Source organism: Vanessa tameamea, chromosome 27 (genome assembly GCF_037043105.1).
Source record: "Vanessa tameamea isolate UH-Manoa-2023 chromosome 27, ilVanTame1 primary haplotype, whole genome shotgun sequence".
NCBI classification, from domain to species: Eukaryota; Metazoa; Arthropoda; class Insecta; order Lepidoptera; family Nymphalidae; genus Vanessa; species Vanessa tameamea.
Genome location: NC_087335.1, coordinates 4,079,246 through 4,223,424, shown reverse-complemented (window position 1 = coordinate 4,223,424; position 144,179 = coordinate 4,079,246). Strand labels below are relative to the sequence as shown.

General features: G+C 33.0%; 1 protein-coding gene and 1 long non-coding RNA gene across 8 annotated transcripts; one reads left to right on the top strand and one right to left on the bottom strand.

Annotated features, from left to right (window-relative positions):
- Nucleotides 1–51,107: 51,107 nt before the first annotated feature.
- LOC135194187 (uncharacterized) lies at nucleotides 51,108–110,419 on the top strand. The gene is made up of 2 exons (XR_010309704.1): nucleotides 51,108–51,188; nucleotides 110,345–110,419. It is a non-coding gene; the product is annotated as an uncharacterized LOC135194187 (long non-coding RNA).
- On the bottom strand, nucleotides 55,762–143,190 carry LOC113392036 (irregular chiasm C-roughest protein-like). 7 transcript variants are annotated; one of them, XR_010309703.1, is made up of 21 exons: nucleotides 143,090–143,190; nucleotides 100,224–100,488; nucleotides 94,902–95,052; nucleotides 87,113–87,193; nucleotides 86,538–86,689; nucleotides 83,154–83,245; nucleotides 82,456–82,564; nucleotides 80,194–80,367; nucleotides 71,860–71,962; nucleotides 70,818–70,951; nucleotides 69,899–70,025; nucleotides 68,607–68,752; nucleotides 67,775–67,928; nucleotides 67,158–67,390; nucleotides 64,559–64,717; nucleotides 60,223–60,317; nucleotides 59,458–59,609; nucleotides 58,963–59,070; nucleotides 58,185–58,293; nucleotides 57,767–57,817; nucleotides 55,762–56,012 (listed from the first exon to the last, which is right to left on the bottom strand). XR_010309703.1 is itself a non-coding variant. In XM_026628242.2 (21 exons), the coding sequence occupies exons 2-21, from the start codon at nucleotides 100,413–100,415 to the stop codon at nucleotides 55,978–55,980; spliced, it is 2,538 nt and encodes an 845-aa protein (XP_026484027.2). In that variant the 5' UTR covers nucleotides 100,416–100,488; nucleotides 143,090–143,190; the 3' UTR covers nucleotides 55,762–55,977. The 7 variants fall into 7 exon arrangements, 6 of the variants coding, with proteins under 6 accessions (XP_026484027.2, XP_026484030.2, XP_026484028.2 ...); XM_026628242.2 differs by having other exon boundaries at nucleotides 58,204–58,293; XM_026628245.2 differs by having other exon boundaries at nucleotides 58,204–58,293; nucleotides 69,899–70,022.
- Between the last annotated feature and the right edge of the window lie 989 nt (nucleotides 143,191–144,179).

The window sequence follows — 144,179 nt, the reverse complement described above, 5'->3', positions numbered from 1 at the left end:
TTATGTCCTGCCTGTAATGCACAGAGTCACTCGCCTTTTAAAGCGAAACGCAACAATACTAAGTTTTGCTGCATCAGTAGAATAAACGATGAGTTCAATGAATGGAAATAACACCTAACCAGAGGAGCTTGCACAAAAACCTTCCAACCTAATGAGTACTATAATGTACACAGATCTATAATAACATATTCATTAGTATTAAATTTATAGTTTATATAAATATATATTATCTGTGTATTTATGTATCTGTCATCTCGAGTGACACACACCGCGAAAGCGCGGGAAAAGAGGATATATATAAAGATGGATGCGCGGTGTAGACGGTGTGTGTACCGCGAGCTGATATTTAAATATAATATTTATTTTATCTAATTGTTAAATCGACCTTACATGTGAACATTACAAGTACTTTAAGCCGAATTAATAATAATCATAATTGCTCGTTGTGAAATATATAATTTCCTTGTACAACCTAAAAGACATTCTGAAAAAAAAACAAAATTCGAATGACGTTTATTCGAAAAAAAAACAAAATATCTCTGCATTCGGAGATTAAGGAAATTTGTAATTTTAAATTCTAAATTCGAATGTTTATCGAACAACCCACTGCGTCAGAATCATTTATCTGCTACGTCATTAATAGTGACGTTCTAGATAACACAATCCATTTATATAACGGTGTTAGTGATGTGCACAACAAATTCGCATTTTGTCGAAAATCTGTTTTAAATAATTAATATTGTTGCGGACACGATCAATAACGATTAAATTGTACGCTGTCTGGCGTTCATTATAAGGTTAGTCGACCTGGAAACATGTTCCGTAAACATTAAAACAGAAGATCACAGGTTCCAATCTTGGTAAGATAAGTTTGATTCGTGTTTGTAATGCATTCGTGGTAAAGAAAAATCACTACATAATGTAAAACAAAGTCACTTCCCTCTGTCTGTCTGTCCGTTTGTATGCTTAAATCTTTAAAACTGCTCAATGGATTTTGATGGTTTGGTTTTTTTTAATAGATAGAGTCATTAAATAGAAAGGTTTATATGTATAATACATGCATAATATAGTATAGAAATACTTACAATTTTAGGGATTTCTAATGTGGTGTCGTATTTTTTGCATTTACGTTGCAAAAGCTGGCTAAAACCTACGAGATAGATCAAAATAATGTACTACAGTACTCTAAAGGTCTACAAAAAGTCCGCTTTAGTATACGTCTATCTCTTAGGGATAACCCATAATAACCATTTTTTACGAGAAATAATGGCTTATTTACAAAGCAATTTTAAGCAATACAGCATTAATCCTTATCCAATTAAGTACCATTAACACATTGTGAATTTAATATAGTTAAATATGGCCATTACAGCTTGTACATCATTTCAATGAATATTTTCGAAGATATTACAGATTGTAAACGCAGGGACATAGCGGTTTGTATTGTCTAATAACGAAAAAGCTGTTAACATTGTATAGAAAGACATTCTGTATATTTAGTGGAAGCAATGTACCTGGTGCGAAGCCGGGTCGGGTCGCTAGTATACTTCTATCATTACAATTAAATATTTTATTAATATATATTTTTTGAAACATGAAAAAAATATATAATAATGACTATTTAAACTGCACAATTTCAGTTACATCATTCGAAGAAATAGATCAACGACATTGTTTTTTTTTTAAATATATATTAAGCCATACAAAATAGAAATTAGTTGTGGTACAAAAATTATAATATCCCCTTATGAGGACGCATTTTCCTAGAATTAGTACGTTAACAAAACTGTTTTTTTAGTCTACTACATCAATTCTGACCAAACCTCTCCCTTTGAGGAGAATGTTTGGAGCATATTCCACCACGCTGCTCCGATTGATGGTGGATGGTGGATACACATGTGGCAGAATTTCATTGAAATTAGACACATGCAGCTTTCCTCACGATATTTTCACCGCCGAGATGAATTATGAATACAAATTAATCACATGAAAATTCAGTGGTGCTTGCCTGAGTTTGAACCCGCAACCATCGGTTAAGATGCAAAGCGTTCTGACCACTAAACACAGAATTAATTGATTCATGATCACCTATGCATTGGCAAATCAAGAAGTAGTAGAAAATTCCAATTACAAGCCAATACCAAGGCATTAAGATTATCAGTTACCATCGAAGTCGTTTCCTTGTCTAACATACTATTACTAAAAAATAACTACGAACGACTAAAAATTTTAATCATTTAAAAGACACTTTTCATTCCAATTAATATTAATACGAAATGTATATTATGTTAAAAGTGCGTAAGTTTAAATGAATATTGAATTTAATATAATTTTGTATTTTATCTCGGATTTTCTTTTGCATGCGGGTTTAATTTTGAATGATCTTGAGAATTAGTAACTTCGATATGCTAATTAAAAAATGTGTCTCTGTTACGAAAATATTCCAGTGAAAATATTAGCAGAAACACAATCTCAATAATTCTCTATCAAAAATAATAAAAAAATATAATTAAATTCGCATTTCTTTTTCAACCACTAAAGTATTTTCAACATCAAGGTATTCCTTTAGAATGCCTAATAATTAACAAATAAAAAAAAAAACGATACCTTTTATGCCACCTAAAGTATTTCTCTCCCTAAGACTTGTTGAGAGACAGACAAAAGATTCTTTTGTAAGTTTTGTTTTATCCTATGTAGAATATTGTTCTTAGGAAAATAAAAATGTCATAAGCCAACTTACTGGTCCCCTTTGTCTCGGGAAGTTTTACGAAACAATAACTTTTACTATATCTTTACGTTCCTTTAATAAGAATCTAGATGTCACAAAAAAAAAAAAGAAAAAAAAACGTTTAAAAAATACAACTTTTATGTTGATAACTTTCACAATGTCTTTGTTCATTATTAAAAATGTGTGTTGAGGAAAAATTTGTGAAATTATGAGCCCTTACAATATGCGAATGACACCAACTTTCAGACTTAACATGAAAAACATTTAAACTTTTACGTATCGGACCGATCTGGGATTTGAAACAAGGACATCGACATCTGCAGCATTATGCCACTAGACTAACGAAGTGGGTACTACCTGCTCAATAGCTATCCTACCGCCAAAAAGCATTATACAATATCTTTTTCCGTCTCGCATTTTTAAATTTGGACCGATAATTATTGTTTTAATATTGACAAATAACCAGTGTTTATTCGTTTTTTTAAATGAGAAGAAAAAAATAGATTTTAATTGATACTTTTTTTTAAATAAATATTTGAAGTTGCATTTTTGACTTATTTTGAAAAAATCTAAAAAACGTGATAACTCAAAAATTCACTTTTGCATTATGCATATAGGGGTTAAAATTATCGCAAATAATCACCCCTATCACCTCCTAACGGGAATACGTCGAATTACCAATAACCCTCTATATAAAACAAGAAGTCCTGACTGACTGATTCATCATCGCCGAGCGTAAACTATTAAAGTTAGGGTCTTGAAATTTGGTGAGTAGGATCATTTTATTGAGTAGACACCCACTAAGAAAGGAATTTTGGAAATTCAACCCCTAAGGGGGTGAAATGGGGGTTGAACGTTTTATGGAAGTCCGTAATTTTTTAAGTTAAAAACATTTATTTTTGGGATACTGATTAAAAATGATTAAATACGTATTTAAGGGTTTCTAGATATTCTACCTTTAAGGGGTTTATTAGGGATTGACATTTCATATATAGATTAGTCTGGAGGTTCGTCATCCGAGCTACCGATTAAAAATGTCGTTTCTGGATATATTACGCCTAAGGAGGGAAATTTGGTTAACATTCTATATCCAGTTTAGTCTGGAATTCCGTCATTTTTGAAGTTAGAATAAAAAAAAATTTTATTTTTGGGATAGAGATTAAAAATGATTTGATAAGTTTTTAAGCATTTCTGCATATTCAACATATAAGGGGCTTAATAAGGGTTGTCATTTTTTATATAGGTTAGTCTGGAAGTCAGTCATTTTTAAAGTTAGACGCAGGAAACTCTATTTTTGGGCTACCGATTAAAAATGACGTCTCTGGATATTTTACGCCTAAGGAGGGAAATTGTGTTAACATTCTATATACAGGTTAGTCTGGAAGTCCGTCATTTTTTAAGTTAGAAGCAGGAAATTTTATTTTTGGGTGGCTGATTAGAAATGAGTTGATACGTATTTAAGCGTTTCTAAATATTCTACCCTAAGGGCTGAAATACACACCAATGTGGTATACAAAGAAGTCTTACATTAACGTAATATTTTAAGTTAATTTGTAAACATATTCATATTTTACGCGGGCAAAGCCGCGGGTAACAGCTAGTTTATAATAAAACTGTACCGTTTCATACAAATACCAAAAACACAATTTGTATTAAAAGTCTAAGCTTTCATAACAAACGTAACATAAATGTAAACTTCAGAGTCCGATTTCTTATAAAGGCATATAGTTCTCGTTCTGTCAACAATCTTTATTGCAAGTACTTGAAAGTAAGAAATCTTTCATTTAAATCTTTGTCAAGTTAATTATTTTTCTCTTTACAGGAATAAAGTTCTAGAATCAATATTTTATAATTAAGTTTCTGTTCGACTCTGCTGTAACAACCGCATCTAATAATTTCGTCGAGTCAATGTTTACGGCATTCTGCGCTTTGTACACAAGCTTTAGTTGCATGGTTTGCAGCAGATACAATTGATAGAACAGCCTGACTATATTTATGAACTATCTAAAATAATATCTCCTTGTAGAAATATTACCGAAAAAAATATATTTAATTTTGTCTAAACTTATCCCTATGATATGACTAGTAAGATGTATAATTTGTACGTGAAATAATATTCAAAAAGAATATTCGTGAGTCGTATTGATGGCAGATGTTCTGGCTCATTTCAATAGGTATGATGATGATGTATTCCTGACCGATTTCAGCCAGCGGTCAATCTCAGCCGATATGGCCCTGTGGTTAGAATGCGTGCATCTTAACCGATGATTTCGAGTTCAAACCCACGCAGGCACCACTGAATATACGTGGTGGAATATGCTCCAAACCTTCTTCTCAGAGGGAAAGGAGGCCTTAGCCCAGCAGTGGGAAATTCAGTAGATTATGGTCATGGTCAATCTCAGGAGATTAGCCTACACAGGACAAGTGTGTGTTCAAACACAGATTACTTAATTCCCTCACTATTTGTATTCAAACGTTATGTGAATTATTTCAATATCAATACATCTTTGACCTAAATATTGAGTGATCTCAAATTTCAATAAGGTGACACATGTAATAACTAAATTATTATGTACAGTAAGAATACCACATACCTAAATTCTTAGGTATACATAGTTGTATATGTTATGTTTAAAATAGTATAGACTTATGACAGAAAATGCTCTTTCAACGTTCTTTACAACGGAATTAGACTTGCATTGAATAAAATAGATGGGGAAGTGTGTCAGTTAAATTTTACGATTCTAGGACTTTAAGAACATTATCTCTGTCTTCATCTAGAGCACACATAAAAAATGCAAATCTCGCAACTAACTGAGTGGCGAGATTTGCAAGATATCCATTGGAAAACACTGTATGATGACATTAAAAACCGAGTCAATTATTATAGTATTTATTGAAGATGTTTCAACATCTTTGTCGTTGTTTCCTAATTAGTTAGCAACATATTTTATACAGAAATATTTATTTCTAGAAGAAAATGTAATAAATATCTTGCTAATAGATATTAAAGTCATATGTTAAAAATCTAGTTTGAGGAAATAAAAGTAATTATTATTATGAAATAAGATTAATATACTATCCACAACGAAGTCAAAGGGGTTTTAAATTACAATATATGACTTCCAGAAAAGTTCACGTTACGACTGTATAAAATTTGGCGAACAAAGTACACCGCTTATGGTCTGTTAATAAATAAATAAATCAACGAAAAGTTCGTAGAAATCAATCAAAATTGTAACGAAGATGTCATAATTTTTATGCCACGAATTATAAGACATTGAAAAGTCTTTTCAATCCGTTCCATAACATCAAAGCTCTGTACCACTCAATATCGGTTCATTAATTATTACGTTTCCGAAAGTGCCTTCAAAATAATCCATCTTAACAACTAAATTATGAATCAGTCATGCTCTGCGTTAAAACGTTGTCTATGAATAAAAAATTACATAACTATTAAAAATTACATTTATTCGGTATTAATGTTGTTCGAATAAATGAAAACATTATAGGAATTTATTTTTATATAATTTCAAATTATGTCTCAATGAGCAGTGATTTGTTTATTTACTCACAATTCTTAATTCTAAATAATTCATTCGTTAATAATTGATTAATTCAATAAAATAAAATCAATATCAAAATATATTGTATTGATGCTGGCACTTAAAACATAAAAGTACGGATATAAACCGAATGTAATGCTACAAATGGAATATGCTCCTAACTTCCTCGAGAGGTCCTTTTGACTTTAGCCCAGCTGTGGCATATTTACAGGCTTGATACTTTTACTTTTTTAGCCACCACTTGCTTGTGACATCAATTTTACCGGGATGAACCGTAGTATTCTAATAAACACAGATTTTCTAGATTTTCCGAAACGCTTTTTTTCCGTCCAAGAAATAATAAAACATTTAATTCAATCATCAAATATTTGTATGTATTTTTTTTTTGTTTGTATTTATTCCTAAGATTTCTGTATTTAATGTTTGTTACAATAAAGAATATTCACATGAACATTAAAATCGGTAAGCATACATACTTGTAGACAAGCCTCTAAGCCGGGATCAGCTACAAAAAATAAAGATTTTCAGTGATAATTTCAAAGCCTACAATTTAAAGATGTATTATTTTATGAGAGTTTATATGTTTTATTATGTATACGTTATTTGAGTTAATACTTTGTATTAATTTGAGAAAAAAAATTGAGTTTTTACGAGACATAGACCCAATAATATGAGACTAAACCATTAAGGAGGAAAACAAACGAGATTAATCCGTTATCATGGAAAATTTTACTGTAAATGTTTATTAATCATATACAAGCTACGCAACCCGTCTCTACTTGGATAGAATAAGGGTCATAAAACGTTTATATTTAAGGACAAAAATACAGTTCTTTCTAAGTTTGTCCTTGAATATGAACTTTTGAGGATCCAAAGGACTCAAACCAACATACAAAAGTTTCATCACAATCAGAAGAATTTGATAGTGCCTCAGATTTTTCCAACATCATTACACTGATGGGTTCGTGTCATCATACAGTAAATCAAATTTAAATAATATTATTATTCGTACATATCAACAGCCCACTAGTCCAATCCACTAGTTTTGTACTTAAAATTGTCAAGTTAGACGTACCGCAGCGAATATGCTAAATCAGACGAACAGTGCTAATTTAGGTACTGTTATAGCTCTTAAAGTAATTATACAATTAAGAATTAAGAGATTTCACTCAGTATCTCAATGTCGCCACATCTGACAAGGGGGTGGATTATTTTTGTCTTACTAGGAATATATATTGGTCGGAAAAATGTTGGTAGCATATCCGTGGTTGAAATTACGAACAAAATGATCTTTACAGTCATTGTTTTTCCTTTAAATATTTTATCATCTGTGCCATTAAAAATCTTACACTATCGTTTATGCGGTTTTCAAATCAGATTTAAAAATAACGAAGATTTTATTTCCTTATACGATATATTAATATTTGTGTTACTTATAATTTTATGCTTTTATAGAACCAAAAAATGTAGACCACAATCTGCGAACATGCTAATTTTTATCCAAACAAGAATGCAAGAACCTCGACACATCTAACTAAATCCATGCATCTAGAACGGCGAGCATTAACGAAACACGAAATCTTATATACCAATAAAGAAAGCAGCTTGAATATAAAATACAGGAAGATTATTTTTTTAACTATTAATGGTACACAGTCGGTAACTGGTAGAACTCCTTTTCTATGGAAGCTCTAATTTAAATAGTCTGAATACTAACTAAGATGTCAGTGAGACAGAAAAATAGGCCCGATGGTAGGTAGTTATATCCACTTATTGAAACGGTTTGAAGGGTAATTCAGTGTCAATACAGGCACTAGTAACAAGACTTAGTTCCCAAGGTTGGTGGCGGGTGGCCAATGTAAAGAATGACTAATATTTCTCAAAGCGCCAATTTCTATGGGGGATGTTGTGCCAGTTACAAACAGTTGGCTCATTTTCTAGTCCGCCTACTTGTCTGTAGCAATAGTATAAATATGAAAGTAGCTCTGTCTGTTTATCTGTTGCTCTTTCGCGGCCAAATCTCTTAACCAAATTTATACTTCAAAGGACATGCTACTTTTATACCTAACATCTAAAGAGCAACCACATAAAGCAGCTAGATAAAATTAAAAAAAAAAAAACACCGTCCATAATTAATTTGATTGACGTAACACAGCTTGAATTTATTTTAATTTAGTTACGTGATCACGTATGCGGAACATGACTGACTAAATGACCACGAAGTAAAAAATACATAACGAAATCAACTCGTTACAAATTTTTCGTTACCCTATCTTTTAAAGCCGAAATACTCCGGTTTGAATAAATTAATTTAAACTCCACGTTAATTGAGGCAACTCCTGTGATCCTGGGTATCTCATTATTTATTCTTAAAATGACCTCTTTAGCCCGACAGCCTTCGGGTTAATTCGGGTTTCACATCTATGAAAATTCGTGCTTCGAAAATTAAGTTGTTAACAGCTAAGTGACAACTCTTAATCAAAGGCTCTTTACGTGGATTCGGGAGTATCTTTTGCCTTTTTTAATTTCCATTTTGCACGGGTCCCATTAACCCTTTCAAATCAATGATTGTTTAAAAATCAGTCGCACGGTCTAATGGAATCAAAGCTTTCAGGATAACATATTTGAAAAAAAAAAACGACTCTCATTCGTTCAATACAATCAGGATGATGGGACTTGAAGGTCGGTCACTTTCAAGATAAATAACAATTCGAAATTACTCTCCGTTGTTTTTTTCTAGAAAGCTGAGATTTTTAAAATCTGGAAAGCGGATAGGACCTTGCTCAGAAAAATGACTGCGTCACCTGCTAGTAAATTGCCACTTCTGCACATAGATATTGGCACTGAAGAAAGTTTGAAAAATTCCTCATCATCAATGACACGGCGCCCTTAAAACCGGAACATGAAAATATAAAGATTTCATTTTTATTGCTCGAATAATTGATAAATGGTTGTAGTTCAGTATTTAGTAGTGCCTACGTCTAAGCCCTTCTAGGTACAAATATATATCTGTAACTGTGACAAAGCCACTATCAGTTCTAGAGAAAAGAAGTTATCTCGGATCAAGTCTAATATTGGCTAAATATTAATTATAAATTGATTTCATATGATATTAAGCAATATAATTAAGTTTACGTAGGAAGGAATTAACATTAAGCAAAAAGAAGGTATATATTAAATTAAGATATATTAATATAAAGGTAAGGGTCAATAAATTACGTGTTAAACAGGTAATAGATTTCAAATTGCTCAAATGTTAATAACAGAGTCCCTAGGGTAAATGTTTTCGGGATATGGCGTCAAGTTCGCGTGCTAACAGTCGATTACGTATCGGCTTAACGTGGCCCAAGATAAGATTAGGTTAAATTTCGCAAGTTTAACGCAATAATGTGTTCGATTAAAGACCTTTTTGATATAACGTTTTAGACCCTAAAATTGATGCTAAGTTATACCAAGTTAGTTGAAACCTCAATAATAGAACATACTTGGTTGTTTGGCTATATTGTAGTTTGGACTATTGGACATTTTGGCTATTAAGACTGTAAAACTATTGAAATTTTGACGTTTGGAAATTTTTATTGTTGGATATTTAGGTGTTTAGACTTTTGAAGGTTTGGACAGTTGGCTATTCGAATCTATGGACTATTGGACATTTGGATAAATCGATTTTGATGTTAATCGAGGTTTTGTGTTTATTGAGTGTTTTTTTTTAAAATATTATTTGGTCTATATGATAATAAATTGTTTTCAAAAATTCAGGTCAAATTATTTATCAATTTGATGTCATCGATATACTTCGGATAGCTTCTAATAAAACCTATTAGTAAAACAAAACTCCAAGTGAGTTATGTCGAAAATTTTAGTGTATTTTCTATACATATTATAAATTATAAACGACTGTTGTAAAAATCGTACTGTATAACTATACTGCACAAACGAATATACGAAACTTTTTTAAGAATATTACGCTCAGAAGCATAAAATTATGTAAACGTACAACTTGTAAAATTTAACGACTTAAACGATAAAACCACAAATTCCAAAATGTTAACAAACCCTGGTCCATATCAGTCGTATCATAATTCACAACAATAGAATTTACATCTCAAGATGAATTGCAACAACCATTGCGTTCTGCATTGTTGTTGCTGTTGAAACGTGATTTAGTAACTATTAAATTATATCGACTATTGTATCCGTACATTGTAATATATATATAACATAGTATTATGAGATTGTATGTTTATTTGTTAACATAAAACTTAATTAATATGATATGTTGCGACAATTTCGTATTTTATTGGTAAGAGCAGAGTTTAGCGGCGCTTAATTCACGTTAGTAAGAAAAGCTAGGTCAGTGAATAAAATATATATACTAGCAACTAGACCCGGCTTCGCATGGTTCAATTTATTAAAAAAAAATGTATTTATATAATTTATACCCTATAGTACTCAGGAATAATATGGCTTTCTACAAAGGAAAAAGTGTTTAGAATCGGATCATTAATACCGGAAGTTACCCTCTACGTACCAACATACAAATTTTACCTATATATATATGTTAAAATACGCTTTTAATGTACTTTGGAATCACCATTCTACATAATAAAGCAAACCTAAAAGTACAATCAGCTCAGAATGTAGTTTCTACTAAGAGGAACGAGAGGGAAACTCAGTCGTTAGTAATTTAAACGGATTATTACAGGAACAATTCAATAGAATACTTTGACCAAGTGATGAAAAGTGGTCACCACTCCCCATAGATATTGGCGCTGTAAAGAAAATAACCATTCCTTTCATTTCCGCCAACCTTGGGAACTGAGATATTAGGTCCCTTGTGGCTGCAGTTACACTGGCTCACCTACCCTTTAAACTGGAACATGTCGATACTTAGTATTACTGCTAGGCGGTAGAATATACGATGTACCCAACCTGACGGACTAACACCCTACAACCAAATGAATTATAATGTTTTACTAACGTCGAAAAAAAACAGTATTCTTTCAGATTTTTTCTTTTAATTTAAACGGGATCCTCGATTCATTAAAGGTGGCTTCATTAAAATCAATCACACTATGATTCTACACAATATGACAGATTATAATTCAAGAAATTATGATTCTGTTTATTTTCCACCACGATTCCAATCTTACGGAAATATTTTTCTTCCTATCATTTATTAGATATAATCCAAATCATGAATCCAAATATTAAGAAAATAATAATTAAAATTGTTTACAAACAGGGAGGCTATTACATCCTTCCTTCTTCATGAAGGGGGGATGCAAGACACAATAGCGACTCAATAGCCACAGGATGCGGGTCCTTGGGGGAGAACTTTGTCCAGCAAAAGACTGCTGAGATGGTGATGATGATGAAGCCATTGAGGAATATACAGACATAAAAAGCCCGAACTGTTATTTTTAAACTTTGCTACGCTATGTATTAAAATATTTTATGTTTTAATTTTACAATTTTTTCTTTTGTAATTTAATTCCATGATCTAAGGGGATTCCAAAGAAAAGGGTTCAAAAAGAATTTAAAACTCTCACGTAAACGCGTTAAAAGTTCGCCCTTAAATTCAACATCAAACGTTTTTTTCAAAACGTTATAAGTAGAAAATATATTTAAAAGGAAAATAAAAAAGGCTATAACAGAAAATGAAAAGAAGTAAGGAATAAGGATCTTGTATACGGAGAAAAACTAGAGTTAAGCATATTAGAAATCTAGTGAGGCGAATAACTGATTCAGCTTAATCATTATAATCTATCTATACTTATTTGTAAGATGTCCTGACTGACTGACTGACTGATTCATTCATTCATTATCGCCAAGCGTAACTATTAAACCATGCAAAGGTAAGTAAGGTCATTTTATTGAGAAGACACCCACTAAGGTAGGAATTTTGGAAATCCTACGAGGGTTAAATAAGAGTTGAAAGTTAATATGAAAATCCGTCATTTTTTTAAGATAGAAACATGAAACTTCAATTTTGGGACACTGATTATAAATGAGTAGATACGTATTTAAGCGTTTCTGGATATTATACCCCGAAAAAAGGTCTTAAATTAACGTAATCTTTAAATGAATCTGTAAATATCTAAAACTTCCACGTAAGCACGGCCGCGGGCTAGTTATGATATATATTTCCAACGGTTCTTCGTAGTTCTCATTTTTTTATTTTTAGAATATTTAGGCAGACTAACAAGAATCTTATTTCTCAACAAATATTTGTACAATTTGCACAAAACCGTAATGAGTACCACCGTAACTTTTTTCATGAATTATTTTATCCATTGGTGAAAACAGAAATTTGGTTTTGAGTTTATACCATTGAGAATACACACAGACGCGGCGGAGACTTTGTTATTAGTATGTAGTTCAAATTATAATTTAATTATAGTAAAGCAATATATTTTCATTTCATCAGAAGAAATAGTTTAATATTTCGCCCCAATGAGAATACCGGCATGTAATCGCCTTTATCTAAAGCTTAGCTCAGTATAAACAGTTGCAGACCTCAGGAGTTTCAGGAAATTAAAAACGCCGTTTTCCGCGTTTTCGATGTACGTTTTAAACTTGCTTCTGTAAATTTGCTCTTTTCAAATATAATTAAAAATTGATCTCGGAACAATTATGTTTTTTTTTTTTCACTCAACTTGAACTTAAGTTTAAAATATACATAGTTTCGCTGCGTGGAATGCAATTTGGATTTAGGTTTTTCAAATAAAATAATAACTGTATTAATTTAGAAGTTTACCTCGTGGTCGTCGAGTTGGTGGGGTACCTCTTCGCTATTCTGGCACCAAACAGTAATGCTTAGTATTGTTGTGTATTTATTCATTTATTAAGAACTCGTTTTCCCCCTCGTATTAGGGAGGAGGGGGGGTGCAGTTGTAGACTAGCTGTTAGATATAAAAAAGTAGTATATGTCCTTCCTTGGGATTCAAGCCTGCTTCATACCAAAATTTTAAAAAAGACAAAGAAATTATATTAAATATCAACGCAAACAATTTTCCAAAAAATATTGAAAAATAAATAATAACACGCATCCAATATTATTTTATCGCTCACCGATTCTATAAACTCATTTAACGGTAGAATCATCCACGGTATATCTGTTGCGATTGTGAAAAATTATAAAAACTGTTCAATATATCCTTTATTCGGTCGTTATTTCACGAAAATCGCACGACAAACGGATAAACAGCTGAAAAATGGGTATGTCTGTCCGGCAGTGAGATATTAGCAGCTATCCTGCGATGCAGTGAACGTATACCCGTTTTCATCCTGGTTTTATTCGAATTCACTACAAAATTTATTGCAAATTGTAAATTGCAATGGTAATCTATAACCATAAAAATCTTTAATGTTAAATTCACTGATCATCTATTTCTATAAAATTCTTAACATATAAAAGTTTATTTAAAAGTCTATTAAGAACACGTTCCATTTTTAAATGATATAAAAAAAAATGTATGTTTTCTATTTTCTTAGTTATTGTCATTGTGATTCGTTCAGAAACATAACGAGCGAATTTCATGATTATTTCACTAAGGTTGGCTTTAGCGTAAAATGATTATTTGAGAAAGGAATATTTTTTTTCTATTTTATAATTAAAAACGAATGCCAGAGGAAACATCAAATGCAAATAGCAGTTCTTGATATCGCTGGTGTTTCTTATATGAAATCAAATTATTTATTCACATCATTATGACAACCTCCGTGGTCGAGTACTGTGTACACCGGTTTTCATGGGTACGCCACTCGGAGGTCCCGGGTTCGATTCCCGGCCGAGTCGATGTAGAAGAAGTTCATTAGTTTTCTATGTTACCTTGGGTCTGGGTGTTTGTGGTACCGTCGTTACTTCTGATTTTCCATAACACAAGTGCTTTAGCTACTTACATTGGGATCCGAGTAATGTATGTGATGTTGTCAAATATTTATTTATTTATTCGCGAAACAGATAATACATTCAATACTATAGATTTTATCAGCGTGAATGAATAAATATGATATAATATTTATTCTTATGAGTTATCTCACACACATTAAAACATCTCATAAGCATGAGTGTCATTCATACTAAGGCATAATCGTTCGTGAGCCAATACTTAGAAAAATATTTTTGGTTAATATGTAAGATTAAAAACAAATTCTTTCAGATAACGTACAGTTCTTAATTAACAATTATATATATTAACTTAATATTAACCCCTTCTACCTCTAATGAGTATTAAGAAAAAACTCCTGTCAAAGGGCTTTCGATAGCATATCAATTAATAAACTTTTTTTCAAGAAAATATATGTCAATACCAAGGAAAATTAGCAATCAATTAAGGTTTCAACCACTCATATGTGCAACTAGCTTATTTTATCATCTTATAAATATCCTTAAACAATTGAACGACAGATATAATTATAACAATGGACCGAATATTGACATTTTTAAAAACATTCATGGAGAATATATTTTTGCTCAACAAACTCTGAAACGGATAGAGACAGTGTAACTGTTCCCTGCCTATCTTAGTTAAAATACGTTTATATTTATTATATTTAAATATCGGTTTGTCTCGTGAATTCGTCTAGTTAGTTAGGATCCATATAACGTTGACTTTGTGTAATAACCGTGTTCTTTTAGAGCGTCAGAGATTATAAGTTTAATCGACTATAGAGGAGTCAAATAAAACCAGGTTTATCTTTTAAATGCGTTTTTAATATAAATATTTTGTTTAATTAATTTGAATAATAACAATCGAATGTATGAGACCGGTCCCATTTCCTTTAACACCTCTTATGAGTAGCTGAAGGATGTCGCTCCTACCCATCTTTATATATTTAACTGTTTTGAAAAATATAAAAGGGGGAGGAGGTTGAATTGGCCCCACGCCCGCCATCAACTGTAGATTCCAACCATAGATCGGTGAACCTTCCTCGAAAAGTGGCACGTCATTTTCTTCGGCAATACACGAACATATCCTTGAATACACGAACGATTTCACCGAAAACGTATGAAAAAAAGTAAACTTAATATAATGTCATTCCTTTAAATATCCTTTATTATTCCATGTATATGTATACATTTACTACGCAATCTCATGAATTTATTTGTATGTATGTTTTTATGTTTCTATATATGTATGTATGTGAACTCAAACAAAACAACTCGACCGATTTTGATTAAATTTTAATATGTGCTTAACTGGGTTTACGGACGGCTTATATTGAACCCGGTAGGTGGCGCTGCGATCGATGTTATGTTATATATATATAAAAAAAGATGTATTAAAATAACAATAATTCATTCTCACGTATATATGTAAATAGTACAGTATAGTCCGTTACAACAGGAAAGGAAATAAATGACGTCACAAAAGGCATAAGTGATTTTCGCGGCAACAACGGCGTCTGGACATTTCTACGTGACTTTAAAACAATATTGTAAGCCAATTGGAAGAGCGGAACGGAAATAAAAACTATTTGAAGTTGAAATTTGTTTATTTTGAATAAATGTGACAATTGAATTATTTTTAGGGCGCCTTTAAGCCGGAACACAACAGGAGCATCGGAAAATATATAATAATCTCTACTAATATTATAAATATAAAAGTAATTCTATCTGTCTGTCTGCCTGTCGCCCTTTTACTGCCAAACCATTGAACCGAATTTGACGAAATTTGGTATGAAACAAACTTGAACTCCAAGGAAGGACATAGACATCGTTTTTTGCCTAACACATGACAATCAACCTAAAACGCGAGCGAAACTGCGGGCGACAACTAGTATTCTGATATATGATGAGTAGGTGTTGCCTACTCAAATGGGCTTGCATAAAGCCCTACGACGAAGTGTACTTGTGCATATAGTAACACTCACTCACCCTTGAAGCTGAAACAAACAAGAATTCTAAATTTAAACATGTCAGAATGCCACTAATACAAAAGTCATGAATTTAATTTCGTCAACTATTGCACGAACTCCGCCTTCGATCGAATTCAAAATCTCGAAAAATCAAGAAAGCCCTTCGAAATCGGAAGTTTGATATTCGAACACAAGAAATAACAACCACGACAATGGAATCAAATAAAATAAAAAAACTCCTTATACGAAAAATAACAGCCAATTAGATACGGCCATAACTTTTTCTAACTTCTTACATTGTAATAAATAGTTTCCCCTGTAATCCAACAACTTTAATAGTACAGGAAATTAGCTCTGTTTAATGTATCGTAGAGGGTAAATTTGGCTTATTCCGACGGTAATAAATACTTTAATAGTTTAACGTCTGTAGTAAAATCTAAGTGAGGCTAATTAATTCAATGGATATATTATTTAACGAACAAATAGAGCCTTCTCGGGTTTATTTTTGGAAGAAACTAGTAAATAAATTTGTTTTCTTCTCGTATTATGTAACGACATTTTGTTAGTTCTTTTTTTTACTATAATTGGTATTTAAAAGGCTTTTATAATTTAATTCCAAATTTAAATATTTATTTGTAATAATGTATATTCGTACACCCATCCCATTACACATACATACATAAATATACGCCTGTAAGCTCACTACTACACACTTTTTATTGATATTAAGTCGTTCATGGGAGGAACCCAACGAGAAGGCCGCGCGAGGGCTGCGCGCGGTACTCGACAGTATTTGGACATTGCAGCGTGACTTTATTATTTTATATTCAATTATAAAATAAATGTCTAGCCTAAGTTGATCCTTATTACCTCAGCTATCTAACAGTGTAAGTTTCGTCAAAATCGGTCGAGCAGTTCCAGAGATTAGCCGGAACAAACAGACAGAGCTAGAAAAATTTGAAAAAATTTTTTTTTGGTTTATGTACCGTGTAAACATACATATGCATTTAGTAAAAAGCGGTTATTTTAATATTACAAACAGACACTACAATTTTATTACATGTATAGATTAATTATTTGCGAACAATACCTATGATTCAGCTCTAAATTTTAGTTGAAAGAATGAGTAATGCTTTATAAATAAGGGCAGACGATGCTCTTGTCTGTGACATAGTTAACACTACTGAGGTCTATGACGTAATCTCTCTTATAGAATTTTAGTCTTTATGCAATATAGAAGCTTTACATTTAGTGACGAGCTCTACCACCGGTTCGGAAAAGATTACCTTACCTGTAAAGAACTGTATTTTTTTTTGTGAATTTGTGATTATTTTCAAATATTCGATATCACAGAGAAATAGTAACTAAAAGTGTCTCATGAGGATATATTTTTGGACCACTTTTCTTTCTCATTTTTATAAATGGTGTACATGTCATTCTACGTAAAAAAGTGAGATGGTATTTTTATACAAGCAGCAAATATTGTATTGTATTGAATACCTAAAAATTCTATCTATAGCATAGCCTATTACTCGTAGTTTCGTTTAAATAATCTACATATACTTGTAAAAATAAATAGATATATATATGTATATTTTATATACATTTAAACTGAAAAGCTATACTTATCCATTGGGTGGTAATAAATCCAGTAGAATCTAATAAATTTCTTGGCAGAATAAATGGATTGGCGAGTAGATTCAGCTCGGCATCATTTGTGGTTAAAAAAGATTATTTACTGATATTGCTGCACGCTTCGTATTTTTAGTTCCTTACCTTCACAGTTAATATACGGCGTTACTTTACTATACTTTAATGTAATGATACTTATGGTTACTAGCGTAAAGTCTTACATGAGAATAAATTCAAAGAAATAAAAATATTTTTGATGCCTTTTTTATTCGGAATAGTAAAAGTAAAGTAACATGAAAATATTCCACTGCTGGGCTTACTATAAGGAGTTTCCAAGTAAATCTGCATGTAGCTCGTAGAATCAACGGCCGTTGGTCCAGAAAAGTAGTCGAGTGGCGACAGCGAAAAGGAAAACGCAGCGTGGGCGGGGTCGTACAAGGTGGACTGACTATCTGGTGAGGGTCCGGGAAGCCAATGGATGCGAGTAGCACAAGGCTGTTATAGAGGCCTTTGTCCAGCAGTGGACGTCTTCCGGTTGAGATTATGACAATGAAGTGAATAGTGGTGTCTGCCTAGGTTTGAACTTATAATATTCAGACTTTGCCCTCGGCTATTGCATAATGTACCGAAAAAGAATAATTAAACACAATTACGTATACAAGGCAAGTGTATTACTAAAACATAAAAATCTATCCATACACTTCCATGCCTTATACTATATATAAATATCTTATGTAGTTATAATTATATTTTATATAAGTTTTATATAATATATGAAAGCAAAATCAAAAACACCGTCTCAAATATAGTACATAATAGAAAATTTATCACGTCTTACTCAAATAACCCGTGCTAAGAATGAGGAACTCATTTTAATATGCAAATGTGGAGAAATTCAAAGCTGTATAAGGATGATGGCTTACAAATTGAATTCTGAAGGAACGGAGTCGGGTTAATGTATAAGTGTAGCAGCTATTTTAGAGAGTGTAAACTTCGATTACCGCGGTAATGGATTCTGTGAACAGCTTTTCCTAGACATCGACTATGGAGATATATGTACGGAACACATATTTATTCATAGATAACTGACTAGCTGTACTGCCTGACTCGTTGGTCTAATATATGAACGCAAATCCCAAGGTCCTGCGTTCAAACCCCGTCGACCCATAAAAAGTAATTAGGTTAAAATTCTCAATGTTACTGAGCCCGGAGCCTAGAAGTTGGAGGTATGTACACTCTCGTGCCTCTCTTCTAACTCTTTCCGATCGTGTTGGATTTCTCGTCACATCGAACTATAAGAGTATATCTGTGCACACAATTTTGCACTATACTAATATCTGTTGAGATTATACACCGTGTCCAAAATCGGTTTGGACATCGTCATCATCAATACCTGTGTTTTACACACTTGTACTGAAATTTAACAATATTTTCTTTATCGATTAAAACAAATAGAAAGTGTCTTATATTTTGTTGTGTATATTATATTCTATGAACTACATCCTTACCCTTCTCCACTATCTAGTCTAGAATGACTACCCATATAAAATAAGGTTTTTACCCACAATGTTGTATAGAATATAGCAAATAATATTACAAAACACGATGAATATTTTGTGATCATTATTACCTATATAATTTTTTTTCTCAAGTGACAGCCACAGCCTGTATATCTATGTTTCGTTTTCTCTTTTTTTTAAAGAAAAAAAATTCGGTTTGGTCGATATGGTATGGATTTTTGGATTTTGATATGGCAGATCAATCTACACATGCTATCTGCATGGTGGTATGAAAATTCTCTAGATGATTTCACCGAAAAGCACGAGATGAATTTTAAACACACATACATGAAAATTCATCAGGGCTTGCCTAGGTTTTAACTCTGTCTGTCTAAAAATCTACAAAATGTTCTATGTCTACAAAATGTATAAATATATCTGATATAGTTTTGGCAACGTTCACGTTGAAAGCTCTCGTACCAACAATTTTATGTCCGGCTACTTTGACATAATATGTAATTTATATGTCAAAAATATGCAATATTAATATATTACTACATAGCCTTTCTATGGCCTTGAAACTATAATTTATTAAAGTCTGATTATTATTCCGTACAAAAAATATTCTAATAAAAGTAGAATATCGTATTATGTCAGATATATTAGAAATAGAAACATTTTTGGGCATATCAGATAGATAAATAAATATTGGACAACATCACATACATTACTCTGATCCCAACGTGAGTAGCTAAAGCACTTGTGTTATGGAAAATCAGAAGTAACGACGGTACCACAAACACCCAGACTGAACTTTTTTTACATCGACTCGGCCGGGAATCGAACCCGGGACCTCGGAGTGGCGTACCCATGTAAACCGGTGTACACACTACTCGACCACGGAGGTCGTCAAAATTTATTATGTAGATACGATAATTTTATAAGATACTTTTAGAATCACAAGACCTGATTGGAAGGCCAGGCTTAAATGATATAAAAGGTGCTTCCACCATAAGGTCAGGTGTAAATTGAAGGTCGATTAAATTTTGAAATTCAAATTCGAAACATTTATCGGTGGTAGACGGTAACAGCATGATGCTCTCCAGTTCTGGATACTAACTGGTTCTTTTTTGTACCTGAGCTGATAACAATTGCTACATGGAAAATGATAAAAAAAAATTAAAGCGCCCGTTTCACGTACACCAACTACAGTATGAAGGAATTTTGTAGTAATTAAAAAATCTGCAAAAAATTAAAGAAATAAAAATGTAATAAAAATATATATTTGTTTTGTAAACATCAACGATATTTCGAGGCATTTAATCAGAAAATGCTTTTAAAATTCATTGAATCCCCAAAAAAAAAATGTCAAAAGAAAATATCACAGTACATTTTTAAAAGCAAATCACTGTTGAAATCAAAACGTAGCGTTTTAATAATACTGACTCATTCGACTTCGGACATATTCATAAGCGGAGAAAAAATAAAAGATAAAGAAATATTTATACAAATAATTTTTCGCGAAACCTATCTGAAAATCGAAAAATACATTGAGGTAGTAAATACAATGAGGATTATTACACTAATTAATGATATTGACATTTTTTATACTTTGATTCTCAAATTAAAAAAAACAATAGTCTCTATTGACTTTGTCCCTACAAATATACAAACCTGGTTCTGAGAAGACTGTGTCTGTGAAAATCTGGATTCAGGGTTCCTTCACCCAAAATAAGATTTTCTTGTACATTTTAATTGGCTTACGTTTATTATTTAGCGTGATACATATTTAACAGCTATACGTGATTTTTAACATCTTTTATCTAATTTTTTTTCTAACTAAACAGACATACATTTTATTTTTCATTTTTTTTCTTCAATATCAGTCAGAATTAATTTCTTTATAAAAAGCTACTCAGTTTAATATGACAATAAGTTGAAATTATTTCCCATTGTGATATAATGTGTCAAACTTTATATTTCCTTATATTTAATTTATAAACAATAACAATAACAATGAAACAAATTTATAAGAACGAGAGATTAATTTAATTAAATGTCTTATTAACGGAACTTACGAGTCGTAAAGCAATTATGGTGCACCGAGGTTTTGAGTTACGTCCAAACAAAATACATACAAAGTGATTGCAAATATAACTTTGTTTCGTAAATTGCATAACTACGGAACTCTAGCGTCTGTACTGACTCACTCAAATTTGGCTAAAATTACAAACAGAAGGGGCTAACCACACTTTTTGATAAAATAATTTGCATTCATAAGATCTTAATATAAATAGACTTATAGTTACTTTCTGTCGTGGGTGTGTGTGTTTCTGTTCGTAATGTTTTTTTTAAATATAACATAAATAAACATAATCAGCCTGTAAATTTCCCACTGTTGAGCTAAGGCCTCCTCTCCCGTTGAGGAGAAGGTATGGAGCATATTCCACCACGCTGCTCCAATGCAGGTTGGTGGAATACACATGTGGCAGAATTTCGTTGAAATTAGACACATGCAAGTTTCCTCACGATGTTTTCCTTCACCGCCGAGCACGAGATGAATTATAAACAAATTAAGCACATGTAAATTCAGTGGTGCCTGCCTGGGTTTGAACCCGAAATCATCGGTTAAGATGCACGCGTTCTAACCACTGGGCCATCTCGGCTCCTTTTTTTTAAATACTCGTATGCTATTTGTGGCTAGCCCTAACCGTTAAAAGTCACAGAGGCAAAGTTAAAATATGTAGTAACTTTTCAGAGAATATTTTGTTCTAATTTCAAAAACATATTTAAATTTGTTAGCGTGCAACAACGTAGAACATTATGGCAGGATAAATACCAAAACTATATTATACGTATAAATTCATTATGGTATTTTTGTATCTCTACAGACTTGCTATCTGTATGTTGTCTATAGTTTTTTTTTTGTAGTGCTGGGCAGCATCACGATTCGAATTAAATTATAATCTAAATCTATATTATATTTAAAGCTGTCGGCTCGAAAGGCAATCGAAAGAGACCAGTCAGTCCATTATATTATAATATACATATACCTACATATCTAAATATATATCTTATTATAGTTGTTAACCACAATAACAAGATATATATAGTTGACGACCTCCGTGGTGGATTATTGTGTACACCAGTTTTCTTGGGTACGCCACTCCGAGGTCCCGGGTTCGATTCCCGGCCGAGTCGACGATTTAGAAAAAGTTCATTAGTTTCAGAGTCGATCGATTACAAACATATCTACAACAAATCCGCTACATAATGTTAATTAACTAACGACGTGCGACGGTTTCGCATGAAAGCAATTTATTAATAAAGAAAATGATATTATATAAATATTGTTTCTTTTGACGATCTCCATGGTCGAGTAGTGCTTACATCGGTTTTCATGGGTACACCACTCCGAGGTCCCGGGTTCGATTCCCGGCCGAGTCGATGTAGAAAAATTTTATTAGTTTTCTATGTTGTCTTGGGCCTGGATGTATGTTTCGTCACGGTAGCATGCGCAAGCGATCCCGTGGCGCCCGCCGAAAGACGGAGAGGGTACCGCTAGTTTTTTAGTGGGTAAACCCGGCGTACCTGGGCGCACTCGGCGTCCAGGGCTCCGGGGAGTCCCCCCCCCCCACATTCCATCACATGGGGGAAGCGCGTAACGCGTTTTTCCAGCGAGAAAAAAAAAAAAACGGGTCTGGATGTAAGTGGTCGTTACTTCTGATTTTGCATAACACAAGTGCTTTAGCTACTTACATTTGGATCGGAGTAATGTATGTGGTGTTGTCCAATATTTATTTATTTATTTATAAAAAAATAAACAGACTAAAAAGTAGTTATTTACAAATAATTAATTTCTGACTAAGTGAGATAAGTAAAACAGCGGTTGTTGCGTTTATCGCTGCCGCTCGGTACGTGAACTGTTTTAGTTGAACAAAGCCGAGTAGAATGTCTACCATTTAACGGTAATTGTGAGTAATGACTGAGTCCAGTTTGTGACGGACTATACTGTACTATTTACATATATACGTGAGAATTAATTATTGTTATTTTAATACATCTTTTTTTTAATATATATAACATAACATCGGTCGCAGCGCCACCTACCGGGTTCAATATAAGCCGTCCGTAAACCCAGTTAAGCACATATTAAAATTTAATCAAAATCGGTCGAGTTGTTTTGTTTGAGTTCACATACATACATATATAGAAACATAAAAACATACATACAAATAAATTCATGAGATTGCATAGTAAATGTATACATATACATGGAATAATAAAGGATATTTAAAGGAAGGACATTATATTAAGCTTACTTTTTTTTCATACGTTTTCGGTGAAATCGTTCGTGTATTGCCGAAGAAAATGATGTGCCACTTTTCGAGGAAGGTTCGCCGATCTATGGTTGGAATCTACAGTTGATGGTGGGCGCGGGGCCAATTCAACCTGCTCCCCCTTTTATATTTTACAAAACAGTTAAATATATAAAGATGGGTAGGAGCGTCATCCTTCAGCGACTCGTAAGAGGTGTTAAAGGAAATGGGACCGGTATCTCATACATTCGATTGTTATTATTAAAATAATTAAACAAAATATTTATATTAAAAAAGCACTTAAAAGATAAACCTGGTTTTATTTGACTCCTCTATAGTCGATTGAACTTATAATCTCTGACGCTCTAAAAGAACACGGTTATAACACAAAGTCAACGTTATATGAATCCTAACTAACTAGACGAAATCACGAGCCAAACCGATATTTAAATATAAGAAATATAAACGTAAAATTATATTTTAACTAAGATAGGCAGGGAACAGTCACAATTTTACGAGGTGGACAGTGATAAAAAAGGACAAAAGGTACACCCCATTAGTAATTACGACGTGAGAAACAAGGACACGAATCAACTTTTTATAAATAGAATTTGTGACATTATCGTATGTACTACCCAATCTATGCTGTTTCACCTGCGTTAAAATTTACAGCTACACCCCCTAAGTATTTGTGTGATGTTAAATAAAAAGGCAATAAACTTTTTCAATAAATGGGCTATCACAATAAAAACATTATAACATGAAATCGAACTGATAGATACTGAAATTGTTAGGGCATTTTGCAGGCCCGTCTAAGTAGATGCCAAGTCAGAGCGAGCAGCTAGTTTCTTATAAATAAATTTGAAGAGGCATTGCAGGGCTTGCCCGACATTATCTTATTAACTATTGAGCTGTATAATAGTAGAATATTTTATACCAAAATGTTATCTATATTTTATCGAAGCCTCAGCTACTATAATTTTTTTTTCTGTAAGATTGTAGCCTCGATGTTAACAGATCGCTTACTAAGGTTGCTACGGCTGACTTGGTCTCAGTTTCAGCTCGAAAAGTGTTTTATATTTAATTTTCACCTGTTAATAAATCATTGAACGGACAAGCCCTCGGGTCAGAGGCTGGGAATTAAATTATTCTGTTTCTTTGTCCATCTGCGCACTTTTACAGAAATTCGTAATTGAGAGAGGCGAATTTTTGATTTTATTCGAAATAAATATACAGAGTTGATACAACGCTATGAATCTTTGGTCTGTAATACGCAATAATCGGGTGTTATGGTGATGAAAAATAATAAAAATGATATCATAAATTATTTATTATATTTTACAGATAATTAATGAAAATAAACTAACTAAAATATTTTCCTATTATAATCATGTATACCTACTATAAATTTTTGAATATAAATAATCGAATATGAAGAATATTATTAAATAACTACTACGATATAATAATAATAAAAAAATAACCCTAATAATATTAAACCATAATAATATTTATTAGGTATTTCGTTTTCCGTACCGTTAGTATCAATAAACAAGTATAAGGCTTCTATACTGAATAAAGGATTTGATTTGATTTGCGAGATTAATTCCCTTTTAAATACCAAAAAATATTGATGAGGTAATATTCTTACAGACCATCGAAGACCACCTTCTCGTTTATTTAGATCGAAAGTATTCTTAACAATAATAAAGTATTAAATTACACAAAATAACTGAAATGACTTGGAATTATATTTTTGGGTAAATTCATCTCGATATGATTCCCCAAAATTGCGTATGACCTAATTTCAAGGGCAGAGTGAGATAGCGTAACAGGCTCCAGACCTTTGTTTAAAAAAGTGAATTTTCTTCCATTTTAAAGTGTTACGAAGTTTTATTTCTTTTTGACTGTAAAAAGGAATTGTAAATTTTTACGTGAATTAAATTTTCATGTACATAACTTTTTTTATCTTCTATTTAAAATTCCATTATATTAAGTGAATACATTTTTAAGCTGACTTCAAAACGAAAGAGGTTATCAATTCAACCTTTTTTTTGTCTGTATATTACTCGATAGTTTCGTCGATTTTGAATCGATTTTTATAACGAATTAAATAATAGATTGTATAGATACGTCGGAATATAGGCAAGTGAGTGAGTTTATGTGCAAGCATGGGTCTGGCCTTCATTCCAACTTGCTCACCTCAATCAGATGGAAGAATTCATTCTAGGGCAAATGAGTGTTGGCACTCCCAACTGCCTCAGTGGCTTTCCATATAATTTTGCTGGTGGCCGTATTCTTGAATTTACACGTCATTCGTATCTTCTTCGCTTGTATAAGCGTGTGACGTATACTCAAAGATACCAAATCTTTAGTTGCTATTCGGTATTTATTCAATTCGTAACTCACTCGTAAAATATTGAAAGCGGCTTACGGTCCAAGTTTTATGTTATTTTAATAAGATTATTATATTAATTATATTCTTTTTTGTAAAAATAATAGCCACGTGAAGCTAAACTCACTGGGTCCCAGTGCGCCAAAATTCCCACTAAAAACCAGCGGAATCTTCTCCGACGTTTAGGAGCCACGGGGTCGTTTATCTCTCCTGGCCCTTTGCAAGGTATGTCCTATTCATTCACTAGACTGGTAATTGTTTCTGGTCAGACTTTTTTATCAGACAACATGGTGTTAACAGCTATCGGCAAAGAACCAATGATTTTGAAAGAAGCTTAAATAAGCTTTTGCTTCGTTAAAAGTTTACGAATTTTATACATCTTTCTCTATGGATATTTTTTTCATTCGTTTATTCATTAGTTCGTTTTAAATGCTAATTCAGGCCGATTGGTCTATCCGATGTAAGGCCACGTGTTTTCGAAATATCCGCCATGTTCGTAATTATTATAATGTTTTGGTTCTGTATACAATTAAAAAAACGCATATTTTATTTAGACTGCTATACATGCCTTTAGAATGGTTCGTATGTGTTCAATTCTTATTTAAATTTAATTAATATTGAAAACTTATTTATTATACACTTTAGTCAATGTTAATCGATGTTTTTATCTTGTATAAAATAAATATAATGTATCTTGTATAATTGGGAAAGTTGCAGGTTTGACCTTGAGCCTTTGAGCTATTGCAGTACCTACATATTTTATTACAAACTAGCCTCAAACTTTATTACTAGAATATATTGTTAGCTAGTGACTATTAAAACTGCAAGTCCTTAGGGCCTTAGTAAAACCCACTCACTATAATATGGAATTTTTCTGTCCAAAATGACAAATCTTTAAAGTAGTTTATTATATTTATTATCAACATAATCATTTAATCATAGAAATAATATTAGCATTTTTGAAAAAAATTCTTCGTAGTATTACTAAATTTATTAAATCTATAACAATCATTTTTTTAAGTGTTACAAAAGGTTTATAAAAATCACTACTTGGTGGTAGGGCTTCGTCTTTTGGTTTGAATTGTGAGTAAGCCCTTGTAACTGCATGAATGATTAGCTCTATGAGTTTTGGTGACCACTTACCAGGAGGCCAAATCTCCAGCCCTTCAAGCTATGCAATAAAAAAAAAACTAGTGATTTTCAAGTTAATTCTATCTAAGCTATATAGCCAGGAAGACTTTTCAGGATACTTCAGTTTTATTCTACGATATGTCCGAATCTTTTGATTGACATGGAATTTTGATACCGGAGAGGAATGTTTTTAATGTTATAAGTAAAGACACAGAATATAATGATATCCTAAGTAATATAATAGTCAATATGAACCCATGAATCCCACAAAGAACAATCTTAGGACCTTTTTTATTCTTCATTTGCATTAATAACTCTGTCTTTATTTTAAACGAAACAATAGATTAGTATTGTTTGATAATTATGCCTGGTCAAGTTTTAAAGTAAAAAAAAACACATATAGTTATTTATTTATTTATTTAAATGCTTTATTGACCACCATAAAGTTAATGGGACAAAAGGTGGACTTAATGCCTGAAGGCATTCTCTGCCAGTCAACCTTTGTCCAATATTATGTTACACTTTATCAGTCGATCGATTTAATAGTAGTGAATAAATTCGATGCCATCACTAAGTACCTTAGAATAGACTATATGTGTTCCGTGAAAATGCGCCTAAAATATTTTTATATTATATTTTTAAAATATATTCACATAAAATGGAAATTACGGTACCCTAAAAGCAAATAAAAATAAACTCGCCAGCGGATGGATTTGTAAAAAATGTTGAAACGGTCGAATATCCCGGGTTTCGTAGTAACGATCTTTCAGGAACGTGTGTGTTTAATCGCGCTGGTGATTTTTTTAGAATTAAAATATATATATATATGTGCGATGATTTTTGCTTTTTAATTTTGAGTATTAAATAATTTTACGTTTATGAAATGTTTTTCATTCGGAGTTTGTTGATTAATTAATTACTTTTTCTTGAATAAAAAGTTTAGAAAATTCTTCGTGATAAATATTGTTGTATTCCAAAGGTTTTATAAAGTAAAGACTGCGTTGCTTTTGAGTTTGATTAGGAATAAGGTTCCAAATAAACTTTGACAAATACAATGGAAATATGTTTTAATTTATTTAGTGGCAATTATTTGTCTTTCAAAATAAATAAACTAAACTTTTGTTATAATTTTCTTGATAAAAAAGACAAACTGTGAAGTGAAAAACTCTCCGAAATAAAATTTAAAGTTAAATTTATCGAAAGTATAACAAAAATAGATACAACCTGAAATTTGTATTCGCTTTCGTTGCTTCACTATAATGTTACTATCCTATCTGTCTTCTGTTTTATAATCTGAGCTGTTTGGCATCTAAGCACTAGTAAGGAGTAAAACCATCGCTAGTAGATGACAATGTACGGCTTCACTGTCAGAATTGCAATAATAGTTACAGTTGTGTGCACGAACACACATACATACGCATATATACTATTAACTTTGTTATTGGTAGAGGTAGTGGTAACAAATTACTATAAGTGGTCACCACTGCTTATAAACATTGTACTGTAAGAGATATTAATCATCCCTTAGACTGTCATGGCGCAACCAAACTTAGGGGACAAAGATGTTATACCCCTTGTGCACTACGTACGTATTTACACTGGCTGACTCACCATTTCAACCGGAACACAACGATACTACGTAGTGGTGTTTGGTGAGAGAATAATTAGACAATGACCTACGATAATTATATACCTAACTTATCTCCGTATGTATATATATTTTTTTATGATATCGGTAGGCGGACGAGCAAATGGGCCACCTGATGGTAAGTGGTCACCATCGCCCGTAGACAATGGCGTTGTAAAAAGTATTAAGAATTCCTTACATCACCGAATCGCCACCAACCTTGGGAACTAAGATGTTACGTCCCTTGTGCCTGTAGTTACACTGGCTCACTCACCCTTCAAACGGGAACACAACAATACTGAGTACTGCTGTTTGGCGGTAGAATATCTGATGAGTGGATGGTACCTACCCAGACGGGCTTGCACGAAGCCCTACCACCAAATAAAGTTATTATTTATTATATATGAAACCAGTGTATAATAACATATTATTTTTACTTCAATACATACAAAGGAGGCTTCGGAAAATTAGTTTTGGTCGCGTGTAATTGTGAAATTTTCGTTTAAACGCGATAGCAACGGTCTCCGATTTTCGTGATGTTCCCATTACGAAATCCCATTAAAAATTCATAGACATTTCGGTACGTATAGTGGGGTAAATTAAGGGTGGTTTCTGGTTTCAATGTAATTATATAAATTATAGAGCCGATACAGCCCAGTGGTTAGGACTAGTCGATATTAGCTGAGAATTGTGGACTTAAACCTGTGCAAATGTGCCCGTACTTGTGCATCTATTGGAGCCGTATAGGATCAGCTCTAAGCCTTCTCAAGGTGGTGAAGGAGATCTTGCATTTTTTTAGTATATATGTATATTTATAGTTAACAAACAAAAACAGTTAACAATGATTTACTGTAACAATCTACAAAAAATACCATCAGATACTTTCCAATATGACTTCCAAATCTCTTGATTGGTTAAACAGTTAAACTAGAACACACAAACGATACACACGTACGAGTACGTAGTAGTCGAAATTGTCAGAAAACTTCTGCCTCGTCTGAAATTTAAGCTCGCTAACAAGAAACTCTCTTTGATGTGAAAATTTTGTTTTCGTCTCTTGTTACGAAAATATCTTCTACGTTCGCGGTATACTCTCATATCATTTTGAATAATATAATTTAAAACTTTTTACATAGAAATAAGAAAAAATATTAACATGAACACGGCTTTGTGCAAACCTAAGTAGTTACCCTCTCGTCATATATTATATTGCTAATACTTATTGTTGTATTCCAGATTTAAGGGTGACTGACTGACTGACTGAGTCAGCGTAAAAGGCACAAGGGTTATACATCTCAGATCCCAAGGTTGGCGCATTGGTTATGTAAGAAATGATTAAAATTTAATATGGTGCCAATGTCTTATGGTTGCGTTAACCACTTACCATGACGTGATAATTTGCTTATCCGTTTAAAGGAGCGGATGAGCAAATTGCAAATTGATTTATTTGTTTATTGGTGAATACTTAAAATTAGTCTAATGTACGTATTATGTACAATAAAATAAAGGTTTAGTCAGAACTTAGGTCATTTTTTTTTATTTTTATAGATGTTCTAAAAATCCTTGAAAAATGTTCAACGACGATTATAAATAACAATAATATAGTCGCAAATTGTAAAATAAAAAATAACATCAGGTTAATAGGATTTAAATATATTTTTGTCAATAGATTAAATATGAAATAATAAATGTTAAGAAAACAAAATAATCTAAAGAAAGTATGTTACAGTAATTTAATGAAAATACGCCGTTCAAAAGATAGTCCTCTGGCATTTGTATCGAGAACTTCTCTCCTCTCCGAACTGCTAGGCCCTGTTATTTTGTACAATCATTAATCACGATTATAATACTTTTTTACTTGGTGGTAGGGCTTTGTGCAGGCCCGTCTGGGTAGGTACCACCCACTCATCAAATATTCTACCGCCGAACAGCAATACTTAGTACTGTTGTGTTCCGGTTTGAAGAGTGAGTGAGCCAATGTAACTACAGGCACAAGGGACATAACATCTTAGTTCCCAAGGTTGGTGGCGGATTGGTGATGTAAGGAATGGTTAATATTTCTTACAGCGCCATTGTCTATGGGCGGTGGTGACCACTTACCATCAGGTGGCCCATTTGCTCGTCCGCCTATCGATACCGTAAAAAAAAAATACACTCCATCCATCACCACTGATTGTCTTTTATATATTTAACACCGGTAAACAACTTCATTAATTAACGATGTAGTTGGAAATAGTAGTCCAAAGATAAAGAACTTAGCACAAAGTCTTATTGCCTCCGTTAATAAGAGCGTTTTCCACTCCAAGCGGTGCTAATAATATCGTCTTCTTCCCGCTTGATCAAATGTGTGAAGTGCAGTCTTTTACTTAATAAATATTATACAAATAATGTATAAAAATAATTGTTGAATAATATTATTATTAATTAGAATTTCCATTTTGCTTTTTATCGAAGACCCCTCGAGTCTCATTATTTACAAAAAACTATTCGAATAAAATTTAATGCATCGATTGTACTTGCAAATCACAGCTGAACTATAAACCAATTATTATAGGAATAATTTCGGTTAGTCGCGAGTAACAATAAAAAATTAAATTATGTTTCTGTACAATATATTCAGTTGTGGAGCTCCTTTTAAGAGAGAGTCCTTCACATTGAGCTCGAGATCTTTGGAAGAGCCCTTACACGTATAAAATCAGTAGTGTATTAATATTCATAAATATTAGAAAAAAACAAAGGACAATAAAAATCAAGAAATAGTACCCAAAAAAAAACTTTCATTATTGGTCAAACGTGTCTGTCTGGTATTTTCAAACATATCACCATCATGACTAATTTATATGAGACTACCTCCAGACTTCGTACGGGTAAAATTCATTCAAAGGCATCCATTCCATTATCCCGCCTTGAAAATTAAATTTTCAATCATCCTATCTTAGAGACCGTCTACGTCGCGATAGAAGTACAAGTGACTATATACTAAATTTTAAGTCAGTTGTACCTAAAGATTCGAAGATCACGTGAGTGCTACCACTTGGTTATGATTTCGTGCAAGTCTGGGTAGTAACCACCCACTCATCATATATTTCACCGCCAAGCAGCAATACTTAGCATTGTTGTGTTCCGGTTTGAAGGTTGAGTTAGCCCGTGTAACTATAGGCACATCGAACATAACATCTTAGCTCCCTAGGTTGGTGGCGCATTGGAGATGTAAGGAATGGTTGATATATCTAACAGTGCTAATTCATTCATTCATAAGTTCATGCTCCTGATCACTTACCATCAAGTGGCCCATATGTTAGTCAGCCTACCTATAAATATATATCACAAAAATAGAAATATTTCGCATATATATAGACTATAATCGAATTGTGCTTGAATAAAAAATAAATCGAAAGATTATTAGGTAACAACTACATAATTGGTCTATTTATATATTATTTACGTCAAAGAAACCTTTCGTATTTCAAAACGTGATACGGTTTCTTATAAAGGGTACAATTCAACCTTTAACATAGACGTCATAGGATTATTGAATTATATATAAAAATTAGGTTTTATCTTCCAAATAACGTAACATAATATTTTTCGGAAATGAACAGAGTTTGAAATACAAGTTGTTTTTCTTTTGGTAGGCGGATGATCATTTGAACCACCTAATGGTAAGTGATCACCACTGCCAATGCACCACCAATCTTGGGAACTGAGATGTAATGTCCCTTGTACTTGTAGATATGATGGCTCACTAACAATTCTAACCGGAAGACAACAATATTACGTGTTACTGTCTGGCGGTAGAATATGCGATGAATGGGTGATACCTACCCATATGATCCCACGCAGTCCTACCACCAGGATTTTTTTTTTAATAAAGAGCGATTTGTATTAATAATTATTATATAACAGAACTAGCTTCTGGCTGCTGCCATGATGTCTGCTAAAGAGACGGACTAAATACCGCTGGTTTTTAGTTGGTGTTCCTGTACACTCAGCATCGGAGAGTCCTGCATAAGCCCATGACCAATTAATGTAAGCTATTTACGTTTTTTTATTATATTATGACATGGATGGGGTGGACACCAAGTCAGTGGAGATTTGTTATTTTACTTCGAAAAAGTACTATCCTGATTAAAAATTGTAAATTGTCAAAGTCGGAGTTTTTTATGATTTATTAATTTGGTTATCTCGTTGGTCTTTAAGGCCGTAGATGGTCCCGGGTACCCCAGGTAGGGCTGATGGAAAGTTTTTGAGATATTATCAGTAGCAGCCCGGAGTAGTTGGAAGAGTTAGAAGATTGTAATTGGAAACTTAGTAGTATATACTTTTCATCATCATCATCATCATCCTCCTGCCCTTATCCCAATTTTACTTAGGCTCGGCGCAGCATGTCTTCTTCTTCCATACTTCTCTCTCGGACGTCATCTCACAAGTAACATTCTTTCTAACCATATCGTCTTTCACACAATCCATACATCGTTTCTTTGGTCGTCCCCTACCTCTAAATCCATCCTCATCCATGCTTAAGACCTTCCTCACAACATGGTCCTCATTCCTCCGCATAACATGCCCATATCATGACAGCCGGTTTCCAGATAGCTTCTCGGTTACCGGTGCCACTTTCAAACTTCCTCTTATGTACTCATTCCTTACTCTATCCATTCGCGTAACACCACACATTCCTCTCAACATTCTCATGTCCGCCACTTGCAGTTGTCTTTCAGTCATCATAGTAGTATATACTATTATGCCTCAGAAAGCATGTTAAGTCGTTCTGGGCCCGATTCTTTCCGGTCGTGTCGAATTGTCTTACTGTACCTGTGTTTGCGCACACAACTGTGAACTATAATAGATAATAATATTATATACTTAACACCTTCTCCGACATGCGTTGTAACTTTTATTGTAAGTTTTATGTATATTGGTTTAGTTGATTTTTCATATAGCCATCACACACTTATTAATATAACAGTACTTGATTAGTGAAAAATAATTATGCAACTGTTTATGTATCTGTTTGTCCTGATATTTATCCGATTACAATTCTTTGCCGAGTTATTGTGCACACGTGTGCAATAGGTTTAAAATATGATTTTAATACAGCAGTATTTTATAGTATCTTATAGCCAAAGCATTTGTTGAATACTTATTTTTAATAGATTGTTTTATTGAAATTATTTTTTTTAACATAAGAATTGATAACATTAAGTGCTTAAATATATAAAAATATGAATTAAAAATAGTTACTGTGTAAATCTTGACCGCGTGGAATGGTGGCAAGAACGCTAGCAGCATTTCCCCGTTGAATCGCAATTCCGATCCTCTGGGCTAAAAACGAACCAGCCCTCCTGTCACCAGTGGAGGCAATAAGGCGAGGTGTCATACTTTTGATGAAGCTTAATAGGACTATAATATTCTATAGATTATAGATTTGTTTTAATATATATTTGTATGGCAACATATTTGTAGTTTTAAAATAAACTATATTATGTCCTGGGTAGCTGGCTAGATTTCATTAAGATTGGCCACAATGTCCGAAATCGATCTGGAGGTCTCCATCATAATCAATATGAATCTCACTTAAAACGTAAAACCATTTCACGTCACAAGAAAACGTGTCTAGCATGAATTCCTCACGTATTCACGACAAGAAATCTACAAACAACATTAATCATGAATATATTCCGATGTATTTACTATTTCAGTTTTCTTTCATATTTCTTCCGTCCAAGGAAACATTTCTTAGAGCTAAAATATCCTAATGGAGTTTCAAGATCCATGAATAATCGGAGTTATTAGCCGATAAGCGAAAGCGAAATAAATCAATACAATATTGAGTCACTCGTCGGCTTTCTAATTGAAATGTTTCGGGCGTTAGTTTCATAAATCACGATACGCAACGCGGATATAGAGAACGATCTGGAAGAGCTATAGTGACAAATACACACATTATAAAAGTTCATGTTTTTCGTGTGAGAGAAAAATCTAAATGTTGCTGACGTTAGGTTCGCCTAAATTTGCACAGTGCGCAACTACTTCTTTGTATTTAACTAAACGGATATATGTCATAGTTAAATATGGTCAACCGATTGGAAGCCATTGTCAAATTTAAACGTAATACAGATTAAAAATAATTTATGTGAAATTACACTTAAATTAATTTGTTCATCACGATTTTTGATGTTATAAAGCATTTATAAAATTGACTATTCTAGAACACGATTATAATTTATTTAAATACAATACACATATTGTTAGTGTATGACATATCCAGTGTTTGTATATCAAGGTTCCGTTTCGCGAAGTCTCTGTATGAAAGGTGAAAAATGTAGCACTTGCCGGCGATTTTTCACGTCCAACTCTCTGCAGTAGAACTAATACTTGTTTGTCCCCTTTGTGTGGATTATGAACGATTGATGCATTGTATGTTTTCAGTTGCGCTTTGTGGAAGCGGCTTTATGTTTATTCTAGATTTTATATTATCTGTGCGCTGTAAAACTTCGTTTGTGTGCGTTTAAGTTTTATTGTGACTGTATTCTTAGTTGTTGTGTGCGTTATGAGAATACTGTTGTAAAGTTCACGTCAGTTTGAATTTGTATAGTTACGTAAAAATGTTGTTTTATAACGTATTTACGTATAATATAGCTTGTAACTGAAACCATAACAAATTTTGGGTTACATAGTAAAAATGTTTAATTAAATTTTAACGAAATTGTTTTATTAAAAAGCTGAATAAAATTTCAAAATGATGATACTTCGCACAAACTAAGCCGGTGTGTCTAACAGGATGAAATTTTACGCTGGAAATTCTTATCGAATGTAGTTGAACACTAAAGGAGATTTTTTTGAAATATTTAAGTCGGTATTTAATCTTTATGAGTTGAAGATGATATTTTTTTTTATAAATTCGTCACCTAAGAATGAAACTTAAGATAAAAGTTTGTATGAAAATTTCTAAAAGAAAGTTAAGAAAATATTTTTTGAATAACCCAAACTCAAGAGGATGTAAATAATGGGGATGAAAGTTCATATCAAAGTTCAGATTTAGCCAATGTTTGAAATATGAGAATCAGTATTTAAGCTTCTAAAGAAAAATATAGCTGTCGCAGCGTTTTTAAAAATGAAATTGGGGATGAAATTTTGTATGACAGTTCGTGATTTTTAAAGTTAGTAACGTGTAAACCTATGTGCGTTACGTTTCAGTGTATAAGCAAAAGACCATGGTTGTATATTGTGATTGGATATCCCATTGGGTAATAAATAATATTTAATTTACAATTATAGTAATATATAGCCAAGTATATATACAGTATTTGCGCCCACGCGCACACACACAAACACACGCAGTATAGAACTGCAGTGAAGACGGGAATATGGCAGCATTAGATAGCAACATGCCATTGGTCTTCTTTTGTTTTTCTTAAAAATTGTTCTACAGTTTAAACTTAACGTTAGAGCTGTGCTCTAGTATCGTATATACATAACTTAAAAAAGATACTAAGTTTAATTATAAAAATACTTAAAACTTTATTGATTTCTTCTAATTAACTAAGCTATCACAACAACAATAAAGAATGATAGACGTTACTAAGCCAAGTAATTATGAGTTATAATTATTTAATATCGAAACTGTCTAGACAAGAAATTCTTGTTAGACCACAACAAAATAAAACTGAGTTGTTTCAATTTAGCGACTAATTAAAATCTAACGCTTAAAGTTATTTTCACAATAAAAGGCTTTAGAAATTTGACAAGACATACTTAGCTGGAATTCGTTTTGGAATTTGAATATCTATTGGCCTTGAGGGTAAAGCTTGTACGCCGTGACGTCAAACAGTATGACGCTTTCTCAAACCGTTTTATGAAGATCTTTCCCGAAGTCACGGCAACTTTTTACACGATTACACGATTTAACTTTACTTGGTGGTAAGTCTGTGAGCCGGGGGAGTCTGGGGAGGTACCGTCCATTCATCAGGTATATTCCGTGTTTTGTTCCAGTTTGAATAAGTGAGCCAGTGTTATTACAAGCACAAGGGATAAAGTTGAAGTTGTAAGTCTTAGTACCCAAAGTTGGTGGCGCATTGGCGATGTAAGAAATGGTTAATATTTCTTACGGTACCAATATATATGGGCAGGTGTACCCAAAAAGGAGTCTAATGCGTTCTAGGTTCATGAATATTCCACCATAACTTTTAAATGCCGAAACAGGTTTGGTTGTAGAATCATATCCCCGAGAGACACTGTTTGTAATTTTTTTTTTTTCTAAACAAATAATAAATGCAAGGCTAACTTTTTAATTTAAAGTTTGATCATTTTCTAAATATAGAACTATATAATAATAAAAAAAATTGACCAAATAAACAAATTCAAATCAAATTTATTTTAAGAACTAAATATAAAAAGCGGTCTCAACATTGAATAACAATTAAAATATATTAAACAGCACATTAGCAGAGTCGATGTAAACCATTCGACTCTATTTCGATGTTAAAAATATATTTTGTGTACAAGAAATACATACCGTATTTCTACCAACTGAAAACAGTGCAGTAGATTATGGTCAATATTACTCCAAAGAAAACTAAGTTATGTAGAGAACTTAATTTTACTTATACTTATTTATGTATACATTCGTGTTTTGAAATTGATACAAATATGCTTTTATAAATAAGTTATATAAATGCATGTGTTCATACTACACACTTAGTGTGTCCGTAGCTCACGTAACAAATACTCGAAATGTATGAACCTGTCCGGAGTAGGTATTATACTGGCGGATCCGCGTCACTCCCCACGCACACTAAAGTGGTCCTGCATAGACAGCCCTCGCTTGTAATGTAACAGTCTATGATTTTCCTACAGTAGTGTCAGTTGTTTTAAAGTGTAATACTCTTCTCTCTTACTGATAATGTTACGAATTGTATCATTACAGCTTACTTATTTATTTATTTATTTACTTGAGAATATTCCATTAGCCGCCACAGCTAGTATAGGATTACTTGGCGTCGATATTTCAAGCCTCGTTCAGTTCCGCGGTCAATTGGAAGGCAAAGCCAAATTGGCATCAAAAAGGCTTGGTGTGCTCAGCAAGGCAAGACAGTATTTCATGTCGGCCCATCGTCTAAGACTCTACAAGGCACAAATTCGGCCACACATGGAGTACTGCTCTCACCTCTGGGCGGGTGCTCCTCAGTACCAGCTCCTTCCATTCGACCGTATCCAACGTAGAGCGGCTCGAATTATCGACCATCAAGCCCTTTCCGATCTGCTTGATCCTTTGGCTTTTCGTAGAGATGTTGGATCGCTCTGCATCTTCTACAGAATTTATCACGGGGAATGTTCCGATGAATTGTTCGGATTAATCCCGGCTGCTGAATTTCACCTTCGGACATCTCGCCAAAATTCAAAATATCACCCACACCACCTAGATGTCCGAAAATCCACAACAGCGCGATTTTTAAGACATTTTCTGCCTCGCACAACCACTCTGTGGAACCAGCTTTCGCCGGCGGTTTTTCCGAACCGATACGACTTGGGAACCTTCAAGAAAAGAGCGTACTCTTTCCTGAAAGGCCGGCAACGCACCTGCAAGCCCCCCGGTGTTGCAGATGTCCATGGGCGGTGGTAGTCACTTTCCATCGGGTGAGCCTCCTGCTCGTTTACCACTTATAACATAAAAAAAATAAAAAATGGTGGAAAATAAACTACTGAGTTTCTTGCCGGTTTTTCTCGGTTTAATCTACTCGGTGGTAGCTTTAATTCAAAACTGTAACATGACGATCCAAAAGTGCTTTTATAAGCCTACTTGAACAATGAATATTTTAATTTTTTGATTATGTAATGCTCGTATCTATTCTGTTACAAAACAGGCGAATGTGTTCGGTGAGGGACCGTCCTTAGTTTACATAACAGAACTACACTAAACCTAGGACGGTTATTATATTAATCTCGGCTACGACGGCGGTTGGACGGAGTCCAGGTTCAAATCCTCAAATTAAGATTACCTGCCGACAACTTTTATACAGGCTACTCTGTTTCACTGACTTAAATACGAGAGAAAATCAAATATATCACATTCTAGCTATTGAAGTTGAAGCTAAATTATTATGTTCATAAATATTTATGATTTGATTTTGACGACCTCCGTGGTCGAGTACATGGGTACGCCACTCCGAGGACCCGGGTTCGATTCCCGGCCGAGTCGATGTAGAAAAAGTTCATTAGTTTTCTAAGTTGTCTTGGGTCTGGGTGTTTGTGGTACCGTCGTTACCTCTGATTTTCCATAACACAAGTGCTTTAGCTACTAACATTGGGATCAGAGTAATGTATGTGATGTTGTCCAATATTTATATTTATTTATTTATTTATTATTTAAGTGAAACATTTTAAAATTTTATATCGTACAGCGTTATAGCTGTAATTATATCATATGTTATGTTAATAATATCGAAATTCTCTTGGGTTTAGAGAGATTTGTTGTACGAGATAATTAACTCTATGTCCATATTTGTCTCATTATAAGTTTTAAATAAAAATCTTTAAAAAATAAATACTAATTTATGTAAGCCTATAAATTTTTTTATATAAAATATTTATAAATAATCATTTAAGGTAGTATAGCTTTTAGCTATTGAGTTATATTCAATCACAGAATTATATAAATGTGATGAATACTTTTTGGTTTGACATTTTTATAATAAAAGTAGAGGAAGAATATTTTTGAATTTGACATGAGAATTGTTAATCTGGTTTGAAAAGCGGAAGATAATGGATGATTGTAATAAAAACTGGAAAAATAAATATTGTAAACTATATTAAATATTGTTAATTATTTGACGTTCCTATTTACTTGAAGCTGGGTCTTCATTTAGTATTTCTTAAAATATAATCATAGCGTTAATTATAAAAGAAATACGATTAAATCGCATTGTTTAACTTTTTTATTATATGTACACAGCTATGTATTTGTATGTTTGTGTTTAATCAATAAAACTCTCATCAGCCTGTATAGGTTAATATCGTCATATAATATATCTTAATGTATGTAACTGTTCCTAACACCAATAATACATTACTATTTACAAAATTATATTAAAATAAAGGATGTAATTGATAACTAAAAATCTTACACGAATTTATAGATAAAATAATCTAGAGTTAATTTCTGAAAGGCCGTCTGGTCTAGAACCTTTGGATATCATTATATTACCTTAACAGCCTGTAAATTTTCTACTGCTGGGCTAAGGACTCCTCTCCTTTTTGAGGAGAAGGTTTGAGCATATTCCACCACGCTGCTCCAATGCGGGTTGGTGGATACACATGTGGCAGAATTTCGTTCAAATTAGACACATGCAGGTTTCCTCACGATGTTTTCCTTCACCGCCGAGCACGGGATGAATTATAAACACAAATTAAGTACATGAAAATTCAGTGGTGCTTGCCTGGGTTTGAACCTGCAATCACCGGTTAAGATGCAAGCGTTCTAACCACTGGGCCATCTCGGCTCTTTGGATATCAATATTGATAAATGGGAAGATTTTTTTTTATAATGCCTTACTTAAAAAACTTACTAAACCGATTATGGAACAAAGTAGCCGAACACATTAGAAAAGCTACCTTTAAATTAAAGAAATTTACTTTCAAGTCTCGTCTACGTGAGTTATTGTCAAAAAGGCTCTAGTTCTCATGACATCTATAATACACTAATATTTATATGTTTTAACTAAAAATATTGTAGATTGATATTTATTTTGTATATAATTTATGTGTATGTATGTATATCTGTTCTTATTCTAAAGTTTTATATCTGTGTATGCATATTTTTGTGTATTGTTAAATATTAATTACCGCCTTCATGGATTCCTGTTCGACTTAAACGTCGACTGGCAGAGAATGCCTTTAGGCATTCAGTCATATTTTTTTCCATTTACTCTGTGGTCAATAAAGTCTTTAAATAAATTAATCAATTAAACCAATACACATGTAACTTACATCAGAGCGTGCACAGAGTTGCAAAGAGGGTTTAAGTAAATTATATTATTATATAAGGAATTGCCCTTCGCAGTTTCACCTGCATTAAATTTTATATATAGACCTTTGACCTGTCATTTCCATGTATTATATAAACTTCAATGATGAAACTATATAATATAATCCGTCAAATGGAATACAACATTCATTCTATTTTTAAAAATTTAGTATATCAATCAAATACAAAAGTTAATTCCAGTAATCATTGAAGTGTAGGAGTTAATATAAGAAAATAACTTAATGTACAATATATTCGTGCATGACTTTACTGAAAGTGGTACAAACTTCACCAATCCACATTGAACGCAGCTTAACCAAGTTAAGACATATATTTTTATTTAAACTATCAAATCTGCGTAAACGTATAGTCCAAACCATTGGCGCTTCCTTCTATTATTTTAATAGAGCTTTATGTTTCTTGTCAGTTCTTCTCGGATGAATCGAATTTTCGAACCAGTGGTAGCTTCACAATCAATACTGTAACATGACGATTCAAAAGTTCTTTTGATAAGTGTGGAAGTTTTGAAGATTTATATCACTTGTTGATGGAATCTGGCAAGACTCAGAATCAGAGAAAGTTACTCTTAACTAATTTAAAAGTGTGTATGTTCGATATTGGATTCGTTCAAAGTATTATATCAGATCATTTATCAGAATCTGCTAGGATGCTCCTGTAATTCCATTAAATGGGTATTGATAATAAATAATGTTTAAACAAAAGGAAGAAGGGACAATGGGACTGACGTACCCGTGTAGGACAAAAGTCCCAAAATTAAAAAAAAAAATGTGCTGTTATGATCTTACTTGAATATAGAATATGAATATGATTTTGATTTTGACATATACCATTACTATGACAATTGCCTTGTAGGGGTCATGGGATGTGGGTTGTCGATTAATTTTAGTGGGATTCGGAATTCCTAGCCTGTTTGTCCAATCCATTAAAGATAATATTCTCATACACGTAATCCCACTGACTCTTCAGAATGTTAAATAAAGCTGTTTTTTTAATACTAAAATTAATTTTAATTAGTCCAACCTGAGTTTAGGTTACGTAGTAATGAGTTAAGGCGTCACTGCCTTATATGTTCTAAATGTAACTGATTTTTGTGAACCTTACTACTTTCATTGTTCTTGTATAGATCTTATTTTACATGAAGACACGCCCCTCCACGAAAATTATTTATAAGCATGAGTGAGTGATGATCGTGCTTACAAGATGTCTTAGTGTGCGTTGAACAACTAAAGTATCTTTACTTTAATCGTTCCGAGTCGTTAAAGCAAGCAAAAAATACAAATTAGCTTCTATTTTTTAAGTTTATTTCGTGAAGATTTATAACATTGACTGTATTCCGTGTTTCATAAATAGATAATTTAATTTGATTTAAGAAAAACCAGTAATATCAAGTATTGATATCTCACTATCGTCACACACACACACACACACACACATCAACACATTCGATGTATCCTCTTGCATTCGTTTTTAATTGACTTATAAAATTGTATTGAAAAATTAAATTTTCATAAATAATGAATTTACTCTCGGATAAAATACATAATATAAATAATTTACAAGGAAATGGAGTCCGTGCGTCACTCCAATTAACATACCGACGGGGACCGTTTCATGCAACAATGCTGTTATGAAAATATTAAAAAATATTTTTCTGAATTACTCTAGAATCGGAGGGCTTTATTTAAATTTATTTTTTAATAAATTCGTAAGGCATTCATCGTTGGGTTTATTTTTATAGTTAAATCGTATAACACTGGTTGTCAATTTGTTAAACGGGAAAGTTGAGCTGCAAGTTATTATTGGTAAAAAGTGTCTGGTGTTTTCCATGATTAGAATTCGTGACAGACAGACACAATTAAATAAATTCACAAAGTTTGAATAAAAAAATGTTATTAAATATCCAGTCTAAATTAAAACAATAATTGTTTAAATATTTTTATATAAAACCGTATAAATAGAAGGGTGAGTGAGCCAGTGTAAACACAGGCACAAGGGATTCTCCCTTGTGCCTGTGTTGGGACATAACATTTTAGTTCCCAAGGTTGGTGGCGCATAGGTGATTTAAGGAAAGGTTAATATTTCTTACAGCGCCTTTGTCTATGGGCAGTGGTGACCACTTACCATCAGGCCCATATGTTCGTCCGCCAACCAATGCCATAAAAAAAGAGAGGTAATGATCGTCTGCCGTTTCTGCCAGTTCATTCTACTGTGAGTAATTGTGCTTCTATATTGATTGTATTTATTGTATTAGAGCCGAGATGGCCCAGTGGTTAGGACGCGTGCATCTTAACCGATGATTACGGGTTCAAACCCGGGCAAGCGCCGCTCAATTTCCATGTGCTTTATTTGTGTTAATAATTCATCTTGTGTTCGGCGGTGAAGGAAAACATCGTAAGGAAACCCGCATGTGTCTAATTTCAACGAAATTCTGCCACATGTTTATATTCCACCACGCTGCTCCAATGCCGGTTGGTGGCATTGGAGCAGCGTGGTGGAATATGCTCCAAACCTTCTTAGCCCAGCAGTGGGAAATTTACAGGCTGTTAATGTATATATGTAATGTATTGATTGTATTATTATTCAAACATTTTTAATTTGGACGTAGAGAATTAAAAACAAAATGTAAACATCTTAAACGAATATCATAAAAACAATAATTCCTGAATGTTTTTGGTTCCTTCCAACACAACACTGTCACAATTAACTGCGATGTGACAAATTAATATGTCCATTGTTGTGTTCTAGGGCGTGTCCTCCCATAACACCATAGACACTGTATTGCGTCAAATAATGACCAAGGCATGCCGTAGATTGCGTGGTCAGTCTTATTATATTAACCTAACTAGCCGTTCCAGTGACATCGTCCGCTACTTCTAGTAATATACGTTTTAAATGGAACCTTGGCAAATTTAAGAAAAACTAACCATTCGTTCTACTTTAGGTGTTGCCCGCAGCTTTGCTCGCATGGAAGTTGAATAAATTTAAAGATTAACTTAATAACTTAATACACTGTATACCACATTGGCGTGTATTTCACCCCTTAGGGTAAAATATCCAGAAACGCTTAAATACGTATCCAATCATTTTTAATCAGTGTCCCAAAAATAAAGTTACATGTTTCAAACTTAAAAAAACGACGGACCTCTAAACAAACCTTCAACGTCTATTTGACCCCTTTAATTTTCAAAATTCCTTCCTTAGTGGGTGTCTACTCAATAAAACGATCCTACTCACCAAATTTCATGGCCGTAACTTTAACGTTTACGCTCGCCGATGATGAATCAGTCACGATGAATCAATCGGTCAGTGAAGTCAGGTTTAACTATTTACTTCATTTTTTTTTAAGTTACCTCTTTTGGCGCGTTAAGAAAAAAATGTTGAGAGTGATTTTTTATGATGTGCGTGCACAGGTGACATTAAAACTACACAATGAAGTGTCAATTCGTTCGAAATTCTTGACACACTTTATCTAATTCAACAATGTTTATTTTATTTTATTGAAAAGTTTAATTTCATGAGTGAGTATTATAATAGTGATGAAAATATAAGAAAATATATTTATCATAATAATAATAATAAACTTTTTTGAAACTTTTAGTAATTCTATTAGAATGGAATTTGGAGTTGACAAGTGCGCGGTTATGCATGTAGAGCGAGGAGAGATTATGGAATCTGACGGATTACAACTTTCAGATTCCATAAACTTTAGATCACTGTCCGCAAATGAATCATACAAATACTTGGGTGTGTCGGAAGCGTTAGGCATCAATGTGACCGACATGAAACAATCACTGCAGGAGCGTTTCTTTGGTCGTCTGAAAAAAGTACTCAAGAGTCTTTTGTCGGGTGGCAATAAGGTTCGCGCCTTCAATGGTTGGGTCATGCCGGTCTTGATGTACTCTTTCGGCATACTCAAGTGGACTCAAAAAGAACTAGACGCCTTGGATAGGAGAGTCCGTGTCCTGCTGACTGCATATCGGATGCATCATCCTCGGTCTTCGGTGATGAGATTGTATATCCCACGGAGATGTGGTGGCCGTGGCTTTTTAAATGCCAAGACCCTACATAACCGTGAGGTATACAAACTCAGGGAGTATTTTCTCCACACTGACTTGGATATGCACCGAGATGTAGTTACAATGGACAAGGGGCTAACTCCGCTCTCCTTAGGCAAAGAGAACTGGCGTAAACCTGTAGTACTAAGTACTGAGAACCGCAAGGGGGTATGGAAGAGCAAGGAGTTACACGGACGCTTCTATCGGGCCCTTCATGGACCCGATGTGGACTTTATAGCGTCCGTAGCTTGGCTACGGTTCGGCAACCTATTTGGTGAAACCGAAGGGTTTGTCTGTGCAATTATGGACGAAGTTATCATGACGAACAATTACCGGAAGTATATTGTGAGGGATGGCACGGTGGACATATGTCGGGCGTGTCACACTCCGGGCGAATCCCTTAGACATATTATTTCCGGTTGTTCTCGTCTTGCTAACGGAGAGTATTTGCACAGACATAATCAAGTGGCCAAGATTATCCATCAACAACTTGCACTTCGATACGGTCTTGTGGTATCAGAGGTACCCTACTACAGGTATGTGCCCGACCCAGTTCTCGAGAATGGTTGTATCACACTGTACTGGGACCGATCTATAATCACTGACAGGACTGTTGTCGCCAACAAGCCTGATATAGTGGTGATAGATCGGTCAGAGCGCCGCACGATAATTGTTGACGTCACCATCCCTCATGACGAGAATCTCGTGAAGGCTGAGAAGGATAAGCAAATAAAATATCTTGACTTAGCTCACGAGGTTGTCGACATGTGGGATGTGGATACAGCAGTTATTGTGCCGATAGTCGTTTCAGCGAATGGCCTAATGGCCAAGAGCCTCGACCAACACCTTAAGAGGCTCTCGTTAGGCAGCTGGGTCAAGGGCCTGATGCAGAAGGCAGTACTCCTCGGCACGGCGCGTATTGTGAGGAAGTTCCTCTCTCTGGGGCCCTGACCACTGGTGGCTTGGACCTTGTTCCCGCCACTGGTTGGCCTCTGTATTTTATATTTTTAAATATATTTTATATATTTTGTATTCTATATTTAAAAATCTATTATGCATGAGTGTAAATAAATAAATAATAAATAATAATTTTATTATTAATAAGTACATTATTATTATTTTTGTGTAATTAATTCATCATCATCATCATAACTTCAGTCGGATGGCATCCACTGTTGGACAAAGGCCTCCCCCAAAGGACCAAAAGCCGGTCCAGTGGCTTCCCACGACCCTCGACCAAATCATGTAATTAATTATTTGCGTGAAATTAAAAACTATATTTAATGACGCCGAAGAAGTAGAACTTTTCACGCCCTTACCTATGTACACGCACCTTTTTTATATGTTTGTTGTTTTACATAAGCCGAGGACCGAGCGCTAAGAACGTATAGTTTAATTTTCTATATATGTATCTTTTTTTAACTATATAATTTATTCATACTATATTAGTAATTTTTTAAGTCATATTTTTAAAAGGTTTACTAAATATTTTGAAAAATTTTGATTTCAACTAATCTTGAAACTTCTTCTTGATCTTCAACTGTATCGATCCGATCCCTTTTAAGTGACATTCTTCATCGAAACACAAATATGCCTATATATATATTTCGAACTTTTCATGGGTCGAGCCACTGACAAAACGAGTTTATGTTATGAATTAAAGTCGTAGAAAGCAAGGTATCAGTGTGTATGTTGCGAACATCTGGGCATACGTCACTTTTATTGAAAAACTTAGTACTTCATCCAATCATGCTCTTCCAGTGAGGTTAACAATTTTCTTTGACGTAAACAAAAATTAAAAAAAAAAAACGACTTCAATTTGGTTAATCATAGGTATTTATTTCTCAAATTTAAATGGAAACAATCAAAATCAAAATATACATGAAGTGAAGCTACCACCGGTTCGAAATGTAGATCCTAACGAAAATAGCCGCCTAGAAACTCAGCACTAACAATCCCACACAAAACAAAAAAAAAAAAAGAACATTTTACTTTATATGCATAAAAAAGTACTGATACGACCAATACTTTCAAGTGAATATAATTTCCTTTAGGAATAATCCACTAGAACAATTGTATAGGACACCATTACAATTTATTACCTATATAGTTGATATGAATTTTCTACCAATTGAAGGCACCATAGTAAAATAACCCTATAATGCCCTACTGCTGAGATGTGGAGGTTATATTAGTAACCTCGTGCGTCACTCCTCAATAGATATAAAGAAATACTTGCGGCTAATCGAACTGGCGACAACGGTATCCAATATGTATTATATAAATTTTACGCTTCATTTATAGAATATATATCATAACCTAGTCGTTCTTCATTTGTTTAATTTGTGTTTATAATTCATCACGTGGTGTGTTAGAATAGTGTCTTCAATGCTCCAGATAGCCCTGAAGCAGACGGCTGGTGTGATGGCATTGCGCTGTGGTACACACTAGTGAAGAGTAAGGGGAAGATCTTATCCCTCTGATCATAGCAAGGTGGCAAGAGTAGAGCACAGTATGAAAGGCACCGAGTCGACTGTCATCACAGTGGTTTTAGTGTGTAAGCATCCCACAGAACTCCCCCTCCCCAGAAGTCATAGTACGGTTAGGAGGTCGAGGTTTAAACGTGAAAAATAGAAAGAGGTCTAACTCATGATATCAACACCCTATATAACTCTATATATTAAATGGTTACATTATATTATATACCATTAATATGTATTTTAGAAAGTTATACAAGATTTAAGCATTTGTGGTTGGGGCGATGTCATTTCAAAGTTTCGGTATTTATCTTTGCCTTATGGTTATTGAATATCAGAAACCCAGCACTTATGTTTAATCCTTTATATGTACCTAACGTATGTATGTTGTTTTATACTTAGCGTCACAGTATATCTTAAATAAATCCTCTTCTTATTTTGATCCCATACCAGTTTACGTTGAGTTTACGATCATAACATTACATTACAGGATGTTAATGTAACGTAATGTTATGTATTACGATCATAAGGTTATGGTGAAATATACACAATACCAGTTTAATCACTGGTAAATTACTTGATTTGCCCCAATGTCTGGATAAAACTAAAACATATTTAAAATAAAAATATACTAAGTAAGTTAATTATAGGGAATATTATTTGGTAAAAGTTTTTTATCTTAAATTTAAAATGGTTCGTGCATCGATATCTTGTAACTATCAGACTTCGAGAAACCACTATAGCGTATCAATATAATTTCCGAGAATTCTCTTTAAATTTGAAACATCTAATTAAATTAATTTATTTAATTAACAAAGTTAAAAACTTCGGTCTCATTTTCAAAAGCACTTTAGCATTAATAACGGTGTAGCGTACTTACTTTTACACCGACGTTACGTTTACGACACGTCAATATTTTTCTACACTTTATGACACACTGCGTGTACGTTTGATGTATCACAAAACTCACTCACAGAGAAATTATATTCGGAAATGCTATCGTGCATTACTTTTTGAAGTGATCATTTCTTATGGGAGGGTCAACCGCTTCGTTACGTAACGCGTTACGGTCTGACTGGCTTTCATTTCATTCACGCATACGGCAGTGGTAGGCAGGCTCCTCTCTCTCACTCTAACGCACAGCGCCAGTTGTGAAATATAGGCTGACAGTAACTGACTTTAAATTTGGTATGTCTGATTGAGAAAGTAATGGCGATGTGACTGTTTGGTTGTCAGAACAACGTCAAGCATCGCCACGCTATATAATAGTATGAAACATCAAACCTCATCAACCAAAATACATCTCTGCCAGGATTCCCGTGACGGCACTTTTCTTATAACTCTTTGACCAATCACCGTGACGAATATGTATGTACATGTATGTACATGTATTTATCATGAAGAAGGTATAAAAAATAAATATTTAATCGGTTCAACGGTTTCAGTGTGATAAGATAACAGACAGAGTTACTTTCGCATTTAATAATATTAGTATTTCTATACTAACATAAGCAGACATACATAGTATATAAACGACGTAAGCTGTATATATGTATATTCAAAATTACTCGCTGTTCTGAGAATATTTATAGGTTAGTGAAATAATACCGAATTATAGTCGTAAAAGAGCCTCCTCATACAAATATTTGTTGATGCCTCGGCCATTTTGTGTTAGTATAGGAATATTTTTTCAAAGAAATGTTTCTTGATTTTATTTATTAAGCAAATTTATAAGAAATATCCTTTAACCTAAAACATAAGTGCGAGTCAAAGGAATTTTGACATCGACGATATTGGATATCATTTAATATACTTAAAATCCGAAGTTCTGTAGACCGATTCTGTAACAACAAACACTAAACCCAATTCACAGCAGTGTGATCCGATATGAATTCACTTCGCATCACACTTGTCTAATATTAACAAAAGACTTGCAGTGGTTCGCCATTTTGATACGTGTATCCTATAAATTTGATAATTTATATAATCAAAGTAATTATGTACATTTTGAAATTTCACGCTCGTGTTCTGCGGTGAGTTTCGTGTTTCTTCATACAGGAATACCTCTACAGAACACGATCGTCATATATCAGCTAGTGACGTGTGAAATTGACATTAATTATTATTATAACATTTAAACACTCGTCACATCAATAATATTCACTATTGATTTTTAATTATATATAAATAATTCAACGTAAAATCATCCCTTGTTTAGAATTGTATTATTAAATATTAAACATCGTTCTCTCGCTAAAATATAAGAGGGACGTGACATTATTAATAGTGAATAGATTATGATTTTATAAATATTATCTTAAGGATTGTTGGTCTGATAAAAAATGCATTTTGATAAGTTGATAATTATTTTACTAGAAATATATGTATTCCATATATAAATATATCTAGTTTGTAAGCTCAAGGTCACACAGAGTGTCTTTGAAGGTTAACTTAAGTTGTCTGGAGACAAACCGGAGTTAACGACTTAACTTGCCTGATTAATAATCAGAATGTGGAAGGAACGATGGCCGTTGGAGCAACAAGTCCTGGTGAAGACCACGGGTTGGCAAACTCAGCAGATGACGGGAACCAAGTAGATGCCTAAGGCAGAGAACAGGGAGCTCTAACTCACTATGAGTGAGGCTTATATTAAGCAGTGAATATGTATGACACATCCCTTTCTCATCTCTCACTAATAATTGAATATTTGTATATTCATAATATATGAATTATTTTGATGATATTGATGATAAACAGTTCAGATAGTTTGACTCATTAGACAAATTCACCGAGGATTGCTGAATTAAGGAGCTTATGTTAGGTAGTTGCACAATGGTGTACAAACTCAAGTGCACAATATTTTACCCTCGTACAATCTGATGACCTTTGACACGACCGGTAATACTTCAAGCACAGCACTAGCAGCTAATCATGCTATCTGGGACACGGGAACACCGCTATCTTCCAGATTAAGCGAGTAAGGAAGAAGGCAGAGTTTTGCTACTCTTGACAGAGATAACAATACGAGCCAGCGCTTTAAAAATACCAAGATCAATGATCAATGAGGCGATATCAAATTATTTCCACGCACAGCTGAAACTTCTAAGGCTTGAAAGTGGAAATTTGGACCAAAGGTTTATTCTATAACAGAAGCATCTGCTTCGACGTCTGATCGGGAAGCTAATGATTACGTAAATAATGAAAGACAACGATAAATACATACGTCATTAATATTATTCGTTCATTATATATAAGTTAAGCGGTTGTTTTATAACGTTGCATTCTATCAACATGTTTCATCCTAACCTCGAGCGTTTCACTGTTTTAAAAATGGCGGTCCATGACCACAGGACTCTATTGCGGTTATCTGTTCGTACTCAGCAATGTTGATTGACTGGTTTCCCATTGTCTATTAAAAAAAGCAAACACTAAACACTCCTATATCTATAGCGTTAAAGTTCAATTTCGCTTAACAATCCCAATTGAAAATAGTCCTTTTATTATCTGGTTAAATGCAACTAGAATTAACTCCTATTTCCAAGTCTGTTAGAGTGAAATTAGCTTGGTGCGATACCTTAGAATTATAACTGTTTCTAAAATAAAAAAAAAACTTCAATAGTATTTATGGATTGACTATTTATTTATACATGTATTTATTTAATACATCAATATTTAAACGTATATCTGTAAAACATAATTAATGATGTCATGTTTACCACAAATGGTAAGATTTTGCGCAGGCTTGTCTGTGTAGGTACCACCCACTGGTCAAAATCAAAATCAAAATATACTTCATTCAAGTAGGCTTTTACAAGCACTTTTGAATCGTCGTTTAACAAACTATATTAAGTGAAGCTACCACCGGTTTGGAATGAAGATTCTACCGAGAAGAACCGGCAAAAAACTCAGTACTCTCTACAAAAGTTACTCTTTTTCAATGTTTAAGAATACAAAGACATGTTAGTTAAATACAATTATATATGTATGTATACTGTCTGGAAGTCAACAAGTATTAGCTCCACGCTTTTTTATCATATATATAATCCTGTATTGAATAATATGCCTTCTTTACCAATGCATTTTTTTACAAATGATTTAAATCTATGAAACGGCAGAGTTAAAAATATCTGCGGAATTTTATTATAGAAACGTATTCCCATCAGATATCCTACCGAAAAACAGCAATTACATTATTGAGTTATTTCAGTCGTCACTCAACGTGTATATATTACGCGATATCCATCTCTAAATATAATTTTCTTTACAGCATACACAACATACACAATTATTTAGATGAAATATAATACACTTAAACGATTTTATATCAATCTGCGAGGTAGGTTTCTGATTAATTTTTTTTAACGAAATCATTTCGAACAAATGAAAACGAAATATAAAAATTGTCATTTCAACAATCATTACGTTATTACAGACACGACATTTATATTGCAATCAGAAAAACAGTATTATAACTTAATGTCTTAATCATTAGGCTGTCTGATCTGTGAATGATGTATTCTTATTTTATCTTAGACTGTGTGCAAGAAACATTGACATCGTAGGTTTGCCACGCACTGCGATAAAACGCAAGCGGTTTAAAACCGTCGATAAATTATTATATAGGGTTTTCTATCACTAGCGGTTTTTGCGGTGATTTCGATGATGATTTCTATGTTTCGAAAACTATTTTTATATCTCATAGTAATAGTATGGTAACACACAGCGGTTAACCGTACTTAGTTTCACAATTAGTATCGGCTGAGCGACTGATATTTGGCTAAAACATACTTTCAATTGTCTTGTACTCAGTACATAATTATGGTGGCGGTACAATTTCCATTTTGCATTATTTAAAACCAAAACCACAACGCACGCTGCTCAACAGAATAAATGCATTGCGTATGTGTATGTGGTTTTGCGTTTTCAGCTACAATAAAACCGCTTGCGTTTCATCGCAGTGGTTGCAAGCCCTAGACACGAGAAGTTAAGGTCATTACAACAAGCTTCTGACTTCTTAAAGTCAATACCTTCTTTCTGGGGAATAATATTCGTTTGTACTATAAAATATTCTTAAAATCCTCTATTAATAAAATTAAATCTGAATTTAAAAGTCATTGATGATAAAGGCTTATTACTTGATAAATTAAAAATTAAATAGATCATAAAAAAAGCGTGTAGGAATCGTGGATGTCCAAGCAGGAAAATTTAATTTAACTGTCAAAACTATCTAATATGTCATTGAATTGTTAAAAAATTACTGCTACTGACTTTTTTGACAGTTCTTCTCTGTCGTAACTTAACATTTATTAATTAAATCCTTTAATATGACATCGTCACCATCCTCCTGCCCTTATCCCAATTTTACTTGGGGTCGGCGCAGCATGTCTTCCTCTTCCATACTTCTCTGCCGGACGTCATCTCACTAGTAACATTCTTTCTAACTATGTATATCGTCTTTCACACAATCCATCCATCGTTTAATATGACATTGTATATTTTGATTTATAGCCGAGATGGCCCAGTGGTTAGAACGCGTGCATCTTAACCGATGATTTCGGGTTCAAACCCAGGCAGGCACCACTGAATTTTCATGTGCTAAATTTGTGTTTATAATTCATCTCGTGCTCGGCGGTGAAGGAAAACATCGTGAGGAAACCTGCATGTGTCTAATTTCAACGAAATTCTGCCACATGTGTATTCCACCAACCCGCATTGGAGCAGCGTGGTGGAATATGCTCCATACCTTCTCGTCAAAGGGAGAGGAGGCCTTAGCCCAGCAGTGGGAAAATTACAGGCTGTTTATGATGAATTTTATGATTTATTTTGATTTTGATCTCGAGAACTGCAAGGTCTATTGAAAAAAAAAATGGAGTTCGATAATTGTTGAATAGCATGACATATTACTCTGTATACGATACGACTCTAAAGACCATATCAGAAACTCAATATATCCTTCTTAATACTTAGTTGTGTACTCATCATCTGTATGAACACTCGAAATATTTTCAAAGATCTATTGGGTTCTAAGCCGGCACATCAAGAGATTTTAGGTTTAAATCTCAGATCGGGCCAACAAAAAGTTTTTGTATTTTCTTTCGTACTAGAGGGGAAAGCCCCACCCGAAAACCGTTATTAAAAACATCGGTCCTATCCCCGAATTCTGTCCAGTAATATGAGTTTGCCCTACCATCGGATTGACACATTTAGAAACTTGAGATTACCTGTATTTGCGCAAACATTAGTGTGCTGTATTTCTTGCAATTTTAGTCACCAACATAAGAATGGCCGTGACTGAAATCCCTTAGGATTCTATACTATAGAAGAACATCGTCAAAATTATTAATTTGATTTGAAATACAACTTAAAATGCCGTACTCTGGAATTACTGCATCATGACGGTGGATCGCCTTCGGGTGTTTGTATAATAGTCATAAATTGTAGCTTTACTGGCTCTATGTGGTATCAGATTAAACAACATTTTTTAGTATATTCACATGATATACGAAGTGATGAAGAGATTTCTTATGACTTAAGCAACTGTTGGTTTCTAAAAGGGTTTTCGTTTACTTTTTCTGTTTTGTTTCAAACTTGTTTAATCATTGTTAAGGAAAACTATGACTTATGCATAATCGTCTAGTCCTATCCATTCACGACTACACACACTAATACACACTCTACGTTGAATTATTCTCAGTGTGAGTGAGTACCCACGAGATGTCTAAGTGTGCCTGAGATGACTCACAATTATATTAGTTAAGTTTATTTTATTAGTCTATGATTTAACAGGAAGGGGCGTGCCTTCGTAAGTGAATAGAACTATGTATTGTATTGTATATCATTAGGTAACATCTAAGTTACACTAAGGTAAAAGTATTACATTTGTGACAGTATCAGTATCTGTGAGGCTAGGGTGACCATAAGATTTTATTTTTTACGTTGTATGAGAGACTAGTCCTGCGGATGTAAGTATTATATATTCGCCTACGGTTACCGTTTTATCAATTGAACTTCTAAATTAAGAAAAACATGTTTTTTTTTTTTAATTAAGAATATTGTCTGTTTCTCCTTTTTTATTAATTACATTATTTTTTTATTAAGATTCGGTTTTAGTTAGATTATTAATTTTCTGTAATGCTGTCATACAATATGAAATGTTTATTTAGACCCTTTACTCGTGCGATGCCGGGACGGTATACCGGGACCGGGACATTTAGTAACAATTGCGGGGATTTTTTTTCAATAAAACATATAATAATTATTTTATTACATATTTATTTTGAGAACAATAAAAAATGGCAAATAATATTCGCATGCAAACGAAAACACTATCATGCAAATATTTCTATACATTTTAAACAAAAAATGGCGGCTTACGCAGTTTATAAGTCATTCGATGTAAAGAAAAAAAAAACTCAAAATCATATCTTAATAAAAAAGTTTCTTGAAGACAATAAAAGGCTTTTCTAAGTCGTCACTATTTAAATTATCACAGGTTTTTTTTTTCTATTAAAGTGACCATTTGCTAATTATTTATCTATCTAAAATTTTATAATATTTTTTTTCTAAAAAATCCTTTAAATTTTCGACAATGTGTATGTATAGACAATTTTAAATTCATTTTAATTTCAGTCAAATACATTGGATTTAGTTATTAAAAGTGGTCTAATGCAATTTTGTACAGTGTTAACAATGTCAGTTATAAAAAAAATTTATTTTAAATAAAACTAAAACGTTTCGTCTAAGAGCTATTCTGTAAAAACTCGAAACTCACGACAATAGAGGTATTCTGTAAGAAAAATCATTTTTTGGATACACGTATTAAAGTCGTCTACATTTCACGAGTGAGATACAAAGTGAGATGCTGAAACTGACTGTGAAATTTCAGAAGGTTACATTGACAATTTTAATGAAATAAAAGGTTCACGCTTAAAAATAGCTTGTTAAGTGAGTTAACACGAGTTACGACGTTCTTACAGAATTTCTCTGTAGATCAAAGTACATTACTTCCAAACTAATGATAGTATTGACAATCAATAAGCAAGTCTGGTTTAGGCTTTATAATTTGTAAATACACGTACAGAGTATGTTTATATTTGGCTATACAATTACATTAACTGTTTGTACAAAATTGTTACTAGCAACTCATATTTTAAGATTCACTATGGTAAAGCTAACAGACCGCTAGTAAAATAATGATATTTAATAAATCTGGCAATTCTATATTTAAATTGTTCCACTAGCGTCTTATAAATAACCTATTGCAACATTTTGAGCAATACTATATAATAAAGTAAATAAATCGTTTTACAAAAGAGTTTTTACTGTAAAAAAAAAAAAAACGGTGGTACATGATCCATGCATAAGCATAACATCAATATTAATACGAACTCGACGAAAGCTATTACAACAAAAAAAAATAATCGTTAAATAATTTAAATTAAAAAAATATTTACTGTCGCTCGCGTGTAACTGTCCTTATTTCACTTTGTACACCTAACCTATATTCTATTTACATCTCAGTCGTAATATTTATTTAGGAACGTTATATATTACAAGTGTTTAATTTAACACGGTTGTATAGAAATTAGTCCATTTTTTTTTTATACAATTATTATTATATTTTTACACTTCGTTAACGCTACACATGCGTGGCTAACGTCGTCGGTGCGTTACCTGTAAAAGATAATTATTATTAATGAACAAATAGTCTAGATTTATTTTGATAGCTGGCGGAACGGTTCGGTAAATAAATATACGTAATAAAGATTGATGTGTCATAAATACAAAGAAATGTCTTATAAGCAGAGGAAACCATTCTCTGCAATTCATATTTACCTATAGTTTATTCCAACCACACTAAGACAAAAGCGAAATAAACCTACATTTTACATCGAATTTACGCGTTATCATTGGAAAGCTTGAATAGTCGAAGATATTCGTTATGGGTTTGTTATATAAATAAAGATATATAAATCAAATTGTAGTACACTATATGTATAAGTTGTGAGAAATTCGCATGGAATACGTAAATCTAAGATCTGTCCGTCTTTATTGCTTGTTTGATTGGAATAGACTCTAAGGACTGATCGTCATACGATCATATAAATTTAAAATTAGTATCGTGTGCTCGCTCTTTATATGGAGCAAAACATACGTGAAAGAAGAGTACCTAAGTAGATACTTTTTTAATATTATAAATTATATTTAATATTATAAAAAGAAAGAAAGTTGCCAAAGAAAGACCACAGTGGCGTGCATTTGGAGAGGCCTATGTCCAGCAGTGGACGAATGTCGGCTGGTGCTGATATTTTTTAATTGAAGACATACTTATTTTGTAATCTTAGATATGTATGCGTCCAATGTTCTCTTCGTTTGATTCCTTCACGCCAATAGACTATTTTTAATTATCGTTGAGTTGTTCGAAACATTATACATTTAACATAATAATTGGAACAAATCTATCGTGGCGGCAAGATGTCATTTTATTCGACGGATGAGATTACTTGTTGGCGTTAATTATGTGACATTCGAAATTTTGACGTTTCGTGATTATTTTCAGTGAGATTATTATAATTAATCGTCATTTCTACACGTCACAGACTAGTGTTTTCATTGTTTTTTAACCACAGAGTAATCAATTTTCCATATTGGAACTACAAATAAGTTTATTGTACATTTATTGATATTACTCTGGAGTTAATTTTTTTTTAATACCAAGAACTCGGTTACGTCCTTCATAAAAATCCTTTTTTGAATTGTCTCTAGAAAAAGGGTAATCAAATTTAAGTTTTACTTATAATAAGGACAAAACTTTGATTTTCACAATACAAAAATGTAGATCATATTTTAAAGATATAAAAATGTTTGCATGTTACATATTTTAATAAAACATTCACATTCGTTCCAACCAAACAAATCAATTCAAACTAATGCTAGCTCAATAAAAATGACAGCCTTTTTTTACGTGAAATCATTTTTTAACTAAAAAAGCGTTTGTAGCGAGCAAATTTAATAATACATGATAACAATATATAATTACGAAATGAGGACTTATCTAAATAACATTTAATTATTATAAATGGGCTGAGATGACTCAGTGGTTAGAACGCGTGTATCGTAAACGATAATCGCGGGTTCGAACCCGAATAAGCACCGCTGAATTATCATGGCCTTAATTTGTGTGTTTTATTCATCACGGCGAAGGAAAACTTGACATTAAGTATCACATAAAAATACATAAAGGTATTCGATATCCTATTTCGATTACATATATGATATTATTTGATCGCCTCGCGATAAAACTATACTACTAAGAAAAATAGCAACATTCACATTTTACAAGCAAATACGTAAACATACAGACGTCCAAACACCGAACTACTTATTGCTATAAAACAATTGAGAATGCAGTGTTAAATAAAACTTACAATTATTTTTAAGTATTATCAGAGTTGAAATCCTATAAGGTAAGTTTGAAGCTGCGGAAAGGTAAGATTATAAATTTAAGATAGAACTAATAAATAACAAAAGCGCTAAAATAGATACAGATTTAAATACTAAAGAATTAACTGACGAACAATTTTATGTAGAAAGAATGCTTGTGAAATTGTAAGGTAAATTAAGTTAAGAAAATGACATTTTCTATAAGCAAACTACTAAACAGATACTTTGGTTGTATATCAAGAGTATTCAAACTACGTAAAAGAACTATTTGAAATTAATTAAATAAACAATTTTTTTTTTAATATTTCATGCAATTTGTAAAAAAACTTACCTAATTACACATGCAACAGAACCGTAAAAACACATAACCCCAAGCCGTGCTATCTAAAAAGGGTAATTTACCTAAGCAGTCGGTGCTAACCTGGGAGATGAACTGAGCTTCGCACTGCGGAGTATGGCGGCGGAGCAGGCGTAGAAGCCGGCTTCGCGGTATGAACTTGGTTTGAATAACCTGAGGTAAGTTACGTAAATATAGATTAACTTACCTAAGCTATTTGTGATGAGCAGCTCTGTATATTTACAACCTTGGAAGTGATGGTATGGCTTGTACATAAATGAAATTCATTTCCCAGGATGAAAATCTTTTTATGATCTCTGTACATAGATATTTAGAGAAATGTTTTGCAAAGGCGAATTTGAAACTTATCGCTGTTCATGGATAATTTGATAGCAAGTATTCATCTAACTTTTCGATATTAATACTTCTTAGAAATTGTTCCAAATTTTCTTGCGAATAATAAATATGTCTTTATTACCCTTATTAAATCTCTGCTAGTTATAGTAAATTAAGATATTTTGTAGGTGCAGTTTTTTTTTTTATAGTAATTACAGATAAAAGTATAATTATGCCGTGACGGTTTAGTGATTATAAGACGAGAATCTTAATTGATTCCGAGCTCAAATACGTACAAACGCCACAGAAATATCGCTCGCTTAAATTATTTCCTGTTTTTAATTTTCTTAAGCTTTTGGTAAAATAAATATCTGATATTCATTCAGTATAGTATGTGTATTTTGTTTTTTCACAATAAAATATAGCTATAAATTAATGGAGCTCACTTAAAATGTAGTTATAACAAAGTTTATAAAAAACTAAAATACAAAAAGAGGGGTTACTTACTCATTGTACCATTTCTAAGGTAGGGATTTCCGTACGTCGCTGCGTATCTTAAGTCGACCCCGCTTTGATTTTTACCCCCAGACTGGGTGTAAACGGGCACTTGTGGTGCTAATGACAAACAAAAATTATATATTTTCATGTAAAAGTCTCAGCTATACTATAATATATTATGATTCGCTTCGTGGAATATAACACAATAAATACTTTTTATAACTAGAAATTTAAATGACTTTTTATATAAAATAATTTAATAATAATATATATTTTTTTTATATTAAAACAATGTAACAATAGTATATCCGACAATCTAAGCAATGCATTTTTACAGCTTACACAAATATACATACAACAAAATATGATCTGATAAAATTAATTCACAATAATATTATAAACACGAAAGCAATCTATTACGCTTTCACAGCTAAACTCCTGAACTGAACGCAAGCAAAGCCGCGGGCCACAACTAGTGTATTATACAAAAATAATTGAATTTACCTTCGCCACCAACAGGTAAGCCTAAATTATTAATAGCGTCAGTTTCGTCAGTTTTCGTTCGTTGCAACGAATTGTTCTGCGATCCGTTACCGGCTGACAACGGAAGCGTTGACGACGTGTCTATACTACGCGTCAATGAACCTTGAAGGGACCTATTGGAAGAATAAAGTCATTTTAAATCGATATAAATTCATCATCCTCCTGCCCTTATCCCAAATTATGTAAAAAAAATTAAGTGGTAGCAAAATAATGACAGACATTTTTAACTTTGCCGTTTCATAAATTCAAATCGTTTGTAAAGAATACATTTGTAAAGAAGGGATATTATTTGATACAAGATTATATAGATGATAAAAAAGCGTGGAGTTAATGCTTGTTGACTTCCAGACAGTATACATACATATATAATTATATTTAACTAACATGACTGTATTTTTAGATATTGAAAAAGAGTAACTACTGAGTTTCTTGTCTGTTCTTCTCAGTAGAATCTACATTCCGAACCGGTGGTAGCTACACTTAACATAGTTTGTTAAATGACGATCCAAAAGTGCTTGTAAAAGCCTACTTGAATAAAGTATATTTTGATTTGATTTGATTTGATCTGAATGTGATTCTTTATATAGAAATTATATTAAAACGCAAAATAAACGGTCAACATATCAATCATAAATATTTTTTTCTTATATAATCAATAAAATATAATAAATGAGTTGTTAAGATATAAAACCTCATTTCAATATTTAACGAATAATATTTCTTTACCTGCTAGTTGGTACTTCGAGTGTCGGAGATTGAACCCTCAAGTGTGGGGGAGGCACGTACCCTTGTGGGTAGTCGTACACGTAAGCGGCTGGGTTCTAAATAAAAGTAAGAGGATCAATAATGGTAATTTACCTTTCATGAAAATAAAATAAAATATATCGAGAATCCCTTACTTTAAGCTTTTGTCTATCGTCAATAGATAATATTACGATGCTAGACTATATATATACATATATTTTTTTTTTTTTTTAATACATCAACGTGGAAAAGCAAAGGTAATAAAATATTAAGGTGCATTTATTGACAACAAAGAGCGACTCAGTAATTATAAAGAAAAAACAAATTAAGAAGATACTATTATCATTGAATTTTTAAAAAAAGTTAATACCATAAAATTAATTAATTAATAATTTTTCATATACTGGAAATCTGAACGAAAGGGACTTAGTAAATTAAGATAATGTCATTGCGTACATATTAAATTATGCATTACATAACCGTACCGAATAGTGTATATTAGCGCCATAGAATAAATGGACAGATGAGATATATTCTATTTTTTTTTTTCTTGTAGTCATGAGCATTAAGTCAATGCTTTCAACAGATTAAAATTAAGTAAGTTTAACAACACATACGTGTAAAAGACATTGTAAGTCGTAAAGTCATCACCATATTTATCCAGAGATACTGGCAATACAGCATGTACAAGTATATACCACTCTGTAAATAGTTAATGCAATCTAATAGTTCTGAAGCGTCAATAGCGTAATGGTTTACGAGCCGCCTAGCGATGTAAAAAGTCGCAGGATCGATCCTGACCCCTTGGGCTATTGTCGTCCCCACTCCTAATACAAGTACACATCAGCCCGCATTCGTCCACTGCTGGACATAGGCCTCTCCAAATGCACGCCACTGTGGTCTTTCTTCGGCAACTCGCATCCAGCTCCTGCCAGCCGTCTTGCGCAAATCGTCACTCCACCGTGCCTGAGGACGTCCTACACTACGTTTGCCGAGACGCGGTCTCCACTCTAGAACACGTTTTCCCCAACGGTTATCGGTTCTACGACAAATATGGCCAGCCCACTGCCACTTCAGCTTACTAATCCGGTGGGCTATGTCGATGACCTTGGTTCTCTGACGGATCACCTCATTTCTGATGCGATCCCTCAGAGATACTCCGAGCATAGCCCTTTCCATAGCACGCTGAGCGACTTTAACCCGGTGGACCAGCTTTGTCGTGAGTGTCCACGTTTCGGCTCCGTATGTCATGACGGGTAGGACGCACTGGTTAAAGACTTTCGTCTTAAGGCACTGTGGGATCGACGATGTGAAGATTCGTCGTAGCTTCCCAAATGCTGCCCAACCTAGCTGAATTCTTCTATTCAACTCATCCTCAAAGTTGTTTCTACCTAATCGCAATGTCTGCCCGAGGTAGACATATTTTTGAACAACTTCGAGGACGGTACCGTGTATCGCAATCGGTTCCGGTAGAACATGTTCATTGAACATGACCTTGGTTTTATCCAAGTTCATCCGTAGGCCGATGCGCATAGAAGAATCAGCCAGCTCATTCAGCATCTGTTGCAGGTCCTGCAGCGTTTCTGCCATGATGACGATGTCGTCTGCGAATCTCAAGTGAGAGATGTACTCGCCATTGATGTTGATGCCACGCCCTTTCCAGTTCAGCGTCTTGAACATGTCCTCCATTGCATTAGTGAACAATTTGGGGGAAATAACGTCCCCTTGTCTCACTCCTCGATGCAATGGTATGGGATTCGTTTGCCGACTCTGTACTTGGACGGACATGGTGGCGGCCTTGTAGAGACATCTCATCACTTGGATGTATCGCCAATCAACTTGGCAACGCTGCAGGGACTCCAGAACAGCCCAGATTTCAACCGAATCAAACGCCTTTTCATAGTCCACGAATGCAAGACACAGGGGCCGATTATACTCATGGGACTTCTGTATAATCTGCCGCACTGTGTGGATGTGGTCTATGGTGCCGTATCCGCTCCGAAATCCGGCCTGTTCCGGGGGTTGGAATTCGTCGAATCTTCGCGCAAGACGGTTCGTGATCACTCTTGAAAACAGCTTATAGATGTGGCTCATTAGGGATATGGGTCGATAGTTCTTCAGCAGGGTCTTGTCTCCCTTTTTGAAGAACAGGACGACCACACTCCTACTCCACGCCTCCGGAGTTCTCCCTTCGAAGAGGACAGAGTTATAAAGCTTCTGGAGCTCCCTCAGTACGGGTTTACCTCCTGCTTTCAATAGCTCTGTTGTAACGCCGTCCTCTCCAGGGGCTTTTCCATTTTTAAGCTGTTTAAGAGCAATCTCAATTTCGCCAATACTGACTTCTGGCAGGTCTTCGGTGAAATGGCATGTTAATGTAGCTCTAGGATCCTCATTTTCGGGATCAGGTCGAGATGCATGCGATGCGTATAACCGGCCGTAGAAGTCCTCTACTTCCGAAAGAACTGCCGGCTTGGAAGAAACGACTTCTCCACTTGCTGTGGTCAACTTCGTCAGGTGGCTTCTTCCAAGAGATTGTACGAACACCTTAGACCCCCGATTCTGCTCGATGGCTCTTTCAATCGTAAGAGTATTGGAGCACCGGAGGTCGTGTCGTACGCGCTTGCTGATCTCTTGGTTTAGTTGCCGTTTCTCGGACGAAGTGACAGGTGGGTTTTCACGTCGTTTCTTCATTAGCCCTAAAGTCTCTTCCGAAAGTTTGGACTTTCTGCCCTTACGCTGCATGCTACAAAATCTCGTGCCTTCTTCCCTGAGAATTCTCACTACATTTTTGAGGTTCTGGTTTACGTCTGTTGTGGTTTTCATGGCAGCGAATCGGTTCTCCAGGTTTGACTGGAACGTTTCAGATCCCGCAGTGGTTTGGAGCAGGGATGGTCGGAGTGTAGACTTCATCAGACGGACGCGCTCGGCCTTAAAATTGATATTCAGAGAGCCTCGGACAAGTCGGTGATCACTACCGGTATTGAACCTGTTGATCACTGAGACGTCTCTGAATATGTGCCTTTTGTCCGTCATGACGAAATCGATCTCATTTTTGGTCATAGTGTCGGGGCTTTGCCACGTCCACTTCCTTTGGGGCTGCTTCTTGAAGAAGGAGTTCATCAAAAAGAGCCCCTCCCGTTCGAGGAAGTTGACAAGCATTTGCCCCCTATGATTTCTGCTTCCAAATCCATGGGGTCCTACTACCGATTCGCTACAATTCTGTACTCCCACTTTAGCGTTGAAGTCCCCCATGACAACGTTGTAGTGGGTTTTCGTGGTGGAGTGGAGGGCCCTCGATATATCATCGAACATTTCCTCCACTTCATCGTCCGAGTGTGTCGAGGTCGGTGCGTACGCTTGCACCACCTTGAGGCTGTACCTCTCGGTGAGCTTTACAATGAGGTACGCTACCCTGTTCGACACACTGGAGATTTCCGCAACGTTGTCAGCTAGGGACTTATTAACCAGAAACCCAACGCCTCCTTGGGATTGTTGGTCTCCCTCTCGGAAGTACATTAGGTGGCCCGATTCGAGGGTTACGGTGTCCTCTCCCTCTCTACGGACTTCACATAACCCTAATATGTGCCACCTAATTTTCCCAAGTTCCACCTCGAGTTGCGCTAGATGTGAGTCAAGCCGTAGCGTGCGTCCGTTGTACGTCGCCAGGGTCAGTCGGTTGTGGTGGCCTCCCGTAGCCCGGTGATTCTTAGCACCCCCCGTCCCGCCGTTACCACCGTCGCCACCATGACGAGGAATAGCGGGACCGCCGGGAACTGGGGGCCGTGGCTTACCTGTTTTCATCATTCGGAGGTATTGCCCATAATCGCCACGCTGGGCAGGCGGGTTGGCGATCGCAGGACGCAACTTCTCGCACCGGTGACGCTGCTGCCCGTTACCGGCCTGTGGTATTTAGTTACGCCTATTTTTGATGGTTATACCGCCATCAGTCGGTCGCCAGAGCCTCGTTTGCTGATCGGCAGGATGCACCACGGGCAGGTGAGGTTGGCTTGGAGCGCCAAGGTGTGGTTTGCGCCCCCTTACATCCCATTGCGCCCCCTTACAAGTAATAAGCTTAAAAGTAGAGGTAAATAGGAATATTAGTAATATCTTAATTAATTTGGGGCATTGCTACTATAATTAAAAAAAAATGCTCTGGCAATTGTGCCATCTAATATAACAACATTAGCTTACTCATCCTTTAGACGGAAACACGAGATATATAAATATGATTACCGGTAGAAGAACTGTTTAATAGTCTCAACTCACTTATCCAGGTAAACCTGGACAACCTCGAGCTGTGAAAGTAAATGAAACTTACCTTAAAATAAGTATCCGCGTATGTTGGATCTGAATAATCATTGCTGTATCTAAATTGCAGCATCGGATCGTCGTGGCGTATGTTTGGTAGCGGGACCGGTCCCGCGAGAGGGAGACCGGCAGGATTCTTTGTATCCGAGCGATCGGAACTTGTATACTCCTGGTAATTGAAATTAACACATTTATATTATGACAAGGCTGTTACGAAGCTATCTCAGTACATAGCTTCGTAACAGCCTTGTCATTCACATTTATCAAATCTTTTGTATGTTTCTGTATCTGTATACGCAGCAATAGTCACTAGACTGTTTTTAATAGATTAACTAAAGGGTATTTTTAAAAAGGCTATTAAGGCTATTGTTAACTGCAAGTGGTGAAATTTAACATATTATCAAATCTGATCATAAAATCAAAATATTATTTATTCAAGCTCATTAATTTTGAATAGTCTTGTTATAATATTGAATTAAATAAACCTACCATCAGTTTGGAATGTAGGTTTCTGAGAACCAGCAAGAAACTCAACACAGTTATTATTTTTTATTTACATGAGTAGCGTCAATAGCGCAATAGTTTACGGGTCGCCTAGCGATGTAAAAAGTCGCAGGATCGATCCTGACTCCTTGGGTTACTACGTGATACATAAATAAATATTGGACAACATCACATACATTACTCTGATCCCAATGTAAGTAGCTAAAGCACTTGTGTTATGGAAAATCAGAAGTAACGACGGTACCACAAACACCCAGACCCAAGACAATATAGAAAACTAATGAACTGTTTCTACGTCCTCTCGGCCAGGAATCGCACCCGGGACCTCAGAGTAGCCTACCCATGAAAACCGGTATACACACTACTCGACCACGGAGGTCGTGATACTCCTAACACAAGTGATATGCTTAAAGGGATGTACCCCACATAGGAATATTAGTAATTCTTTAATTATTTTGGAGCACTGCTAGTATTGCTAATATTCTTTGGGAAGGAAAGAAAAGAAAAGTATTTTAATTAAATACATTTAATTTATTGTTTATCATAACGAATATCAACTTCACTTTTAATCATCTATATTGTCTTTTATATATTTATCAGTTAATTTATGACATGAGATTTCAATCTATATTAATAATTTCGTGCAGGTCTACGATAGATCCTATCGAAACCAATCCACGATTATAGATCGTTAAAAAATTATTATTTTTAGTCGACAGGATATATGAGCAATATTCGTTTAGTCGAGATATTTTAATATCAAATCATTGGAATTCAATGACGTGACAGTTAAACGGGCGGCCATTTTTGACAAGAAATTTTCGAATACTTACTAATTTTGAACGTCATATTAATTGGAATGCCAAAATTAGTAATAATTATGATGATGACGTTTATGAAGTTATTTTTTTAATTATAAACCGTATTTGTTTAGTTTTATTTTTATTTCACCCGATCGAAGCCACGTTTTTATCTGTTTAATAATTAAATACATTTATAATAATACTTAATATTCGTATGTGTGAAATTTGATTCAAACATGTGTCATTCGTTAACAGAAATTAGACAGAACGTTTAATCAATGTTCTCTACGCTACTTGACATGATAACAGTATTAATTTTGTTGTGTAATTCAATACACCATTGTAACGTGTATTAGGAGGAACTTTAATAGATATAAATTTAATGTATTAAATTATAACTAATTTTGTAAATACTTCTATTAATAAAGAAAACGAAAAGTTTACTTAGCATGAAAATATTAAGATGGTATATTTATTTATTCAAAATATAACCGAAAAATAATATAAGGTTTTTTACATGGAAATTTGGATAGGTTAAAAAGGTTAAAATTTAGTGTTCAAAATATTTAAAATTTATTACGAACTTTTCTCGTTAATAGTTCGTTTCTAATAGTGAAAATCTTATCAAAACCACAAAATCAGTTGAATATTTTAGAAGAAGTTTGCGAACACAAAGACAGAGGCAGAAAGTGTCTTATATCTACTGTTTATAGGTCGCCGAACATGTATCAGATTTATATTCGATAATCAAGTCTTCCATAAAATTATAAGCACATTGTAAATAAATATTCTACAGTTGGGTAGGTCTCAAAGTTGTAATATTATCCTAGAACATTTTTCTACATACTTATAAGCATAAGCAAATTGGCCCTTAAAATATAGTGGCACTTGTTCAGTCGTCCTCAGGTTAAATCACCTGCATATTAAACACCGAACCATATGTTTAACTACGCTATACATATTGTAAATAATAAATTTGTAACTATAATAATTATTAATTCGTACATTTTTATTTTAAATATTTATAAGGCTATTCGAAAATATAAAAATAAAATAATATTCAGAAAATTTAGTAAAAAAAAAACGCAACAGGTAGGTAAAATTTAGTAATATGACCCATGAAACTCTTTTATTTTTCGTGATAAAATGTATATAGTATGTCGATCCAGGCTGTAACCATAAAACATTACCATCCTGTGGTTCATAAAGAGGCTGTATAAGGCTGTCCACTTGTTTTTGCTCAATGCATTAATCGACAAACATTAAATTTAAAAAAATAATATGCTTATAATTGAAACTTACCAAGTCGTAACTTTCATCGGTTTGAGGTAACTGTAACTTCAAGTCACTTATGTTCGAACTCCGGTCACTCTCTTTATACATGTCACCGGAAGTGACTGTCACGTCCGGTTTTTCGTTTATCTTCTGATTCTTCCTTCGTTTCCTGTGACACACTACGACGAGTATCACGAATGACGAGAATATTATAATCCCAGACGTCACGCCTATTAGAATTATGAACAGCGGTAATGTTTCTGAAAATAAAGTACATTTTAGTGACGTCATTTTATTTTATTATTAATTATGTAATCAATCGTGTCCTGTACACTTTAAAATATTGCGATGTATGTTATTCATGAAATATGTAGTCGAGATATTCACTGAATAGAAGAACTCTGACGACATGTCGGACAAGATAATAAAACAATAATGTTTGCGTATATAACAAACATCTTAATCTACAAAATGGATGAACTTGCTTTGAATTTTATTGTTTACCAAAATAATAATAGGAAACATAAAATAGGAGTTTTTTATTCTTCTTAAATACCTACTGAAGTCAATAAGTAACTTCATGTCTTTTTTTTAAATTTAAGGTAAGTTAAGGTAAGTATTATTTAAATATAAAATAAACTCACTCAACGGTTTGAGTGTAATAGCAGCATTAGCGTTTCCATATTCATTTGTAACACTACAATTGTATACGCCGTAGTGTTTAGATTGGCTATCTCGGATCACGAGACTCGACTTCACAATACCGTTTGGTAATGTTTCTTCCAATGTCGCAAAGTCCTGAAAATAATCATTTTTTCTAATGGTCTATTTATGTCACAAATAATATATTTCATTAAAACATTTTAAATTTAATTTATTTGTAAATTACACATAATATGGCAATAATTAAAATCTTATTCTACATTGGATTAATGATTATCAAGTATATTGAAAAAAAATAATACTAAACAACAGTTAAAAAAATCTAGATTTGTTTTTGAAAGTCAAAAACAATAAACATTTATTTTTTTCAATTTAAATGAAATTCAATTTGTTATTATTACCTCACACTTAAATTATATTTAAATTTAATAACAAAATTATATTTAAATCGTGACATCTCTAGACGGAACAGATTGCATCGTATTAAACGTTTCCACGCTGCAGTTACCCGGATGCATACACTAATTGGCAAAGCACCCTTATAGAGGTTCAAGTTTCGCTGCGTTCCAATCATTGGTATGGTTTTCAAAATTGAACACTTCAAAACTTCATGAAATATTAAACGAAATAATTTTTAATATATTTATAAAAATATTAATTAGCGTACGAATTAAAATACTCTGTACGTATCTAATGTCAGAAGTTATATGGTAGGATGTAAGGGATCAACGAACTTAATTACTAAAAAGTTATCTTATATACCTTTGACCTATTGAGTTTTCATATAATTAACAAAAGAAAACTCTAACTTACTGGATCCTGTATAACGCTGATTTCTTTCCCTTCAAAGTACCACCTGATATCATCAGGTCTTGGTACCGAGAGAGCTTCACATTCAACTGTCACCTTATCGCCTTCGGAACCAGCTTGGGTTCTGTTTGAAATAATCTTGGGTGCACCTGGGCGAACAGAATGAAAGAAAATGTTTATCTGATATGTGTATCCTGGAATTATTTTAATTTTGAGATCTGAGTGACATTGTAAATAGAATAAGTGAATCTACGATAATGAACGTGGGTTCAAATTTTAATATGATTTGGTAAATTTTCATTATTCATGACGTACTACACAGTAAAGGAAAATATCTCTAGGAAACCTGTATAATTAGAATTTTACATAGGAATTGTCACCCACCCTTATACACCAATTTGTATCAGAAATATGAATAGTATTATTAATATTTCTTCTTAAACATGATTAGCACTTTGCATATCTGTGTGGTTATACGAATTGTTACTTAAACTTATTGTAATCATCAGTTATCTTGATTTGCGTTTTATTTAGAGTTTCTTAATATCTCATAGTACACAAACACACAAAGAGCATATTGATTAATAATAGCAGATATAATTAAAAATATTATGCGACGATTTATTTTTTTTTTTAATGGTATTGTGTTTATATTAAATAGTCATATCTTAACATCTTAACAGATTCCTATTAAAATAATATACAAGGTAAAAGACGATTTAAAAAATGATTATCATTCCAAATTTATTGAGTGTTTTATTTGATGAAGTTATACTTCTTTAGGCGTGTTGTGAAAAAATGATGAGAGTTTTTATGACGCACAGGGTTACATGAGAACTACATGAGACATAGAAGAAATTGTTCGATAAATCAAGTTTCAATAAAGTCGAAATAGACTTGCATCTTAACCGATGATTTCGGGTTCAAGCCCAGGCAAGCACCACTGAATTTCGTGTGCTTAATTTGTGTTTATAATTCATCTCGTACTCGGCGGTGAAGAAAAACATCGTGAGGAAACCTGCATGTTCAACGAAATTCTGCCACAACCGTATCCACCAACCTTATTGGAGCAGCGTGGTGGAATATGCTCCAAATCTTCTCATCAAAGTTAGAGGAGGCCTTAGCCTAGCAGTGGAAAATTTACAGGCTGCTAATGTAAAGTCAAATTTTTAATTACGCCAAAGATGATAGCTATTCACGCGTACATAAGTAAACGCACCTTCTTTTATTTTTAAACAAAATATGTTCTACAAATAAGGTAAATTCAAATTATTAGTAAGTCTTATTATAAATACCTTTAATAAATATAGTGGCTTCACTTTCAATCTCCGGATATCCACTAACAGTTGCTTTACAGATGTATCGTCCGGCTGTACGCTCGTCCACGTACACTTTGAGGTTCGGTGCCTTCCCTTTGACCTGCTGGAAGTATTTAACGTTCACGTAAAAATGTCACACAGGTATTTTTACCTGTATTTTATTTATATCTACAGTGAAGTATTTATCGATTATCCTAGACTGGAATGCTACTTGTTTTGATGACTACATCTTCATCATTACAAATCGGTCGCGTCAAAAAAACGTCATGGATGGAAGTCTAAAACCGAAGCATAAATTGAGTAATATAAGTAACGGCTTAGACTCGTTCGAAAACGGGTTTATACAATTGCATTTTATGTGAAAATTGATGGACTTGGAAATATAATTTAGAATTACTAATCTCAGGGTTGGCCCTCCCGGAGAAAGGAAAAGAGGTCGCCCCCTTGAAAGATGGGAAGACGAACTTTTAAAATTCTTAAACAAAGACTGGATGAGATTAGCTCAAGACAGAAAAAAAATGGAGTGAGATGGAGGAGGCCCATACTCGTCGAGAGGTCCTTAGTTAAAATTAGATTTATAAAAAAAAACTCTTATTACTATTATTATACTAAGGAATAAATGAGGCTTAAATAAATAAAATAATCTCAGTAGTATTTAAATGAATATATTTAATTTTTAAACTAATAAAACGACCAAAATAGATTTAAGAAAAATTCAATACAAACTAAATTATATATATATATATAATTTAGGATAACCTGAAAATGAAACTTACCTTCAAATCAATATTTAAGAGTAAAAATAAAAATTAAATAATCAGTACTGAATTTGGATGATAAGAATATCAAAATTGTTCAAGTATTTTGCTATCTTGCCATCATGGTAGTCACTTACCCCTATTCTTCCCGGCTCGTGGAACAGCCAGCGTATTTCAGGCTGCGGTTGTCCGTCGACGTCACAACTCAAAGTAACACTCGCGCCGACCGCTGCCTCCACATTTTGTGGATGAGTTCGGAACGATGGCGGATCTAGTGAATTATTGGTCTCGGTTTATATACTGGGAGTAATTTTAACCTTATTACAATTCTCGAAACTATTTTTAACGAAACATTTACGATACTATCAATTATAATTATCAGCCTTGACACGAGAACAACAGAAAACATTACAACATTAACTTAAATGAAATTCCTTTTACGATATTTATTGACAAAATTTAATAGAAATAAAATAATTTGATGTTTATTCATACAGTAGATATAAATTCTAAGTTTAAAAATTATTTGTTAATGTGTTATGTAATAGTAAAGAATAATAGATGAACAAGCGAAGCGGACGCGAGGTTCCTAACAGAATATGGGAGTTCATACTGAGCATTAATAAATTCAAGTGATCATAATATCAATCTTGTGTATATTCATCATCATCATCATCCTCCTGCCCTTATCCCAATTTCACTTGGGGTCGGCGCAGCATGTCTTCTTCTTCCATACTTGTCTGTCGGACGTCATCTCATAAGTAACATTCTTTCTAACCATATCGTCTTTCACAGAATCCATCCATCGTTTCTTGGGCAAAGAAAATGCCGTGCAAAATCATATTCCTTTCGAAATGCACATAATGTGTCCAACAGCACGTATATTACCAGTGTATTCTTTAACAGAATATTTAGCTGGCAATGGAACTTTTTAGAACTAAAAATTATAATTGTATTTTTTTTTATTAAAATTTAAATGTTTTTAGTAAAAAAATAAAACTGATAAGTCACAATAGGGACGCAACAATAAACTACATTCACGGTTAACTTCCCGACAATACCGAAGATAAGGACCAGGTAAGTTTTAAGGTAACTCGTTGAAACGAGTTTTGTCGTTCTTCCATTCAATATATTCAACGTTTTGAAAACTTCGTAAATTTATTAGGCACTAAAACTTACAAGTTACGTTCAAAGCAAGAGTAGACTCGCTCTTCCCAGCTGTATTACTAACTTCACACTTCAGTACAGCCTTATTGTGTTTGCGGGTGACATTGAATATAATCTGAAACAAAACCGGTATACATCAATACATATAACATTAGTAGGAATAAATTATACGCTTCAGCGATTGAGATGAGAGATTTAAATTATTGTTCAAATCAATATTACATTTTTATTACATTTACATTAACAGCCTGTAAATTTCCCACTGCTGGGCTAAGGCCTCCTATCTCTTTGAGGAGAAGAGCATATTCCTCCACGCTGCTCCAATGCGGGTTAGTGGATACACATGTGGCAGAATTTCGTTGAAATTGGACACATGTAGGTTACCTCACGGTGTTTTCCTTACAGGCTGTTAATGTAACATATGTACATTAGTAGATAATTGAACAGAAAATGCTCAGAGCTGTTTAGTGTCATACACGGTGCGGACGTATGACGTAGGCATTTATTCGAAACATCAGAACCTAAATGGAGACTTTAAAATAGAAATCGGGTAGGTGTATTATACACTTATACAAATATACAAACTTACACAGTCGTAGTTGTGGATACGTAATACGCAAAAAACAATAACTCTCAAACGAAACATTAATATTTCTTTCATAGATCTATAAAATGTCCTCATACGTGGTAATCAAACACGACTCGTCGTATGCTGGGTCTCATTCAAACAAGAATCCTACATTTCGTATTAACGTTGACGCTTTGCAACTGTTCTGTTTACTTAACGTCTGTTACACAGTAACTACGAAACGATTTTTAAATAATATACTATTATAAAGTAAATTAATATTCAGTTAATAATAATGGAACGTAATTTAAAATCAAAGGTCGATTAACAAGGAATTTAAATTTTAATTATAATATATGATATATATATATATTTTATAAATAATAGTACAAAACGTGCACACTATGTTTTCGGAAATTAATAAATTAATATATTGTCTGTGTGCGTTATAAAGCTTTCAAGCCATCGGGCGAACGAATTGGCATTGGAATGTTACAGCAATTTACATTTTTATCGTTATATAACTAAGAATCAGTGGTTTCAGGGCCTTATAATGCACGGTAAAGTACCCCCGTTAAATATGAAACGCCTCAATGATGTCGCATACGTCTTAGAATCCCTAGTCTATCACTGGTTGTATACCACGGGAACTGACAGCCATATTATTATCTAGATGAATCCATGGCTTTAACACAGAATAAAACTTGCACACAAACCTAAATCTCCACACCATGTTTACTCCCTAGAGGGTTTCATCAAAATCGTTTTATTTGGTTTAGCCGTTAAATAGACAGACAGACATACAGAGTGACTTTCACATTTATAACATTAGATAATAATGACTAAAAATATACATTTAAAACTCTACGATCGAATGCTGAATCATTATTAAAAAACCACGTGGAAAAATGTAATATTAGCTTTAAATTTAATACAGTAAGTGTAAGTGATGTAATAAGTTCCTTCAGATCACTAGATATTAAGAAAACGGCCGATCTGTGGGGGATCTCTGTCAAGGTAGTCAATTCAATAATTGATGTAATCGCACCCTACCTTGTCACTATATTTAATAAATGTGTCCTTAGTGGCGTGTTTCCTGACCTCATGAAACATAGTAGAGTATTACCAATATTTAAGTCAGGTAGTACATCAGACCCCAACAACTATAGGCCCATCTCTGTACTACCAACTCTTAGCAAGATCTTTGAAAAGTTATTACTAAATCAAATGCTAGTACATTTTAACAATAACAAGTTGCTACACAAGAAACAATTTGGATTTACAAGGGGTCGCTCGACAACTGACGCTGGTGTTGAGCTCGTTAAAAATATTTACAGGGCCTGGGAGGAGTCACAGGATGCCTTAGGGATATTTTGTGATTTATCTAAGGCCTTTGATTGCGTGCAACACGAAACTTTGGTCAGGAAGCTACGTCATTATGGAATTAGGGACACTGCACTCAGTCTTCTGATTTCGTATCTGAGCAATCGGATTCAGAGGGTTGATGTAAATGGAAAGAGATCTCCCGGGTCTCCAGTTACTGTGGGGGTCCCTCAAGGATCAATTCTTGGACCATTCCTCTTCCTTGTTTATATAAATGACCTGCCACATCTCCTAGGTGATAAACTCGAGATAGTATTGTTTGCTGATGATACTTCTTTAATTTTTAAAATAAAAAGACGTCTTTCAATATATGACGATGTGAACAATACTCTCTCTGAAATAGTAAATTGGTTTAGTGTTAATAATTTAATGTTAAATAGTAAAAAGACTAAATGTATTAAATTCACTACTCCCAATGTAAGATGTGTCAAAACGAGTGTATGCTTAAACGGGGAAGCATTAGATGTTTTAGAATCAACAGAGTTCCTTGGTATGACAATAGACTCTAAGCTCCAATGGGGCCCCCATATAAATAAGTTGGCGAATAGACTCAGCTCTGCAGCCTATGCGGTAAAAAAAATTAGACTTTTGACTGATGTGGATACGGCTCGCCTTGTGTACTTCAGTTATTTCCACAGTATAATGTCGTATGGCATCCTACTCTGGGGTAATGCAGCTGACATTAATACTATTTTTGTACTGCAGAAGAGGGCTATTCGTGCAATTTATAACCTGGGCCCAAAAGATTCGTTAAGAGATAAATTTAAAGAAATTAAAATAATGACTGTCGCTTCTCAATTTGTTTTTGATAATGTTATGTATGTACGCAAAAACATAAACGATTTTCCCAGAAATTGTGACGTACATTCTATTAACACTAGGAACAAGAATAAACTTGTTACTCCAAGTACCCGATTACACAGGGTTAGTAACTCTTTTTTGGGGCAATGTATACGTTTTTACAACAGGATCCCAGAAAACGTTCAAAATTATTCAATTATAAAATTCAAAAGAATCGTTAAAGAGCGTTTGTGTGCTAAAGGATATTACAACACTAATGACTTTTTAGTTGACTGCACACCTTGGGAATGAAATGATCGCCTCCAGGCTGTTTCAAATAACTAAAATATAATAATTATTGTACATGCAAAGAGAAAAAAAAAAAAAAATATCCCGCTGAGTTTCTTTCGCCGGTTCTTCTCAGGTCCGAGGTGCTAAATTCCGAACCGGTGGTAGATTTTTGACAATCAGTAAGCAAGTGTAAACACTTCTATATTGAATAAAGATTTTTGATTTGATTTGATTTGAATAAAACACGTCAACTAAGTTTTCCGGCATTGCGCGTCTACAAATACTTTATCAACAAACCGATAGACTTGCTGAATTTAGGTATGGGCCAGTGGAAAAACACTGGATTCTAGTGTCTAGAGTAACATATATATTACTTTGTTGTAAATTATATATGTAGATGGATAGGTAGAGACAAAACTAGGTTTATAGAGATTTATTCCCAAAAATACATAAGTCGCTTACATGAAAATACACCTATTTGGTAATATAACAATCGCGTTCGTCTTAAATAATAATAATAATAGCTATATTAATAGCTACCCATTCAACGCATTGTCTTATCAATTTTTATTTTTTTTCAAATGAATGTACTTTTGGCCAGTTTGGTCTTAAATGCGTTAAATGAGTTTACATTTTTTATATGAGCAGGTATTTTATTATAAAGTTGTTTTGTTACCGTATGATGTAAAAGTTTTAGGTAATACAAGAAAGCTAGCTCGTCTGGGTGCTACGCTTAAGATGTTCTGTTACTTTGGTAAATTTTATATTAGTGTGGATAGTTTTGTTAAGATTTTTTCTGATCAAGATACGCGTACTGTATATAAAGGTGCCGGATATTCGTTATTTTGGTTTAATTATACGTTTTTGTAGTAGATATTTGAAAGTAGTTTTTTATACCGACCTTATAAATATATAGACCCGACTTCGCACGGAGTAATCCCTCTCAAGAGCTCCGTTTAAGTTATTTTCAATAAAAATCACTTCGTTGCTGAAACCTTACGTTATAAATTCAATTTTTATTTCAAATATTAGTTTCATATCAACATACTGACTGTCAAATTTCGATTATCAATAGATTCGTTTATAATTCGATATAGTATTAGATCATCGTGTTACATATATTTATATACTATTCCTTATTTATGTATATTTTACAAAATAAGTTATCATTTATAAGATATTTCTTGTATTTTTTAAATTACTTTGTGTGATATGTCTATTGGCGCGTCTCAGGGGTGAGACCGACTCGTATCCCGTGATGGATGATGAAAAATGGTTTGACGCTCTCTTATGTCGTTATGACCTCCTCACACACACTCTTCTCCCGTATGTGTGCGTAACGCGTATACTATGTATTTCCTGGCTTTTTAATAATTATGATAATAATAATAAATAATATGCATTGTTATGTATTAACGAATCTCTTAGTTTTCATTGATTTTACATCATAATTATTTATAGATATCATCAATAACTCACATATAGTTTTATAAACATTAAGTCCTTTAATATATACAAATATGAATTAAAAATAATTGCTGTATAAATCTTGACCGCGTGGAATGTTGGCAAGAACGCTAGCAGCATGTCCCCGTTGAATCGCAATTCCGATCCTCTGGGCTAAAAACGAACCAGCCCTCCTGTCACCAGTGCAGGCAACGAGTCGACGTCTTTACTTTTAATGAAGCTTTTTGCACCACCACATAGATAGATTTTTTAAATATATATTATTTCAATAACAATGACTTCTTTTGGAAGAGGAAAGAATATTTTTTTATATAATATTAACAAATCAACAGCTATTAAAACGACACGGTACAATTACAAACATCGCCCAAGTCGTTAATACATAAAATATAATTTTGCTCTTTTCGAGAACACTGGGGCCGAGTTTCAACGAAATATTAACGTTTAATTTTCCGACACGGTACAATAAACGTAAAGTTAGCAATTATTATCATGAGTTTCATCTCGCTTCGTGCATATACTATATATTCGTAGCTTGCACTTATAAATTTTAAAAGCATTCGAGAAAGAATTGTACTAAATTTTTCTTATTTCAAAAACAATTAAAGTTCAATTACTTATAAATGTAAGACTTTATCTCAACTTATGCATTTATACTGGCAGAATCTGTGGTTTTACCCGCAGGAAATTTCTTAAAACACTATCTTATAAACCCCGCTTTACCTTTAGGGGTAGAATTTCGGAAAACGCAAGCGGATGTCTCCACCCTATAAGGAACATACTTGCCAAATTTCAAGTTTAGAGGTGTTACGCTTTCTGAGATTTTGTGCTTAATCAGTGAGAGGTATTTCGCTATTATATATACAGCTATATTAATCTATGTATATCTATATATTATATAAGAATGAATATAATATTAAAAGCATCAGAGAATGTATTATATTGATGTTAATGTATTGTTACTCCAAAGGCATATTGCACACTTGCGCATGGGCGTGGGCGTGCTCTATTCTCAATTCGCATATACTGGTTGCGTGTACTCTGTAGCCAACGGTTGGCCACAGAGTACACGCAACCAGTACAGTAGTATGACATTTGCGGAGTGTCAAGCGTAGCTGTCATGCACACTAAGATTGTAAAGTCTCGTTTGTTTTAGATGTTTTGTAGTGCGACACTTTATCTAGAAAAATGTGTTTCTACGGTAATATCATCCTTATATCTGAAGCAAAACGTAAAATGTATATAAAAATAATGTTACAATAATTAGAGATAAGAAATTACAATGCTAATGTATTTTTTTTTTTTTTATTTAAATCTTTAATCTTTAGGACCGACTAACTTGACTTCTTATTATATATATGTATTAAATCATATGATACATTTTATATGAGATTATAAATGTGAGAGTAACTCTGTCTGTCTGTTGCTCACGGCCAAGCCGCGGAATCAAATTGACGGATGGACGGATATAGGTTATTATTTCATGCTTAACACCTGACGACCAACCCCTAAAATGCAAACGAAGCCGCCGGTGACAACTAGTATAATATAATTTCTAATCTCTCTAACATTATTCCAATAGTAAATGTAATTGAATAAAAGTTCATAAACATAAACATAAACAGCCTGTAAATTTCCCACTGCTGGGCTAAGGCCTCCTCTCCCTTTGAGAAGGTATGGAGCATATTCCACCACGCTGCTCCAATGCGGGTTGGTAGAATACACATGTGGCAGAATTTCGTTGAAATTAGACACATGCAGGTTTCCTCACGATGTTTTCCTTCACCGCCGAGCACGAGATGAATTATAAACACAAATTAAGCACATGAAAATTCAGTGGTGCCTGCCTGGGTTAGAACACGAAATCATCGGTTAAGATGCACGCGTTCTAACCACTGGGCCATCTCGGCTCACTAATAAAAGTTCACCCAGAAATAATAGCAAAAATAAAAAAATTAAAACAGTTTTCTAATTTCAAAATTTCATACTTTTAATTAAAACTACAACTGGCCATGACATATTACTTAAATAATAAACTAAGTGAAATTAACGTTAAGTCTGTGATTATTTTAACGAGTTTTATCTCGCCTCATGCAGTAGTTAGTTTCAAGTACGCTATACTTTGTATTACAGTTATTAACGCCGTGAAGTTATATTATTAAGTATTTCAATTAAAAATAACGTTTTTATAACGTTAATCTTATTCAGATGTAACGATAAATTTTAAGATGAATTTTTATTAAGGTCTAGCAACGTGTAACGTAACTGATAAGAAATCGCCGGATGTATTTAAAATTAAAAATATAAGTTTTTTTTTTACTAATTTTTTAGTAAAAAAAAAACGTATATTTTTAATCGATTTAATCGATTACAAATAGCATATTTATTTCTTTCAACATTAGTTGTTAATAAACATTTATTTTTAAAATTTAGGACTATCAATTGATAGAGCTTTAAATAAATTAAAAAAAAAATTGCGTATTGAATTTGTATCAATAATACATTTCGAGTATAAAGTATTCGAATTGAATAAAGCTTAATATTTGTGCCTAATAGAAGATGCCATTACCTAGCAGTTACTGTGATTAAATTACTCGGTGCTCCGTACCATAGACACCACTCCTACTCCTCATCTATTCTACCAATGGACAATACTTAGTACCAATGTGCTAGTTTGAACGTTAACTAACTACACTTCATCACCTTAGATTGACGGTATAAGGAGTCGCTAATTCGTGCAGTATCATTGAAAGTGACTGCAAGAGTGGCTTGGCCGTGGCACATTTTCTTAAAACATTAGACTTAAAAAGATATTCATTACATCCTAAAGCAGAACTTGCCACGTCTATATATCTGAACGTGAAAAATTTAAAACTACCAAACGGATTTTCATAGTCTTGCAAAATGGACGGAAAGATTCATAAGGAAGCCTTAAGTGTACAATTTATAAGGTTTTGTGGAAATTGGTTTACATATTATGATGATAATTGTTGACGGGTTCGTAAACCAATAGATTGCGTATATATACAAGTACTACAAAATAAACTTTTTATCTAGGCCCTTATTTTACCCTTCGAAGCCGTGACGTATTGCTAGCGTATAATATATTACATAAAAAACATTGAATAGCTGTTCCGCGCGGATTCCCCAGCGTTAAACGACACTGCGCCCCCGGGTGTCGCAGTATCATGTTACATCTTATAATCTTTCTCAATAGAATCTATCACTAATATCAGAGCGTTAAATCAAACAATTTTTTTTTTCAATTATTGTTTTCAAACAATAACAATAAATATATTTTCGTTATTTGAAATAACTTCGAGGCGATCTACTAAGAAGTCATTAGTTTTGTAATATTAAACACAGAAACGCTCTTTAATATATAGAAAACTGACTGACTGACAAATTGAAAACTACCAAAATATACTTTATTCGAGCACTTTTGAAACGTCATTTAACAAACTATATTATTTATATTAAGGTACCACCGGTTCGGAATGCAGATTCTACCGAGAAGAACCGGCAAGAAATATCGGTTCAGATAAAACAGATTTTAAAATGGACACTGGTTTTTGTTATACCGCAAAACCTACCGTAAAAAAAATTTCGATTTGTTTTTTTTCAATACTCAACCAAAATCACCTATTGTATAATTCTACACCATGATTGCTATGGATATTTTTTAAATCCCTTTTGTTCATGAAAATCCATATTCGTTGAATTTGTATTGAGTAAAACAGTTTGCTTTTTTTTTTTTAATATTGCGTATAACGAGAAATACATGGAACGATTTAAATGCCTATCGTAAATCATTCTCAGAGAATATTTAACACTTTAAATATTTGTAATAAGCTTACCAATTCTTCCTCGTAATCACCAACTATTGGGTTGTTGTTCAGATACCATCGGTACATTTGTGCAGGAGGATTTGCGTCAACCGAACATAGAAACCGTGCTTCACTGCCTTCCGGTATTCTCTTATTTACAGCACCGGATACAATGGAAACGTTTATCTTTGGAGCGTATTTTACCTAAAAAGAACAATATTGGTAAAGAAATGCCTTTTTTATAACATAAACCATCGTCACTCATCGCCAATGCGCCACCAACCTTGGCAACCAAGATGTTATGTCCCTTGTGCTTGTACAATCACTCACCCTACAAACCGGAGAACAACTATTTCTGTTTGGCGATAGACTTTGTGATACACCGACGCAAATGGCACCAAGCCTTACTACCACGTTAATTATATTTTAAACTGAGATTTTAAACACCTTTGAGTCTTCATTAACAACATTAAATGCTAATTAAATTTGAAAGTGTGAAAAAGTCTTAATGAATAATTTCATAATTTTATAAAAATCTAAGACAAACAAAATTAGCTAACGACAGCTCGATGCACAAAATATAATTACATTAGCATTATAGCTACGAAAATTGCTTGTAGACATCGAACTAGATTAACTTAACTAGTTACGTAATTAGTTAAGCACAGACTATATTTAATAATTGATTTTTTATCTTTATGAAATAGGAGAACGAGAATGAGTTACCTGATGGTAAGTCAGAGGTATAATGATTCCTTAGATCTTTAACGTGCCATCAACCTTAAGAACTAAGTCATTACTTTCTGTTACCTATAGTTACAATGACTCATCTTTAAACCAGAACAAAACAATATAAAGTATTGTTGCTTGGCGGTACAATATATAGAGCGGGTGGTACCCACCCAGATAGAAAATTTAATTAAGATTTAAAAAATACGTTCAATATAATTATTACGACGAGAAAATAGTAGAGCCGCTTTCAATAAAATCATAATAGTGTTATACGAATGAAATGGTGATGAGAACATCTCGGAACCACTAGGGTCTAATGAACCCAACCACAAAAAAAGATATGCATAATTAATATCCAATATACTCAAACTCAAATTCCTTTATTCAACATAGAAGCATTACACTTTCTTATTGATGGTCAAATTAAACACTACCACCGGTTCGGAAAAAGGAACACCTTGACCTGAGAAGAACCGGCGAAAGAAATACAGAATATTAAGTCGTTGTGGTGATCTTTGGGGGAGGCCTATGTCCAGCATTGGACGTCCTTCGGCTGAGAGAGAGAGAGATACAGGATATACATTATATAGGACTAAGACCCCTTTTTAAATCTGGTTATAAATCAATGACTAAGTATTTAAAACAACTGTAAGGTATCGTATCATAAATGCCTTAGAAACTTTGAGAGCGTATTTTCTTTAGAGATTAGATTCGAATCGTTAAAGCAATTAGTTGACTGTCTTGATTAATATCAGATTATTAAAAAAATATATATTTTAGATTAGAAATAACTCTCTAGTAATAATAAAAACACTCATATTAATCACTCTTTGCCTTTCAATATATATATATTAAAAAAAAAAAACATTTAATTATTTATATTAAATTGTACTGTCAGGGGCACTAACGTGTGTGCAATTTTTAACATCGATCAATGTAGCTGGTTTAAAATTTAATTACAAGGTCTACACACACATACAAGGTGAAGCTAAATAAACGCTTGTAAAGTCGCTGTTTCACTTAAAACTGGTTCGAAGCGGTTTCATGGCAATGATTTCCATTACCATGTCAATACAGATCAATTAAAAACTTAATGACAATTAATATGGATTAGTTTATTATAAATTGAACGAGTTGTTAATAATTTGAAAATATAAATAAGAAACATTTTTAGAAGAAAAAAATATCGTCTACTAAATATTGAAACAAATCTTACAATGGTCATTTTTCAAACTATATTAAATTTCAAATTATCCTCCTTAGAATGTAGGTTATTTTAGAAAGAAGCACACAAGAAACTCTTCAGTTACGTCTTTTCTGACAATTGAATTCTTAATAACTCTGCACGAAAACACGAATTCTACCTTTATTTTGTATTGGTTGATTTAAATGCAGGTCAATTGTCTTGTATTTTATACAATACAATTTGAAAAGAGTAACAACTGAGTTTTTTTGGTTGTTCTTCTAGAATCTTCTTTCTAAGCAGGTGGTGAACAGTGATTGTAAGATCGTAGTTGAAGATGTACAATATATTTTAATTAACGATAATCCAAGTTATACCTCAATATGTACTGTGGCCATCCTGTACGCCCTGTCCGCTGTGTTCTGCGCTTGACACGTTATTGTCTGATTGTGGTGTAGCTTGTTAGGTATCAACCGCAAAACCGATCTGTAATAATGTATCTATGTAATTAATGATATTAACAAAATCGTTAGATTTACTATTGGTTTCACTGATGGGTTTCATTACTATCTATATCTATATCTATAGTACCTTCGTATGATATTATTTCAAATATTGGTTTATTTTTTATAAAATTGGTAGCACACTACCATCGCCTATAAACATCGCACCACCAATCTTGGTAACTAAGTTGTTATGTCCCTTGTGTCTCTATTGCTATATTCAATATATGACGAGTGAGTGATACCTATCCAGACGCTACACAAAGTCCTACCAAATGCCAATGTTTCCATTAATTTATCTATCTATCTATATATATATTTGAATATCAACATCATCAACTAATTTATTTGCACAAATTATGTAAAAACATCATCATCATTCTCTTCCACCCAACTCTAAGTTGAACAGCGAATTGGATAGAGTTACGAACTTAGTGTACTTATTATATCCTCAATCCTGCCCTTGTCCCGCATGAGGACGGCCATCGAGGCCAAAATCGGTAAGGGGTAAAGAAAATACAGACTGGAACACGTATGTCAGGAAACTTCAGTACAATCATAATTATACATACCTAGTTATATATCTTTGTTCGTCTGGTAACATTTCAACTCTGCTTTCAACGTTATTCTTGATAACATTCTGACTTCCATCTACCCAAGTTATCTGTAAAGAGGATTTAAGTTAGCATCGTTTAAACATTAATGGAATCCAATAAAAATTCAAATTTTCTTCCAGAACGTTCTCAGAAGAATGATTAAAAATCCATTTCTTTTCTATCATCTCAATTCCTTCTTAGTGTACATTATGTTCTATAACCAATTTTTTTCAGTCACAAAGTTCAAAATTATTCATTAAATATACATGATTACTAAAATAATTGTGTAATTAGTAAGAGTCCTTCCTTTCTCTTGTGAACAGCATATAAAACTACAAATCTCGAGGTTCCTGATTCAAATTCTGCGTCTATTGGAAAAGCTTACTTACATGCAATATTTAATATTTAAAGAATGCTTTCAAGCCATCACTGGTTTGTAGATGAACATACAGGTGATGAAATGTTCACTTCAATTATACATCATGATACTTCTATAGTATAGTCCAATCATAAGAGGCAAAGCAAAATCGGTCGATGACTAACCCGTGGTATTCACTCTGGATTCGTGTAAAAATGGAGTTTATATTTTGATGTGGACAATATCGGAACTTTGGAAGTAAAATTAAAGAGCAGATTAGTTAGGTAAGTGGAGAGATGTTGTAGTTTAAAGATATATTATTCGAGAACTGTCTGTAGTATATAATATACCAAATATATAAATAAATCGCAGTAAACATTTGTTTCTCGCTTCTCTTCCTTAGATTGGAACGAGACAGGTATATTATTACTATCATACAGGGTTATTGGTAATTCGACGTATTCCCGTTAGGAGGTGATAGGGGTGACTATTTCCGATAATTTTAACCCCATATGCATGATGCAAAAGTGAACCATTTTTGAGTTATCGCGTTTTTTAGATTTTTTCGTTCTAAAGGTCGCTCTTTAAAATTCCCACAAAATTGATTTTAAATAATATCCAATGTAAAAAAACTTACTTATTTACTTAACTTACTTACTTAATACAAATTTAAAATAAAACTTAGATACATAAACAGTTCAGTAGCTAAGTTACAATTAAGATATTAAGAAAGGGACCCAAAATTGATCCTTGTGGAACACCCATTTTTAACGTATAATATAAATAAACATATAGCGAAATCCAGCAGACGTTCGTGCCTGACGTTGCTATTTAATGGCGATCGTCAAAATTACAAAAACCTCAAAAAAAAAAAAAAACTTTTCTCAGCCAACATTTATCATGATCCGTCAAACGTCAACGAAGATTTTTCTAATGGGCCACCACCACCCTCGGGAACTGTGATGTTTGGTGGAAGGAATATATGGCGTGTGATTGGTTGGTAGTTGGACCCACGCTTGCACAAAGCCCTACCAAGTTCTCTATTGAAATAATCCACAATATAAACACCAACATCTTTGTATATAACGTATAATCTTATATAGAATGAATCGTAAATCTTAAGCCTAAATAAAATAAAGTACGATGCGATTAATTTTAAAATCACATCAAAGAGCGATGTTGCTTTGAAACAGATGAGTTATATAACAATGAATGTAACGATTTTATTTATCAATATGATCAACAAATCAAACCCCTGCAAATCATTTCGTGATTAAAATGTTGAACATTGTTCGGTAATTGTATTAATTTTTTGCAATACATTAGTTATAAACGTATCTCATGAATATCAAAACAATCAACAAAAAGTGATATATATTAATTTTATCGTTGTATGCTATCGCTGAGCATGACGTATTTATGTATGTAAATTGAAATAGCCCAATGATTTAATCACTCTTTACTGAAGATTGCGGATTCAAATCCGGTTGAGCGTACTTTTTTTTTACGTTTATAATTATGCCGAGCTGAGAACGCGTGCATCTTAACCGATGATTTCGGGTTCAAACCCAGGCAAGTGAATTTTTATGTGCTTAATTTGTGTTCATAATTCATCTCGTGCTCGGCGGTGAAGGAAAACATCGTGAGAAAACCTACATGTGTCCAATTTCAATGAAATTCTGCCACATGTGTATTCCACCAACCCGCATTGGAGCAACGTGGTGGAGTATGCTCCAAACATTCTCCTCAAAGGGAAAGGAGGCCTTAGCCCAGCAGTGGGAAAATTACAATTATCTCGTTCTTAAGGAGACCTCAGGAATAATTCTCCCTTACTTATAACAGCAATGATACAACATTGACAAAACTGTAAATGAATTTTCTGTTAGTTAGAATAAGAAAATGGCTGAAGGGTAATGATTACGTTTCGATTCGTTTGCAATAAACTGAAAATTTGTTAGTAAAATGGTGACCCAGCAGTGGAAGAAAAACTCAAAAATAATAATACTCACGAAATAAGCTCTAAGTCTTCTCTATAAATTGAGTGAATTTAGTCCAAAATTTAGACATTTCTTACGTTGCTACATTTTCTTTATCAAAACCAACAATGTACCTTCAATTTTACCTATAATAATTATTTAGCCCGAGAATTGAGTGTAATTTTTTTGCTAGTGTTGGTGAATAGCCCAAGGATTGACAACGATTTAGACATCAGGCAACGACGTTTATAATTTCGTTTAAAACATATTCAGAACCAATTTTTAATCAACCGAATACACTTGTTTATACGTCGAGTATATTTAGATTAAATAAATATTCTAAAACGATATGATCTAGAAACTTAATACATATTTATGTGTATCTATTCCCGGTATAAAAACGATACCGCCCACTTGAACACAATATATCAAGATTATAAGTGTTGAATTCTTCAAAATCTAGAAAACATGAATTATAACTGTGGCGATCGTTCAAGATTACTTTGTTTTCCTATATATTCAAATCTTTAGACGCATTATTTACATTTTAATCGACTTTAGGCGCCGTATGAACCTCATTTCCTTGTTTTATCTCGATATCTATTAAAAACATTTTGTATGTGTTCATTATTTATAAAACGTGTTTGTTTTTTATAAAATTATTTAAAGTATCCAAAATAATCTGATACATTTTTTTTTATGAATAATTATTTTTTGATAACATTACGAGCCGAGATGGCACGATTACGTGTTCAAACCCACCATTGAATTGTCATGTGCTAAATTTGTATTCATAATTCATCTCGTGCTCAGCGGTGAAGGAAAACATCATAAGGAAAGCTGTATGTGTATAATTTCAATGATATTCTGCCACGTGTGTATCCACAGCGTGGTGTAGGAGGCCGTCAATAATATTATGGTATAAATATGCGGACGGACAAGTCCGGTATCTAATGCCTGTAGTACACTAAGTTTTTTTTTACACGCAACTAATTCAAAAAAGCAACGACGGTATTGTGTACTTACTTCGGATGCTGGCTTTCCGCCTTCGGATACACACTCAATATCAACAGGTTGATCTTCAATCGCATCGATAAAAGCTCCTTGTAATATACGAGGCGGCTCCGGTGCGACCAACACTGTAACTTTTGCGTATCTCGATCGTATAGCCGGCACACCTAATTAAAAACAAAATTTAATCATAAATTCCAATAACCATTATATCGAGGCAATAAAAAAATATGAAACATTAATAGAATCGTATCTATAATATATATATCACAATCAAAGTTATGAAGATTAACGGTTGCTTTGATAATCAATGTTTAACATTAATTTATCAAATTATAATTTTATGACATTGTTACGTGGTTTTAATTGCGTTTTTTTTTTTGTTTAGCATGGAACAAAAATTTCCACTTGAAATTTCCAGTAGTGTGAAAGAACACATCTTTTTTTGTAAGTGTCCAAAAAAAATTTTGGACGTCAGAGTAGAAAACTGATTTCCAAATGTGATTCAGATAAGACTCTTGAATTTTTTTTTTTGATTTATATAGATGAGATACGATTTTTTTTTTTTTAATATTAGATATTGAACTCACCATTAAGACCGGAACTAACTTGGCATTGATACAAGCCATCGTCTTCCAACGTGATATCTTTTATATCTAATGAGTAATCGCCTGCAACAAAATGCGTAATATAAAAATCAAAATCAATTTGATGTGTGTGTGACGCCCCTGCGTACAACATGTCTTAGTGTGCGTGAGACTAACTATTTTAATGTGAAGGATGTATTTCGTGAGTGAATCAATAAATAGCTTAATTAACTTAAATAAAATTGTGTATATCACTGACTCTAGTTGGTACCGGAATATGAGCAAAGTGAACTCTTTGCTCAGATAATATTAATTAAAAATATCACTGGAATTTTTGCAAGAACTCCACGCGATCATGGTTTCTACAGTTAGTAATTATTATTTTACGTGTACAATATTTAATTAAAACTAACACAGAGTAGTCAACAAGAGTTTTTTTTTAAATACGCGTTCGTTTATTTTCATGCAAGACATACTATATAGAGTTGATATGTATTTTCATTTAAGGAAAATAATACTTCATGGTTAGTCTCGGTAAAATCGGCTTAAATAAGCACAGTCATAAAATTAACATCAAACAGCTGAAAATAATTAAAAAAAAATAAACGAACTTGTCAGAGAATTCTTAATGAGAAATAAATATTTTCTAACCACAAAATCTACATTTCCGACCACCTAACACAGATTTATCGAGCTTTACGTTTTAATCTTTTAAACGACGATTCAATAACTTGTGTGCCTCGTGGACTACTTGAATCGGTAAGAAATTCAACATTAAATTTGTAACTAATCCGAATACAGACAGATAATAATCTATAAAACATTTCAATTAGTTAATGATTACATAATAAGATGGCCGAAATTTTCGAAAGACCCTTCAAAGATAAAACTTTGTAAACAAACGATTTGTTAGCAGTCGTGTCTGTAGATAAATTTTTACCTTTTCTTTAAGCCCTTTTTATTTATTTATCAGACATAAAAGTTAAATATATATATTAATATTATTAATAAAATTTATGTAACAAATCAGTTAAATTATGTTGGAAAAAAGAAATTCAAGATATGTCCAAACCTACTTCAATAAAAAAAAACTCAACTGTTTTTTTTTTGGTAATAATTTTGTATGTACTATACTGTATGTATATAATACTGTTGTAAAACTTGCATAAAAACAGTTTCATTAATTATTATTTATTATGGATTAAAATCATAATGATCTACTTAAAAAAAATATTTTATCAAAAAATAGCTCAGAATTCTTCCAAAGATTACTATCGACTTTAAACAGTTTTGTATTGGCCTTTAAACCGTTAAGTTTCATTTAACTCATAAAAAATACACGAAGTATCTTTTAATTTGATTACAGTAAACCACATCGAAAACAAAATCTCCCTCTTATTTTGAAGCCGGATAAATATAAAGAAAAAAAGAACCAATTTTAATCAAATGAAGCTAAACAAAATCACTAAGAACTTACATAATTACTCTATTGAAGGAACTGATCCTTTTGACTGGATCCTTCCTTTTATTGAGATATAAAGACACCAATCACCTAATTAGGTATATCTTTTCAATATATACCAACAAAAGATATGTTTTTAAAAAGATTTTCTATATATTTTCTGCTTTTAAAGGTAAATTATTATTATATAATTTTTTATTTTTAAAGATTTTCTATTTTCAATTTTAATTGACGAATTTAAGATTTGGGATTGTGACTTTAGGGTGCTCGAGGTCTCATAACCTGAAAAAGATACGCGTGCGTCTCAGGACGCCCGACAGAAGTGATAACTTAAACTAATCTAAGTTGAAGTATTTCATATTGAAATTGTTTCACTTGAGCAACTTAGGTTATTACCTTAATTTTATCTATATTAATATGATAATGTAAAGTAAGATTATTTATTAATAAAATCTTTTATTGATTATAAAATATATTTTATTCTTAGTTACAATTCTTGAATATGTACATTAGAATTTTGTATATGTACATTATTAGTATCATTATTGCCGGCCTACCGACAGACTAGTGCCGTAACGCGTTACGTAACGAAGCGGCTTACCCTTTACTTTGTGCTTCGGTGACGCGTGTTCTCACACAAAAGTGCTGCTGCGCTTTAAATATCTCAAACACAAGCCGTTCTCTTTATTAATTTCACATTTTATTTTTATTTACACAATATTCTTAATATACTTTGATTGACCACCTAATGGTCAGTAGTCAACATTGCACATAGACATTGGTTTTGTAAGAAATATCATCTTCTATCAGCGATGCCAACCATATCTAAGGAACTAAGATGTTATCTTCATTATACCTGTTACACTGGCTCACTCAGAATTTAAACTGGAACACAACGTAACACAATATGACGTATTAGTTTTACGGTAGAATATCTGATCGTGGTTGTTACCTACTCAGATAGGCTTGATCAAAGCCCTACGCCCAAGTACTATTATTTATTAAATAATTGTTTATGACAAATGCACTTTTAATGGCAACATTAAGTATTAAGTAATTAATAATCTTAGAATATAAGTCAATACATCGTTATATACAATAACTAATACATATTAATAAAAAACAAAACTTAAATTCAAATTTCGAATATAGTATACTAGAATACGCTATAAATCATAGATAGAGGCTAATTTTGACACATACTGTCTGACCTTAGCTACCGTGTAGAGCGGACAGAATTATTAAGGTCACGTGACCAGAGTATAATATTATCAAACCGTGTTTATGATAGTCCGAGATAGTCTACTGAAATTAAGATTTTTTTTAACGTGAAATTACAAAACAATCAGTACTAAGATTATAAATACGAAAGTAAGTCTGTCTGTTACGCTTTAATGGGTAAACCATTAAACTGAATTTTGGGTATGAAGCAAATTTAAACCCCAAGAAAGGACATAATCTTTTACACAGACTTTTTAAATCTAAATTCACGATTCACTGATAGATTTCACCTAATAGCACCTCCTTCCTAACTTTATCTATTGGATAGATTTTACGAAAAAGCAAAATGGAGAAACAGTAAACTTCTTTAATAGTATATTTTTTCCATTTTGTATTTGCTTTTGTATTCGCTTCTGTTGCTTCACATTAATGTTCTGTACGCTCTAGCTGCGTTTTGTTGTATCATTTGGATTGTTAACGTAAACTCTATATTAATAAAGGTAGAGATATTCTTTTTTGAAAAAAAAATGCTGAACTAAAATAGAAAAAACTAATACCAGAAGATGTAACGCGTATCGGAAAAGATTTTAGTATGAAATACGTAACAGGCGTCTGTCGATGGTTTTGCTTGTACTAAAATAAATCAATTATAAATCACACACACATAACGTACACAAATATACCATTCGCTTACTGATATGTAGGTCGGCATAAATGTTTTTAATATTCGCATGCAAAGGTACAAATGCGATCTGCCATCGAAACGCTAATGCAAGCTTTTCACGGTTTACATATTATATATTTAGGGCGTCGTTATTCACTTCGTATCTCACTGGTACTATGTTGACCGACTTACAGCGATATACTATTATTATATCATTAATGTAGCTTTTCACTTCTACACATTCAACGTGTTTTGCTGTTTATTTGATACATAATCAGCCTGTAAATTTCCCACTGCTGGGCTAAGGCCTCCTCTCCCGTTGAGGAGAAGGTATGGAGCATATTCCACCACACTGCTCCAATGCGGGTTGGTGGAATACACATGTGGCAGAATTTCGTTGAAATTAGACACATGCAGGTTTCCTCACGATGTTTTCCTTCACCGGCGAGCACGAGATGAATTATAAACACAAATTAAGCACATGAAAATTCAGTGGTGCCTGCCTGGGTTTGAACCCGAAATCATCGGTTAAGATGCACGCGATTTTTTTTTTGATACAAGATCACAAAATTCACGCATATTATAGTTTTCAGGGTTCCGTACCCAAAGGGTAAAACGGACCCTATTACTAAGACTCCGCTGTCCGTCTGTCCGTCCGTCACCAGGTTTCATCTCATGTACCGTTATAGCTAGACAAATGAAATTTTCACAGATGATATATTTCTATTGCCGCTACATTAACAAATATTAAAAAACAGAGAACAGAACAGAAACAGAAAGGCACATAGCACATAGAACAGACATGATTTTTTGCCGTTTTTATCGATAATAGTACCCTTTGTGCGTGAATCCTACTCTCACTTGGCCATTTTTTAGGGTTCCGTAGCAAAAAACGGAACCATTATAGATTTGTTATGTCTGTCTGTCTGTCCGTCCGTATGTCACAGCCACATTTTCCGAAACTATAGGAACTTGGTAAGTAGATGTATTATGTGAAAAATAGAAAAAAAAAACAATAAATTTTGGAGTTTCACCATACTTAGAATTGAATCTCAAAAAATTTTTTTCATCAAACCCATACGTGTGGTGCGTATATGGATAGGCTAAATGCTGCTAAATTAGTGTTTATCATTCATCTCGTGCTCGGCGGTGAAGGAAAACATCGTGAGGAAACCTGCATATGTCTAATTTCAAAGAAATCTGCCACATGTGTATCCACCAACCAGCATTGGAGCAGCATGGTGGAATATACTCCAAAACTTTTCCTCAAAGGGAGAGGAGGCCTTAGCCCAGCAGTGGGAAATTTACAGGCTTTATTGTTCAAGAACAATAATGACATTCAACATAAACTTAATGTTTAAATGACAAATTGGACGAAATAAGGCAACAAGTCATTTCTTTACCCACTTAAATAAAAAATGGCTGTTTTACATCAGCTGTGTACAGTAAAATCAACATTTCGTACTTGTGGTTTTACATTTAATAAAGTACAGTACACATATATTATATCAATGCAAGTGAAAAGAGGCGAGACGGCCCAGTCGTTACAATACGTGAATGTGATCGAATATTGCAGATTCAAACCAATTTCATGTGATTAATTTCAGTTTATAATTCGTCTCGTGCCAGGGGAAGCATCGTGAAAACATGTAACGGATGAATACGTGCCACATGTATTGAAATAGCGTGGTGATCTAAGCTCTTAACTTCTCAAGAGTAATAAGAAATGAAAGAAAAATTATGATCCCATTCCGGATGAAAATCGGCCTAGAATTGGTTTATCGGCTGCATTTGAGAAGTGTGAACCAATCGAAACTCTCAAACAGGTGAGGCCTTTGACGAGTAATCTTACCGAGATGCGGATGTTATTCTACCATAAAAGAACTCACGATACAACTTTCATTTGGATGTAATCTCGCGTGAAATATAAATTGTATACGAATTTCTTTGACTACTGTAAAGTAAATTATATTTGATAATAATTTATAAAACACAAACAATTATAAATGCTCTATTTGCAGATGACGTAGTAGTTAAAATATCTCAACGTCACGTGTTCAAGCCCCACCACTACAATTGTTGTGCTTTGAGATTTTAAAAAGCTTCTTCAATATATGTATCCACCAACCCACATTGGTGTAGCATGGTAGGAAAAGCTCCAAACCGAATTACAGTGAAACTTTTACAGAATGTTTTAAAATGATGAAAGGAAAAACTTTATACAAATATTGATCCTTACCTTCCTAACAGTGGTTCAGTTAAATTGTTTATCTGCCAAAAATAATTTAACCTTGAGTCAACATTTGAAATACTGGATGCGTCAAACAATCATTACAGATTCACAAGCCAAATTCTAAGAGCAATGACCCATTGCGTATATTCTAATAATATATCCCTGTTCATATGAACGTAATCAAAATATAAAACTCTTCATATAATTTAAAGAAAATTATCCATTATGAAACTTATTTGCATATTCATAAGGTTGAAAATTAATAACTACATCACTGTTTTTATTACAAATTATTATTACAGCTGTATTTAAAGATATATTAAAATAAAAAATGTAACCGTAATTTCTCTCATATAGTCTTGATATTTTTGTATAGGACGGGAAATCTTTCAGCATCGAAACGTGTCGTCATTTTGTTGAACAGGTAGAAGGGGGAGTTATGAAAGAACAGAATAGGCAAAAAATTTAGACATAGAAACGTCTAGACAAATACAATGAAAAAAAAAAAAAACATTTCTAAAGAACTCAATACTCTGGAACAAGATGTATGAACATGGTGTATAGGCAGATCTGTTTAAAACAACTATATTTTTTTTTTTTATTTCAAATGAGTGAGTCGAGTTTAACAAAAAAAAAACGTTTAGGTGTGATATTTTTTTATAAATTTATAAATAATTAAATATTTAAACAATTTTGGTTTAATTGTAAGTGAGAATGCATAAATAATAGTGCCATTTATTTTGACAAAGTATTATTATGAGTTATTTGTCAATACAAACACTTTTGTTTACAAGCATTTTTAGCAGCTGTGTAATTAAACACAGATTTAACTCTTTCTATCAACAATGATTCACATTCGTTAGAATAAGACAGCATTGTTTAACCAAACACTCTTAAACATTTATAGGTCAAGTCGTTTATTGACAAATCAATTAAACGAAAATAATTTAAAAAAAAAACGAAGAATATATAAACGAAAACGTGCACGTTAACTCGGAACGATATATTCTCAGTATAGAAATATTTAGGTAAATAGCGTTTGAGAATGCGTATTTTATTTTCATCGCACATTACGGTTTTGTTCTGTTTTTATCTTTCACCACCTTGGTAAACATGGCGTAATGAAGGCTATACATGTAAAAACCGTTTGCTAGACGTGCAAGGCGAGGGGAACTTTACGTAACGTGAAAGATCTTGTATATACCGTATAAAGAAACTCTTGGAAATTTAGTGCAAGCGCTTTTAAAGCTACACGATCTGTTACACACGTGAACTTTTAATAAATTTTGATATTTAAATACTATTACATAAGTTCTATTTTTGAATCACACTCATAAATAGAACTTATGTCGAATGTATTTTGAGCTGTTTCATTTTTTGTGTTTGATTCTGTTACTTAGCTTAGATTATAATATATTTGGGAGTTTTTGATTGCAATTAGTTGAAAAAAAATGTCACATCATAAAATTTCGTAAAACGAAATCACGAATATTTTAAACTATTGAATGTATATTAGATATAGTCATTGTAGTTTTTTTTTTTATTTATTTCACGGCTACGAAAACAATCTACACCTTAAACATTGCACAGACAAAAAGTCTATTGAAATTACGCGTTATTTTTTCCTCAATCGAACGAGATTTTTATTATTTCGTCACGTAAGACTTTTGTCAATAATTTCTTACAACCTATTCATATAATAAAAACTAAGATTGCATTTAAAAGAAAAATATTACAATCACACGACGACTTCTAACTGTCAAGTCATTCCGTTCCGTTTTAAAGAAAGATTTGTTAATATATGTTTAAATAGAGTACAGATGAAGAATAGGAATCAAAATGGCGTCACCCCTATTCTGTTCTCGCTCGCACACTGTTGCCATCTCTGTACTTTCTCATTATTTTCTATTCTCATATTGTTTTGAGCTGAGAACACGTCGAAAAAAATAGTGTACAAAAGTTGGCCACTATTTATTATAATTAATGCCCGGATTTGTACTCGAGCTCCATAACAGCCTCACAGAGCTGATTAAACAATAATTGTAAATCAGTTTATTTAAAAAAAAACAACTATGCGAGTTTCTGGTTAACGGTGCTGGAAGGGTGCTAGATTTCAAATATTGCCGATTCAAAAATTCTTTATTGGGAAGTTTACTTGAATAGAATACATTTGATTTGTTTTGATTTGATAAATATAAGGTCTATATTTTACCTTCCTCGTCGCTGCCGATCATGGAGTATCGCTCGTAGCCACTGAGGTTCCGATGTGTGCCAAGACCGAAATCGTCCTTGGTCCACTGCAGGCTGCCGACTTTGTGTTCGACACGACACGGTAACGTCACGCGGGAGCCCACGACTGCACTCTGTGAAATAAAACATCAATAAATCTTATTTCGTCCACTGGTAACAATTAACCTGTTCATTTTGACCAGAAGATCAGTATTGCGATTTAACGGGATATTACATTAAGTATTGTTAAAGCTATTTTCCAAATAATAGCCTTAATTAATAATAGCCAATCACTTGAACATAAAATTATTTATAGATAATTATCACGCACCTAGTAACTGATTAACTAATACCAGACTTTGATTATATTCAAAGATTTAACTTCTGTTTCAGATCTTTTAAACTATTACTAAACGAACTATATATTACCATAATCACATAATACACCCCTTTAGCACTCGAAAATAATGCAGCTACGGACCAGTGAAAAAAAAATTAGAATTGGATTATTAGTTCCTAATATGACTTCCTACAAATAAACAAAATAACACCTTTTTATATTATCAGTGTAGACAAACGTTGCCGTTACAATTTGAGATTAATTGATTATCATAAGACATATACATTTAAATAATTAATTTTTAAATGGAGAAGATCTTTATGATCTTCTGCCACTAGCTGCCTGATCGATTGATATACTTAAACAGGCAGTACAATCTATGTCAGCTCACTCCAGTGATTACGCGTTGAGCCGAGTACGATCTCACAGGACCCTTTCAGAATGTCACTCAGAGACCCAGAAAGCTGTCTAATACGAGTTACTCAAGCCATATAACGCTGTATAAGTCAGTAAGAAATTATTAATATGTCTTATGTAAATAAAAAAACAATGAGCTAATTATGACATGACGTCTCCTTTCTCTTAAAAACTTTAAACATAACGCGTTCAATAGATATAAGTTAAATTGTATAATTAAATACATATACGAATATTTTGTAACGATACATTTCAGGTGAACAAATAGCTATGTTAATGAAAATAATTAATTCATTCAAATTATAACGCTTCCGTCAACATACTAATTTAAAGGCAGAAAGCGGTTTACGGCCAGTAGAAGACTATTTAGTTTTTGAACTAACTAATCTAACCTAACCTAACCTAACCTTTGGGTTAGTGTTTTAATTCTGGGACAGTATTTAATTCTTCTCCATTCCATTGAGATAAGTCTGACTGCCTGTCAATTTCCCGAAGTTGGGCTAAGATCTTGAAGAAACACATTTGTCAGATTTGCAGCCGAGATTTTTTTTATTATGTAAGAGGTAGGCGCACGGACAAATTGGCAACCTGATGGTACAGGGTCACCTCCGTCCAAAGACATTGACGCTGTAAGAAATAATAACTATTCCTTACATTACACCAATGCGCCATCAACCTTGGAAGCTAATGTCCCTTGGGCCTGTAGTTACACTGGTTCACTCACCCTTCAAACCAGAACACAACAATACTTAATATTGCTGTTTGGCGGTAGAATATCCAAAATAAGGTCCAAGCTTTCTCTTCTAAAGAAAAGAGACATTTACCCATACCGGCCATTTTCAGGCTCTACTTTTGTATTAAATATGAGCTTTATAGCTATGAACATTAAGGATGTATTCTGTATATGTTAATTTGATAATAAAATAAATTAATTATGTATTTCGATTAATATTTTAAATGAGAAATTTACACTTAAAATTTAAAGTTAATAAATTAATTATATTCGAAACGATTATATATTTATATACGTAAATGTTTTCTTTTATTTGAATTTATAATTCAAGGATATAAATTAGAGAATAGAATAGGTAGGGATTTCTAATATTAATATAATAATGTATTATAAATGCAAAATTTAAAACACTGTTTTAATAATAACGACTTGTGATAATTGCTATATTATAAATATTCGAAATTTTTAGGTAACAATATATACTAATATTGAAAGTAACTATGTGTGTCTGTTGCTCTTTCCCGTTGGCGAAACCTCTGAACGAAATTTTATGAAATTTTGGTATGAAGCGTGAATTCCAAAGGATACTCATAGACTATTTTTATGCCTGACGACCAAATCAATTCAAAATATACTTTATTCCAGCAGGCTTTTACAAGCACTTTTGATACGTCATTTAACAAACTATATTAAGTGAAGCTACCAACGGTTCGGAATGCAGATTCTACCGAGAAGAACCGACTAGAAACTTAGTTACTCTTTTTCAACATTTAAAAATACAGTCAATAGTCATGTTAGTTAAATACGATTATATATGTTTGTAATATATCCTGCCTGGAAGTCAACAAGTATTAACTCCACGATGATTTATCATCTGATCAACATCTACCGCTAAAACTATTTCTATAGAATGTATCTTAATTGGATTTAAATCCCAACTTATCTTATCAATGCCAATTTCTAACTTAACTACACAACCGGATGTCATAATATTCTCCTTCCTCGTTGTCAAAAATACTGAAACAGGACATGTACCTAAAAAATTAATTCAAATACCAATTATTTTTATTAAATCGCATTCAAGAACAATTGTAAAGGCAATGAGATTTGGAGATCCGTTCTTGTCGCTAAGAACGCGATCTCTTACAATTTCTATATCAAGAAATAAGATACATAAGAAAAAGATAGAAATAGAAATAAAAAGAGAGGGAATATACCACCACCAGTTACCAGCTAATGACTTGGACAACACAATAAATTTCTATGTTTACAAAGTAAAACACGAGGTCGCTTTATTGTATTAAAAGTTGAATAATATATTCCAACTAGATCCGAGTAACATATACATATTCATAATATAATTATCACGATCTGATATATGTTAATTTATGATAAAACTTTCGTATACGTAGGAATATTTGGAATTCTTTTAAGTGTTATTTATACGATATTTGTATTCATTATCGATTCGTAAAAGTTGTAATACGGTTAATTTCGTTGTGATGTTCTTTAATGTCTTTGGTTAGATTAATTGGACTCTGTTATTTAGATGGATTATAATAGTTTCTGATTTCCTTTCTGTTTTGTCTGACCGAATTTCTATTGGATTATTCGACGGTATACTAAATATATATACCATGGCACTTCGAGTAATATTTAATCCTTTCAATCGTCAATGAGACACCAATCTTAAGAACCTTATTTTTAATCACAATATATTACTCACCAAGGGCCGAATCTACCATATGGCTTTTTGGGCTTCAGCCCAGGGCCACGTGGATTCAAGGGGGCCCCAGCTAAGTCAAGTCAAAGTCAAAAATAGACGATAAACCGAAAGAATCCATAACTTTATTAAATTAAACAGATCGTACGGTTTGCAGCCGTGCGAGTCCTGCAATTAATCAAACCCATTCAATTAATTTAATTCAAGTCTACCATCAGATATGTCTTAGGTGGGCCCCATAGCAGTGTTAGCCCAGGGTCCCCTAAACTTACGGTTGAGTGCCATATTTTATATTATATGCTAGTTTGCTTGTCGCCATTGAGAATGGCTGATATTGTCCGACATCGGTCAGGAGGACATCATCATCATCAGTATATTATTTATCTGTTACAGGGTTAACTGACCTATAATATTTCGAAGGATAATCATTTGTGATTTCCCCTAATCATATCTAATGGTTGGCGTGTTTGTGGTTTTGGATTAGCGAAGATCTGTTTTTGTTTCTTATTGAATTTCTTTCAATGCTTTGTGGTACGGCTTCGTGTCTGCTTTAGTACCCGCTATAATCTATATATATATATATATATATATATATATATATATATATATATATATATATATATATCCTATGTCCTTTATTTAATTTTCATATAAAAGAAAAGGAAGTACTGGCAATAAATTTAATTATCTATAAAACTGTTAAGGCAGTATCTTTGCTTATATACGTTCCTGCATAAATCTATATTATATTCCAACTACAAAGACAAAAGCCAAATAAACAAAATTTGACATCAAATTGACGGGTTTCTATTGGCCGAGAACTTGAATAATCAATGATATTCATTATGGATTTGTGAAAAAATGGCGTTTTTAACGTCGACGAAGTTACTATCGGAAATTTAGAAATAAAATTAAAGTTTAGATAAGTATTTAATCAAGAACCATTAATAGTGCATCATGTAGCTATTAGCAAATCGCATGCATGACGTCAAACTAAAGTTTGTTTAACTTTAATCCTTCTTCAATTGGAATAGGATATAGATTTATTTTTACCGACTGCGTCCATATTGTTAAATTGTTTACATTGTTCTATAGAATAATTCCTAACCCTGGTTAGTCGGCTAACAAAAGTATCATGAATTACATTAAGATATGTACCAACATTTAAACTAAAACAACACATAAACAACTTACGTGTATCTTTACGATTAATTTTCAATAACACACACAAAGAAATTCCAAAAAACATTAAATAAGGTTAATGACTGTAAAAATATATACCGAAATTGATAAAGGTCGTTAAAACATCGTAAAACTTAAGTTTACAACGAGTTTTAATTTACTGTTATAATTAAATGTTTATTAACAAGTCAGCGAGAATATTGGATAAATGACAATTAAAAAAAAAAGACAAAAACGGATCGTTTGAATTTCGAATCATTTTGTTAATGTGTTAAAAGAATTATGGGTTTATTTAAATATTTTCTAATCTACAATCTGTCAAATCGTATATATTATAAAAGCCATCGAATGTCATTGGTCACTTATAAAGAATTCTGTTTTTTTATTTTTTTATAATTGTGTTCTAAATTTAAACACGGTTTGGTCGAATATTCTAGTAACAATTCGGAAGCACCGAAGAAGAAATGGCGGAGCATACTCACTGTGAATTCATATATATTTTATAATTCTTAAAAAATCTTTTATTAAAAAAGAATGTTTAAATACCTCAAACGTATGTTCTTAATTTTGGAAATATGTCTTAAATTATTACTAAGGCGCTTACATTTCTATTGTCAGATCAACGATCTCCAATCTTCAAAAGTGACAAAAAAAATTAATGTTCTTAGAAATTCTACAATTTTTTGCTTCCTAATAATATAATTTTACTCGTGATTGTAAAATAGCATCGTATCGATGAAAGAGAAACAGAAAAAACCTAAAATCGATTAACAAAAAGCTATTTTTTTTAATCATTCACTGTTTTTGTAAGATATTTATAGAGGCGGCCTTCAAACGGTAGTAACATAAAATGAAATTTAAAGACGTTTGTAACTTTATAAATATAAATAATACACAAAAATAAACTAACCTGATCCTGTGGCTCCATTGCAAATCTCTGCTCCTGGTAACCATGACAACCGACAAAAAAGGTCGCAGACAGCAGGATCCAAATGCACACATCCGGCCCGGCCCATCCCAGCTTCCTGCGCATTCTATTTTCGAATTCCGAATCATCCCTGCGCCCGCGCAGCTTTAACGTTCGTTTAAATTCCGCCGCCATTTCGGCTCATATGTTCGTTGCATGGTCGTCAATTTTATACATTTGCTTCGATTTCTCATCTAGCGTATGTAATCTGTAAAGAAAGAAAATATTTGACTAACAATCTTGATCAAAAACTGTTTATACAATTTATTATGTAATAAATTTTTATTTTATTATATTTACACACACACATACACATATACAACCACTTACACAAGTAGTTCAATTTATAGTCCACACATACATAATATATTAGTCGAATAAATAATAGCACAGCCTAACAACACAATATCTATTTGTAACGCGGTCTTTAGCTATGTAAATATAACACCAACTTTCGTATTGGATTGATCACACACGCGTTTATGTGAGCAAACTTTGTATACATAAATACAAAATAAAATTTATAGGATCATCTAACCAAGTCGTAAAATAAGTCACTCAATGAAGATATTTATTATGTTTTGCAACGAATATCCAAACAAATGGCACACATTATTGGATTGGACTTGTGTGTGATACTGTAGTACCGTTTGCACCTTTGCGCCTTTTTGCGCAAACTGGTTTAAGCGAGTAAGCGCGAAACAGCACTAGAGCGTGAACTTGGCTTTTAAGATAACACACATTAAATGTAATTAACTAAATATACAGCATATTAATTACAATAAATTGCTTTAAAATAAATTGTCCCCGCAGGTGGTACCACATTAGAAGTAATATTTCTTGTTTTGCTTAAACATTAAATATAATAATTATGATAATTTTCGTCACTGTTTATATAGTAAATCAATAATATGACTATTATTTTTTAATGCTTTAATTTTACATTACTTATAATTAGTATAGTCTTATCTCACGCGTAGAAAACAAGTTTTTACGTAATTAATAAATATCAAACTATGTTTAATAGCTTTTAGTTATGCGAAATGTCTCGTACGACATGTGCGGACTTAAGAGATAAGAATGGGAGATTTCTTCCCATACGGCTTTCTGAGACATAAATGGATTACATAGTTCAAATTATTTACTAAGTGGTAGAATTTAATAATCCCGTTTGGGTACCACCATGGCAAACAGCAATATTAATTATTGCTACTAGTATTGTGTTCCAATTTGAAGGGCAAGTAAGCCAGTGGATCTATAAATACAAGGGGCATGTCTAAGTTCCCAAGGTTGGCGCATTGGCCTTACAAGCTATGATTAAAACAGCGCCAATATCTTTGGGCGGTTGTGACCACATACCTTCAGGTAGACCATTTGCCCAACCGCCAATTCATCATGTCCAACGTCGGATTTTTTTTGTCGAAATATATAATATTTAAAAGTGTTAATATTTATTTAATTTAGATTATCTAAGTTCATTATCACTATACTTCACATATCGGTCGCCCAACATAATGTGTCCCGCACATGCCTAAGCCATGTGGTTTAAGTGCGCCGGAAGTGTAACAAATGGATGTGACTATAAAACAATAAAAATTATTTCGTTTCCTTTACGATGTCGTTTTAGTCTTCTGAAGATTAGTATTATAGTAAGTTTTATGTATCTTTATTAAGTGTGTTTCTGTTTGTTTATGAATTAAAATATATTCGGATTTGAGAATTATGGATACGGATGGCGTATCGTTACGCAGTACGTCACGGACTGCAGACGGTATTTCTGTTCAAAAATTAATAATCCTTAATATAATAGACAATAAATATTTACGACATTTAACTGCTATTTTTCACACATAAAGTAGGTAAGTTGCATTGGCCTAGATGACATCGATAAATTTTATGAGATAAAAAATCATAATATTGTTTAATTCCTAAGTATTTCAATGGCTTTTTGTACATTTCTATGTTAAATAAAGTACTTTTTCTCAGCTTTATTTGTATGTGTTTGTTTAATGATTTGAAGAATCTTACAAATACCTACTTGATATATTTTTTTAAATTGAATAAAATTACAAAACCTAATTATAAGATTATAATATAAATTTTTTAATACTCAATAAATCCTTATATTGTCGTAAAACTACGCACAAGTCACATCCAGTTACTCTAACCTACCGATCCATGTGGCACGACAAATATTATTTTAACGCCTACTTTTTATTTATTTTTTTGTAATTGTGTACTTTAGTTAATTGTAGCGGTCTGCGCACAAGATGGCGATGGTTTCCCATGACCTTATGGTTTTATATGAATTCTGTGAAATCAGGATGGGATGTTTATTGATGTTTTACCATAACATAATAATATAATAGGTATATTGACCTTACGACGGTTCATGGAAAAATAGTTGTGAAAATTTTCAATTTTTTTGGCGTCTTTTAATTAGAGAAAATTTGTTTGTCAGTTTTGTATTTTATATGTGAATATTTGGTATAATATTAAATACATAAATATATATTATTCATTTCTGATTATCATTAACATCATTAACAATATATGTTTTGAGGCAGAAGCGTCACATTTTAAAACTTAAAAATTTCAAGTTCGAAAATTCCAATTAAAATCTCACGCTCTTCGCGTACAAGACTTTTTTAAAATTCGAAATTCAAAAATGTTGAGTAATCTTAAGTGCTACAATTTCATCATCACTCGCAAATTTATCGCACGACGCCCACAAATTTCGGAATATGAATCTGTGTGGTCCTATCACAAAAAAGTATCGAGTAAATGCGACCCATTTGTAGGCAGTACGATAAACATGTGACCCAGTAAAAAATATTTAGTGAGAAAGCGAGAAACCGATGAACAAAATAAAATATGTTTTTGTTACAAGAGATTGAAAGGAATTTGTAGAATTGTTTGTAAATATATTTAAAAAACATATAGTTTGATTTGTACAATATTTTTTTGGTTGGAAGTTGGTTGATACCCTCAAGCTATGGACAGCACGTAAAGCGTGACCAATTCCCTCCCATCGAACTATAGTACTACTAATATATTATTTCACACAAACACACAAACACATAAATGTATGTAGTATATATCTTTTAAATAGTTTTGAGATAGACATCCGCGCCGTGGCCGAAAACAGACAACATATGCTATTTTTGACAGAGGGATTTTATTTGACAGTATCTTTGACGGATCGAAACGGAAATTAGTGAAAGATATCACTTACAAATTAGCTGATGGAGACTACGGATCAATAAACAATGACGACGATTTAAATATATCTAATTCATTGAAATTATATAATGATTTCAATATTGTTATAAAACGTAATGCCGTTTTCTATTTTTAATTTTTTTTGGGTGCTAGGAAATATAAATAAAAATGGTCCACTTGGCTGTAAGTGTTTACATCTGCGTCAAATATTAACATTTCTTAAGTTGCCAATTTGCAAATCATGTTTCAAGTATGAGTTTTAAGTTTCTACTGATAATTTTATGGCTATATACTGTTTTTTTATTTACTTTGTTTTTTATTTACAATAATATGAGTAGTTCTCACTCAGGTCCCCGTTTAAGTCCCCGTCTTAAGCGCAACAAGTGCCGACAGTATGCATTGTTATGTCGATCTGCCTTCCTGCCAAAAACAACTTTTAAGCGACCTTCTGGGCACCTCACCGACGGTCTCAGGTTATACCAGTATCCGCGAGGCAGACCCCAGTGTGTGGGTTTTGTGCATCCCTTGGTAAGCCTGGTGTGATGGTGGAACGATACAAATGTGATATCATTATATCTTCGGAAGATATTTGCTAATTTATTCATCCTATCGAAAAGTCAATAAAGCGTCGCCGAAATAAAATTGCTCTGTATTAACTTAATTCAAGTTATTTAATTCATATAATCAAATAAAATATATTTTGTAATATATATACACGAAATTAATATGAAATTAATAATAATATAAACGTCAACAGCGCAATGGTTCTAACCTCTTAGCGACATAAAAGTCGCAGATTCAATCCTAGCTCCATGGGCTATTGTCGTGCCATTTCGTAAAACAACCGTTACACTTCATTGAAATATTGGTAATTCTTTAAAATTCGTATTCTTTATAATAATATATTAATAAAATTCACATCACAAACGTTCAAGGTATCCTTGAAATCATTAATTGATTTTCAACTTTAACTTTTATTGAATGAGTTTCATTCGTGAATGCTTTCCTTGAAATACTTTGAAGACATTAGAGTGTGACTTAGAGAATAGCCGACGGTATTCCTGTTTCGTTTTAATTTTGTTTCCTATTCTCTTCTATATTTGTAAGGTCGTTGAACTCAATGGTATCTTATATTTGAAACGGACCACATGCGTTCTTGAAATTTCTTCATAATGTTCAACTATTGGAAGTTCTTGTACAGAATCGATTGGTTTGATCAGATTTTGTTTTATTATCTTCATTCGAATCACTAATTAATTATTTTTCTGAAGTAAACTCTCTTTAAAATAAACGAGGAATATATTTAAAGAATGTTTTGATGATCAATTCGAAGTTCAGTGTATAATTTGGTAAGTTCATGAACTCGGACATTTTTGTAAGAGAGCGTAAAAACTGTAGCCCTTTATATTCCATTCCTTGACAAAGGCATCCTCGTTTATTAAGAATAAAGATATATAAGCATAAGCTTGAGCTTCTACCGGGATACTATATGCAATACACGCGTGGCAGAATATCATCTAGCACATGCAGCTTCCTCACGATATTTGCCTTTATCGCAGAAGGACATGAAAACACAAGTGCTTGCTCGCTCTAGTCATGATCGAAATGTTCTATCACATTGAAAAATTCGATGCACACTAGAATAAAAATTACCAGAAACTTCTTGGGAAGGCATCTTATCTACCAAGTATCCATACATTCATAATATAATTTGTAATTTTTTTACAGTTGTTTTTTTTACATCAGTCAATTCACACACACTAAGACATATTGTAGGCACACATGCCAATAATTTGAGTAGAGGGGCGCGCCATCGTGAGTAAATAGATATTTGATTGTGACTGTACATTATAATGGACGTTTTTATGGCATCGGTTTGGGGACGGGCAAACAGGCCACCTTACCAGGTGGCCTGTTTATGTTGTTACTACCGTGTACAGTACTGTGTACGTGTACCGTGTACTTACCAGTTGTACTATTATTGTTGTTACTACCGTAAGTGGTTACAATTGACCTTTTTTACATAACCTTGGCAACCTTGGCAACTGAGATGTTACTTCTCTTGTGCTTGTAGCGACACTAGCTCACTTATCCTTCAAACCGAAACACAATAGTAAGTATTGCTGCTTGAAGGTAGCATTCATTATGAATGGTTGGTACCTACCAATGGGCTTACAGAAAGCTTTTCAACTCAGTAGATTTTGTCAAAGATTTTATATGATTTATTAATGGGATGATTACTACAGTTAGTTCTATTTTGTACTATTCCATCGTACAATAAAATCTTCCAATCTATACATATAATAAAATCGGAGTGTCTGTTTGTAATATTAAAATAACCGCTTTTTACTAAATGCATATGTATGTATACACGGTACATATACCTAAATAACATTTTTTACAATTTTTGTCCGTCTATCTGTCTGTCTGTTTGTTCCGGCTTATATCTGAAACGGCTGGACCGATTTTGACGGGACTTTCACTGGCAGATAGCTCATTTAATAAGGAGTAATACTTTTTTATAGAATTATATGTAAAATAATAATAAATTCAGGCTTTTTTATTAAATTCAAAAGCGCACGAAGTCGCGGGCACAGCTAGTAATATATATATTCCAGTCTAGTCTATTAATACCAGGAGACAAGAAGATTGCAGAAGATTAACCAGTAAAAGGGTATTTCAATGTCGCAAGTCCAAGTGAATTGACTTAGACCTGTGTCCAAAATTAGATACAACCCAGACAGTGCTTTCAGGAGATAATGCGTTGGATCAAACCTACAGTACTTATCAAGCTAGTAATATAAATTCTAGTCGACGATTTTCCAGACGATTTCGAGTTCAAAATACTGTTATCCTAACGCAAGTGAAATAAACTTAGTTGTTAACGGACCGATGTATTTGTTTTGAGTAGTGTGTTTGTATGTTCGTATGTTCGATGTTGCTCAATTTTCTTAAACGGAAACAAATGTTAAGGCAAGAGAAGTATTTATTTGTTAATTTAATTTTGATTTAGATTATTATTCGTTATGATTTAGGATGGCTTAGTGGATTGAATCGTGGATTATGTGTGGACCGACTGTGGATTCAAATTCAAACCTACCACGATAAAGAAACGATAGGAGTCCTTTTAACTGCAACGATGTGAGTCTCACGATCTTATATCCGATTGAGACAATACGACCTATCAACGATCTAGAAGATCCAAACCGAAGGTTGTGGGTTCAAACCCAGTCAGGCATTAAAAAATTCATTCGATTGTAATGAAATTCTGCTACATACGTATCCGTATTGGAGGAGCATGGTAGATCTTGCCCAGCACTGGGGTGTTCACTGACTATTACATAATCAACGTCAAAATCTTTTTAAATATAGGAACTTATTTATTGATTGTCTAAAGTAGGGCCTGATAACTATTGTGTGGTATAGTTCAAAATGCTGAGTTGAAATATATACTCTTTGAGCATTTTATAAATATTGTTAGGTAACTAAAATTACGTGCTCTGCTCTCTTAATATATAATAACTCTGGGCCTATCATACAACATGCTTTAGCACGAGATATAGCTAATTAGTACATATATTATGTAATCGGATATACATATTATTGCTTTTGAGATTATGTTACTGGTCATCGATATAAGAGCTTATATACAATTATATACTTTATTGTATACAACACACAGTAAAAAAAAAAGTGCGTAGGATTAATACGAATTGATTATATATGTAGTAATGGGCGTATTTATATCTTTATATCTAATTAGCGAAGTTTTTCATACAACATAATAAAAAAGAAATTTGAATATAGAATGTTGGTATATTAGCTTAAATATATAATTCATATATAGATATGAACAATAATAGTACTAGATATTATTATTTTAAAATTATTTGTACCAAATTTGTTAAAGAAATCAATTTTCTTAATAATACGTATGGAAACTTTTATGAACATATTTTATATATTTAGGAACTTATATTTAAAGGGATGCAAGAAATACGAAAGTTGCGAACTGAAAAACAAACAAACGTGTTTTATTTTAGATTTTTGAGTCAGCGATGTTTTTAAATGCCACGTTTTGCGGATTAAAAGCAGCTACCACACAAGTTCTATGACGTAAGCAATGAATCACAGATATACGCAAAACATTTGACTATAATAATAAAAAAATGAAATGTCGACCCAAATCCGAGCCGAGTCTATAAAAAAAAAAACAATAAAGAAATTAGGACATTGTATTTTAAATTTCGAATTCGAACTCACCTTATTCTCTCACCACACGTTAATAAAACGCACAAAGAAAATTTTCCAATGAATATTTTAGATAACAAAAGGATTTAGGCACGGGCCGGCGTCGCGACGTTACCGACTCGACTGGACGTACATTCAGATAAATTCTGTATCGTGTATTTTTAGAATACGCCCCCTGCACGTAAAGTTCATTAGAATTGAGGGTTAACCACGTGGTTTCCGTTAAGGGTAAACGATTATCATAAATAGTATTAGCGCCAATAGATATTGTTTAAATCGACAAAGATAACATCCTTCCGTTAATTTTTCCATCAAAACGTAACGATAAAGAGGCGAAATGTTAGGTCACCTGAGGCTTCAATAAGGAATCCAGGCAAGAATCTTGAAAATCCACACGATCTCAATATTCCCTTTGTAAATAATCTCATATTCATTTTTAAGAAATATATCGTTAGGAAATCTGCCTCTGTCGCATATCATTCATCCACACGTACTTATAACAAAATAAAACAAATATATAATTTGCACGTCATATATATAGTTAGAAACGGTAAAATAATATTAAAAAACCTATGTCATTATTTTTTTTAAATATATGAGGGTATGGTTTCGTCTATTAATCAAACCGATATACCAATATATATATAATATTACATAACGCTAATTTCTTGAAGCAACAACTTCTAGAAGCAAACACATTAAATGTCCAGAAAAAATTACGACACAATAAAATGTAAACGGGATACAGTAATTAATTTAAGCACGCTCTACCATAGACAATGACTCATAATTGAAAAATTTCAACTAATTATTCATATGAATCAAGTTTTTATTCGTTTCAGGCTTTTGAAATATTACGCAATATTAAATAATTTATATTAAAGGCTTAATTAAACATACAGAGATCGAAATGAAACATAATTATTTATCAAATCATAACTAAATGGAACGAAAAGAATTTCGGCGCATTCCACCGTTGAAATGCAATTAAATTATTATGTTTAATGTTACATTAATTAAATCGGAATATGCTTTATTAAAATTGCAATCGGTAGGGCTTTGTGCAAGCCCGTCGGGGTAGGCACAACCCACTCATCTTAAACTAAACAGCACTACTTCGTTTGCGATTGCGACTTGAAGGTTGAGTCAGTGTAATTACACAAGGGACATAACATCTTTGGTTTTAGATGTAGTTAGATGGACAGACAATGGTCAACACCGCTCTTAGATACAGGCGCTGTAAGAATATTAACCATTCCTTACATCACCAATGTGCTACCAACCTTGGGAACTAAGATGTTATGTCCCTTCAGCCTGTAGTTACACTGGCTAACCCTCTCAAACCGGAACACAATTGTTTAGTGGTAGAATGTCTTAGTTCCCAAAGGTCGTTCGTAACGTCTGTAATATATTTTTAATATTAACAGCGCCATTTCTCGTCTCTTGATCTTGAATCATTATTTTATTGGAGTGAAGAGTTTTGAGCGGCTTACAGTAGGTAGGGTGAACTGGTAGCAATCGTCACACGAGGAAAAACGGTCATGCCCCTGTCTCAACCCTTTCTTTCTCTTTATATAAAACTTATTTTTAGTTATTGTTTTAATTCAAACGAGATTTTTAACACCTATTTTGTTAAGTTAACAGCCTGTAAATTTCTCTGATGAATAAGATCTGTAGCAAATTCCACGACGCTGCTCCAATGCGGGTTGGTGGAATACACATGTGGCAGAATTTCGTTGAAATTAGACACATGCAGGTTTCCTCACGCTGTTTTCTTTCGCCGCCGAGCACGAGATGAATTATGAACACAAACTAAGCACATGAAAATTCAGTGGTTCTTGTCTGGGTTTAAATCCGAAATCATTCTAACCACTGGGCCATCTCGGCATTGACATTTAATATTTCTCAACCGTGTTAATTTATTTAACTGTGTCTTTTATTTAATACATTATACATAGTAAACGCAACTTCGTTCCAAACGGATGTTAATACATCTTTTGTATTAAATGAATGTAACTTTATCAAATAATTATAGACGAAAATGAAATCTACGTTTTGATGTTTCTATAGTACGAGAGTTCACTCATTCGATATAGAATTAGAAAACCGATGTCATCCGGATAAATAGTTCTAGTTATAAGGAGTTTATTTTAGGCCTCATTAGCGTCGAGGTTCAATAGCTTTCAAGTTCTTAGAGAATAGCTCCACCGGTACAAGATTACTGGTAGTAATTATAATATTTAAATAGAAAATGGCTGTTATGTAAGTCATTAAACAGTTTAAAGTATGATCCGACGTCAATTCTCACAGAATTCTTTATTGATAGTTAAGTTTTGCTAAATGTAAATCAAAATAGTACCAATGGCGAAATGATTTACGGGCCTAGCAATGTTACAAGTCGCAGAATCGATGTATTCTTTAGGATATTGTTGTTGCTACTTACAGCACAAGCTTTAAGCCTAATTAGAGGGGCGAATAAGAATATTAGTAATCCCTTAAAATGATACATTGCTATTTATTAAATGACAAAAACAAATAGACTGATAAAAGCTTCTGAATCGTCATATTACAGTGCTGAACTAAATTGAAAGCTACCACCGGTTCGGAAAGTAGAATCTACCGAGAAGAACCGGCAAGAAACTCAATAGTTACTCTTTTCCACCATTTTGATTTCAGAGTATGTTAGTAAACAATAATAGTTATATATCATGCCTAGAAGTCTATAAACCCTAAGTTCACGCTTTATTTATATTCAACAGGCAGTTTAGATAATAAAAAATATTACTTAATTTAAAATTGTATCCATAAAGAGCTGTATTAAGTAAGTAGTGCACGGTATGAGCCAGCACTTAACTCGATATTGCTAAACATACAATTAAGTATTTTGAGAATATTTCCAGTGCCTACCTGTTACCATTTATTGATATCGAGCAAAAATAGGCAAAAAAGGGTCCCGTTTTTACCCGTTACGTACGGAACCCTAATAAAATTGACAAACAGATAAATTTTAAGATTAATATTTACATAAGTTTTCCTTTACGGTAAATGTAGAAATATGCAAATTGAAGCTTTTAAAATGTAAAGACTACAACATAACTCTTTTAGTTATAAAGTCTTATAGAAATATGTATCACAGTGCTAAATACATTCTATTTAAATTCTTCATACGCTAAAAAATGTAAATATTGGCGTACATTAGATACTTTGTAACATAATTATAGATAAAAAGTTTTTTTAAATATTTTATATTTCATTTTTAAATATGTTCAATGCGCAGTTCAGGCGAAAGTATTAAATACATTTTAACTGTTCTATGTACAGGGTATATAAGGATATATATATACTTATTATATATCTAGGGAAATGTATCTCGAAACTATGAACTATTATAAACTAAAGTTCTACGTTGATCGGATTTATAACAAACATTAAGCTTATTAATGTTTCAAAGACCGGCTAATGCCTCCTTTCTTCTTAAAGAGAAGACTTGTTACAACCTCCTCCACTCCTCCTCCTCAACGCTCCTCCAATATCCTCCAAAATCTTGTTTAGCGGATACACACGACAAAAACTATTATAACAGTAGTTTTACATAAACCTAGACTATCAAAGGAAAAAAAAAACTTTTCAAAATTTATCATGATGAAGATTTAAAAATAAACACACATGTGGCGTTAAAATCTTCAATGTGCGGCACGCTTAAAATACCAGTGCATTATTTCTGCCCTTACTCTTTGCATGCTTTCGTCTGTCACTAAATTTGCCCGCACTGCTATACCGTGTTTTTTTTTTTTTTATTTCGCGCTGAGGTTTTACTGAAAAGCTGACTTTATAAACTGACAATACGGCGCAAAATTAATTTCCTTGAATATATCTGATGGAAATTAAACTTTATACAGTTGATGATAAGGTATATTTTCCATTGATGTATCAGTAATATATCTAAATAAAGTTCTTTATCCCTTTAGATGTAAGTCCGTGATGCATTTAATTCTGTGTCTGGTTTGATTTAGAGTCTAAATTCGTCGCCAGTCTATTTGTTTTTAGTTTAGATTTTGTTATTTAATTAGACTTATATTGGGCATATACGGTTAGTGGCTAGCTTATTTGGGTGGACATATTGAAATTGGCTGAGACTGCGCCTGCGCCTTGGAAAGCATGTACCGCCGTTGCCAATACTCTTAACGATCACTGGTGACAAATAATCGAACCTTTGGATTATGAGAGGAGGCTAATATAGTGTGCACCAATTTCGTCGCTTACGCACTATGACACTGCGCAGACACTCCCCATTAAGATTGGGTACTACAAACGAAAATTGTCATACACTGTAAACACGTTATAATATATAAACAGTATCATCTTTTGATTTTTTACAAGCTTCTATTTATCTTGCAATGTCAGTTTGGCTAAATCTTGTATGAATTTTTTATGACATACTAGCTGCGCCCGCGACTTCGTGCGCGTTTGATTTAACAAAAACGTTTGTTTAGTTCCCAGATTTTACTATACTTTATTAGTTTTGTGCTAGGCAGATTTTGTGATATTAAGTCGTGACGGCGGATGGTGGAATGCGCGAGGGCTGCGCGTGGTACTGGACAGTATTAGGACATTGCAGCGTGAGTTTTTTATTATTTCATATATAATTCTTATTATTATTATTATTAATCGGAACAAACAGACAGACAGACAGACAGACATTGTAAAATATGTTATTTTGGTATGTGTACCATGTATACATATACGAGTATATTCATTTAGTAAAAAGGGGTTATTTTAATATTACAAACAGACACTCCAATTTTATTATATGTATATAGATGTATATACATACGGCCAACGAGCAGGAGTTGAAATAATGTTGGCCCGATTTCAATGACTTGAAAGGTTTAGGTGTATAATTCATTAAAGGTTTTGAGTAAACTGGTGTATATGACGCTGATTGTTTAAGTCGGTAAAAATATACCGACCAATAGAAATGTATATTATGATATAGTTACATATGTTTTATGTAGAACCTTATTATACGTTTGCGTAATTTTTTAATACAGTTGAATGCAAATTATTGGTAAATATATTTAGTTTAGCTAACCTTGTCGCCATAATAAGGTCACTAAAAAAAAAATTGCACTGAACAAACGACACGATAAATTATCTTAAATACATGTTTTCACAATTCACAATTTCACAAATTCTCAAACCAAGACTGAAAATGATTTTAGTATTAGTTGATTGTCAGGCAGGACATGTATATTTTTTGATTCGATCACGCAACCTTCTAACACAAACTCATGACTGATCCCTGGATATATTTATAGCAAGCACTAATTATTTCAAAGATATGTATTTGAACAGCTGCTTTAGGCTCCGAGAGGGGGGCCAGAAATAGACGGGATGGAATACAAGTAAAAAGAATTAAGTTGGAAGTATTGAAACTTGTACTCATTTTAATGTAGAATTTTATCATGTTCCGACTTGGTAAATAACCTTTTATGTTTCAGTATAATATCGGGTTTTCCCAGGTTCGATTCCCGGCCGAGTCGATGTAGAAAAAGTTCATTAGTTTTCTATGTTGTCTTGGGTCTGGGTGTTTGTGGTACCGTCGTTACTTCTGATTTTCCATAACACGAGTGCTTTAGCTACTTACATTGGGATCAGAGTAATGTATGTGATGTTGTCCAATATTTATTTATTTATTATTATTATTATATGACTGTGTTAGTGCTGGGATAAGGACTTTTATCCTTTGGTCGAGAAGCTTAGGAGTTTATTCCACTACGTTAGTGAATCGTGTAGATTTTTTTATTAGAATCCTACCATAGCCTACGGACGGTAGGCACGAGATGAATTATAAATTCAAATGTTAGTCAGTGATGCTTGCCTGGATTTGAAGCCATAATGATTGTTTAAGAGTCAAGTGTTCTAACAACTGGGCTTCTCTATCCAGTAATGTACATACATATATGTATAGAAACATGTTTTATGTATTTTCAAAGTGTTTTTTTTTGTCGATAAATTCTAAATAACATCCCGTTATTCCGAAATTGATTTCCAAAGCGATTAATCTTATAACTGACCTCTGAATATTTTAAACGTGTAGTATGTGTATAAGGTATTTAAGTATATTTTGAAATTACGTCTTAAAATAAGTCGTTTTTCTAGAAAGATTTGTAAACGTATTTCTTTTTTAATACGATTCAATTTACGTCCAGCAAACTGTATTAACTACTAAATTGATAATCATTTTTCAGGCAAATCTTTAACACAATAATAGTTTATATTGAAATTCAATGTTTCAATAATGTATTCGTAAAATGAGAGCCGAGATGGCCCAGTGGTTAGAACGCGTGCATCTTAACCGATGATTTCGGGTTCAAACCCAGGCACCACCACTGAATTTTCATGTGCTTAATTTGTGTTTATAAATCATTTCGTGCTCGACGGTGAAGGAAAACATCGTGTGGAATTCTACATGTGTATAATTTCAACGAAATTCTGCCACATGTGTATTCCACCAAACCGCATTGGAGCAGCATGGTGGAATATGCTCCAAACCTTCTCCTCAAAAAGAGAGGAGGCCTTAGCCCAGCAGTGGGAAATTTACAAGCTGCTAATGTAGTATATTCGTAAAATATATTCAATAGCGACAGGCAACGCTTTCGAAATAAGAAACGAGATAAGAATCACAGTTAAGCATTAATTATCAAAACCAACGCGAAGACAAACAATCTATTAGTTATAAAAAATATCCATCGCATGATTCGACATTATCAAGCAAATATAACCTTTATTTCAATCACACGAAAGATTAATTTATCATGTACTACATATGCACTATGAACAAATATTAGATGACATTTTTGTATAATTTATATTATACGTAAACATTATCACAATCTAATTTAGATTTATTATGATATTAAGGTATAATTTACAATTATATTTTATAACTAAATTGGGTTCTTTATATGGTTAATTAAAATTAATCATTGGGTTTTTTAATGGGTCCAGATTAAATAACTGATTTATATATTATTATAACTCGTAGTAGCGTTAAGTTATAGAAGTATATTTAAACTTTATTTTATATTACGATCAGGTGGTTCAATAAAGGAAGCAAAGATAGTCATCAAAGGTAAGTAAATAATAAATAACATATTAAACTTGAGTATGTTCTTGAGCAAAGTTTACTCATTGCTGATGAAAAAAGTTTCCAAAACGAGTATTTAATTGCACAAGCTCTATCGTCATATCAAGAGACCACCGACCCGCCCCGGCTTCGCACGGGTGCAATGCTGATACTTAACATACTACAGAATGTATAGCAGAAAGTACTACGTTACTGAAGTCTTTATATACTTCAAAAACATAGGACTATATAAGTCGCTACAAAAATATATATGCAGTAGCATATATTTTCATACAGATATTATGTTTTGGGTATTTCGTCAAAAAATAGTTTTTTTTTTACAAAATATACATAGAATAAGTTTATATTAGGACAATAATTTAAAACTAAGCGTAAAATTGACACTAACTACATATGTTATGGCACTCGAAACACAACACAATCCTAATCTAACATAAATACATACTTCATAACCGGAAATCAAACCTCGTACAATGGTGTAGCTAATTGTAACCACAGCACGAATTAGTCCTTAATTAGTTGTAAAATTAACATATTTTGATGCTGACTGTACATGGAAGAGTTTCTTAAAATCATCTTGAAACAATAAAACTCGTTAAACTCGTCCTACAGGAAACCGACTGGATTTCGATCGACAAAAAAATATACGTACTTTGAGAGTAGTGATTAAATGAGGTTTTGATGATGAGCCCTGGTTCATTTCGGCCACTGCAGCCATTCTCGTGGGATATTAGACAACTGCACAGGACATAAATTGAACAATTATGTGTGCTAAAGTATACTTATCTGTTCCTCATTATAACTCGACGGGACGACAAAGGAATGACCAAAAGTAGTTTAAGCACAGGATTTACGTGCGATCCGAGTGCTAACTTCGCAAGTCCTGGTTAACTTTTTGACAGGTAAGCCCGATGCATGGGTTGCATCCAAAACCAAATAAAAAAAAACATGTAATAAAATTTGTATATAATCCGAGAAAAAGCTTGTATTCTATTTTTTATATTTATTACCAATGATTAAAAGCATAATGAGACGGTATCCCGACAGACAAGGCGGGTTGCTACGTAACTTAATATTTTTACTGGCCCAGAAATCTAACCCGGAAACTCATGATCTGCAGCCATAGAAACTACTTACTCAACCATCAAAGCTAGTTGATTTAAACATAAAAGTTACAAAGAATCACTAATATTCCTATTTGTGCCTTCATTATATATATATTATACATAAATACATATTATAATCGAAAATCTAAATTTAAACATCCGAAATGTTATTTTCGTATCGACAAACTTCGAAATCCGTGTCCTTGTTTAACATAATCACTAAATATGTTAAATTGATCAAATTATTTAAAAAAATGAGGTGTCGTGGTACATCCGGTTGGAACGAAGTAACGCTTTATATTATGTATTAAATAACATACACAATGGATTCAATAAACAACGTTGATAATATATAAATAAAAAGAAATATTTAAAAAAAAAAACTCGTGTGAATTAAGACAATAACAAAAAATTTGTTCATTTTTTACATTACATTAGCAGTCTCTAAATTGCTCACTGCTGGGCTAAGCCTCCTCTCCCTTTGAGGAGAAGGTTTGCAAGAGCATATTCCACAACGCTCCAATGCGGCTTGGTGGAATACACATGTGGCAGAATTTCGTTGAAATTAGACACATGCAGGTTTCCTCACGGTTTTCCTTCACCGCCGAGCACGAGATGAATTATAAACACAAACTAAGCACATGAAAATTCATCGGTGCTGCCTGGGTTTGAACCCGAAATCATCGCTAACCACTGGGCCATCTCGGCTTGTTCAAATATGCTATACTGTAATATAAAAGAGAAAGAAACAGATAGAGAGAGCGAGAAAGGTCACCTGGGGGGGGCGTAACGCTATATCCTTACGTGATAATTTCTGCCAGTTCCCTTAACCCTAACAAAAAATAATCTTGCAATAAAATGAATAGAAAAATTAACTATAAGTTTAGTATAAACACAGATCTTACGATGTCGTGGCAGCGCCGTGAGCTACACAACTTGCAATATTAAGAGCCGTTACACTGACGAGCCAAACCTGCCAGTTAACACTTTATTAAAACTACAAATATATAGAATAAAATTTTAAACAAGTCGAGTAAACGATGCCGTACAATTGCATACTGTCAAAATGTTTTAAGAAGTAGCAAATATATTTTTCATATACCGAGGTGTTATTATCGTTTCGTGAAGTTAATCATTGGGTTTTAAAGTCGTTCGCGAGCGGTCGGTCCGCTTTAAACACGCAAAGAGGAAAATATAACTCACATGACAGGATATGAGTAAGTATTAACAGTATTTTCGATCACAATCATATAATTTTAAGTAATTATTACTACCTTGTGTCGTACTACTTAATTTAAAAACAATTTATTTTTATTTCGAAACGGTATAACGTAAAAATATTACTGTAAGTGATTTAAACATAATGTTTACCATATTTTGACGCAGTGGCTCGAACGTGCAGGTCTTAAATGATGAGTGCGGATCTTAACTACCGAAATGTCATTTGCTTTGTTACTGTTACGACGACCTCCGTGGTCGAGTAGTGTGTACACCGGTTTTCATGGGTACGCCACTCCGAGGTCCCGGGTTCGATTCCCGGCCGAGTCGATGTAGAAAAAGATCGTTAGTTTTCTATGTTGTCTTGGGTCTGGGTGTATGTGGTACCGTCGTTACTTCTGATTTTCCATAAGATAAGTACTTTAGCTTATTAGGATCAGAGTAATGTATGTGATGTTGTCCAATTTATCATTTATTATGTTACTGTTTGTAATTCATCTCGTGCTCCCTGGGTATTGGAAGAGGCTCCAAAACGTCGTCTCAAAAGAAGAGCAAACCTTAGTTATCAGTGACTGAAAGCTGTTGCTTTAGCTGTGATTATTGAAAAACAAACTATAAAGGGATACAAATGCGCGATCAACTATAATAGAGAGAACCCTTATGATGTCATAAATGAGGTTTTCGCATAAATTTATCTGTTTATCTGTCCTACATTCATATCTCATTACCTGACCGATTGTCGTTGGAGCTCTTTCTGATCAATGAAGTGCTCAGTTACAACAGGATCCCAGGAAACATCCAAAATGCCTCTGTGGCCAAAACAAATAATTGTTAAATTACGCTTGTATGCAAAAGGTTACTTATGAATGCAATTAATGAGTTCATGGTCTTTGGGATTAAAACGATCGCATCCCGGGTATTTATTTTGATATTGAATATATGTATTGTGATAAATTCAAAAAAGCCGCTGAGTTTCTTTTACCGGTTCTTCTCGGTAGTGGTAATTTGACAATCAATAAAGAAGTGTAATGCTTCTATATTGGATAAGGGAATTTGATTTGCTTTGATTTGTTCCAACCATTTTCTTTGTTTTCTTTATTAAAATTTGCAACCAAGTGGTACATTCTATCGTTTAATATAATATTATTTGTAATTTGATGTCAAGATCAAAATTCACGAAACAGATTTCAATGAACAAACTTTCTCCGATTTATTTAAAAGGTTTCAATGGCCACTCAAGAGTATGTATAGGAATTCGTTAGACCTACAAGTTACTTGAATATAATGAACAAAACCACTTCGAAGACACGCCGTCTTTGCGGATCTCACTTCGAATCTATAATGAGAAAATAATAAAAAACTTAAAAGCCATTGAAGTTTAGATGCAAGATTTTGGAAAGAAGAAAGACATTTACAGTGATTGATATATTTTTTTGAGTTGGATGTCGTGTACGATGTGATTGAGTTTATATTCATTATTTTCTTATATCCTTCTGAATTACATGATCGTTAGATTTTTTTTATGTCGTTTGGGCAAAAGCTTAAATTAAGTAGAAGCCTGTTATTTTCCCACTGATGGGCAAAGGTCTCTTTTTGCATAGAAGGCTTGGAGCTTTAATCCCAACACTGCTCTAACGTAGGTTATAATTATAATTCAGAATGTTTTTTTTTTTAATACAAATTAAAACTATAAATAGGTATAAATATTTTAACGAGTTCAATTGCAACTGCAATAAACACCAACAATACAGATATAGTGTTGTCATAAAAACAACAAGAATCCGTAACAACGAACCCGACCGCCGATGAATTACCCAACTTGGTAGCTGTACGGCCTTAGAATAATTATAAGGCTGATTATCGACTATTAGCAGTAATAAATAAGACGGTCTACCTTGCTGAGCGCAGCCGTAAACCAGTTAGCTTCACTAATAATAAAGTGACAAGTCTATCTGTGCTTCAGATAACAGTCTTTATTCAAGGTCATTGATCTTTCTATCTAGAATTTAAAAGTAATCTCACCGAAAATGTTTTCCGAATGGGAAAGGAATTAGCTAAGTTCCATCTGTACTTTGATTTACATATCCTTTAAAAAATCACCCATGATTTTCTCATTTAAAGACGTCTATGTTAATATTTTAAAAATTGGTCAAGATTACTTAGGATACATTTAGATGGACTTCGACATCTTTATTGAAATGTATAAAATACTTTGTAAAATTAACTTCTGTGGACAAAAATGTTTGTTCCATTGAAACCAATCTCTACTGTGATTGAATTAAAACAAGTGATTCTATTTAACCTCTCACATAAGCAAGAGATAGCAATCTTGTTAGAGCTTTCATAAAAGCTTAGTATTACAACTACAATGGTACGCATTTTAAAAAGACCAGTTACATACAGTACACATACAGTAGGAAACGTTACGATCTGTACAAGTTTGGTCTTTGTTACTATCATAGACATAACCGTTTTGTATTTCTCTACAAAAAGTAGACACGGTAGCTTAGAAGCGCTAATTTGAGCTTTCCAAGCTTTTGAAAAACGAGGCATTTATATTCTAATGTAGGATTATTTTTATGAAACAATTAGACGGACGGGAAAATAAACCATCATGCTTACAAACGCTCATAGACTCATTGGCGCAATACAAAATTTTGACCATTCTTTCACCATCAATGCGTCACCATTTTGGGAACTAAGAAGGTAAAGGCTGTAGTTCAAACCGGAACAAAGTATTTCTACTTGGCTGTAGAAATATATGATGCTTCATTAGTAGCTACCTAGACGGGCTTGCACAAAGCCATACTACCGATATTCAATCGTCTGCACCAATATTTCTAACGGCTTGAATATAAGTCTAATATTTATTGATGAGTTCCTTAGGAATTTATGTCTAGATTGAGTCGATGCTGCATCTCGAAGAGCAATGAACTTGGTATCCTTTTAGATCCGAAGAATGTTCCATCTAAATCGGTATTCGCAACTGTAGACTGGCGTTCCTTAGCTTTAGGTTTTTTTAACCAACAGTAAACATGTACATATCACAATAAAGACGATACTTAGTTGTATATATAAAAAAATATGTCGGTATGTCTGTTTGAAATTAATCGGCACTTTGACCAATCAATTTGAAAGTGGGCACATATTTTTTCATAATTATATTTATATATTATTTTTACAATTTTGTAACTCACGGCTCAATAGTACTGCAGCACGTCAACTTTAAGACCTTTTAACCGATCCCCATGACAATTAATATATACACAGGCGAAAGTTTGTCGGACTTTGCCACATACGACATTGAATAAATTATTATGTTTAAATGTTTTATGACAATACTAGTTTCCCCTGCAGATGTTAGGTACTTATATCCGGGATCAAAAACCAAAGTGCTATTCCAAGCTATAATCTATCTCTGTGCCAAATATCGTTCAGATCCTTTTAGCCGTTTTGTCGTGTATGAGTAACAAACATTTAACAAATATTTTTGTATTTTTAATATTAAATAAGGTTATATAAGCTTTGTTCATATAGACTTTGGATATGACGATAAATTACTTAGACTCGAAAAGAAACGATCGCCTTTAGGCGTTTTCAAATGTTATTGAAAATTGCTTAACCGTGACAATGCTAAAAAGCCTGATGAGATATTTCAGATATTTCTCAATATTAAAAAATAAAACATTTTTCACTTGGTGATAGGGCTTTGTGCAAGCCCGTTCGGGTAGGTTCGTCCTACTCATCAGATATTGTACCACCAAGTAGCAGTACTTACCGCTATGTTTCGGTATGAAGGGTGAGTGAGCCAGTGCAACTACAGGCACAAGGACATAACATCTTAGACGATCATTGGCGATGTAAGGAATTTTTAATGTTTCAGCGCCATCGTCTATGCGTGTTGGTGATCACTTACCATCAGACTATTTGCTCGTCCGTATACTTATACAAGAAAAAGAAACACATGTAATTCTTCTAGAATTACAATTTAGTAAAGGATATTTTAGAAACTTTTATTTATCGACACAATCAACTGTTACTTTCTTGTTCACCTTGTGTAGTTCCTCTTTTTTTATAGCAAAGGCGGCCTGGTGTTAAGTGATCACCGATGCCAATGAACCTTGAATAACCATTCCTTACATCGCTCAAGCGCCACCAACCTTGGCAACTGAAATAGTATAATGAGTTAGTACCTTTCCGGGCGGCTTTCAAAAAACCTTACCACTAAGTAAAATTTAGTCGAACAGTATGTCGTCTTCCAATTACGAGTCCCGCGTAGTAGGTATATGCTAGTATGTTATTATTATAACAATTTAACAATTTCTCCATTGCACGTGATATTGGCGCGACTAGAAGCCATAAAAAATAAAAAAAGCATACGCTATGTGATATTCCATCCATCTGATTGAAAACTATTTTTATAATTATTAATTATTTTTTATAATATACCTGCTAACCCGCTTCATTTCCTGTTAACGTTACAGCTCTCCCCGTCCCCCGATAGTAGATTGATGCACTTTATTATTGATTTTTATCAATAATATCTAACGAAGAGTTCTTTATTCAAATCGGATTAATACGTTCAATAAAAAAACATTATTTACCTTGATAAACTATATTTATAAGTCAAATACCATTGGATGACAACTGCAGCTCCTACATTACTTGTCATCTTTTGACAAAAAAAATGTCATAGCTGATTCGAAACTTAAGATGTGATTAACTTAAAATGTAGCATAGAAACTCCTTTGACGACGTAGAAGCGCACTAAGAAAGGATTTTTGGTATTTTTCAACTTTGGCATTGTATTGATTTTACCGACAGCACATAGAGTAACAGCCTGTAAACTTCCCACTGCTGGGCTAACCAAAGGCCTCCCCTTCTTTGAGGAGGAGGATTTGTGCTTATTCCACCACACTGCTCCAATGCGGATTGGTTGATATATACATATGTGGCAGAATTTCGTTGAAATTAAATTCGTGTAGGTTTCCTCGTGATGTTTTCCTTCGACGCTGAACGAGATGAATTATAAACACTAAAGCACAAGGAAATTCAGTGGTTCTTGCCTGGGTTGAATCCGCGATCATCGGTTAAGATGCACGAATTTTAAACACTGAGCCATCTCAGCTCAACAGTATATAGATTATAATAAATTAGTTAATTTTAGATCACGGCTAACCAGTTATAATTATATTATAGATCGTTATTTTTATTGCAAATTATAAAATTCTAGAGTAGAAATAAAATCATTTGATTATAAATGATAAAAAAAAACGAATTAGATTTATTATATAGTATCAAAATCTGATACGTTGAAGCTTGTAGCTAATTGTAGAACAAGTTTAAGGAATCCGATCGACTTTTTATCAATACAAACTTGTCTGAGAGCAATTTTATCACAACGAACTTGTAACCGCGAACATGATCGTGATATGTCAAAAAATGATATGGAAATTTGACTCTAGTAATTATAAAATTTAAAGGATAGCCGTTTCAGAATAGCGTATCAAGGTAAGTAGGTTTTTAACATTTCAAAAGAAACGTGACTCCTTACAAAATGGCAGTTCTGCTTAGGATAACTTAGTTGATCATGAGAGTAAAATGATGGTTATGTACGGGTTTGTCGGGTAAGTATTATAACGTATGTATATACTCAAACCGGAATAATCTTAATAGATTTAATCTTAACCCAAATTAGTTAAAGATACATTTTTGAAATAGTTCGAATTATAAAATATTCTCACTAAAGTTTAGATCATTGATGATTTGTTCTAATTAATGAAAGAGTAAATTAAAAATACAAAAGTAAATCGATTACCTCTTGATGTTTAAACTGCTGAACCGATTTTGATGAAATTTGCTATGAAGATAGTTTGACTCCCAGGAAAGGACAATATAGTATGCTTTTTTATTAGCCCCTAGAGGGGTTTAATCGTGTTCTAGGGTTAAGTTTCATAAATGTCAAAAGGTTCACCACAGGTTCAGCTAGTACCATATACAATACTCTTTCCTAATACATTTACTTGGTGGTAGGGCTTTGTACCCGTCTGGTTAAGTACCACCCACTCACCATATGTTCTACCGCCAAACAACGTTACTTAGTATTGTTGTGCTCCGCATTTAAGGGTGAGTGAGCGAGTGTAATAAAGGACTTAACATCTTAGCTCCCAATGTTGGTGACGCATTGGTGTGATGTAAGGAATGGTTATTATTTCTTACAGCGTCAATGTGTACGGGCGGTGGTGATCACTTACCGTCGGGTGGTCAACTTACCCGTCCGCCTACCTATTACATAAAATACTTCACAATTGTAACTCAACTCAAATACAAGTATTACTAATATTTCGTCCCCAAAAGTAAAATCGGTTTATTTTCAAGCTCTTCTTTCACGTATACAACGTCGTATATTGAAATTAAAAATGCTATGATACAATAATAGAGCCGTTGGTTCTGAACTCTCTTTATGATAACCATCGGATAATTAATTTGTTTTATATCCTACTAGGTGGCTAGTGCTGTTTAAATCTCAATAACCTTTTTTGTTCATTTGAAATATGTCAGCAGATTGGCAATTGGAACGATGGCAAGAAGTCACCACTATCCGTTGGCATTGTAAAATTTTTAAACCAAACCTTACATTGTCAATGTGCCATCAACCGTGGCTCTCAACTCTATTAAAATTTAAATAAATAAATAATTAAATAAATATTGGACAACATCACATACATTACTCTGATCCCAATGTAAGTAGCTAAAGCACTTGTGTTATGGAAATCAGAAGTAACGACGGTACCACAAACACCCAGACCCAAGACAACATAGAAAATCAATGAACTTTTTCTACATCGACTCGGCCGGGAATCGAACCTGGGACCTCAGAGTAGCGTACCCATGAAAACCGGTGTACACACTACTCGACCACGGAGGTCGTCTAAAGATTTAAATGCCTTGTTACTGTAATTCTAACAGCTCAGTAACCCTTCAAACCCGAATACAACACTGAGTATTACTTTTTGGTGGTAGAATACGTTAGTAGGTGGTACCACCAAGTAATATATCATCTATGATATGGTCGATGATCTTGTACTTGTTTGAAAAATATCGACATCGATATCTTTAACTATGTTTCGCGTTTAAGTATTAATTACACAAAACAGCTTTAATTAGTAAAGTTTATTAACGTATAATTAAATAAAGATATAAATTAATAAATCATGAATATTCATGAAGTGTAGTAAAACTTTATACGTCTTGTAGTAAAAATTAGCAAAGCAGCCAGACGTGTTAATATTAATAAACGTGTGAAAAAAATGTTTATAGTTGCACCCTCCACGCATGCGTCATAAGTTCCCTATATAGGCTGTTCTAAAAACCAACTATATTCCATTTGAAAACCAGCCAGCTTCGTCTAGAATAACTAAATACCTAAACTTTTTTATATTATTAATTTTGAACTTATTTTTAATTTTGAATAATTTCTCCGTAATTTAACCACACTAAATAATTAATACTTATTTGATAGGGTGACATTCACCACACACGCACACTCAAGCAAGCCTAGGTACACATAGACACACACATATGAACCCAAAGTAAATACACGTACACGATTATTCAGTAAATAAAAACAGTAAAATGCTACCAAATAGAATGTCCTTTACATTATATAAAATTAAATAAAAAAACATATCACTTATTTTCAGCGAATGTCAAACATACTTTTTTCAATAAATAAATAATTGGAGTAAACATTACAATTCTTTAAGAGTCGTCAAGACATGTTTCCCTCAATATTGCTCAAACATATTACGAAAACGTAAATTGTGTACGTGTGTAGCACTTTACACGTTATATGAGAATGAGGAAAGCAAATAGTATGTCGTGAGTGAAATATACGGGACAAAATTGCGTCAAGCAATTGTATTAATATTGTTAATAAGTAAGAAACGTTAAGCCCTTCGCTTTTGCCCCTCTTGGGACGCACCTCACCAATATTGAGAATAAAAAAAAATATCAATAAGGTTTAAAATAACAGTACTTAAAATATTGTCAGTAAATTCTTTTGACTTAAAAAAACCAACACATTGAAGTCAACATCAACGACTATAATATCCTTATAAATACCCAATATCCTAGTATTAGACAAAGTCCTCCTTCTGAGAAGAAGGTTTGTAGTGTTCCATGACGCTGACGCAATACGAATTGGTGGATGCATGAAGCAAAAAAACATATGTTGTCACGATGTCATCCTTCACCACCGCAGAAAAAAATCATTTCGTATAACACAAATTAAGCACGTGAAAATTCAATGATATGTTCTATCTAGGCGGTTTCGTTTCTGAGATACATTTATACCTAACTCAATGCGGCAAGACTGCCTTGGGAACTTTAGTGCACATTGAGGGAGCCCTAATTCAGACTAAATGTGTCACTGTTTAAACCAAAATAAGTGATCATTTACATAAAAAAAAATCTCTATCAGTAATTCGATAAGTGATTATTGTCTAAATTTACCAGAGAAACGAAGAACATAAAAAAAAAAAATACTCGCTCTGCAAATTCCCTTTCCGTGTGTTAAATAAGGTTTTTCTTCAAGCCCGACGGTACGTATCTATGCAAATTATATTACAAAGACCGTCGCCGCCCCATTTTGTTTTTACACCACAACAACGGCGACTAAAAAGCAAACTAGAAAAAAAAATTAAGCAATTTCACTTTGATATTTCGTTCTGAAATGCCTCAAGGAAAATATTTAGGTAAAATATCTTTGATAGGCTTTCGGGCGTTATATGTTTTCGTCGTTACGGTTAAATTCGTTCTTAACAAATAAATAATAAACGAAAACCGCTTTTTATTTCCTTTATTACGAAGAAACAGTTTTGTTTTAATAATGTTTACAGGCGGTTGAGTTATTGATTTTTGATTATTGCAAACGAAAGCCTAACTTAAACTTTTGAAGAGCTTTTTGTTACTAGGTGAATTACAAACACAGGTTCTTGCCTTAAAAGGTTAGATTCACGTGTTCCGACAACTGGGCCGTCTGGGATTTTTAAATACTGTGGCCTGGTGCTAAAGGGGGCAATATAACCCCTACTTTTGGTAATCATAATAGAAACAATAAACACACTTTTTTTTGTATAAAATTTGTCTTTTTGTGTGCATTGTTATCTTAATAATTAAAGTTTTAATGTAAAGGTAGTGCCTTTAATTTAAGAGTTAGGCGTAATATCTTAGTTCCCGTTATTGGTACATTGGCCATGTAAACGTTGGTTAATATTTATTATAAAGCCAATATTTATGGGCGGCGTTGACCACTTAACATTCGGTGATTGTCAGTCATTAGAAGTATTTTGCAAAAAAAAAGACTTACCACCTTTTGCCTCTTAGTCGCATTGCTTATTCGATTTATAAATAAAACACAATAATAACGCGTTATGTCCGTTCATAATTATCGATGCGTATGAATGTATTTATATTGAGTATGATTGTATCCAATACCTTCACAAGTCGTTCTGTCAAACATCCAATCCATAATCAACGCCTCACGAAAGTGTACTCGTCATGTTTTATTACGATACGCGTACATACATGAAATCATTGTTTATTTGTACAATTGAAAGGTTCGACCTGAAAATCCATTATTCGAAATCTTTGGTTTCATAAACGAATTTACCCGGCTCTTTATTCTTTTGTCTTTTTAATCTCATTTTAGAAATGATTTACGATACAACGGCAAAATTGAATAAAATTTATATTTATTAATTGCATTATTTTACGTTTTTTAGCAAGCTTATTTACCATCTGATAGAAAGTGGTCACCCAGAAACATAGAGACAGAAGTTAAAGACAACTTACGATATTATATACATTGGCTCACTCACCTCTGAGGTGGTGTATTTTTTGCGTAGCCAAAATAAGCTGTTAAACCCGTATACATCTACCTTATACCAAACGGAGCAGCGCGCTATGGAGACCGTTTACGTTTAAAATATTAAACAGGCTATTACCTTACATAAAGCGATAAAATATCATATATTTTTTGCCAGAAATTCCACTGGCTTAAAAAAATATATATAATTACGTAAACGGTTAGCTAGTTAAAAATGATGACACGTCACTTCCAAAGTCGTTTAAATAGATTATCGTTGCAAATACCTAAACAAATTGGATTTGTTTCAAACAATTAATTCAAGGAATAAAATTACCCGTCTCAGCGGAAAAAGTAACATTCGTACGGCTTCGTCGTACATCTTTCGAACTAATAAGATTTTAATAAAAAGGCTTCTACGTGGCTATCAGATAAATTAGTTCGAAGATAATTTATTTATGTCACAATATAATATTCACTTGATCTTATAATTTTTTTAACCTACTTCAGAAAAGTAGGTACTAGATTTGTTTGTGCTCTCCATCGCAGATAGAAAATGTTACAAATATTAACAATTCCTTACAACGCCAATGTGCCATCAACCGAAGAAAATAAGATGTTCTCTCCCTTGTGCTTGTAGTTACAGTAGCACAACAGTACTAAATATTGTTGTTTGTCGGTTGAAAATCTGATGAGTGGGTACCTCTTCATACAGGCGGGAGATCAATGACACGATCAATGGCTTTAAGTACTATCAGAAACACAATAGAAACACTGCAAGCTTCCTAACTCCAGGCCACAACTGAGAACATCTTGACAGAACTTCAGCAACTTACTGTCGACGGAAAACAACTTAACCAACCTGGGGATTTAAATTAAGGTACCGAGATCGACCTTAAAGTTGAAACAGCTTATCTCTTGAGTGAAATAAAAAAATTCCGACAAGAACAAAGAATAACTAAAACTAAACCATAAAGGAATTTTATTTTATTTTATTATTAAGGACAACTTACAAAACGTACACCATTTATAGGTTAAAAATAAAGGTAATTACATATTTAGCTAAGTGTTGTTTCGATTAAAAGATATCACGGCATGGAAAAGGACAGTTTTATCTATTAACATAACACAACATTTTTCTCCTATGTTATACAAAAAGGGACAGAAAAAACATACTAACAATAATAATACAATATAAAAAATGCAAATTACAAAAGACAAGACAATTACAAATTAACAACTAATTACTAAACAATTAAAAAAAAAAGTATTTTTTTTATAGGTAACGAAGATTTTATAACAACAATGCAACAGCTACACACTGTAATACAAAACATAAATCATATCATATAAACGTGATCGATATTGAATTGAACATAGTGATAATTATTTTATTTCATAATTTATAATTCATACTGGGCGATCTAAAGCTTGCCGAAAAAATGTCTACATAATTTTTTTGATTTTTATAAGTAAGTTATACTGTATAGGTAGCCTACTTATGATAGCATTCTGTCCCAAATTTGATTTTGAACGTGGAATCGAAAAAGGAGCGTATTTACTTGCACGGGGAAACCTTGAGGGTGCATTAATATTAATTTTTTCTACGAGGTTGGGACAGTCTAATGTACCGTTAACTATTTTGTAAAGAAAAATCTGATCCAACAAATATCTCCGATCGAGCAAGCTATTTAGCTTAAAGTATCCTAACCGACTATGATATGTAGGCAACTGTTTTACCTTATTGCACTGATATGCAATGTGCCGTAGGAAACGCTTTTGAACCCTCTCGATACCTTTGATGTGTTACTTCATAGTGTGGAGACCAGACCTGACCAAGGAAGAATAAAGGCCAATCTTGGTCTGTGGTTTCTTAAAATCTTTACTATTTCTTATTAAAAAACCCAGCATTTGAAACGCCTTAGATGATATTTTGTCGATATGTGTGTGGAATATAATAAATAAATATGTAGTAAAATAAATAAACATATAGTTTTCTCGTTAAAATATGTACATATTTATTATATAATATACTTCTTAATATTATAATGATATATAACAACTCATCATCATATATCATGATATATAACAACTGAGCCGAGATGGCCCAGTGGTTAGAACGCGTGCATGTTAACCGATGATTTCGGGTTCAAACCCAGGCAAGCACCAATGAATTTCATGTGCTGAATTTGTGTTTATAATTCATCTCGTGCTCGGCGGTGAAGGAAAACATCGCGAGGAAACCTGCACGTGTCTAATTTCAACGAAATTCTGCCACATGTGTATTCCACCAACCCGCATTGGAGCAGCGTGGTGGAATATGCTCCAAACCTTCTCCTCAAAGGGAGAGGAAGCCTCAGCCCAGCAGTGGGAAATTTACAGGCTGTTAATGTAATGTAATGTATGTAACAACTAAGCGTATTGTATATGCTCCACGCGCATGAGGAGTATGGCCAAAATGAGAGCGTCCTAGACAGAGAGAGTAGTACAGAGTATCATAGTCATATCAAGTGCCAACAGACGTCTCACGTCAAAAAGATTACATATGGTATATGTGTACGTATATACCATATGTAATCTTTCTAATTAAAATAATTCAAATTGTCAGCTTTCAAATCAAAATAACACTCAAAACTAATTTAATTCGAACAAATTACAAAGACATTAAATTCGCGAGGAATACGAGGAATTTTATTAAAATAAACTTTTACATAATTAAAAATGTTGACCGTGAAGCGAGTAAGACAACTGTTAAACAAGTAATCGATTTGTACGTCCGTGGGAAACAATGCCGGATGAGGGCAGCGTCACACTGCGCGTGACAGAATTAATTCTAAAATCTTAAGCGAACGCACGCGCAAAGCTTTTTGGCTAAACAAATCGAAATATTATTTGCTTACAAATTTACATCGTACAAATTATATTATTTTAAGATCCAACGGATCTCTTTCTTCAATTATATATTCTGTTACAAAGTATTATAATCTATATTGTTAATTATTCAGAATCTGTTGTCACGTGGTTTTATCGACTTTATAATCATAAAGATCATACTGTCTGTTTCATAGTGTTAGCAAGATTTGATACTATTCTTGATGTATGAAAATGCATATCCTTGTTCAATAAATGTATTTAATCATGTTTATAGTATTTAACGTAAACGCGTTACATAATATCAACTATTAGACAAGCTATCCTGTGCTGTTTCTAATTATAGATATAGCCTATTCCAAAAGAATAAAGATAAACAATCCATGCAGTTTGATAATAGCTCGGCTATACACTACTAACAGTTCTTGATCAATATAACTTTATTTATAATACAACACTATTCCAGTAAAATATTTATATTAACTTCCAAAGTTCCGATAACTCCGCTATCGATAATAAATATGACATATTATTCAAACTCAAATGATATTTCGTCAATTGGATGTCAAATGTTGTTATTTGCCTTTTGTCCTCCTGCGGTTGGAATAAGCTATACGTTAAAATTGAATGTGTGACGGTTGATACATTCGATGAGTACATATTCTATATCTATACTGACGACCTCCGTGGTCGAGTAGTGTGTACATAGGTTTTCATGGGTACGCCACTGTGAGGTCCCCGGTTCGATTCTACGAGTCGATGTAGGAAAAGTTCATTAGTTTTCTATGTTGTCTTGGGTCTGGGTGTTTGTGGTACCGTCGTTACTTCTGATTTTCCATAACACAAGTGCTTTAGCTACTTACGTTGGGATCAGAGTAATGTATGTGATGTTGTCCAATATTTATTATTATTATTTATTATTATTTATAGAGATTTGATGAACGCATCTAATAGGCTATTTGACTGGTCTTTAAAATCCATTTTACATTATTTAGTAGAGGTTATGGAACCCAGTAAAAGTTGTTTTTTTTTAATTCTAGTACATATTTGCTGAAAAATATCAAATTAAAAATTGCACATTTAAATAACGCGCGAAAACGCTACTTTGACAATATGGCGCTGCAATGGGGTCGGTGACGTCACTTTAATATCAATCTTCGACCACGTGTCACAGGAAATGCTGATGTTATTTCAAAAAAAATTAGAGGTATTCTTAAAAAATACATTTGAAAATTCCAAACATACTGGTTGAATTTTACTATGAACCTCAACATACATTTTTTATTACTTACAGAGAAATAATAATGATTTCAATGAAATGAATGTACCAAAGATTTCGAAGTCTATAAAGATCATTTCTATCTTTGGTTATTATCTATTTTGGAAGGTACTTTTAACCTTTTTGTGGCTTTAGAAAACATGTGCGAATCACACTCGCTCACTGAAAGTTCCGTACCATCAGACAGATAGACAAACAGACACTGATGCAACAACTATTTTACGGTTTTCGGATTTTTCCTATACTAATTCGATGGGACGTACCCTATAGGTTTTAAATCCCTTTGTATAGGAAATGTGGCATAAACGACCATATCTGTTGATTACGTAGACTTAGAGGTTTCACAGTTTTAAGACACCAAATACCTCTGAATCTGGTTTTAATTTAGTCTTTATTCCTCTACGCGTTCCTGAGAAAAGGGTCTTGACGGACAGACGGTTAGACGGACAAAAAATTAATCTAATAATGATTCCGTACGGTACCCTAAAACAACCACTACAATTACAACCTAGTATATTTCTATCTGAGCTATATAATCACGATATGACATTTTAATATGACCACATTCCACAGACTCAAATCATAATCACATACGTATTTAAAAAATCATGTGAAATTGAAAACGAAGCATTAAATATTGATAAGCAATGGCCCTAAACGTGTCGAACGAAATAGGATAAAAACATAAATTAGAAATATTTAAAGGCAATTTATTAACATCAATTATAATACGGGTTGTGGCAACACTGATATCGAGGCTAATGAACTCGCTTAATGATATAAGGAAGCTCTCATTATTCCGTCATTAGTATTGAGAGGCCGTATGATACTCCAAAATTTTCACATGCGAAGTTATTTTAAAGGATCGTAAAATTTCAAGATCAAATTTTAATGAAACATTTATAGCGTTTTTCAATTAAGTGCCTGACGTTTCACGTCTATATATTATGTAGTCATTTTTTTCTCTGGATAAACGTATTACGCGTTATCCCCACGTGAAGTGGGTATGGGTCCCCACGTATGTGGGACTCACTAATGCCCAGGACGTCCCTAGTACACCGGAATACCCACTAAAAAACCGGCCGTACCCTCTCCGTAGTGTAGTTTCGGTGGGCACAGGATCGTTTACGCTGACGGCCCAAGTATATTATGTAGTCTGCATTATGCCACTACAATTGTTATTAATATATTTTCAGTTACAACATTATTTTAAATGGTAGTAAAATTTCAAGGTCGAATTTAAATGCAACACACATACGTAACGTTTTCAAAGTACGTACGTACATAATATATAGGATGAATGATTCTATTAATTTCAAGCAATCTTATTCGAAACTGTACATACAGACCATAGGGAAATAAAGACCTAAATATAAAATATATTGGACAACATCACATACATTACTCTGATCCCAATGTAAGTAGCTAAAGCATTTGTGTTATGGAAAATCAGAAGTAACGACGGTACCACATACACCCAGATCCAAGACAACATAGAAAACTAATGAACTTTTTCTACATCGACTCGGCCGGGAATCGAACCCGGGACCTCGGAGTGGCGTACAACGTCTACAAAACCTAAAGACCTGATTATTTTTTCACTAAACATATGTATTATAATTAATAGCTACATTTGTTCAAACGTGTTAATATGCCGGTAATATTTCTTTTGTTGAACTATCGGCGCTTTACTTATGTAATTATATAATAAATAAACTAACGTATTCAGAAACAAACAGTTATTCATAAGAATATATTTATTACATAAATATTAATTAAACACTTAACCGGCTATTGGAACGAATAGCTATAAAATAAAAAAATAAAACACTTCGAATCGTGTTTGTTAACTTATCCACGGAACTCTAACCGTCACGGCTTAAACGATTGTTTTAAATAGTTTCACGCGAGATTAGTAATTAAATACCTATTAGCGAAGCTCTGATAGTTGAGTTGATTATTTTTAACGGACGCTCGTGATCCAAAGTGAACCCAGTTTCCATCAATCAAAAGTTATATAATATCAATAAACACTTAAAGTTTATAAAAATATTAGTTTAAAATGAATAGACGGTGTTAGGTATCCTATATTTATGTCCTTTCCTATGTAAACTTCATATCATTTATAAATTTATATGTAAACAATGTAGGTGTCACCCGCGTTACAGAGTTTTAGGTATTAAAAAGTAAAAAGTCTAAGGCCTTTCTGGTGATTCTAACTGGCTCCATACGAAATTTCAACGAATTCCGTTCACGGTTTGGCCGTGAAAACAGAGTGACAGTTACTTTCGCCTTTATAAATAGTATATTCATATAGATTGTTATCTAAACATTTTGAATATTTATAAGTTAAAAATATGCTCTATTCTCTATTAGTAAAAAAGTGTTGCCGAGATGGCCCAGTGGTTAGAACGCGTGCATCTGAACCGATGATTTCGGGTTCAAACCCAGGCAGCACCACTGAATATTCATGTGCTTAATTTGTGTTTATAATTCATCTCGTGCTCGGCGGTGAAGGGAAACATCGTGAAGAAACCTGCATGTGGCTAATTTCAACGATATTCTGCCACATGTGTATTCCACCAACCCGCATTGGAGCAGCGTGGTGGAATATGCTCCAATCCTTCTCCTCAAAGGGAGAGGAGGCCTTTAGCCCAGCTGTGGGAAATTTACAGGCTGCTAATGTTTGTAATGTAAAAAAGTGTTTAATGTTAAAAACTCTTAATTATTTTATTCCTTTAGACAGACATATAATAATCGTTTAGATGAAAATAGACACGGCAGGCTTATGTGTAAATATCACGTGGTCTACAGTAAATTCAAATAAAGAACAATATATATATTAGTTAGGATTTTATATAAATTTACGTAACATTTCGCGTTTTAAACGTAAACTGTCACGTTTTGGCTAGCGTAACATTTGTATGTAAATCATCCGCCAGGGCGTTGTAAATAATGGACTGGTTTCACTTCTATCAAACGTTAAACTCAACATCGTGTTGTCATATAGCGTACCATACGCTCTATACGGGAACTGTTAATTACAATTTATTAAAATGTTTTCATACGCTTGACTCAGACAATGACAGTGTTTATAAGTTGCATCACACTCAGCTGTCTGTGTGTGTGCTGAGCTGTGTCTGTGAGTGTATACGTATTAAATAAAAACGAGAATATTATATATATCATACTAATATTTGTCAGTCTGTATGTGTGCTGATCTGTTAGGTGTGTGTATATACACTTAACAGTGATTTACTTGGCGGTAGGGCTTTGTGCAAGCCCGCCTGGGTAGGTACCACCCACTCATCAGATATTCTACCGCCAAATAACAGTACTCTGTATTGTTGTGTTCCGGTTAGAAGGATGAGTAAGCCAGTGTAATCACAGGCACAAGGTACATAACATCTTTGTTCCCAAGGTTGGTGGCGCATAGGTGATGTAAGGAATGGTGAATATTTCTTACAGCGTCTTTGTCTATCGGCGGTGGTGACCACTTACCAATAGGTGGCCCATATGCTAGTCCGCCAACCAATGCTATAATATACGTATTAAATAAAAAAGAGAAATAATATTTATTATACTGATTGTCGGCTGCTTTTTACTCGCGTCTTAAGGATTGTATCATCAGGTATTAAGCATAAAAGTATATACAGCCTATATTCTTCCTTGGACCTTAAACGTGCTTCATACCGAATCTCGTCGAATTCTGATCAGTTGTTTGGCTGTGAAAGACCAACAGACAGACAAAGTGACAATCAAAATAAATACAAGTGATTGCATTTCTATCGATGTAGACACATACAGACAGACAGTTATACGTATAAATTAGCGTCTAGCCAATAACATGAACAGAGACTAAGTTTACCTTTTTTTAAGTTATGTAATTCTAAATGTGAAGTTTTTTTCAAAGCATAGATGGGAAGCGATTCCTCGGCTAACAATATATGGTTTAAACTATAGTATAGAGATTTCTAATTTGGAGGAGACTTTTGTAATTCAACTTATTACTTATGCTAATAATATTTTTCATTAATATTTTATTTAAGTTTTTTTTTTTATACAGATGGTTTAGGCAAAGTATAATCGAACTACAAAAAGAAAATCCTTATCAATAAATTTTGATTAAAGTAATCAAACGAATACATTAATTTAAAAAATCTTAAATTATATTTTAGAAACGATTAGTAAACTGCTTTTATAATGAAACAAAAATTATAAATTATACTTTTAAAACAAAACTGATAAAGAAATAGAAACGGTGTTACTAAAAAACAGCGAAATAAATGAAGCTTATTTAATTCTAGGCAACATTCCACGCGGTCACGATTTGTACCGCATTTATATTTATTCATACATATTTAGGTTTAGGCTTTTGTTACGTAGCAAACATATTTTATTATTATTTAAGGCCTCGTTGGTTTAGTGGTTATACTGTATCGGTGGGTCCGACTTCAAAACAAGATTCACGCCCAAAAAATTGGTTTTACTGATAAGAAATGATCAGTTGCCTAAAAATTGGTAGTGTTTTAACTCCCGTAGTAGAGAGCTACTCTCAAACGTAAAGCCATTAATGCTGCGTCTGATCTCTGATCATGTCAAATTGTAATCTCATCTGATTATGACTACTTAGTATTATTAGTTAGACTAGACTAGCTTAGTAGAAGTTAACATAAGACATTAGTATAATATCTCCTGTACAATATTCTCCATTAAGAATGGGTTTTACTATTCTAGAAGGATTTTTGAAAATGGAAATATTTTACTTTAGAACAGATATAGAATTGGTTATGTTTGAAGTGCACGTTTATTTAAACTATATTTAATCATCGGTTATTGATCAAGGTAAGTTAGAGGTTTTTCTTCATTCTTATTTCCTTACGCTTAAGGTTCATATTGCAAAATAGTCGGTTGTTTCTTATTTAAAGAGAAAATTGAGAGATTGCTAATACATTTGGCACAAGACTTTTGTTAGGAGTGAGTAGGGAGTATGCAAAATGGCTCAGGTTCGAACCGGTTCTTTCCAAATCCAGTTGAAACTGGTTTAACCCCAACGCAATACACATTATATTCCGGATTATCGGAATTTACAGATTATAAATTCAAGATTTTGAATATAAATATAGTTACTGCTAACATATTATTTATTAAATTGTAATTAATATATCTTATACGACAATATAATATTATATGAATAAACTTAACTGGTTTTATTTAATTTAGCGTGTACAGCGCGCAGTATTAGGAATCGGTGACATTCTTGATCGTACAGTGTAGCATGTCGCTAGAGTGCTTTTAATTTATGCGATAACTAGTTTTCGCGGCTTCGTCTACGTATGAAAGGGAGGGGAGAAGTTGTTATACCCTTTTCTGTACACCTGACAACCTGATGTGATGTTTTTTTCAGGAGTTAGTATATTAAAGAGTAACAAACTCACATTCGATACCAAGATAATGATGTTCTCTTAATCAAATTTCTTGGTGGTAGGTGTTTGTGAAAGTCTGTCTGGTTACGTACTACCTAACAACAGCAACAGTAACAGCCTGTCAATTTCGCACCGCTAGGCTAAGGGCTCCTCTCCCTTTGAGGAGAAGGTTTCAGCATATTCCACCACGCTGTTTCAATGCGGTATTGTGGATACAAATGTGGCAGACTTTTGTTGAAATTAGACACATGCGTTTACTTGAGATGAATTCTAAGCACATATTAGCACATGAAAATTCAGTGGTGCTTAAGGTACCACACACTCATCATGTATCCTACCAAGCAGTAATATTAGGTATTATTGTGTTCCGTTTAGAAGGGTGGGTGAGCTAGTGTAACTACAGGCACCAGGGACACAATATCTTAGCTCCCAAGGTTAGTGGCGCATTGGAGATGTTAGGAATGGTTAATATTTTATAGCGCTAAGGTCTATAGGTGGTGACCACTTGACATCTGGTGGCTCATTTGCCTATTCGCCTACGGTTATGGCGCCCATTCTTAATGGAGAATATTGTACAGGAGATATTATACTAATGTCTTATGTTAACTTGAAAAATATCATAATATTTAACAATAAATATAAATGAAATTTAAGTGACTGTGCCTTCTGAATATCTGCTTTTTTAAGTTTGTCTGTTTGTCCGTCTGCTTGTTCAAGGTCATCTCGTAAATAAACTATTCTAATGTATGTTATTACTGTAACGAGTATCATTAAACACATTCTAGTCTTAATATACTTAAAATTATCGAACTATTTATCGATATTTTACGCTATTTAGTGGGTAATTTTGCTATAATGTATTTCCAAGATATCGAAATCCGGGAATTGTATATAAAATTGTTATTTTTCTTCCGTTTATATTGTGAGTTTTTAAAACTTTTTATTGTTCCATGCTTTGAGTATTTATGTCTAGATAGACTGTCAAAGCTGAGAACGCTGAGAATAAAAACCGGCCAACTGGGAGTCGGATTCGCACACGAAGGGTTCCGTACCATTATCTATATAAAACGGCAAATAAATCATTTTTGTCGTATACCCATACGACCACTTAAATATTTATTCTATTCTGTTTTTACTATTTCTTGTTATAGCGGCAACAGAAATACATCATCTGTAAAATTATATATACGTATGATATGATATAGCTTAGTGACAGACGGACGGAAAGCGGAGTCTTAGTAATAGGGTCTTTTACACTTTAGGTACAGAACCCAAAAAATTGTGCAAAAAATAACACGCACACTAGCGTAGATAAGCGCACAAACGCTATCACGCACACAAAGATTATAAAGTTGTCCCGTTTCTTTTAGACAAATAAATAATCAAAGATTCCATGTATAATATAAATTTATTGCACGTATAACCGCGTGGCAGAGTCAGTTATATTAAAACAATTTATTAATGATTTTTGTTGTAAACATCCAGCGATGTATAGCTAAGTCGTTTTGTATAAATAAAAACTTGTATTTCATCTATAAATGCTTAGACTGGTCAGAAATAAAACTTGATCGTATAATTTTTACGTTGAGATAAAAGTTGTTGCACTCAATTGACAATGACGATAAAAAAAGTTTAAAGGATTTCCCGTTTAAAAAAAAAGAACAGACAAATTAACATATTATTCTAATCCCACTGTATCCGGTATACGGAATAGATGTTCTAAAATATATATGTATTTGTCAAATGCTTTTCGTATTCGCTTTGAAATTTATATTCGTAGCTATTAACCGAACGCAGTTTGGCCCGTGTATGGGGATGGGGGTTAGGTACCCAAATAGGGTATCCTGACAACTTCATGACGATCCAAATCCCTGTAACATTTTTACTTATCATTTATAGTTAGGATGCTAACTACGTGATTAATATATTTTTTAAATGTAAAATGTTTGACATTGACGTCCAATTCGTCACCAACCTTATGCCAGTAATTACACTGGCTCACTCGCCCTGCAAACTAATATAATAGAATAGTTTTATATTATGAATTGATTGTATCACAGTGTAAGAACTCATACTAAAATTACAAAAAATATATAAGTAACAATTTAGGTATATAGTTCGTAAACTATTTACTCACGTGTTACATTGTCTATTTGTTGTCTTACGAATTGACATAGCTTTTATTGAACTCGTTACAGCGTTTGTTAGTTAAGTTCAGGTCAAATATTGCAAGCTAAAATAGAACCATTTCCTCTTATTCTATGGAGTTGAAATTTTATATGTTGATTCGTTCAGTTCTGATGACAATGAATGGAAACCCACGATAGGTTACCCACTACATGGAAGACCAAACGTTAAACAGGACAGACAACAAATTTACTATGTATGTAAAGTTTTAAAGAACGTTTATTTTGCTATAAATGTATTTATAAAAAATAATAAAGAATATTCAAAATCACAATAAAAATACATATACTTTTTTTAAGTACGCTTTTACACTTTGGAATCGACATTTAACACACTATATTAAGTCAAGTTACCACCGGTTCGGAATAAAGATTCTACCGAGAATAACCGGCAAGAAACTCAGTAGTTACTCTTTTTCAACATCTAAAAATACAGTCATGTCAGTTAAATACAATTATATATGTATGTTATATATCCTGCCTGGAAGTCAGCAAGTATTAACTCCACGCTTTTTTATCATCTATATAATCTTGTATCGAATAAAATGCTTTCTTTACCAATGTATTATTTACAAATGATTTTAATTTATGAAACGGCAAAGTTAAAAATTTCTGCGGAATTTTATTATAGAAACGGAAAATAATATATACATATAATAAAATTGGAGTGTCTGTTTGTAATATTAAAATAACCCATTTTTACTAAATGCATATGTATGTATACACGGTACATATACCTAAATAACATTTTTTACAACGGCATACAACGAGATCTTAAATTAAAGTAATATTTTAAGTTAATCTGTAAATATATTCAACTTCCACGCGAGCATATCCCGCGCAACTGCTAGTAAATATATAATCTGTCTCTGAAATACTTATTTCAAAACAGAGTTTCACAACAGATTATAAATAATATTTTATAAACTATTACAGGGAATTCATTGTCCACGGTTAAAATTTACGTCGACTTGCTCATTCATTATTTACAGAGGCTACGGATATGACATTTAATTATGATTCTAGCTTAGCATCATTATTCAGAATTATCGAACGTCATATATGATGAAGAATTATGAACCACACTCGATTTATAGGCATAATCGATAACAGTTAGAGTGAACGGGATAGATATAGACTGTTCTAATTGGAGAGAGAGAGAGAGCAGAATTTTAATGATGACGTTATAATTATCACAATTCTGCCTTTATCGTTGGACTATTGACTATTCCAGTAGTAGAAAACATTGTATGTTAGAATGATTTATAATCTGATTTGTGGTAACACATTGATACTTCAAGTGTGTCAATAATTGTGTGTTTGAGTTCGTAGTGTAGCTCCTCCTGATTGGTTAAAGACTAAGTACAAATTTCGAAGCTGAATACAGCCAAGCTTTGTTGTACTGGTCCAAATAGTATTCGATAATCTTTAGAGCTATCATGTACGAAACTCGAATGTCACTGCAAATCAAGCGTCAGAAAATGATATGATATTTAAACGACACTCACTTCTTATAATATAGCGTGTGAGATCAGAAGTAAATTCTTACAATATATATATATTTGTCCTGTATGCCTTCCTACACTATTCGTCCGTGTGTTATAATACTTTGGTGAGGTAATCTGAGAATGCCAGCGAATGGCAAAAGCCTAATCCAATCTAATTTGTGCGTTTGTCTCCTTTATGTATCTACCTGGGCAAAACCCCACGGTTAACTTGTATTTAATATAGATAACGATTTGGCAAAATCAAAAAATTCTTCATATAAAAAAAAACTGCTATAGAACCTTATCAATGAATGTTCAAGCTTTCAATAGTTAATAACACAGTACTATCAATTACCAGTAATAATGATCCTTATAGAACAATTTTTCTGTCGATAATATAAAAAAGCCGGAGGTCAAAGTAAATTGGTCTAATTGTATGTATTTTTTGCGTATCCACAATGGATAGCGACTTAGGATTCGTGTCGGCGTTTTACAACCGTTAAATTTGCAATCCGTCATGGTATAATGAGATTAATATAAAATTCACGAAAATCATTTCGGAATTTATATAAAAATACGAAAATCATTTCGGAATTTATATAAAAATACGAAAAAATATCGTATTTTATAGAACATTTTCTTATTAAATGGATAAAACCGGACCTGAGCCGATCTACATTAATTAGGGCCGAATTAATGCATAACATTAAAATTCTTTATTTAAACATAACTCTTTCTATGTTTCATAGAATGGTTCATTATAAATACGTAAAGACAGATAAAGACTAAAGTTACCTGTCGTGACGTTTGACATTGAGACCAGACTCGCACACACACAATATACATTTGTGTGTCGTATTGCTTTCTGTCAATTTTTTGAATTATTTCAAGTCTTGCAGAGTTGAAGCAATCTGCAACGTAAAGGAAGTCGTTAGAGCGCTTTTTAGGCTCTAATGCCTCAGGACACGATACGATGTAGACTCTGGACTGTTACTGAGAATATCATGGCATAGAAACCCAATAACTTCCTTACTCACTTGTCCGGGGTTTGAACGCAAGTCCTCAGGATCTACAGCCTTATAAATAACCACTATACTAGCAAGGGAGTTGTACGGAATTACTAATGGCTGGGAACATATCTCTCTGCGCAATCTTATCTAATAAGGATTCATAAATAACAACCTAGAAATATGATGCCAATCTTCGATTGCCGAATGCACTGCTTCCCAAACTTTTTACCACGACACTCTTAATCGTAAAAAAATACTAAATAGTAATCACTTATATTTTTATTTTCCCAGAGCACCTAATTGTTCGATTCCATCCCTGAATCTAACAAATATTAATAACACGCTTCTTTGTTAACAGGTTTGTGAACATTTTATAAAATTTATTATGCGGAAAGAAATATAGATTTTGGTCACTTCTGAAAATTAAGTTTTATACGTTTTAAGTTTATATTTAAATATTGAATAATAGCATATATTATACGCTTTAATAAAAGCCTTCCGAAGTTTATCACATCAACAGTTTTAAATATAATACTCACAGATAGAAAGTGTTAAGATCTGTCACATATTGTCACTTGACTACATTATTTAGTAGAAACAAAATCTCGGACAAAAAGTCAAGGGATCAAAAATAAACGAGATAAATAAAAAAAAAATCTTGATACCCAACACCTGCCCTAATTACGTAGGAAAACGTAACCTGTTATACAAAAAAACCTTTAAAATTTATACGCATTTATCAAACGAAAAATAATATAATATATAACTCTTAACCCATTTGCATAAGGTTCAATTTCCAATAATCATTCTATAAACCAACCGCAAATAACTTGATATAATACAAATTTCATATATATTGATAAAGTACACGTGACGACTTTAACAGTGAAACAATAAGGTTGATTTTTCAATGATTTCAAATAAGATAACTGCAAAGTTTTGTGCCTATACTCATCTCGAGGTAAATCAACTTTTTGTTGCAACTACTTGTTAATATAGTTTTTTTATGGGTTTGTTTAAGTTTTGAGATAGCCTTGGAATTATGTGGTCTTATAAGGCTTCCAAGCTTTTTATTTTTATTTATTTTATTATTACTTACTTGAAAATGATTATATGTATATATGAAGATGAATATATGTATATATTAAGTATAATATTTAATATAAATATTTTAAATTGTTTTATAAAAAGTTTTCATCATATAAACATAAAAAATATAAAATTATAAATTACGTATAATTCATAGAAGACGCTGGCGCCATCTTTTATTTGTAAATGGAACTTCAAAAACGTCATTTTTAATATGATTTATACCTATTACAATAATAAAATATGTTAATACATTTATTATCAATATTGAATGTATATATATAGTATGTAAATATGTAATATTAGAAATATTTTGATATTAATAATTAATCATTTACAAATATTTCATTTATATAAATATATTTTTTAAAGAAAGTACATATTATTAAATAAATCATTTTTTCAAATGTTTTAAAGATTAATATTTTTTGTATACTTATATACATATAATATTTCTATCAATAACAGATTTATATAAATTATATATCTCTCTATTTATATATCTCTAAACATTAGCGACATGTATAACAAAGATTCGCTTAAAATAAAAACAATAACAAACAATGTTTTCAAAAATAGAATACTTGCCTTAAAAAAAAGATAAGAACAAAAAAATATCAAATCAAAGCAATAACGAAACGCTTACCAAATAAACGTAATCCGAACACATCCGAGAAACAAAAATCCGTCCACAAAACACGACACGTAAAATTCACACTGCACTAACGACACGACTAGCGTTGTTGCTCTTTGATACCGTACTGACGTCTGACTTGCTTCGACCCTCCAACGAACGCTGCAGCTATGATAAGCTCCTGGATCTGTGATGGCGCGAAAAGTTAGCATATCAATAAACAACGTACAGCAATATATGTTATGATCACAAGAGTTTTGTATGATTATGAAATACTGGAATTGTAGTAAAAAATTAAATTTCGAATTTGATTGCACGTTTCTGATGCAAGTATGTTTCACACGTGTCATGTGTTTATTTTATATTAAACTTTTTTTTTATATAGTTGTAATGGAATAGACGATTTTTTCCATCTCACCTGATGGAAAGTGTAGATGAAGACGGAGGTGGTACACGGCCATCCAAAAGAAACGTGTTCACTCTACTCTTAAAGGCTCTAGAGTTCAACTTATCAGGAAAAATAGACGCAGGCAGTTCGTTCCAAATCTTGGCGACTCACAAAAAACCAAAATTTTTAAAAAAAATGTTGTTTTTTTTAAAAAAGAGTGGTTTGTTCTACAAATTAAATTGGAAACTCGATGAAATATTGGCCACCCGTGGCTACATACGCTGGCTAACTCACCATATATCTTTGTTGGTAGATTAAATGGTAAGTAGTAGCTACTCAAATGTGTATCTTTGTAAGCATATTATTCAATACAAGATTATATGGATGTTAAAAAACTATTTTTTGTTGACTTCCAGATAGGATATATTATATGCATATATTATTATGTATTTAATTAACATAACTTTGTATTTTAAATGAAAAGAGTAACTACAGAGTTTCTAGCCGGTTCTTCTCGGTAGAATCTACATTTCGAACCGGTGGTAGCTTCACTTAGTATAGTTTTAAAATAAAATGACTATTCAAATGTGCCTGTAAAAGCTTACTCGAACAAAGTATATTTTGTTTTTATTTATTTAGATTTTTGTATTGCAAATATTATTAAACATCAATAAGTTTGTAACGCTATGTAACGGTGATATAATAAAGTAAATT

Coding starts and splice junctions, on each gene's coding strand:
- LOC113392036 (XM_026628242.2), bottom strand. CDS start 100,415: ATGGCGGCGGAATTTAAACGAACGTTAAAGCTGCGCGGGCGCAGGGAT. Junction 59,610..60,222: donor CTCGAAGTACCAACTAGCAG/GTAAAGAAATAT, acceptor TTCTTCCAATAG/GTCCCTTCAAGGTTCATTGA. Junction 59,071..59,457: donor CTTACCTGTTGGTGGCGAAG/GTAAATTCAATT, acceptor GTTTGTCATTAG/CACCACAAGTGCCCGTTTAC.